The 144,179-nt window shown below is 44.3% G+C and overlaps 3 protein-coding genes across 4 annotated transcripts; 1 reads left to right on the top strand and 2 right to left on the bottom strand.

Moving 5' to 3' along the window:
- Positions 1–21,131: 21,131 nt before the first annotated feature.
- On the bottom strand, positions 21,132–28,399 carry RpLP2 (ribosomal protein LP2). Its single transcript, XM_050169679.3, has 4 exons — positions 28,291–28,399; positions 27,155–27,326; positions 23,162–23,263; positions 21,132–21,266 (listed from the first exon to the last, which is right to left on the bottom strand). Exons 2-4 carry the CDS (start codon positions 27,324–27,326, stop codon positions 21,193–21,195), a joined length of 348 nt encoding a protein of 115 aa, XP_050025636.1. The 5' UTR covers positions 28,291–28,399; the 3' UTR covers positions 21,132–21,192.
- Positions 28,400–34,873: 6,474 nt separating this feature from the next.
- On the bottom strand, positions 34,874–82,522 carry LOC126520840 (ATP-binding cassette sub-family C member 9-like). 2 transcript variants are annotated; one of them, XM_050169627.3, is made up of 32 exons: positions 81,544–82,522; positions 80,808–81,005; positions 78,412–78,468; positions 77,011–77,199; positions 74,146–74,301; positions 71,142–71,279; positions 70,897–71,031; positions 66,530–66,692; positions 65,435–65,475; positions 63,567–63,704; positions 62,853–62,978; positions 60,913–61,105; positions 60,688–60,793; positions 59,614–59,709; positions 57,801–57,966; positions 57,214–57,351; positions 55,343–55,549; positions 52,911–53,292; positions 51,035–51,303; positions 49,292–49,452; positions 48,070–48,139; positions 47,416–47,573; positions 45,792–45,884; positions 45,588–45,690; positions 45,162–45,275; positions 43,981–44,104; positions 41,688–41,806; positions 40,013–40,200; positions 38,205–38,305; positions 38,078–38,127; positions 37,313–37,459; positions 34,874–36,088 (listed from the first exon to the last, which is right to left on the bottom strand). In XM_050169627.3, the coding sequence occupies exons 1-32, from the start codon at positions 82,087–82,089 to the stop codon at positions 35,948–35,950; spliced, it is 5,013 nt and encodes a 1,670-aa protein (XP_050025584.2). In that variant the 5' UTR covers positions 82,090–82,522; the 3' UTR covers positions 34,874–35,947. The 2 variants fall into 2 exon arrangements, with proteins under 2 accessions (XP_050025584.2, XP_050025583.3); XM_050169626.3 differs by having other exon boundaries at positions 80,808–80,990.
- A 108-nt stretch (positions 82,523–82,630) lies between these two features.
- On the top strand, positions 82,631–128,361 carry spt4 (Transcription elongation factor subunit spt4). The gene is made up of 4 exons (XM_050169678.3): positions 82,631–82,740; positions 83,063–83,169; positions 87,951–88,006; positions 128,133–128,361. The coding sequence occupies exons 1-4, from the start codon at positions 82,666–82,668 to the stop codon at positions 128,249–128,251; spliced, it is 357 nt and encodes a 118-aa protein (XP_050025635.1). The 5' UTR covers positions 82,631–82,665; the 3' UTR covers positions 128,252–128,361.
- The last annotated feature ends 15,818 nt before the right edge of the window (positions 128,362–144,179 follow it).

Genomic DNA, 144,179 nt, shown 5'->3' with positions numbered 1-144,179 from the left:
AGGTCACGCTCCTTGATGACTGTCCCCGCGTTGGACTATCGCTATCACACTTTCAAATTCTGCTGTATTGTTACGCGTACATCTGTTTTACTTTTTGCCGGTAAACGTACTTCACTCAATTTTTGCTGTTATCAATTTATCGCTGGCACAAGACGTACCTACTGTATCTAAAATATCTTTTAATTTCATCGTCGATTTTGTTGCGAAACTCTTAACAAATTAGATTGCGCACGCTATGCGAATAGTGTTGTACATTGTCGAACGCACGCGATAAACAGTGGTAACACTCTACGGGGTAATCATTTTTAAGCGTTAAGGAATTTTTTAACAAGAACATGTGGCATGAAGTATAATTATTGTCCTTTCGCTGGATTATTCGAAGAGGTAGACATTACTAGCAGAAGAAATCGACAGATATATTAAACTCATTAACGTAAATTAACTAATTAAATCCTTAATTATTTATTTTACTGCACATATTGCAATTCATGAATTTTAGCCTGCAAGTTTCCAAGATGTATCCAATTGAAATGAATATCCAGGATTACACCAGTTTCAAGATATTATTTCCCAAAGCGTGGGACGAAATACATGGGAGTTCAAGTTACTTTTGTGCTTCAATGCGTAAAAGAGCGTTTTATTAAAAAAAGCAAGTGGTACGACAGTGCATTTTTACGGCGAGTTTGATGGCGCATATCTCCAAACTGGTGTCACGGGACACAGGGGCGAAGACGCACGGGCGAAGATTAAACAAATCCACAAAAATTCATGTACTGATCATCGTTCCCGTGGTATCTGAACGGTCGCGACGCCAGAGTTCTCTCTAGAAATTTTTGTAAGAAACTGAATGACCTGGTAGCACTATCGGGCATCGTTCTCGTCTGGTGTCGTCCAGAGTTAAAAATGCAGAGTCATGCGCACTTGTGGTACTTGTGGCTCTGGTGTCGTCTTTAATCGCGCGTAGAAATGACCGAAAGTCTGGTCACTGACGGCCGTCAGCCGGGTCACTGCCACCGAGACCGGAAATGTATTGAGCTGCATTCGAATGCAGAAGCGTGGATTGTCGGATGAACCGGTTACAGAGACGGGGATTAACGTCCGCCGAACGAACGTCAACCCTAGAAGAAAAGATGCTATACGAGGGCGGCAGCCTCCGGCGCAACTGTCTAAATAAAATTGCACTGCTCTAAACTAGTTCCACAGGCAGTTCAAAGAAACGACAAAAAAACAAAGGGACGTTACTGACACAAACACCAAACGAACTGGTTTTCTGCTTCAACTGTGGAAGTTAGAACTGGCAAACAGGAAGGGGAGGGGGGGTCGTGTGGTGTCCTTTTCGTTTTTCCTCTCCTAAACGTGCCGGCTATCCACTTCATTTGAGAGATATTTCGTCTGTATAGACAAATGCGCTGACAAATTTCAGCGCGTGCATTGAGGCGTACCTTGCGTACAGCAAAGTCACACTTCATTACCGTCAGCCATTGTCCCCACCGCCCTTTCTCTATTTATGTTCTATTGATTTTCTGAATCAAAGTATTCTTTTCGAAACAAGTGCTCAATTGATGTATAGGCTGCCGTTAAATTTCACCGCTAAATCAACATGTACGAGGATCTGGCCTGGTGTTGTCTCTTGTGTGTCACTTCTGTAGTGAAACTGAATCTACATAGCACTGTTTTTATTCCGTAGTCATCTTTTCTTCTTTAAATATGGTAAAGGCTTCACGAAGCAGTATAGCGTCCCCTCTGAGTCTTGGTGGTCGGTTTTGGCCACAGCTAGCCGTGCTAATGACGCACGCTCTGTTTCTCGCTAGATGCAATATGATTACCATGTTACTTCTTTTTCTGTCCCCATTATCTCTATAATTTTTATGATACAAATGACAACCTTGAAGGCAGCCGCGCTATATAGTGCCCTTGAGTATATTCTAATACACTATTGTGCCACCTGCACACTTAGGGGGATTGGCCAAGAGTCGAGTGGATTTCATAAGTATGCTGGATGAATGAAATTTAACATCTGTATTAATGATAACTAAATTAAATGCAAGTAGACTAGTGAGATCTTTTCTCAAGCAGTCGGTCTGAGCGAACGATAACAACATTATCTGAAAGGAAAGGAAGAGCGAAGAAAAAAAAAATCCGGTAGCACCGATTACACGATTACAGGCACGTCAATGTGATTAGCACTGAAGCAATCTAGCGACAAACCATACTGTCACGTTGTAGTGACGTTGAAAAACACAATAGCAAAAAACTGTGAATCGCGAAGCTCTTTATTGGCCGAACCTGTGCCCAAGAAAACAGGCTACACTCAAAGCACAGCGACAGCGGCGAGCATAGCCGGCGATCGCCGAAAATCTGATCTGCGGGTCAACCACGCCGGCTTTTATGCATGGCTCGTTGAATGTTCCAATGTGTCGGTATATTGTCACCGCAGAGAAGCGTCATGTAGGATGTGTGTATATACAGCCGTGGCTCCTCTCTCGCCTTTCTTTCTGAACACACTTCTCCATCTAGCGACGCCGCTGCGCGAAGCCCATGAGTGCCGCGTGTGTTGGTATTTATTAAGAGTGTCCGGATATATATGACGCGGTTTCGGTTCCGCAATACATCGGAGCAATTTTAATTTTTTTTTTGTGTGTGATTGAAAAGAGGAACCAGGCAGTTGCGACAGCGGGCGTCAACTTTCTTGGAAGGCCATCGTTACGCTCTAACCTCGTCGTCGTTGTGACTGAATGCGTTCGGCGGACCAACTATTGTTACCGAACCCACCAACGCCGATCTGTTCTGCTATGAGCGGGGGAGTTGCCGCGGGAACGTCTACGAATGCCCCTTCCCACGCGCCGTCCAAGACGCAAGACAATGGGCACCTGGCGGCGCGCTTGAAATCAGCTCGGGGAATCAGCTCGGGAAGTCAGCTCGGGGAATACAAGGCACCTTTCCTGACACAAGCTCCGAGTTCTACGAAGTCCGACTGACGTCGGCTCCGGACTGTGAACCTCGCGCAAGGAAGTGTGTGTGTGTGAGTGTGTGTAAACCGTCCCGCAGAGAGGCGACTTGTTTACGATGACTGGACGGCAGTTTCCGTCACCTGGGTATCGAGGGAGGACCGAGTGTTTATAAACCGCTGTTGCGTGGCTGCTCAGCACTTTTCTCAAGCAGTCATGTTAGACTGATGTACTTTCTCAAGCAGTCATGTTAGACTGGTGTACTTTCTCAAGCAGTCATGCTAGACATATGAACTGCATGTAGATGCTGTAAATAAATCCATATTCCTCGTTCTCGATGAGAAGCAGTCCTTCCCTTCATCAACGTCCTCAGCGTGGATAAGTTGGACGATGGCATGGGCCAGCTACCTTCCAATTCATGCCCGACTCCAATCTTGACAACGGGTTACGAGCGATGGGATTGAGCCCCCAATCCTAACAATACCCAGTGGCACATATCCAGTGACCAAAGTTCGCGTCAAAGATGTGCAATGAAAATTAAGAACGGCACATATCCAGTGAAACATAACCAGTGAGTCAAGTTAGTACCAAATAGGTTTATTGAAGAGCGGTACGTACCATGTGCCACATACCCAGTGAGCCAAGCAGGACCGACGGTTCGTTTCGAACCGGGTTCTCTCAGCAATGAAGCCCAATGCTCTACTCATAATACCATGTGACTACCCATGCAGTCAGCCAAGTTGGCAGGAAAACAGAGACCAAGACACAGACAGACGCAGAAAGACGGGCAGGAAGTTATAGACACTGAAAAGTGCGGGAGGTATTCTAAGAATGCTAATTGCATTTGATGATGATATGTGGTATTTCATGGCGCAAGGCCCAAGCATGGCCAGAGAGTGCCTGAACGGTATTTAAGTGACGTGATATCGACAATGAAAGCAATGGGATTCAAAAAATAATTTTGCCTCTGCTCCCTGTTCTCTAATGAACATTCTTTCTTATTTTAATCCTTCTTAGTATTTCTTGGTCTGACCACTCGAACACATGTTAGCATTTCATTTCAAAACAAAATTTATGATCACGGTTGCGTGCGTAATTTATTGTTTACAGTCGTCCTCGTCGCCCCACTCTTGTCTCATCTTCCGTGGTCAGCATGAATTGCGGACAACAGCGATTGGTTACACTCGCGGCTAAAACCACCTGCTTCTAGACCAATCTCCGTAGTGGGCAAGCGCCATTGCTTGGACTCAAGAACAAGAAGCAGTGGTTGCAGACATCCCATCACCAACATGCATACGGTCGGAGTAATCTGCTCGTGAACAGCGCCGATTGATGGGCGACGCTCGTACTCCACCGGTCTCTACGAAAGCTCGAAGTAGGAGATAGAGGCGGTAACAAAATTGCGCTACGGAAGGAACTCTTAGACGCACAGTTTGACGCTAGGCCTACTACTCCCAAGTCAGTACCGTCTCTCGGACCGCTTCAACATGTCTTCTGAACCGCCGAAAGTCTGCCGGAGGTCGCCGAGGCTCGCCGCGAAGAGAGCTGAGGTCGAGTGCACGGACGTAGCCGGGGCGACCTTGAGCAAACCCGCAGTCAAGGCCGAGGGATCGGCAAGCCAGTCGGCCGTCACGAAACGTAAGGCGACCGGTAAGACAACAAGAACTGCTCGCCCAAAGAAGAAACTCAAGACGGTGGAGGAAGCCGGGGATAGGAAGACGCCAAACAGGCGAGCCAAGGGACAGGGCATTGCCCAGCGAGTCACCTGTGACCGCGAAGGCGTCGCGATGAGTTCAGAGGACGCGGAAAGGCCGAAGAAAGCCGCAAAGGCGACGACACTGGCCGAGACGTCGTCGTCGATGCAAGAGGAAGCCGTGGCGACGGAGCCTCGCACGACCAAGAGGCAACGAACCCGCGCTGAGCTGCCGCCCAATGAACCTTCCAGGCGAGCCAAGAGGATCTGTAGAAAATCGAGCGCGACATCGCGCACCAGAGTAGCATGTGACGGTGGGACTTCCTCGAGTGGCAGCTACCGCACTGCAGAGGAAGGCGCCGGTCATACGACGCCAGCGACGCACGAGATGAAGGATGACACGGTACCGACGCCCCCTGTTGAAGAGGACTCGAAGTTCGAGCGCCTTCGCCGCGTATGGCGTTGGCTCGCTGCCCAGGACGGTGACCACAGTGGTGGGCAGAACAGCGAATCCTAACGAAAGAAAACACCGGGAGATGCGCGGCGCCAGTGGTATCTTCTGGTTACCGACCGCTGATCGATAACCCGTGGAATGCGCGTGCCAAACAAAGGAAGCGGCGTTAATTCAGTGTTTTCTAAAACACTGTCTGTACCATCTCTTCGGGTGCTAGAGAGGAAGCTTCACTTAGGATCCAACACCGATCGCTCTGCTCGAATGCGTGTGAGGCAACAGAAACTGCTCGTGCAACTTCTGAACCTATTTGATTTAAATATTGTTGCCATTGAGAGGAAAAATAAAATTTACTGACTGTTGGAAGTGAAGTTTTGATTTAGGGTCACCATCTTTTTTTGTTTGACAAACATTGCAAGAATTGACGAATTTGAAGAAATCGAAGCACTTATTGTTGACAGCTCCGTAGCTTAGCGCCGGAACAGATTGTTAGTACAGTACATACAGGCGAGAACAATATAAAGCACATGAAGACACAGGAGTGGCGTTATTCAACGCTATTGTTGAACGGGTCCTTTCGTGCACATAGCGCCGTGTCTGGGTGTTCGTGTGCCCTCTGTTATCCTCGTCTGTATGCTCTATACACTAGCCCGCATTGCAGCATTGACACTAAAAACAGCAATTGCAATTCTGAAAGCTGCAACTGTGCAAGTAGCACATATAGTACAAATAGATAAAATAATAGTAGCACAAATAAATAAAATAAATAAATAAAGCGGACGAGTATGTAATATATTAGTGTATGATTTACGTAAAATTGTCACATTGCTTGAGAAAGTTTTGCAAGCGCCCTATTCAAAAATTACATTTTCCAATTTCCGGAAACATTTCATAAAGAAATAACATATTGAGAACTGGGGTTAAACAGCGCGAAAAAGACGAGGACACAAGGAAACAAATACCACAGACAAGCGCTTGTCTGTGGTATTTGTTTCCTTGTGTCCTCCTCTTTTTCGCGCTGTTTAACCCCAGTTCTAAGTATGAACCAACTAGCCCTCATCAAGATCTTACTAATATATCGAAGGCGTAAATTCAAAATTTGCACCCAGGCAATCGGCAGAGTCCAACGTCTTCCTTAAGATGCAACAAAAGTAGACGCCCGTGTAGTTCTATTTAATTATCCTTTCTCGTGTATAAGAGAACTCCTATTACAACAATTTCATCTCATTCGCACAAAATTATAGCGTTGTGGCATTTCGGTTATTTGACAGTCAGGTGTACATTTAGATGTTTCTTCCCCTGACTTATAATTGCCTGACTTTCTTTTCTATTTCAGCCTACTTTGTTGCTGTCATGTTGCCGTGCAAGGGCTACTGAGTTAAAACCCCACCAAGCAACGACATCAGTTTTTTTTCTCGTAGTAACTCGTTTCCAGAAGTAGGCAGGAACCAGCAGATTTCAGCAATTCCTCCAACTCTAAACTCATGTATTGCTCATTGACTCAGTCTGCCGGGTGCGGGTTTCTTGAAATAAAAAAAAATATATATTGCACGGGTTGTGCATGCAGTAAGTAAAAAAAATAATAAAGACCATTCATCCAATATGCGAAGAAGGAATGCGATACTGGCGAGAATGTGCAGTAAGTCTGGAATAATTTCGTTTTGTATTGGCGTGAACGAACATTCGTACGTGACCGTGAACAATTTCCTTTCAAGCGGAAAAGTTTGATCAAGATGAGGGGCCCTGAACAATTGGGACGAAGACGTTAGCCACGCTATGATGACGCGTTGGAAGACGGTGATGATTATGATGATGATGATGATGATTTCTTACGCCATTCCCACCGAATCTGGGTAGCGAGAAATAGCCGCCTATGGCCCGTGTGAGCTACTTACGTGTTAGCATATCGTAATCTCACAATGTGCCTATATCTCTCCATTATCTCATAAAGTTACCGATGACTGTGACGCAGCCCGCGTTCACGTTTCTACCCCGCTTTTTTTTTTTCACTGCACCCTGGAAGCCCATTAAAGTCGACCAAACCCTTTCTGTTGACGAAATAAAGTTGTTGCCACCCCCTTTACCGATAGTCCACGTCTTTTGCTTACATTGACCGCTGACCAGCTAGCGCTCCCATCAGTTCTGAACACCAGCGCTTATCGGTAAGATGGAGTTTCACCCCAGTCCTGGCTGGGTGACTATCATGGAACTCTATTACAGTATGTTGTCTTATCTCCGGATTCGCTCGCGTGTTTCTTTCTTTTTTTTTTACCTTCACGCAGCCAGCTCGGGCCTAAAAAAAACCGAGGCACTGCCCTTTGTGTTAGGATACACATGTTCTTATTTCTTTCATGCCTTCTTTGTAAAACTCCATTGACTTTTAATGCGGAGCACCGTTTTCTGAGTCAAATCAGCTCTTGCCGTGTATATGACTGTTTTCGTTTACCGATCTCTAAGAGTGATAGCACAGTCTAAAAAAAAGGAGCCCGTAAAAAAGAAGAAAACCCGGTATGAACAGTCATCCTACATAACTTCTGAACAAATTAGAAGCTTTGTGCCCCTAAGTTGTTGCGTAAAACTGAGTAATTAACTATGACATCTTGCGCCTCTTGATAACCTGCTTTGCATCAAAAGCCGGGAACACCTCGCTGCAGACTTGAGGTCACACATGTAATAGTGCAAGTCCGGTTGTGCGTGCTCTGATCTCGCTTTGCTCGGGTTTCTCCCAGCAAGCCCGACTGTAATTTCCAAATTCTCTTCGCCTTCAGCTTTTTCGTTTCCTTTTATTACTGCCACACACTCAAGCGAATATTTGCCGTCGCCGTAAGGTTTTGTATTCATTTAGTTGTATTTATGCTATATGCCGTCACATATTATATGACATACGGATTACATTGCCATATCATTCTATCATGGAAGTTGCTCACATCAGGTCTTAGATTCTTCACAACATTATTCCTCAGAATTCTGAGAATGGCAGCCCACAAACAGAACTCATGAAACGAAACACCGACAGCGCATGTCTTTTATTTTAAATGTCATATTTAACTATTAAAAGTTAGGAACAATAACAGAGCTGAAAACTGAAAATAATGTTATTTTATTACTGCGGCTGGGAACTACTTTCGGGACCGGCCTAGAATACAGGCTTGAAATATACCCGGCCGATACGGAAAAGTAGTGGTGAAGTCGTTAAGAAAGACGTTGGCTTTATTAATAAACATAAACGAAATTGTCTGATGGCAGGATTCAAACAGAATACCCCTTGCACAACAGCTCGTTTTTACATAAGCTTACGTTTACTTCAATTCATACTTCCACTACAGCCACGAGTCTTAATTACACTTCGTGTAATGTTCTAACATGTTGCTATCGCATTCACTGCTTCACCCTTATGGCGAAACCATGATATAGTTCTTCCCAGCTTTTTTTTTTCAGCATAGGTGAGAGAGAGAAACATAGGCGGAATATGTATTGTAACTATATAGCTTGCAGCATAGTAGATATGCAGCGTGTTTTGCAAAGCTCCATCTCGCAGTTCTGAATTTGACATTTGTATAGGATATACCGACGCAAGTTAAGAGCATTTAGTGTGTAGCAACGAGTGTTATTGTATGTATGTATTTATGGGGTTTTACGTGCCAAAACCACTTTTTGATTATGAGGCACGCCGTAGGGGAGGACTCCGGAAATTTTGACCACCTGGCGTTCTTTAACGTGCACCTAAATCTAAGTACACGGGTGTTTTCGTATTTCGCCCCCATCGAAATGCGGCCGCCGTGGCCGGGATTCGATCCCGCGACCTCGTGCTCAGCAGCCCAACACCATAGCCACTGAGCAACCACGGCGGGTGTCAAGGTACTGACGACGAAACTTTGTTCGTTTTCGAAGCAGGGAAACCGTGACGGCGCACTTGGGACTGCAATTTCGCGCACTCATCTTGTTCTGTAGATAGGCGCGCCCTGAACCTATGTTTTTTTTTGTTCCCTTTAGCAATATAAACAAACCTTGCGCAGGCCATGTCCATCTAATGCGCTTTGGCGGGTCTGTACGGCCAGCATATGCTGTTGCCGATTACGTAAATCATTTTTGCTTGACGTGTCAGTGCGTAGATAATAACGAGAGATCTCAAGGTACCACGCCAGTGAAGTGCTCTTCAAGACAGTCATGCCCTTCACGAATGATCAGAAGGCTAAAATGATCCTGGCTCTGGGTGCGGCGCAAGGTGACAAGAGGAAATCAGTCAAGCTATTCCGGATGTGGCATTGTGGAGGACGCTCTAGTCCGTCGACAATACTAAGAACGTACGAAGTCCTTTGCGAGGTGGGTAACTTCAGAAAAAAGCGACACAAGACTGCGACGGTAGTTCAAGAAGCAGAAATAGATGTTTTGGCATTCTTTGCTGCTAACCCTCACGGTAGTGTGCGCGACGCCAGTGAGGAGGCCGGAACCTCGAGGTCATCAGTGTGGAGGATTTAAAAAAAAAAAGAAGTCATATGCACCTGTACCAAGTACATATTCACCAAAAACTTGAAGACCAAGATTTTGAAAACAGGCTTGACTTTGCCAATAGGATTTTCACGAAATGTGAAGAAGAACCGGACTTCCTCATTGCGTGCTTTGGACGGATGAGGCTAATTTCTCCAGAAAAGCACAAGTTATTCACAACGCGCACTACTGGAGCGATAGGAATCTCCACTGGCTGGAACAAACCCGACACCAATAACAGTGGTCGTTTAATGTGTGGTGCGGTGTTTTTGATGGCAACATCATCGGACCCATCTTTTTTGACAACAGACTAACGACTTAACGCTACGTCAACGACATCCTCGAGGGCCCCGTGAACGACGTCTGCTGCAACGTTCCTCTTGCGCACCTTCGGAACATCTGGTTTCAACACGATGATGCTCCTGCGCATAGTAGTAGTCAGTCTTGAGCGTGGCTCGACAAGCTTTTCCCTGGACAGTGGATTGCTCCGCACGGACCTGCACCCTGTCCTGCAAGGTCGCCGGGCATGACACCACTGAACTTCTAGTGGGACTACGTGAAAGATCGCGTGTCTATAGCAGCGAAACTACTGCACCAAACGCCCTAAAGACAAAAATAAGCAGAGTCTGCCGCGAGATTCCAACGTCGTTGGTCAAAGCTGCAACAGCACAACTGTAGGAAAGAAGCAAGTGCTGTATTGCTTCAGACGGTGACCTGTTTGACCACGTGCTATAAGTGACAGTGGAAAATAACCGCTCAAAACTGGTGCAAAACATGACTGTTTAACGCAGCTTCAAGATGTCACCGTATTCTTACATAAAAAAGCTTGCGACAAAGATAGAAATAGGTAAAAAACTGCTTTGTTTTTTCCTCTTTTGCGGAGTTCACGAGACAGAAACTGTAAATGGCTAAACCAGTTGCACATTTGATGTTTCTTTGTGGGCGACAGACACGCCTTACGTGGTTTTGGTTTATTTTTTATTGAAATAAACTCCTGAGTAATGCGAAAACACTCGTGTACTTAGATTTAGGTGCACGTTAAAGAACCCCAGGTGGTCGAAATTTCCGGAGTCCCCCACTACGGCGTGCCTCATAATCAGAAAGTGGTTTTGGCACGTAAAACCCCATAATCTATCTATCTAAACTCCTGAGTAGGCTCTTTTCTGTTCTTCCGAAAGCCACCTTTTTTTGTTTTTTCGTGCTCTTTTGCGCGCTGTTTTTTTTAACATTGGTTGAAGATCTTTTGTTTCATGATACGCGAAGGTTAAAGCTATCTCGAGTGCCAAATGATCGAGCACAACATTCTTGCGTCAGCAGATGCTGACGCTTATCGCTTTATCGCACCACGCTATAGTTAAGTCGCGAAATCTCTCGAGTCATCCTACATGACGATGCTTTGCACAATGCGGCGACAAACGAATGGAGCCGTATATCTTTAAAAAGTTGCTTGGAGGCGCTTGAGTAGAGGCGCGCGAGCGCGCATCTATTTCACACTTCGCGTATTTCGCGGGCTTTTTTTTTTTTCTTGGAAGAACAACCAGGCACACTTCAGCACGTAATAAATGCTTGATTCTGAGGTTAAGGTGCCCTCCATCTTTGTAATTGACATGTTTTCGATTCAAGCAACAATTAAAAATATTACAAATTAAAAGTAATTAATTATTCAATTAATTCTTCTTGATGAGAGAAATACTGGCTGTAAGTAGATGCAGTCGGTACAATTTCTCTAGAGCTCTTGGGTTTCATTTAAATCTTGGTCCAAGTTAACTGGGACACCCGGTATGTATTGCCACACCTTTCAATAGGTGCCGCAGAAATAGAAAGCAGAAGAGAACGCGCGCCAATTCACGCGCAATGCACCGCCACCAGCTTTGACGGATGCCAGTGAAGAGGCAGACGAAGACTCTCCGTTTCCCGAGCGGGCGCTTGAGCTTTTTCGTGTGCGCAGTCTACGGCTAGAGACGCGGGCCCAACGCTTCGATTAAAGGTCGCCTCTTGTAATAGAATGCGACAATATATTATGAGAAGGGCGGGGCGAGTTGTTGTGGTAAAATCATAAGAAGTTTGTTGGCTTATGATTTCGCTACTAAACAAAGATACATGGTGTCCCAACTATCATGCACCAACATTTAAGGATATGCAAATGCCACGTAGCTGGACAGAACCAATGTAACGTTGTTTGACGTCGCTTGGAGAAACTGAGATTACCTTTTGCATTCCGCCAAATTACAAAATTAGTCTTAATTACTGAATAAGCTTCTCAAATATTATAATTGCATGAAAAGTGGGAAAGAGAAAATTGTAGAGCAACATGGAAAACTCCCGATACAGCTTTCTGTTGGTCAATACGTGCTACATAAAAGTGTTTTTCTTAGCGTGAAAGAAGCCCGCGAATACACGCAAAGTGCCTCGAGTGGCCAGACCCTGCAAATTTCCCCATTTCATCCCACCACCTAATTATATGATGCCCACTATTGCGCTTCCCTTTCCTTGACGCCCATTCAGTAGCTCTATTAGGTCAGTGGTTATCCGCCCTGTGCTTTACATGGCCTGCCCAGCTCACCCCCATCCCCCCTTATTAAAAGTCAACTAGAATAACGGCTACCCCCGTTTGCTCTTTGATCCATAACGCTGTCTTCCTGTCTCATGAAATTACGTCAAGAATCTTTCGTTCTACCGCTTGTTGCGCGGTCCTTCGCCTCAAGCTTCTTAGTTAACCCCAGAGTTTCTGCCCCATATGTTAGTATCGGTAGACGGCAATGATTGTACACTTTTCATTTGAAGGGTAAGCTGCCAATCGTGGTTTGGTATTGACTGCCCTTTGCGCTCGAACCCATTCTTATCTGTAAATTTCCTTCTCAATGTCAGTGCCCACCGTGAGTAATTGACTTTGATAAACGTAATTTTGTGTAGACTCTGGAGGCTGACTGTCAATCAAGAATTCTCGTTCTGTTGCCACGCTATTGAACATTATCTTTGTCTTGTGCATATTAATCTTCAACCCTACTCTTACATTTTATCGGTTAAGGGCCTCGATGATTTGATGTAAGTAATCTCCCGCGTTATTGAACGGGACAATGTCATCTGCAAACAGCAGGTTGCAAAAATATTCGCCGTTGATTCTCACTCCTGATCCTTGCCAGCCTAATAGCTTGAATACTTCTAAGAATTCAATGAATAACCTTGAACAGTCTCCAGCCTTGCCTGACCCCTATCTTGATCGGTATTTTCCTGTTTGAGGTGGCTGTGGTCTTTATAGAAATTTGCTATAAGATATGCACGTGTGGTTCCTGTACTCCTTCACTACGCAATACATCCATGACTGTGGTATATCTACTGAATCAAATGCCTTTTCGTAATCTATGAAAGCCATATGGAAATATTGGTTGTACTCAGCTGATTACAAGGAAAAAAAATGCGAAAAAATTACATTTAATCTAGTGAGCACGGAAGCCTTTCATATCTAATTTATGGAAATTGCGCTTTGATATGCGACCAATGTTACAAGTCTTCATTTTATATATGCTGCATTTATTGCCTAAGCAAAAAGCATAACTTGGGTGAGGTGTGGTGCTTTTTCAGAAGCCTTACTGTTGTATGTAGAGTGGTAGTTTTAAACATAAATAATTGGTTAAGAACGTTCTGGCATGCAACGAACACAAAATGCAGGAAAATAAATCATTCTCTATACGAGAAAATGGCACTTCTGCCGTGTGTTCACCTGTAAATGGCACATTGTCGCTGTCCATCTATACATCACAATGATAGTTTTAGAGCAGGAAATGTAACGACTTGCTTGAGCTAGTAAATATAGCACTTCTAAATGAGCGGAACTGGCAATCGGGACGCCTGCACAAAAACAAACAAACAAAATATACATCATATTTCACTGTGCCCTTGTTATCTATAAATTCGTAAGCGCCATTGAACACCAGCTGCTGCCTAGAGGACATGTTCGAATAGGTCTCCATGTGCAGCCACGCAGTACTGAGTCCGCTTAATCACATCTTCAGAGGCTTTCTTGATGAGCGACGCTCAAATTCTACGGCAGGCATCCGTTATGCTTGTCATGAGCTAATCTGACGTCCTTCTCGATCATGTAAGCACGATCTTTTTCATAACACCAAAGAAAGAAATCGAGTAGAAAGAGGTCAGGTGACCTAGCCGGCCAATTCACAGGTCCGTGCCTTCCAATCTGTTGCGCTTGAAAAGTCGCATCCAGCCAGTTTCGTGCTCGGCTGCTGCTTTGTGCTGGCGCTCCACCTTGCTGATACCACAGAAGCAGAAGACGTGACAGCGGGACTTCGCTGAGAAACTCGTCCACCACTCCTTCAAGGATTTCGTCCATGTATGGCTTTCTAGTCAGTAAGTGATCGAAGATGTGACTGATTATAGCAACCGGCGTAAATTCCGCACCCCACACTGAACGACCACTGGTACTTGTGCCGATTGCGCTGCTTTTACCCAGTGTGCATTGTAGTCACTACAATAGTGTGCATTATGCAAATTTCCCTGGGCGTTTCTGTGAAAATTGGCTTCATCTGTGCACATGATGTTGCTCAAAAAGTCCGGTACTCATCGGCTTTTGTGAGGACCCAGTTCGAGAAATCTAGACGATTCTACAGGTCCCTATATCTTCCAAGCATTGGTGCTGGTTGAGGTGGTACGGGTGAAAGGCCGTCGTTTAGAATCATCCAAACTGGTGACTTGGAAATTCGTACCTGGTCGTCCACGTCCCGCACGCTAGCGTGAGGGTTTGAGCCCATAAATGCTAATACATCCGTGCGTAGTCTAGGACTGATGGAGTCCCACGCCGCTGCTTCCCGAGGCTGCCTGTTTATCTCAGGTTTTCATCATTGCTGGTGATAGTCGACGCGTTTGGCCTATCACCACACTTCCATGACTGATATATACTTGCGGCCTTCCTCTTGTTGTCATTTGCAGCTCCCAAGGCAAGGATTATTTTTACCTTCTGCTCAGTAGAAGAAGACATGGCGACTGGGACGAAACAAAAGAAACCTTTAAACATTTGCACTGACGTTGTCAATTTCCTTCTTTTGGTGATAGGTTTTGCGGCAGAAAAGAAAAAAACCATCCGTGGAGTTTACCTACGCTAAGACAACAGCTACCAGAGTTTGTTTCCAACACCAAACGGAACGTGTTATTTAGGCCCAGGCGCGGCAGATGAGGCACTAGCTCGATCACGATATTTTACAGCGAAGCTGTATATGGTTAGCTGATTCGTCCGTCTGTCCGTCTATCGCCTGTACGCCGGAAACTCCTTCTGCGCAACCGTATGCGAATGCACGAAAAAAAAGAAAAGCGAAAGAGAGGCGCGCGATTGGCCGCACCAATAGTGATGTCGTTGCTCTCCATCGCAGCCGAGGGCGCGCAGCAGTCTCTCTCAGGCTCCGAAATGGTAGGCCACGCTCCATACGTACTACTGAGGAGCAGGCAGCTTTCGATTAACAACGCCGTTAGCAGAACCGGAAACAAGCTCGTCTACGCCGTCCCGATGCTGCAGCCCGGGCACAACAGGCTCGTGCAGCCGAGTGTAAGCAGCATCTGCGTACCGAGGATCAGGCTGCCTGCCAAGCCGTCGTTTAATGAACCGTCGGGATTAACCCAGTGATAAACAACGAGGCCGCACGTTTCAGCTTCGCTGGCTAACCATCTGTACGGAGTGCTTGGGCGGTGATTTTTTTCTTTATTTCCTTCATTTCGTTCTGGTTAACTCAGAAGGACCCTGTTCCAGGGCGCTGCTTTATGATGCAGGTGGGAGTCACTTGATATGCACCATATTTCGCAAGGTTTATTGATCAGTCGGAAAAAAATTGTACGCAGTTAGTACGTCGCTGAACATATCGCAGTTAGATGTCCCTTGGATGTGCCTGTAAATGCCTCATTGACACTTTGATAATTATGATAGTATGTCTCGAGTTAGATAATTAAATAAAATGACATAATTAACTGTCAGTAACGAAAAATTACTGGCAGCTACTCCACTGTACTGGAAACAATATGCACTATGTTTTGCTCGAGTAACGCATTGCTTTTTTTAAATATTGGTGCGTGATAGTTAATTGGGACATCCTGTATATATTTATGACCTCTGCATGCAAGTGACGATGTTTCCTTCACTAAACGATTTCGCAAATTGTTAGAAGTCTCCTTTTTAATGAGTCGCTAGCTTTGCTTACTGGAAAGAGAAGCGATACGCCGTCACTTCAGCGCTCAATTCTTCGAGGTCACACGGTTTCTTCAAGAAAAATAAAATAAAATATATATACATACAGGGTGCCCCAGCTAACTTGTACCAAGAGTTTGAAAAAACCTATGCGTTCTTCAGAACAGAAATCGCGTAGATGTTGTTAGCGTTTATCTCAACTTACGGTGCCATTCTCTTGCTCAGTAATTAGCCGAAATCAATTAATTAACTTTCTAAATATAGCTTGAAACGTTCAGGCGTCAATAGGAAAGTTGTCGAGCGTCACAAATATTGCTCAACCCAGGTACCAACGAGATAGACTTAGCGTGGCCGTTTTTATTCGGGGAAAAGGAAAGCCCGCGGAGCTTAAAACATACCACGTGACAGCACGCTCTGTGCGCCTGAATGTGCGGCGATTACAGTGCTCTCATGAGAGATTTGTAAAAACATCGCCAGCGCCGCGCCTTCCCTTACAAGAAAGGGCTTCAACCTTTGCTCGGCTCCGACATAACCGGCAGCGGCTGGCGATGGCGCTCCGAAAAAGCGCTTCGTCAGCAGCCGCTCGCGCCTATCGCCGAAGAACGCGCCGTCATCAGCCGTTTATTCCGATATGACGAGATGAGCAATTTCTTTTTCCAGCGTTCAAGTCGATTCGGAATAGAAAAAATACACACAAAACATGCATCAGACATTTGGAACATGTGAGAGAGAGAGCATTTGTTACGCCACTTTTCTTCCAAGCTGTGCCAGCGGCTAGATGCATGTGAGCTCGACGGTCCATTACTGTCGTGCCGCGCAACCGTTTCGAACAATTTGTTTGCAGTGCCTAAAGCATGCCGTACTCAAGCGAGCAGAAGGCGAACATGGTCTTAGCCTTGGGAGCGGCACGGGGCGACAAGATGAAAGCTGCCAAGGTATACCTAAATTGGCAATGTGGGGGAAGACCTAGAGCGAACACAATTATGAGGAGTTACTTGACGCTGAAAGAAACAGGTAGCTTCAAGAAGACGCGGCACAGAAGGGACCATCAGTGAAGAGGCTGAAGGAGACATTCTGGCCTTCATGACTGCAAACCATCATTCCTACGTGCGTGCTGTGAGTGGTGAGGTCGGCATTTCAAAGCCTTCAGTGTCGAGTTCTTAGGAAGTCTGAAATGCATCCGTGTTTCCTCCAACTGGATCAAAAGCTGCAAGAAAGGGACTCTCAATGGCGGCTTGATTTCTCAAATTGGATCCTTGTGAGCAGTGACGAAATACCGGATTTTGTTGACAAAGTTCTCTGGACAGATGAGGAAACCTCCAGAAATTCTCAAGTCAACATCCACAATGCGCATTACTGGAGCGATACGAACCCGCATTGGGTGGCGCAGACCAGACACCAGTAACAGTGGTCATTCAGTGTGTAGTGCGGTATCTTTGACGGAAGAACAATTGGCCCCATATTTTTTGACCACATGCTCACTGCTCAGCGGTACGTGAACGACATTTTGGAAGGCCCAGTCTAAGATTTTGGCTATGATCTTTCTCTTGCATATTTAAAGCGAACTTGGTATAACACGACGGCACACCAGTTCACAGCAGCAGCCTTGCCCGAGGCTGGCTTGGCGAAGCCTTCAAACGCCAGTGGGTCGGGCGGCATGGACCAGTGGCACGGCCTGCAAGGTCACCGGGCTTGACCTGGCTTGACACCTCTTGACTTTTTGTGGGGACATGTGAAAGACCGAGTGTACCGCAAACCTACTACACCAGAAGCGCTAAATGCAGAGATTGCTGAGGCCTGCATTGAGATACCGTATTGCGTCATCAAAAAAAGCTACATCGGACGTGCTGAAAAGGTGCCAGTACTGCATTATGGCAGAGGGTGACTTGTTTGAACACATTCTTTAGACAGACATCACAGCCAATAATCTCTACAACCGTTATCCATGAAAAAAGCCATCTGTGTGAAACTTTTGTACGACGTGGGAAAGGCCCGTAAGTAATATGAAATTACAAATTCTCTGCCAACATGGTACGGACAGGACGCTAAAAAGCAACCTCCCGTTTAAGTTAACAATTCTTCCTTTTGTGACAACCAGCGTAATTCACACGACGTTATCAAGCTTGTTATAATGCATATTTGCTTGTTGGGGTCTTGTTCCCAAATTCGAACTCATGAGCTTGTCATTATTGCTCCGCATGCATTCTGCTAGCGTGAGAGTGCAATTATCGCCGCAGAAACGGGAGCTGCGGTGTATTTCAACTGCCGCCCGAACCCACTGTCGTTTATCTCGGAACCAAGCGCAACGCGAAGCTCTGTCGTGGGCAGCACGGAAGGCGCGAAGCGAGCGTTTTTTACAAAGCACGGTCGAGAGCCCTGTAATTGTGGCGCATTCGGGCACACAGAGCGCGCTGTCACGTGGTATCACTTAAACTTCGCGGGCTTTCGTTTTTCCCGAATAAAAACGGCCACGCTAAGTCTATCTCGTTGGAAGTGCTTGGGTTGGGCAACATTTGTGGAGCGCCACAACTTTCCTATTGACGCCTGAAAGTTTCAAGCTATACTTAAGAAGTTAATTTATCTCGGCTAATTACTCAGAAAAAGACGAGAAAGAAAATGGTACTGTAAGTTTAAATAAGCACTAACAACATCCACGCGATTTTTGTTCTGAAATAGGTTTTTTCTTCTTCAAAATCTTGGTCCGTTAGCTGGGACACCCTGTACATATATATCCGGCCGAAACGTCAGTAAAAACATGCCATACCGTTCGTCTTTGTATATGCCCCCGCACACACACACACACACACGCATATATATATATATATGGGCCCGGAAAGCTGGTCGGGCACCCCCTCCCCTTCCCCCCAGTCGGAAAAATAAAAAAAAAACTTTCCGCGTACGCATGTAATTACTTATAATCAATTACATTTCTTGGCAATTAGCAATCAATAGACCAGTTTTACACAGCAACGTTCACCGTTTTTTTTTTTTTTTTTTTTTTGTGGCACGAGCTTCGAGTGAATTCTGCTTCTTACGCAGCACTTCTTGTTAAACTTCCAGAGACGGCCAGGGAGGAAATTCAAATCAGAAAATAGAAAAGAAAAATAGTACAGCACAAAATTTGCCGGATTCCTTAGATCTGCTATCAGAGCAAGTTTAGTTAGAAGTTGAGTTATTGAAGTGTATAATTAGAATGAGAAATCAATGGGACAACCGGGGAGGAAATTCAAAAATCAGGAAAAATAGAATAGTACAGTACAAAATTTATGGGTTCACAGATATATCAGAGCACTAGTTACAAGTTGAGTTACTGAAGTGTCTGGTATAATTAGAATTAGAAATCACTGATTACTGCATACTAAAGCACAGAATCGTAGATTTTCATGTGAGCACAACTTTGGTGAAATTCCTGGAAACCCATAATTAGAAAGCGCAAGTAATGACGTCGCACGCAAGAAGGTGGCATGATATTTAGCCAGCAAATTCGGTTTGTGTTGCATTCGCCTCAAGTTAACCTAAAGAACACCAGCTGAGGTGCGAGTGCCACTGGGAGACATCCACGTCAAAGATTAGGGTTGCCTACCATTTTTTCTTTTATGAACCAATTACATGCAACCAGTTACTTGACTGACAAGCTGCAACAAACGTATTTTTGAGCACTTGAACTTGGTAGGAGCTACAGTATAGAATGCTTACTGTCATATCGCGTTGCAACTTGGTGACTGCGCAAGCTCATAGCTGCAAATAGCAAGCGCTCAGAATTTGTTTCTCCTTAAAGGTGGGTCATGCTTCCTGTATTGCCTGTGACACATTCTACATCTTGCGATGGTTTCAAACTCCTGTGCAGCACGAGTGTCATCACGTTGGAACTCATGTTCGGCGTGCTTAGCCTTCGCTTTTTTTTTTCAGTTCCCCACCTCTAATATCAGTGTTCAGTGTTTGTTACACTATCCCCTCCAACGCACACATTGCGAGATCTTCAGTGTCACTGCCAATGTCCTCAAGAAAACAAGGGAAATGACCATTGAAAACTTTTAAAACCAATTGTTAGAGAGGACAAAGGACATGTGAAGGGCTGCACAAGATGCGTTAAAGGGACACTAAAGGCAAACATTAAGTCAGGCAAAAGTGATTAGTGCTCGAGAATCTCTGAGGCGTCAATATTAGCGCAAACAGAGCCTTAATAAGCGAGAAATTGAGGTAAATGCAGGACATGATTAGACTCCCTAGGGATACTCAAGTACTTGCCCGATGATGAAAGCACTCTTCAGTTAAATTTTGTCACTAGTACTGAACCACCCGTAACAAAATACATCCTTGTATTATAAGACTAAATTAATTGCTACTTGTCCAGTTCTACTTCATTTCTAGAAAAATGAACTGATTGAAATTACCCTTGACCCTGGTCAAAAGGTATCGTTTTCGCTCGACTCCACGCTGTTGACGCTTCAGTTGTTTCATTGTCACATAGTTTTGCGCTGGTTTTACTGGCTCGCAAAAATTGCACAAACTGCAAGTAGCAGAAAATTCAACGTCCATGTGATGTCGCGGGATGCCCAAACGGCCTACACCACTTGACCAAAAAGCAGCTGCAGCAGCGAGTCCACCGCTCTGTCTGGGCTCGGTACCACCATCTGTCTGCTGACGTTTTACTCAGCGACAGCAGCTAAGGGTGTGATGGTGTATGCAATGTCACCACTCCCCCGGCTGGGTGGCGGGAGATTTGAATTTCGAAAAAGGTATTCGGGCCCTTCAGGAGCAATTTTGTCATATAGCACAAAACAAGTGTTGCGAGGTTTCTGGAATGGTATTTAAACAGTCCATGTCGCCTTAGTATTTGCCTATAGTGTCCCTCTAAAGGAACCAAGCCAGCTTGTTTATATTTACTGTATTTGTGCAATAGCAATAGTAAATGTTCGGATGTATGTAGCACAAAAGCTCAAATTTAAAGGAAATTCTGTGGTTTTATGTGCCAAAACCATGATTTATGAGACGTGCTGTTGCGAGGGATTCGAAGGTAATTTTGACAAGCTGGGGCTAATGTGAACAGGTGCTTTTGCATTTTGTTCCCATCGACACGCAGTCGCCATGGCCAGGATGCTTAGCCGTGCAATGCCATTGTCACTGAGCCACCACAGCTGGTACGTAATGCAATTGTAATTTTTAAATCCTTTTCTGTACCGTGTACAAGTTTAACTATGATGCAACTAAAGAATGAATCAATGGCAGTGACTTCCACTTTCTCTAGGCCTTTTTGGTTTTCAGCAACTGGTGGCTGCTGTGGAAGACTGAACGAAAGCATGACTAACTGGCTGCAGATACCAAAAAACCTGCAACCAACGAGAGCAAGAAAAACGACAAGTGTACGGGAGAGCAACCATGAGTTTCATTTACAATGAAAATGGCACGTTTTAATGTTGCGGCATTAATCGAACAGGCCGAAACCCATGTCATCATCCTCCTCAGACTCTTCCTTCTTTTCCTCTTTCTTGGCTGCTTCTGCAAAAGCAAAAGAAACAATGTTTGCAAGAAGGTGAGAACCAATGCTTTACCCCATCAGCACAGCAGACAAACAAGAGGCCGTGGAAATGTCCACTGGAGATCTTTCACTGGCAGTGCATCTTATGTTGCCTATTTTACAAAACCAGTACAGAACCAACTCTACCAGGGATTACCAGTAGTCCAGATGGTTTTCAAAAGCCCCATAATTTCTAGTAATGCCAAAGGTGCAAATGGTCAGTCAGCTAGCTCTGTGTCACATTTCCCCACTGCGATACAAGCGCAACAATCCCATGTAGGACAATAAGCCAGCATCAACTAAACACTGAACTTTGCAGCAAAGGATGCCTTCTTAGAGGTGCAAAAGTCGTGGTTCATGTGAGGGCACATAGGAGGATAGCTCCTTGAAATCACAGGATATGTGCGGGGTACCACCCTTTGGACAGCTACCCCCCCCCCCCCCCAACACCCGTACCTTGTTGGGTTATTGTCCCAGTGGTAAAATCAATTTCTGTGGGATGTTATTATTTCTTCATAAAATTGTTCATCACAGCTGCTGTAACTGCACATCTGCCCGTTTCTGCTAACGTGGCAGAACATTTGTTGAACACTCATCGCTGTACCTTGCGCTGAAACTGATGAAAGAGTCACCTGCTCTAACAGCAGCATTTAACTCTTGATAGTGTTTATACACCATGACTCATACAGCATTTAACCCTTTCGCTGTCACGGACGTACCGGTACGTCATCGCGCTTCCCCCCCACGGTGTCACTGACGTACTGGTACGTTCTCCATCGTGTGTTCAAAATTTCGCGCCTGAGCGCAAAGCAGGCACTCCTGGATTGGCCATGCCATCTGTTGACTCTTTCTACAAGTTCGTATATTCGCTCCGACCTGTGTTAGTCCATGTATTGAAGAGTACGGTGCGACTGCCACTCCCCACTTTCTCCTTGCTGAGTGGGGCGGTGGCTCCGCGTTCGCTGGCGCGCGTGTGGTTATGGGTTCAAGGGTTGTTCTGTAATCTCCGCTGGTTTGAAGGTTTTTATTTTTCTTCTGTTGGTGTGCCTGCTACGGCGCGTCAAGTTCAGGCACACGTGCCGTTGCCTCTCCAAAAAGGGTGACTCGATTGCTCCTTTCGCTCTCTCGCCGCAACCTCGCTTCCGACTTGCAGCAGTAAACGTAAAGCCCTTCGAACTTTGTTTAGCCTTTTTCCATCTCCCTCTGTCTTCTTGATCACGCAACATCACATTTCTCTCCGTTGCGCGGGCGACTGAAAGCGCATCCTCCCTGCGCGCGGTTACTTTCGGATGGCTCGGCGCGCGGGACCTTCGTCTGCTCATGGGAGCGGTGGCTGAATTCCGATTCAGAATACGAGCCGAGCTCGGATTCGGACTCGGACAAAGTCGCATGAGAGGAAGAGGGTTCCGCATCGTCAGATTCGGATGTTGAACGGATTATATAGTCAGGCTGATGATGATGATGTTTACTAACAACAGCTGCAGAACACTGAAATGTGCATATTGCATTGACTATGTTATTTGTATACCAATCATAATCAAAAATAAATTGCTATGTTCAGTCCCTGTTATGCTCGTTCCCTGAAACCAAGCCGACACTGGGGGTGCGTCACGGCCAGAAACGTCCGACAGCTAAAGGGTTAAAGGAATGGGCAGCAACAGCAAGCCAGAGCTCACTTTCTGAATGAGAGGGAGCAAGCGAGTGGAAGAAGCTGTATATGCTTAAGGTGCTTTTCGCCTGTGGTTATTTTAATTATGCACGCTATTTCTGCACCTCTGTCACGACACGAGTAATACCACGGAGAGCAGAAGAGGAAAAGAACGAGTTATGTTTCTGCTTAGATTCGGGCGAGAGGAAAGCCAGGATGAGCACTCACCCTTTGGAGCTGCTGCACCACCACCGCCAGCGGCCGCAGGAGCGGGCGCTGCAGCAGCAGCCGCACCACCACCAGAGGGCATTGTAGCCAGCTTTTCCTTGCCTGTAAAGGGAACACAATCTGTTATAGACACACGTCTTTTCACATTGCAACAGTTGCAGAAGCAATCAAGGCACCATGCTTCTGACACCAAATAGAGTGATGAGTCATAAGAGCAGGCGCCTGCTGGTTCAACTATAAAATGCCATTTTCTCAACCACAACAAGAAATCAGTTCTATAAATGCACTTTCAGGAAACCCAGATAGCCAGCCTTTTTTATCAGTGGTATCTCATTAAATTATGGGGTTTTATGTGCCGAAAACCACGATCTGATTACAAGGCATGCCACAGTGGGGGACACCGGAAATTCAGACCACCTGAGGTAATGTGCACCTAAACCTAAGTACAGAAGTGTTATTGCATTTCGCTCCCATCAAAATGAGTCTGCTATGGCCTCGCGCTTACCGGCCCAAAACCAGAGCAGCTAAGCAACTGCGGAGGGCATCAGCGGTATTGTTCAGTTGGTCTTGCAATTTTAAAGCACATTTTGTTTTGGGATAAGTGACAACAAGTCAAAGTAAGTTTAATTTTGTTCATGCTAATGTTAAACAGATCTATTGCCTTTATTCAAATTCTACTAAAACTTTACAAAAGTGCGGATAATTGATCCATACATTTATTTGTTCTACAAGGAACATTACTCACTGTGTAGTTATGCAACAATGAACCCGATTTCCCCAAAGAAACCCCACTTTGCAATTTATGGTTCAGTACTTTTGCTGGCCAAAATGGAAAGCACTTTTCGACATTTCCGGCGCCAATAAGTTGCTACATATCGCTACTCTTATGAATGACGAGCATATACGTTGTGCTATACTGAAGTATAGTATCAAGGCAAAGTGCTTTGAAGTATTTCCAAACTTGACAAGGCATAAATATACAACGGTATAACAGCCATTCCAAGAACCAGACACTTTATTTGCAAAGGTATTTTCTCAAAGAACTTGGGCATTCGGGAATGCGAATGTAAAAGAAAGCCCAAGCACACGTGACACCATCTAGTGCATGTACTGCAAATGCAATTGTCAAAGCTACCAAGCAATTTTCTCTTTCTAGCAGACTTGACAGAACCCTTTATTATAAGAGGAGATACTGCACATTTTTGCAGGGTAAGCAAACAGCAATAGACTGAATGCAAAAAATTTGAAAGATACTTTTGTGTGGGCATGCATTATAGTCCCTTTGGCGAAAAGTATTTATCGACTGTATTCCTTGCCTGCATTTAAACTGCGCCTAAGTGAGGCCAAATCAAAATGAGCCAAGTGTCTTAATGCACTCGCTTGCTCACGAGAAGTTTGTAACATAAGGACCGCTCAGCAGCATTCAATTGAACATTAATGCTTATTTTAAACACGCATGACATGGTGCCACCTCTTCCCCATTGGCTTCGCTGCCACATGCCTAATGACGTACACACTAAGCCGCACCTTTAGTCAACCAGAACCATGGAGCCGCCATGGCATTGGGGAAATGTGCTTGTCTCGCATACCGCAGATCTGGGCTCGATTCCAACCCAGACCAAAATTTACCACATTTTCTTTTCAAAGCCATTGATTTACTTTGTTTGCAGGAACCTCCCCGAGAAATTTGACATTAATCCGAGCATTTCTGACATGCTTTTACTCTCTGCACCATCAGCCATTTTCGGTACCATCCCTCAATGGCGACTTGAGATTTTCGTGTAATGGGGCAATTCTTCCAGTATAAAAGAGCAGAAACAGGAGGGTGGGGTTCTTACACTAAACTCTGAGAACTCGCGCAGCCAAACATATATAAATATATACATAAACAACAATATAGTAATAATAAATAAACAAATAAATGTTTGCTCCAACTGGAAATAAATATCCCACTGCACTATGGCCCCAACAAGAGAGCGAATGATGGATCATTAGGATGAGGTAACTGCATACCTGCCAACCTGGCGAGATCACAAATCAGGAGGCTTGTTATTCGCGCCAAAGGGATGTGGGGGGGGAGGGGGGTTGCATCACTGTATCAGTGCATCACTTCAAGAATTTTTCGGAGTAGCTTTACTCAAAACGTGGTCCAGACTGACGGCACTTCACTAGCAGCAGGTATTGGAAGGTTGTGTTGCACATTGATGAACTCAGTCCTAGTTTTTCGCGCCATGCTAAAAACCCTCTCACACTCTGCGTTGCTATGCGGTACCACGAGTAAATCCAGCATCGCCTAGCAACTCGGTGAAACATGTTTTCCATCAGTGTCTTTCATTTTTTCCAACCATAGACGACTGCATGTCTCACCTTTCTTCATTAAGAATGTCCTCTGGAAGACTGTACACCTGTAGTGTGGCAAACTCAGCTTCGAGAGCAACTAAAGAGTCTTCAACAGGTTCATTGGAATCTCGGGGCAGCGGCTGAGGGAAACTGAATAATGAAACGAAGACTCGATCGAGAGCGATGCCTGTGAAATAAATTTCAGGTTGGCCACCTCCGCATTCTTCATAGTTGCGTTTCAGAGTTGCATCTACATCCATAGCGCTTCGCCTCGTCACATTTCGGAAATATTTTCCGTAGAAGAGGCCCTACGTAGTCGCTGACACTAAGGGGTAGGTTGTGTTTCACGAGGAATCCCGTAAACAGGCACTCCACACGTATGACACTATCGTCGCACTTGTTCCAGAGAAAGTTCACTATGTTGCCTTGCTGCTAAGTGGTGTGAACATAGCTTTGATGCTTCGCCGTGGAAACGTGCAGTTTCAAGTAGCCGTTGACACCGTGAAACACGCTGACGTCGCATTCAAACGTTCGACAAAATGCAAAATGTTCTCCTTTTCTTGATGTCAAAAAGCACGGAAATTCAGAAGTATAAGATCGCAATAACTTCTGCAAATACCTTTTCTTCAGTTTTGATAGTGCCATGGTGCACCGCACACAGACGGCCTAGCCAACACTAATCATACACTCAAGCAGCAGCAACAAGATGCACTATGGAGGAAGGCATGCATGAAATGCAAGAACTACATTGGCTCTGGTTTTGGTCGGCTTACTAGGGGCTGTAGTCGGCTGCTTAGTCGATGATACCGATGGTGCAAGTGCTGCCATTGTTGGTGATGCTGACGATTACGATTTGGCTGTAGATTTCGCAGAGCCGGTTTCGCAAAAACCATTATTGCGCAAACAGAGACCATTTTTCGGGAGATATGATAGTGATCGTACAATCGAAAAGTTCAGTAAAAAATTTGGAGTCTCCCGGGCGAATCGGGAGGGTTGGCAGGTATGTAAGTGGTAATGAAAAATCGTATACATAGCTTGCACGACACTTCACGGAGGCAGCTTCTAACTGTGATGCTTCACCAACATGGTGCTTGAGATGACATCAGTGCATCATATTCGATGCTGTGGGTAACCTGCTTCCATGGAGGACGGAAAGCTTAGAAGAGGCCCCTGCACTACCGGTTCTGTTGGAAGTGTTGGAGCAACACAAGATGCCAATAGACGGAGTGGCTGAAAGTGCTGGTTCACCAACATGGTGCCTAGACTGACGACAGTGCAAACCATCTGTACTTAATATGCATCACCTTACCCTTACCCACACTTCTTCAAAGCACAAATGTTGGCTAACATATCGCCAACCAGAAAAGTTTACGGACGGCCATAGGATCTCAGAAAATATCCAATTTCCAAGCAGCCTGCGACAGTAGTCAGTAAAAAAAAAAAACATCAGAATGTTGTTCCCATATACTGGCAGAAGCTGTAAGTGCGAATACTAGGATGCGTGGTGAGGCTGCTCGGAAATTGGACGTTTTCCGAGATCTCGTGGTCCGTACGATTTTTTGGCTGACTGTACATGCTACTATGCCGACTTCCGCGATTTTGCACCTACATAATTGTATTAATCTTCTGATTATATATGCTGCAGCGACTCACCCTTCGCGATGACTTCGTCAACGGTCTTTCCCTTCAGCTCGCTGATCACCTTGTTGAGTCGCTCGCTGTCGGATTCTATTCCGACGCTGCCGAGGATCTTCTCGATGTCGGCGGCGGAGGGGTCTTTGTTTCCGCCCATGGAGGCCAGGAGGTAAGCGGCGACGTAACGCATCTGAAACATCGAATGATGCTGCTATTGACATGTTCCACACATAATTTTATGTCGCGTCGGTCAACATGGCGCCAGGGACTCAGCTGCAGCAGTTTATTGCAGTGAGGCAGGTAATGCCACATCGATGCCAAGCCGATGATACACACCGGTTTGACAAGGCGACGTTTGGAAGTTCATGCTCGGGGCAAGTAGCATAAATAACTTTGTAAAATTACCGGAAGACCGGGATTTGTGTTTCTGACCAACTAAATGAACTTTATAAACCACTCACACACGAAATTACGTGGAACTGTGAAAACGCCGGTTGAAAGCAAATGCAAGTAAACGGCCGCGGAGCCACGTGTAGCAGTAGTCATATGGCGAATGAAGCAGTTAATCTTCAGCTCTGCGATCTAGTTTATTTTATTCAACGTGAATTACTCAACAGTGCACCGTTTTTTCATGCTACCATCTGTGAACAAACGCGAGTTAATTTAGTCCAGCGTGTCTGTCAACGTTAAACTGCTTGTACTTGTTCCCTACGCCAACATGCACTACGCAAACGAACAAATTATAGGATAAATGAAAGAAACCCCTGCAAATCGCAAAAGCAAGCAATGAGCACGTCGCTCCCACAGTGATGTGTGCATGAGCGCCCGCTTATATTTTGTGCTGAACAGGTATTCGTTGTTTGTAAAAACGGCGCTAAACGTAAAGCTAAACAGGCGGCCGCAGCCCGAGGAAACGAAATCGCAAAAACTGCCCCACTAAGTTCGCACGTGCCCACAAAGCACTTTGCGCACACTTCCTTCCACACGTGTTGATCCGCTTAGGCTTAATGACTTGCACCGCGGATTCCTTAACTTCCGAGGCGATGCAGTCCTAAATTACTGAATTGGAATACGTTCGTTTATTTAGGAATGAAATTCCTATCACTATGACAACCAGTGAACACAGTGACAATAGCTAATGGTAATTTACTCACTTTTAAGTCTCGAGGACACGAAACGTCTTCTACACCGCAACACAAAAACGTGGAAAAGGGAGAGGAATGGTCAACTTCGACAAGATCTTGCAACACTCGTTCTGACGCTAGGTGTCGTGCAAAATAGTTGCAAAATGAAAGAACATAATACCATTAATTGAAATCATAAAATATAAATACATAAAATAAAAAAGATTATTGTATATGAAGAAAACGTAATTATTTGATTCTGATACGTTTGTTAGAACACAGTTGCTATGTGGCGCTAGTAACAAGTTAATTTAACTTATACGGGTGTCGCACGGCGCACTTTTGATCGCGAATGAGCCTGATTCGGATCTAATTTCTCGGTCGCGATTGGTTCCTTTGTGCAAGCTGCGCGAGGAAGCCAATCGCGGTCGAGAATTTCGATCCGGATCGGGCTTGATCGCGATAGAAAGTGGTCGTGTGACACCGGTATTAGCAAGAGTTATTTTTGTTTTGTAGTCAGTTATCTGAAACTCTTAAATGCGTTTTTGTTGACTGCTATAGTTTTAATTTTCGGTTATTCATTCGTAGACTCAAAAGAATAGAAAATAATCTGGGGACACGAGTTGTGAGTGCTAAAGCATTAAAGACAAAGTTTATTTTCCTTAATTCTCCATTGTTTGTTTTCCAAATGTAGAAACAGTTTATCTTAATTCCAATTTTGATTTCTGGGTATCACATGCGCCGCTGAGTGGTCCTTCGAGTTGAACTCCTCGCGGGCAAGCGAGCGCACTGAGACGCTTGGCGCGCTTTCATTTGGACTCATCGAGGCGCAGTTAGAACATGGTTAGAACGCAGGCGAGAGCTTCCGCGAGCAAAAAGCGCGCGGGTAACACAGGCTTCCGAGAGTGATAGCGCGGATGACGTGGCGTCGCGGCAATGCCCTCACCCCTCGCGCAACACGTGACGCACTATCGCGGTGGCAGGTGTTCGTTTCACCCGCTCTACTCCGTCGAGGCGCGCTCGTAGGCTTTGCAGCCAATGAAAATTTACCTGCCGTGTCACTGCTACAGGCAACAGACGCTGGCTTTTTCGCTCAATGGGCCATTTGATGCTTTCGCATCAATAAATGCAAGAGTGGCTTCGAACTATGGCACAACTAGGCCATAACCATGGTGGAAGTGCACACAATCCCATGTTTACGACTATCGTCACGAATTGAACATAGAGCTAACACAATTCTGTGAACTGAAAACTGAATGGTTTCATTGGCTTTCATCAAATGCAATCTAGTTTTGTAATGGTGACATCCAGTAATGAATACTTACTCCAAATCAACAACTGAGCCACGACCACCTCTAAGGAAAAACTGTAAATTTCTAAGGCTGTGCTTTTACTGGCTGCGTGCGGCAGAAGCGATTCTGGGAGCCGAATACATGTCACCATGGTGGGACTATAAATAGTGACACAATCTCAGAAGCCATTGTTTTGGCACACCACTACAGTAACGCTACAGTTGCTGCAGTCGTTGCGGTTCGCGCTTTGCGTCCCAAGAAGTGAACAAGCTGAAAATGCACACACAGAGACACACACGTAAACTTAATCATTTCCTCACTGTGTAGTTCTGGGTATTCCGGGAGAGGCCAACACAACTTTGTGTAGGGAGCCAATTGTGATCCTGAAATTCGATCGGGATCGAATGTGCCATGTCGCCACAACATGAGCTGCTGCTTTAACTCGGCGCGAACACCGATTTCTCTATTCGAATGCGGAAATGCTTTTATGAGACAACCGCTGAACTGGGTTTTGAATTAAATTTGTTGCACTCGACAGAGAGAGTTAATACATGACTCTAAATGCAGAATTATAATTTTGGACTTCAAATTTTTTTTACAAGCATTGCCAAAAATAGGCAATTTTTCTGCACTGAAATCAGATGTCGTAGTTCTGTAAACTGCATCTGTTAAAGCATCTAAAGCGGACAAAGTTTATATGTGAATTTACAAGGGCCGTATTCTGAAATGATCCCTTTCGGCAATACTATTGCCTTGGCCACGCACGCCTTCGCCATTGGCGCACGCTGATTGGCTGTTTTAGCAAAATCGTATCATACAATTTTGCTCATTCAGTCATTCATTGCATCCCTGAAGGCGATACTAACGCCTCGGTGATAGTATCGCTGAAATGGATCGTTTCAGAATATGTCCCCAGTTTACGTAAAAGTGTTGCAATCTTAAAGAAGGTTTTACAAAAGTCCTACTCACAATTGAGTTTTTACAAATTTGTCTGCTTTAGAAGTCTTTTAAGGCACACTTTACACAATTGTGATGGCACTTCTATTGCAAAGTTAACAGAGCTCTAAAGTTGATAATTGAATGTTTTGCAATTTTCAATCATTCTTGAAAAAAAAAAAGGGATACTGCTTAGATAAAAAATAACTTGCTACAGCCACTACATTTTTGCTTTTTATGGTAATTGCAACAAATCTCGTAACATTTGGAGCTGTGGTTGTTGAAAAAAAGAAATAAAAAATTACTTCTTTGTTCCCACTTATCAGGAGCTCCCAAGCAAAAGCTAAAATTTTGTTTATCACATGATATCTTCGATCACGACTGAATGATAGGGATCAAATTTCTGAATCACGTTAGGCTCCTTTCAGCAGCTTGCACAAGGGAGACAATTGTAATCAAGAAATGAGGTTCCGATTGGGCTCGAGTGCGACTGAAGGTTCATCATGTGACCAGTGTATACGGGTATGATGAGGAGTAGTCAAAGAAGGAATGTTGCTTTGAGCCAACGTTTTGACAAGGGGACTTGACTTCGTCAAGGCAGTGACAGCAACAAGTCCCCTTGTCAAAATGTTGGCTTAAAGCGACATTCCTTCGACGTGTATACCAGTGTAACACACGCATTTTTTATTGTGATCGAGCCTGATCAGGATTGAATTTCTAGAGTTCAGTTTTCTCCCTTGTGCAAGCTGCAGAAGGGAGCCAATTGTCATAGAAACTCAAAGTCAATTGGGCTTGATTTTGATCAAACATGCCACATGGTATGCACATTCTACTATTGTGTTACTGTTACATATGAAACTACAGTGATGCATAGTACATTATCTGTGTATATATAGGGTCCTTCATTTTCTGGTAAAACCTGATAATTCCCGACATTTGCACCCCGAACAAAATTTATGCACATCAGGTTAAACCCGCATTCCCTCCAAAGCTTTTTGCTTTCGTTAAGGATTATGATGAATGCAGCTGTTACAAAACAAATGAATGCTTCTCACCTTTTGTGATCAAGAGGTAAAGGTGCACGTTATAAATATTACTATATCACTGCGGTGTGTGCCTCGATTTTTGCACTTAACACTCAAGCAAAAACTAGCACATATAAAAATGTAAAATATTCAACACCTCCCGGCGTTGTGTGAATGAATAGTAGGTGGATTTATATGAATATACCAATGGCACATTGCATTGGATTTCCAGCAAGTCGCCTATATGTTATCAGTGTTCATGTGCTAGAAAGCGAATTAATGCCACACTGATGTTGCTCTGCATTGCAAACAGTAGCTGTGATGTTGAGAGAACGTTTACCTAACTATATTACATTCAAAAGGTGGGCCACTGATTCGCCTGATGGGTTATATATCACTAATTTTGTTGCAAGAGCATATATTGGGAATAAGTAAAACAGGAAAACAGACAAGGATGAAAGGCCTGACAGGTCTAGGATGGACAGAGAGATATTCCCATTGCATATGATAATGTACATCAACAAGGGCTTGTAAGATAAGGAGAAGCACCACACCTCCTAGAAAGCATGGAAGTGTGCACCACTCTTTGTAGTTCTTCCTTTGCTGAAAAAGTTTGGAGAACAAAGTGAAGAAGGGTTTGCCAAACCAGCCTCTATTTGTTTTCGCTAATGTGGTTTCTTTTTAATGCATTTATAATGCTTCACAACAAGTATTTCTAGAGATGAATTATTTACATGATTTGCGAGCAGCTCCCATTGCCATTACATGTCCCTGTAAGTGATGTTGCTCGTCTAAATAGAATGTCGTGTCCAAAAGGAGACCATTGCTTGAGTTAACCATTTGTGAAGGTTACCAAAACAATCCACAACTTCGGGCTGCCAGACAGCAATACAACCAGTTTCTCCTTGGTTTTCCTATCAGGCAACAAAACATCGGTTTTTCTAATCAAATATAAACCGGAAATGAAGGACCCCATATATAATAACGTTGCAGTAATGGGATTATGTAATGTAAGGGTTGCTTTTGCTCAATTCTGTTCCTGTCATCTAGCATTCACGATTGGCTAATCCTAGTAATAACGTAGGCAGTGCGCCACTTCTAACATTGACTAAGTGCAAAAAAGAAAAGCATTGGAATAGATTTGTTGCATTATACTGGCCTTGGTTTCACAAAAACAGAAGAGCAGTATACAGGGTGCTTTTCTTTAGGCACACCAAATTTTTAAAATTAGGAAATTATATATCACGGCAACATTATGTTTACCATTAGAGTGTACGGATAGGCAGCATCTAGATACAGAGCAATTTCCGCAATTACGCGCATAATTAGCGAAGTTACAGTAATTAACGTTTTAATTATCAACAATAAGTGGCTACAGCAAATTAGTACTTTGGGGCCCGTCCTCGACACTACCTATCCCAATGAATAAATCTTGAATAGCGGATTTCATGTGGGATCTACGCGAACAATGAGTTCCCCTTGGCAGGCTCCTTAAAACAGAAACTGGCTGGAAAAAGAGCGTCTGTGTCGTAGATGTCGTCGCCCCCACTCCCCTCGCGTTTCGTCACGTCTGCGAGGTCGCCACCGGTCCGGCCCTGCGAGCAGCTTGCGTTATCTCCTTGCTGTCTGCGGCGTTGGCCTAGCGCTTCAGTGCCGGCGGGCCGCCAAATTTGCTTCGTCATTCCGTTGGGCCCCAGAAAAAGTATTTCATCGATGGAAGTGGACACGTGGCGCACAACGGAATGACGAAGTAAATTTGGCGGACTGCCGGCATTGGTGCGCTAGGCCAACGCCGCAGACAGCAAGGAGATAACGCAAGCTGCTCGCAGGGCCGGACCGGTGGCGACCTCGGAGACGTGATGAAACGCGAAGGAAAGGGGGGGGGGAGGGGGCGACGACAAAGACGCTGTTTTTTCAGCCAGTTTCCGTTTCAAGGAGCCTGCCAAGGGTAACTCATTGTTCGCGTAGCTCCCACATGAAATCCGCTATTCAAAATTTAATCGTTGGGATAGGTAGTGTCGAGGACGGGCCCCAAAGTACTCATTTGCTGTAGCCACTTATTGTTGATAATTAGAACGTTAATTACCGTAACGTTGCTAATTACGCACGTAATTGCGGCAATTGCTCTGTATCTAGAGGCCGCCAATCTGTACACTCGAATGGTAAACATATTAACATTACCGTGATTTATATTTTTCTAATCTTAAAAATGGGGTATGTGCAGCTAAAAAAAACACACACACACACACCCTGTACATTTCCTGCCCCTTCCCTAACCCCACCACCACATCTGGGTATACGAAGAGAAAACCAATCACATATCTGGGAAAAGCAGCCAATTACACCACAGGAGCCCATTGCTAATTGCATTGTTTAGCACCAGATGAATTACAGAAGCATTGATGTTAGGTAGAAAGAAATTAGCAGCCATTCTACATCCTTTACACCAAGAAAAATTCTGCATTGACAGAAGCATAAACACAGCACAGTATCCTGTGTAAGTAACAGCCCACATCTCAAGTTTGTGATAAGTTTGTGTCCTATAGAGGCACACTTTTCCAGTAACATGTAAAAAATTATGGGCTTTACAAGTTACTTCTCATATTTAGGTACACCAAAGCTTATAGCAATTTAGGCATTCCTTATTTTTGTCTTTACTGATAAAGATGAGGTGTTTTGGTGGCAATGCACACAGACAAATTTTCAGACCTTTCTTTTTTCATGGTTTTGAAATTTTCCCTATTATTATATTTGTGGTCGAATCCCATACATGATGTTAGGGTAAGGGGGGTCTTTATGGTTAGTCATGCAAAAGCAACTACCCCCACAATTTTTTTTCCATAACAATATATTTAGCTTAGAGCACTCCATGCTCTGCTGCCCTGCGCACATTTCTGCATGCTGCCGACTCCTGTCTAGACTCTGAGAATGAGCTGCTCTCTCTAGAGGGCATCACACGGTCTCGGGAAAGGGACCATACCAGCCTGGAGATATTCCTGAGGAGACGAGTCCGGTGCCGCGTGTAACAGCCCCGCAAGGCTGACTGCTGCAGTGCAAAGCTCCGTGCTGTGAACCTCTGTTGTAAGTAGATTACTGTGTATTTTACATGCATACCTTATGTATAGACATGTATTGTTTTTTTTCTAGTGTACTTCTCTCCTTTTTCACTTTTTTCTGCATCTATTATATTTTTTTCCCTCCCCTATCTTTCCTCTTCCCCTCCATCTTTGCCACAGCGTCGGGATGGTTCAGGTGTCCATCGGTGAGCGAGACAGTTACGATGCCTGTGGCATTTTGTTTCCTACCTTCTTTTTCTCTTTCTAATAAAACAAACTACTACTACTAAGAACGAGTAAGTAATACCTACAGAAAATGTTTATTAAATAACTTTGTCAAGAACATGTGTAGAAATGACATCGGCAAAAATAGAGTATTCCATGTGTAAAATAAATATCTCCTTCCATTTAACAACCTTTTCTCCATTTCCTAAAAAATGCAGCGCAAAACAGTGCAAAATAAAGAAATAAAAATAAAAACAACAACAATAAATAACCATAAAAGCTGCTCAGCAGTAGGTACAATGGCAAAGAACAATGACAAAAAGAAATAGTGGACCCTCTGGCGGGACAAAAGGAATGTGCAACAAGTGCATTAAATATTTACACAAGCAGGAGGCACATGGACAGTCGGCACTAAATATGCCTGATAAAAGAACACTTGTTAAAAGAATAACCCGCAACATCCAGCACCGGTATGGAATAACACTGTTCTTACGCTTGGCACACAGAACTCGACTTCAAGGTAAGCCGAGAGCGGAAACCATATGAGGCACGGGTTTTGCACGGCAGCTGCCGGTGTTGCCGAAACGATTTCATACCGTGCAATAACCATAATGTTAATGTGACCAAAGTGTGCATTACAAGGCATCAGGACTAATCGAAACAATATTGAACACATTTTGGTCGCAGTTATAACCGTGCTGATATTGTGGTCAAAATGTGTACCACAAGGCATCAGCTTTTACCGATAACTACTACTCGATTACATTTTGGCTAGTATTGTGGCCAGTTCATTGCACAGTTAAATAGATATGCTTACAGTAAGCCAAAACTATGTTGAATGTTACATATGGTGGCTGCTTGAGCCCTTGCCTCACAAGTACAGTTCGTGTAGATAACACCACAGGAAACCCTACCAGCCACAGTATGTCACTTAGTCATGTGCTCTCGAAAATAATTCTACTACATAATTTTCTAAAGCAATGAAAGATCATTTTGAAGATGTAGCAGTGGTCGCAGTTTCAGCACCTTGTGTGCTGCTCCAAATAATATTGAAGCTGTGAGCGGTTGGGCTATATAACATGCAAGTGGCCCTTCCTGGCCACAATGTTATCGAAGTTCAAAGACAGCTAGCAACTTCTCTGTAAAAATGTTGCTACTGCTCAGCTTCCTTCAGAAGAGACATAAATATGCTTCCTCTCTTCTGCTTTAACTCCGCTGGAGAGCCGGACTCCACGATGTGACCAGCTTCAAGAACGATGATCTTGTCAAAGTTGAGCAAACCAGTCACCCGATGCTGGGAAGGAAAAAAAGAAAGGAAAGAAAAGAAGAAAATGCCATCACCGTCTGTGCAGATAAATAGTGGAGGGTTGTTCTGACATTCATTGGTATGAGCTGAAGTGGATCAGTACTGTACAAACATCACTTGTGCTTGTGCCAAATTGGAGACAATCCTGGTATATTATACAATGTTTCGCATAGTACTGCAATGCCTTTCATGAGACGCACTTATATTACAGTTCTGAATTGTGGCAATGCGTATGTGTGTCCTTACCAAGAATCTATGACTAATACAAATTTACATTCCAACAATCGTGAGTGCAACACCTAATGCAAACACAGCTTGAGGAAATTCATAGGTAAAGGCTTAGGTAAAATATGGTAAAAGTATTATATAACTCAATCAACAACTGAGAAAAATGCAATGGAGATCATTTCGCTCCCCCTTAATATAACTGAGAAGATTGAGATAAAGGCCTTTATTAAAGCACATTTATAAAAAAAAAAAGTCAGCGATAGCTTTCTTGTTTAACCTGCTGCATATCCCCATGCCAACTGTGAATCACAAAACCTTACAGGCACATCAGCAGACACATGAAGTGGAAATCTCACTGCCAACCACAATGCTGAATGATGCCACAACAAAGCACGTCTTGATCACTGCACCGCGGTGGAAACTCCGTAGCAACCTACACTGTCCCTAGTATCCTGGCTGCAACTTCATTGCAATGGCTATGTATCAAGTGGCTGCACTGAAAACAGAGGCGCCTGTTGTGGATGGGGTGCTATCAGTTTAGTATATTCAAAGCTACGTACCTTTTGTGTCACTTTGGCACATCCATTCTGGGGGAGTGGCAAAGAATGGACACATACCAATATCACATACTAGGCGGTGCCAAGGTTGTATTGGGCACATATCTAGTGGAACATACACAGTTACCCAAACTGTCTACACCCAGTGCCCCCTGTTGTCTGCTCAGAAAGACATCAGCACATACCGAGAGGCCCAAGCTAGCAGACAATTTGGGTCACTGGATATGTGCTACGGTTTATTGTGTGAAATCGTACAAGGTAGCCAAAGTAGCTAAAGAAAGTGAATTTCTCGTATGTTGGTCCGTAGTGCATGGAATGTGTGGTCCCAGTCAAGCTACTCGGCTGTGTAGTGGCTTGTTGACACAGCCTTCAGCATTCCGGATGTTGGAATAAAGTTTGAATTGAAACGCATGCTCTGAGTACTTACAGCTATGGCCAGGACAGTTGAGTCGGCCCACTCATTGAGGACAGTCTCCTGTATGAGGTTGTCCAAGTTGGCATCTAAAGATGATGTTGCTTCGTCCAAGACGAGAACCTTCGAAGGCTGCAGCAGTGCTCTGGCAAAGCAAAACAGCTGAACAACAGACAAGAACATAAGCCACAGGTTTACGGCACATGCGTTTAAAACTTCGAGAATATCTATGCTGCAAATTGCATCGGGTACTACATACCGCAAACCAATGAAGCGAACAATAAAGGAACTTGAAAGGAAGCTAACGATTGCTCAACAAGCGATAGAACGAAAAATGATATGCGCAACTTGAAGAGATAGAAAGACTGCATTATAGATTGCAAATCGAATGTGGGCAAATGATTATCCTAATTAAGACTAACAAAACAAATTCGAGTTTGAGATGCTAAGGAATATAACAAATATAAAACTGTTACTCTATTATTTAGAGAATGGACATCATAGAAAGGAAAATGCACAGTTGAGTGTGGTAGAGAATGAATGAGACGGAGTAATTAGATTGAAAAATTTCTGGACATGCAATGTGTTTGGCTGACGCAGAAGGGGGTAACTGGAGATCTCTTGGAGAGCCTTTGTCGTGTGCTGGATTTAGATAGTTTGGTGATGATGATAACTCCATAGGTGGAGCTAGCAATTACACACCTCTAGGTAATGATCACAAATGTTGTGTAATACAAGAAAAATATGTGCGAGCTATTGCATGTCTTTGCAGTTTCTAACCTGTTTTTGGCCGATGCTGAAATTGGACCCTTCCTCGGATACTTCACCATCTGGTGAGAAAAAGACAAAAGAAGAAGGTCAGAATAGGGTGAGCACACGAAAACAGCAACGATATGACAGAACTTACCCAGTCCACCATACAGAACAACAATCTCCTTGAGGTGGGCTTTTTCCAGCACATTCCAAAGCTCTTCATCTGTGTGCACTCTTTTGGGGTCCAAGTTTTGCCTAGAGCACAGCAGGCACATGAAGAAACATGTAACTGTGTGGCAAAGTGTGTGTAAAACCATATAGACCTGAATAAATGAACAATGCTGGAAAATTAACTAGTTCTAACTGGTTTTCACGCAGGTGCTTCCATGAAACATTGCTGAATTACCTACATGCGCATTAGTATACAAGACTAGCATACTATTACTGGACTTTTAAGATCTCGCAAAATACTGGAAAGTCGATAATAAAATCTGACAGCGATATTAAATGCAGCAAATGCCTGCGATCATAAATAATAAACTTGAGACACCTGAAAAGCTTCCAAGACATTAAAACAAGAATGTTAAATGTGTGTCTCCTTTTAAGACAATTCATGTACATGCTGAATTCTCTGATAAACCGAACAATTCAGTGCACTTTCATTAAAATGAACATATGGTAGGATAAACCAATTCTTGTTTTAAAGGTAATCTGCTCAGTGTACTACTTAAGAAGGATCTTAAGAATGCTAAAAAGAAAGAAAGAAAAAAGTCCCCATCAGAAACATGCAGTCCTGATGGATATTTGTGGCTTTAACATCATAACAAATGGGGAAAGTGAATAGTAACAATTCCACATAAACTAGAGAGCCCAGAGAGAGAGACACTTTATAGAGATAAAGGTGGAGAGGTTGGCCTGAGTGGTGGGGCTCTAGACCGACACTGCATGTTAAGGTAGAAAGAGGTTTGTGGGAATGACAGGGACGGGGTAAAAGCTTTGCATTATTAAAGGGACTGCCTACCGGTTTCCAAGGATGTTATATTTCATAGCGCAAGAGAAAGTCTACCATTCCATGTGTCTAAATATGCAGTGATTTCTCTGGAAAGCGAGTAGAAATTCTTAAAACAGAATTTTTCTACCTGCATAGTATCTGCTTAAAAGTGCATACGGATGCCAACAACATTGATTGCTGGATGTTATGGCAATCTCGGAGGCTGTGCATCAATGCACTACTCCGTTCCCCGTGACTACGTTCCTTTGCACAAGGCTGCACTGTATCCAAGCAAAATAACTCTCCCTGTGTGGCTCTTTGGTTAAGCGACACAGGGAGGATTACAGTGTTTTTGCACTACAATTCTCGCACTACTTTCAGGACCAAATTAAACATATACTTCCTTGTTTATGGGAAACCAACATCCCATCACAACCCAAAGGCATGTTCTGCATGGTAGACAGTCCCTTTAAGACATAAGATTAAGCGTAATTGTAGTGTGACTAGGTCAAGGGTGAGGATCCTTGAAATGCTTACGATTATTGTGTGCTGCTTCCAGCAGAAAGATGAAGAGGAAGAATGTATGAGAAAGAAGGAGAGAGAGAAAGAAGAAAAAGGCATATCAGACAGGAGTTTCAGAATTACACTTCTTGAAATGCACAAATATTACTGTTGCTTCAAACAACACACAAAGACTCTTCCTTTTCCAAAACTAGAAAGTGAACGCACAGGAAACATGAGAGCATGCATGTTATCCCTCAAAAAACGGGCAAGAAAACAATGGGTATAAAAAGAGACAAATGCGCTAAGCAGCTCATGAACACCATTATTTTGAGTATGCGAATAGGAAACATGCATCTGAACGTCAAATTAATTGTTTGCTTATCATGTTTCCTCTTAAGTTGTGCTACAAAAATAAGTACACCCTAGATAACTGTCAGCTCCACGTGAAACAACTCCAGCCCACGTACCTTATTGTTCCGGAAAAGAGAATTGGCTCCTGAGGTATGATTGCTAGACGGGAGCGCAGCACATCATAAGGCACCATTGAGATGTCGATGTTATCCACAAAAATTTTTCCTTCACAGACGGGGACCATCTTGAAAAGGCCCATGACCAGAGATGACTTACCGCTCCCCGTTCGTCCACAGATGCCAACCTTGGATAAAGGTGCATTTTATACGAGTTAAGGTATGTGAGAATTACATGCTATGTTTCTACAGTTACGAGATGAAGTAAGATCGACAAGGTGACAAGTCAGATAACAGGGGAACAAGGAGATGAGACATTGCAGGTAATGAAGTGCTCATTCAGCTATGAAAGCTTGTAAAAGAAGCAAACAAGCACAAGCTTGTACAGTAGCCTCATTTTATGGTGAACATGACAGGATCTTGGAACTCTGTTCATCTTACCATCAAATCAGCATAACACACACTCAATAAATGTAGTGGAAGCAGAAAGCTCTGAAACTCTTCAGCTTACCAGAAAATCTACATTCATATTCAGCTTCTTCTGTGCCGTGCTATTATCACGAATTCTGACCGAAAAATGGCCAAATATTTTACTGTGGAATTCTTAACCAAAAACAACGTAGACAATATTTTAAGCTCATTTACTTATACAAAATCTAAACTATTTACTGTAAAACATTGTCCGAACGAAGTTAAAGGGGGAGCCAGATTTAGTTCATTATATCCATTACTTCGTTGTATCCATTATTGCATGTACTGCACTATAAATCTCAATCAGCAGTTAAAGGATTTCACTTATTTCTATATTGCATTCCATTATAACGAGCTTTGACTATTGCAAAAGTGAAACATGCTCAACAGCCCTCTACAAGTAAAGGAAAGAAAATGAAAGTACTGCTGATGGGAAAATGAACATTGCAAGGAAATGACAAGTATCATCGACCCGCTGAGCTCATCCTTCGGCATCTTAGCCTGAAATGTGTGGATGAATCCAGCTTGTCTGTGGCACGAAAAGGTTATGAGAGTTTGTCCTCAAGTGGAACTGGCATTCCACTGCGTGTTATGCAACAGAGATATGCGGAATCTACAAAAGGCAAGTTAAATCACACAAACACATCACAATTGATGGGTTTCAATGTGCCAAAGCCATATGTTAGGCTATAGGTAAATAACAAACTGGGGAGCTGCGGATTAATTCTGACCATACAGGAGTGCATAGAATTTTCAGCACATGTTTGTTTTCGCATCCCACCTTCATCGCATTACGGCTGCCAAGGCTGGGAATTGAACCTTTGACCTCGTGCTCAGAAGCAACATGCCATGGCCACTGAGCTATCATGGATGGCATATTACACAGTAAAAGGTGAGTAGCTACAAAAAAATTAAGATAATTTAGCACAAGGATATATGACAATGTTACATAGCTCAAATTACACCTGTCCAAATTAATTCAAACATCATGAAACAGGAAGTTTATAAGCATGGACACACTTTCAGGGCTCATGTCACTGCTAAGCTCATTATGCGAGAATGCAGCACATTTCTGCAACTTATGTCAGCAGATACACAACACAGAACACAGTGACACAATGAGAAATCCAATGTCAATCCATGCTTTTGAGAACACTTGCAAAAACAAATGCAGTCATAAAAAGAAGTTGCTTCAGGGTCTCACTTTTTCACCAGGTGCAAAGGTGACCGAGACATTACGTAGTATGGGATCAAGGCCTGCTTCGTAAGTCATCGTGACTTTTTCAAATCGCACCTCTCCTTTGCTAGGCCAGTCAAGGGGCACTACACAACAGAAAATCCAGGTCATTATCACTAAAGGTATCATAACTCTCAACTAATTTTGCAAAGCAACTGCGCATAGCAGCTAGAGTAAACAAGGTGCAGTGTTTGTCGCTGATACACGATATGGACCAAGCTAGTAATTGTGCAGCGAAGTCAAGGTTGGTATGACCAGCTGTTTATTACAGTGAAGCTGCATATGGCGCCGATTTGTCCGTTCATCCATCCATCCATTGGTCGCCTGTACGCCGAAAACTCCGTCGGCGCAACCCCATGTGCATGTGCGGAGAGAGAGAGAGAGAGAGAGGCAGGCGGGCGATTAGCCGACACCACCTAGACAGCATAAGTTATGCTTACTCTGATCCATGACGGCATGCTACCTGACCCGAAATTTCCATTGACAAGGCTGGCGTGATGAAAGCGGTGGCGTCAAAATCACTGTTGCCTACTTGGGAGCATCCCCATTAGATTCTATGGCAGTCGGGCCAGGTAACATGATGTCATGGATCGGTGTAAAAAGGCCTTGTGCTATCTAGGTGGTGTTGGATATTACATTTTCTGCACAGTCCAATCTATATCAAACAAAGCCACATTTGTAGCCACAGAGACCAAGGATGACTTTGTTGATTATAGATGCATGATGGCATATCTTTAAACTCAACAGAAGTGACAAAAATACTGCAACAGAGAGCATTTTTGTACATGAAAACATGCCACATGCAGGGGCACTGATGGTATGGTGCTGCAGTGCTTCCCGAAGTTTACGTAAAACAAGTCATGAATCTGCATGTAGCAGCCACGGTTGCCGGGTTTGTCACCACACATTAAAATTAGTAACGTCACGAAAAGGAAATACTGTTGGCACAAAAATGACAATTTGTTATGTGGACAGAAAGGTCAAGATTGCAGGATTCAGAGAGCTATGTGTTTCCCAGTACGCCACTCGGTCAGTCCTACCTAAAAATCATATAAAGGTGTGAAAGCGAAAACACAACAGCCTGTTTGAGAATTTCACTGGTTGAGATTAGAAGATAGAAGTTGCCAGAAAAAAAATGCCCTGTGTTTACCATTTAGTCGCCAGAATATGACCATTGGCATGGAAGTCTGTCAATATGACTGCACCAGACCTGACTACCACTATTAAATCACTGGATTCCTCGTTTCAATGTGCTTCAGAGTGTCTTTGTGAGGATGAACAGAAGGCACATGAAATGGATGCTCGTGAAATGCAAAGCCAATAAATGACATGGTTATTTATTTATTTAATTTTTATTTATTGCATTTATCTTCATGTGAATCATTCTTGTTCAGGCCGCCAAAGAATGGTGCAATGATGAAGGCTTTGTTAAACTGAGAGCATAATGCAAAATTAGTCTGTTAGAGTGAGGAAAGTATGCATGGGCTTCTAAAGACAAAATTTCTTTCTGAAAGAGAAATTGCTAAATCGCTAATATCATTAGATCACGGTTTGCTATAAATTGAAAGTTGTCTATCTTTCAGCAACCATACTACGGTATTTGCGTGGTTCTAATGCACACTTTCTTTGAAGATAAGTTCTGTTCAAATTTGCATGCGCATTACAATTGTAACTAATTCCACTTAAAATAAAACATGAAACCGATTCTTACTAATAAAAAGCTCCATGCAAGGTAGCTAGCCACACTGCCATCGAACGGGTTGTCTGAAGAAAGCAACGCTCGGAGACATCGCAAGGTGGATCCATGGTGCATAGAATGCCCTCCCGCAGACGATGGTTGCGCTAGCCTCTAGAAGTGTGGCATTTCTAATGCATTAAATGTAATTGAAGATGACTTTCATTTTTAGGTCGACAGTGAAAAGGAAGCGTCGTCGGACTCCGACAGCCACCACCTGCTAAGATTCAGCTCTGCATGCGTCTGTGTGCCTTTGTATATTTCATAACATCGTTTCAACACGGTACGGATCAACTCGGGTTTCGTTGATGTGCGCGGTAGAATTGGCGCCAAGTTATTTCTTTTGATATTTGGGCAGTAATATAACTGCATTTTACAGTCGGTGATACGGTAAAATCGTGCAAATACGGTACTATTGTTAGAGAGCTGGTGCAACCTTATGATAAAAGATCATGTGGGTAGCAAGACTAAGGCAGTTAAAGCAAATGCTACACTGTAAAGGTAAACTGAATAAGAAATACCCACCTTCAATGGGTGAAGGCACACGCTCGATGGGCAGCTGACAGTATTTGCTGACACGCTCAACCGAGCTCATGTACATCTCCACATTAGAGACTTGCCTGACGAGCCAATTTAAATAGATGGGTACCTGGAAGGCATGCAACACAAAAGACATTTCTTAGACTAATGACATTTCATTGACGTTTCATGACAGCCAGGTGTCATACAGAAATCAGGCAGACATTCTTTCAAGTCAGAACTGTCAGTTTTTGTTCACCAGAGGGGTCACATAAAACACTTATTACAGCGAAGCTGTTAGCACCTAGTTGGTCGGGATTTTTTGTGTCCGTCAGCAACAAAAAAAAAAAAAAGAAGATTGAACCGAAAAACAGTGCTCATCTCCTTTAGAATCAGGCATACAACACACTCATATTCATTTCGATAAAGAAAAGCACAAAACAAGCGACAAAACCGCATGATGGATGATAAGGCACCTGTGAACAATGCGAGGCACATTCCTTCTCCCCGCATATGTTTCACGGTTGCACAAGCTGCTCTGATGGGAAAGGGTTAACAGCAGCATACGAATCAGTGAGTGACACCACCAAACTTCATATATAGAAGGGAGACCTGCCATTCAGTTCATTGCAAGACCGCTATAGGTAGACCACACAAAGTTAAGACTTCCGAAGAGCAGCGTGAGTACGATAAGCGTTGAAGAGTGCAAAATAGTAATGCTCAACAACGGTGTTGCGCTAAGACTAGGCAGAACAATAAAACATTTCATATCCCCATCGATGGCATTTGAGTGGTTTCCTAACAGCTTCGCTGGCCATCCAATTTCGCAGGGTCGGGATGACGAGTCAATTTTTTTTCTTTATCTGCACCAGCTCTACGAGTTTATCATGTGTGATGCTGCAATCTACAATCCTCTAATGCACTAAAGAATTATCAATACTACAAGACTCAAATACAGTTTATGCTACGCAGAGTTGTAGCAACAGCGAGGACAGTGGGAAGTGCTTCAGAGAGCCATCACTGCAATGGAAATTGGAAAGAAAATGTCCAATTTAAAAAGATGTTTCATGCAGATATTTGAAGAGGACATTTTAAACTGCACTTGAGAGCACAGATTTTCTAGAGCGAGAATGCTACAACTTTGTCGTGTTTACCTAAGCAATGACAGATCAGAAGTGACTGCTTACAAGTAATGTGTATGTCATGGCAATGCCCACGAAGGATGTACTGGTCGTTCCCATAATGGCTGCCGTGAGAGATGAAACAGTTGCCAAGAAGAGAATCACACCACCTAGATAGTCCTTGAAATAGAAGCAATGTAAAGAGACAAAAGTGAAGACACATAGAAAATAGAAAAGCACATGTTACCACACTCAGAACAGCTGTCTACGGGCTAGCCTATTCAAAAGAAAGCAAGCTGCCACTGCATGCTTTAAAAAAATTGGTCTTTACCTTCTACTGTGTATCCTCTGCAAAAGATAGTAACCTGCCAATCAGTACAAAAATTTACGCAGCTAGCTATACAATTGGGTATACTTGCAACCCATGGAAGCTGTGCAACCAGCCTCATCAGCTGCCATAGAGGAAACACACTATGTATCGCTAAACCTCACCAGTGAGACTCCAAGCCAGCAGTTGGCACAGTTGACCATAATGAAGGCCAAATTGTTGTCATTGATATGTTCATTCATCTTCTCTACAAACCTGCTCTCTTCCCTGCAATAGATTGGAGCACAAAAACTTGTTGTGAGCCATGCAGACCTAATTATGGCTTTAAGTGCCAATGTGCACAGTTCATTTTTAAAATTATGGCTTACCTGAAGGCTCTAATTGTGCTCAGACCAGCCAGGGTTTCCGAGAAGTGTGAAAAAACAGGGCTCTTTGTGATACTGTCAAGGCGTTGTAGTTCTCTATGATGTTAATGAAACGAAAAGAAAAGAAAAGAAACAAGCAGTAAGAAACAAGATCTCAGACTACACTTCTGTTCCCAAGTTCAACTTGCAATAAGGAGATGGTCTATGCAATATTAAACCTCCACAACAGTCCTATTACTTCATGCCAAGAAGCTACTTCATTTGATTTTATGGTCATAAATGATAAGGAAGATTCAAGGGTCCTTAAACCAGGCTTAGATCCTGCATTATACTAAATGTAAGAACTGCATCAGATAAGAAAAAAGGGGCAAAATCATAGTCTGTGAGCCTCACAGCACACACAACTTCGACTTTTCAAGCAACTCAATGATCACTGAAGAAGAAGAGCAAAGTCTAGAAGGCCACTTGGATGGTGGAGCTTCAGCGACAGTTTTTACTCAGCTATAAACAATAGAAAAGTAGAACTATTGCCTTGGTATACTGTAACATAACACAGGTCAAGCTTAATTCATTTCTCTGGAAATTATTTTGTATGTTTCAGACCCTATTCAGTTGATAAGTGAGTGCTTGCACAAGTAAGGAGCCTTTGAAGCATTAAAATCAGACCCTGTGCTCGTGCACAAGCACTTAATCTCCTCACCACTCTTTCCTCACTCTTGTGCACAGCGATTATCCTCGCTCACAGTTGTCCATAGCCTCCACATTCTTTTTTTGTAGGAATGGCACCATGGTTTGGAGCCCCACACTAAGAAGGCAATCTTTCAGCTTTTTGTCTTTCTTGGGCAACAAGCCAGCACTACAAGCCAAGATGTCCCCCATATGTAGCTGCTTGCAACAAGTTTATTGTGGTCAATGGCATCTGGTTTGGAACAAACTTGACGAGAAGACATTGACGACAGTGGGCGATGAGAGTGGTAGGTTGAATTGCAAAGAAAGAAAATATAGGGTGGGGGATACAATCTGTACACTCTCCTTTCTAAGCCTAACAAAATGTGAACTTATACTATTGAACTTGTTTGTAAAGCCTGAAGTGCTCTTTGGCAGAATCTCATCATACACTGTTCATTGCTAGTATTGCAAAACTAAAATTTTATTGTGCGTGCAAATCTGGTTTATTCTGGGAATTGAAGCAAAGATCCTTTAATCCTGATCCCAGAACTCTTCCTAGTGTGATGCAAGGTCACCAGAACAAGCATTACCCACAGGAGTTACTTTTGGTGGTGAAGAATGCAAACTGTGTTAGTCAGAAAAAAGTGCTTACAAAGATGAGTTGAATGAGATATGGAATGCTCTGAATTAAACAGTTATGTGCTTTTGTGAAGCGCAACGAAGTGATCCCTCTATTGACGTAGTCACCATTAGTCTTGGATGCAACCGAACTGTAAAATTTACATGACTAAAGACGGTTTAAAATATAGGTTGCTAACCATTCTTCAAAGATACACCTCTGAGGATGCCCCAACTAAATGCTATGATGCCCAGTGTTGTTAAACTTCATCCTGTCTCTTTTGTGTAACTAAACCATAAGGGTTTAAGCAAAGTTAGAAATAAGCATAAAAGGGCTTACCTTGAAGAGTGCCGGAAGAAAAACTGAATGTTATAGTAGGCTGCCACGACGAACAACACAACTATCAAGAAGTATGGGGTGACACAGACATCTACTAAGATGGCTGACAGGCAGAGCATCAGGAACCTCAACAGAACAGGTAATGTCACGGGCAGTTTCTGTAAAATGCATACACAAAACAGCATAAAAAAAGGTAGGAAGACTAATTTGTACGAGCTCAAACAAGTATTCAAAGTATGGTAAGCTGAACAGCTGCACAGTTTCTTTAGAATTAATGTATTTCTGTTAAACTGAACTTCCTAGATACTAACCGACCTCAAGCATTCTTTCAGGTATGTTAAGAATGTCCATTGTATCTGAAATGAGCTTATTTTATTAATCAGTAAGAGCACTTGTGATGTGATTAACATACACCGGGTGATTCAATGTCGATCTACTCCATCATATTTACACACAGTAACAATTTAAACGAGCTAATTAGGTACTGATTACAAAGTCATTCCTAATTCAGCTAAAGAGTGAGCACATATTGACACAAATCAGCAAACATTAAAAAAACACACACACACAAATTCGCTAAATTCACGAAATAAAGCACCTCATAAAAACAAACAGTAAAATGACAGTTTTTACTATCAGTTTGGTATGTCATACCTTATCAATAACACCCATATCACTTGAGAATCTGTTTATGATTCTTCCGATTGGATTGGAATCGAAAAATCTGCACGAAGAAAAAGAACATAAAAGTGTTACACATCAAATAGGCACATAATTAAAAAAAATTGTTGATTTAATTTTGCAATTATGCACTAATAATCAGCTCAATGAAACACTTTTCAACAACAAATCTGACTAGGGGCATGAGAATACGAACCCAGATATAATGACCACGAATAAAACAAATTATCAGATACAACTAAGTAAATGTACATTTAGTTGACCATGCTTTATTTTTGTGGCTACGTTTGATGCTCAGCCCAGGGCAGAACATCGCCTGACCACTCACAAACGCAAAACGCGCCGAAAGACATTAGCATTGGGAAAAGGAATCGCTGCAAAATTGCGGCCATGATTGCATTGTTGACAAATTTCTGCTCAGGCAATTGCACACTTTAATTTTAGGTTTATGTTTCTTTTATATCATATCTTCAGGCAAATATGTAGACTTAAAAGCCACATATACACTGACAGAAAGCCTTTCTCAAAACAGGATTTATTCTTTCATGTTATCTGCTCAAGCAAACCACAAACAACACAAATGATATATTTGACAATAAGGAATCTTTACACTAAGATTTGGCACAGTAAGCAAGCCTGGGAATATTTATGCACTGTGTAAAAAAATATGCGAGTTAAAGATTTATCAAAGTTTTCAGAATCAGATACATCTTCGTTCAGTTTAAGTTCACCTGCATGAATATTCTTGAGCAGAAATGTTGAGGATAGTAAATATGCAATGACAACTAAAGTTACTGAATTTTCAGGTTCCACGAATATCACGTAAGTGGGTTGCGCTGTATCACTTGTGCTATTTGAAAATGAATATTCAAATAAAATATACAAATATTGCACTTCGGAATTTCTGGTGCCTCCCGTCAGAAAAATAACAATTTCCTAGGGGTCTTCCATGCATCTAACTGAAGACAGCTCCAGTGCTGATAATAGACGAGGCAGCTCAGCTACAGATTATGCATGTTTTGCCTGAAGACTTGGTCACTGTCTTAAGAAAATGCAGCAACCCCTTCAGAAAAGGCTTTTTGCTGCAAGAGCTGCTGTAGATGAAATTTACCATGTGTAAATTTCCGTATGTGTCCCCAGAGAGCACACAAACGCAGCCAGGAGAACTTTTGCAGGATACAAGACAGAGTACTACCTCATGGGACACTGGACGATGTTGTCAATCATGTTGTTGTGGAACACCTTGACCGACCGTAGGGACACGAGCTGGGCAGACATGTTTGTCACGAGGGAAAGGACGATGCAGAACATGGACAGGCCCAAGTATCCCATCACGTAGCCCCAGGCCAGCTCGTCCTGCATTTTGCAAAGTTGAGTGACAGCGGTAGATGGGAGAGGCTGACATTGCAAGGATGAACGGTGGCCAGTGCACACGTATAGAGAAGAAAGGAAGGTGACATGACAAAGAAAATAAAAGGGGGAGGGGTGGGGGCACATATGGACAAGACAGTCCACTCTTAAGAGGAAGCTTTAGCTTGGGACTAACTTTGATGCCACCTATTTGAAAACATGCAAAATGCAGAAATGCCTTTATGAGACAACTAATGGAGTGATATTGTTTTTAATTCCTTGAGTTACAGGATTGTAAACATTATACTTGAGCATTTTGAAATAGTGCAGTTCGAAGAATATTTAAAAAAAAATGTCAATCTAATTAAAAGGCCTGCTTTCTACATTTCAACTTCTTCTTTGAAATACAACAAACCTTATCAAAATCAGTGCAGCAGTTGCAGAGAAAAGCGATTTCTATGTTCACATGTATTCAGAAAGGAGCTCCAGAGCTAAAGCTCCTTCTTAAAGAAAAACAGTTTATCAGTATTAAACCAAACTAACTTGAACGTATCACTAACCTAGTAAAAAAGTGCTTAATGTAATGCATTAGTAGACCTATTATTGATAAAAAGTTATTGCCGAGGACTTAGTGTCAAAAATGAGCTGCAACCAGTCTCTAAATACTAATTTAGAGTTTCCTTTAATAGTGGACCACAGTGTAAACATAATTCCAAACTGTGTGAGGACGCAGGTGCAGTTTAAAATGCAGACAGAGAGCTGGGATATAAACACATATGCATGAATATTTGCTATCCTCTAAAAGTGCTAAAAGGCACGCAAGTTTACTTTGACATGCATGACCCTTTGTAGTCTAAATAACCACGCACGAGATCAATGTTTATTAAACTGAGCTAAGTTTCTGCATGCCTTAGCAACATTTGGCATAAGATGTACTCATGTTCGAAATTACGTGTTGACCACTTTTTACCACTGTTCCTGCATGAGCCCACCCAGTTCGACACATGTAGACTGCGTGTAGGAAACAAACAGAGACTGCAAGACCTTGTCTCAACGTCCAATGCTAAGCCTTTCATTCCTGTGAGCCCTTCTCCTCTAGAAAATTAGTGAACTCAATATTCCATGAATCACAGGACATGTAAAATTTCTGAGGTAGGAATTTTGAAAAACTGTGATGTGGTACTAAATTTCATTGTTGTCATAGGTTCAACAGACTTCACCATTTAAAACATAGACGAGTCCTGTTTGAAGAAAGAACGAATAGCCGAAATTTGGGTGAGTAATTTTCCGGAGGGACATTGTTGGTCTCATTAAAGGTAACAACCGATGGGGTATTATATCCCAGACCACACACTGGGCTGTGAGGGGCGGTGTGGTGGAGGGCTACTGATTAATATTGACACCATGGGGAAACAAAATTAAGTATACAAGCATTTTTACTCTCCACACTCTATCAGGATGTGGCTGCCATGGCTGGCAATTGAATCCAGAACCTTGTGTTCTGGATTCTGCAATGAAACGGATGGACTCTGCAAATCTGCAATGAAGCTGCACACATCTTTGTGAATGACCTGGTCTGTTGACCAACCTGGCTTGCTGGGAGAGTGGCATTGATATCCCTGGACGCTTCCGACCAGCCAGTGAGCCAGAAGTCGGAGCCGAGTTTGGCCCCTTGGTTTGCCGCAAACAGAACGCACACCAATGCCACCAGCAGAAGCCGGCACGACCGCATGTAGTCAAGGTACACTGAGCAGGGTATTTTGCCCTGTTCCCTCTCTTCCTCTTCGATCACCTTCCACTGGGCCTCATCGCCGACAGTGAGTGAGTCGGGCCCCCCAAGAAGAGGGCCCGTTATTCCTGAATGGGAAAAAAATAGACAGATAACAGCAGTGAGAGAAACACTAAAGAGCAACCCTTGATAAGGTTAGGCTGGCAAATTATGCATTCAAAATTCTATATTCATTAACTTCACAGGAAAAAGTTGATTATATACCGATGAAAATTAAGAACAAAGTTTCATTTCTTTTATTTTGCGAGAGCTCTGTTCTTGAAATCATCTGCTATATCACAAAACAAGAGTATCAGTTAGAATTGTCTTAATTCTTCATTATAGTGTCCCTCTCAGGCTGATTAGGTGGTACACATAATTTACATAATATAGCATACTTCTAGCCCAAATGAGATAAGAACCACAGACTTGCATGAATACGATGAACCACATGCTTCAAAACTTTAAGGTCTTTAAGCATTGACTGTTTTTCTGATGCCAATCCTCTAAAGTGCCAGCTGTTCTAAATTAAGGGAAAGCACTAGGAAAGACAAAAACTGATCCATTGGCAATGGAAACAATGCAGAGAGACATCTTTTAGGCTGAATAGTAGAAAAAACCTGCTGCTGTGACACTGGTTGTATTGAATGTGTCTCCGTGCCGGTTGCACTACATACAGTTGACTCTCATTACAACGGACCCTGATAATCCGTCAAAAAACGTCTGCTTTATCTGAAGTCTATAATATCCGAAACGCCTCACTTCCGGAACTTTCGTTGCAATGTCCAACAATTTCATTGCAAAGAGTGAGTGACAAACGTCCAAAGTAAAAAAACAAACAAATAAAAGTCACAGTTCTGCCGAAAGACAAAGCATTGATTGTGATAGCAAATTAAGCGATAAGCGCGGCAGCTGCAGCGAGTGGATTGACCTTCATGCTGTCTCTCACTTCAACGCAAACTAAACGTCGAAAGTGCAGTGCATACAAAGCTACCGGCACTGAGTGCACTTTGTCCACATTGCAGATCACTTTCAAGATACGGTGCCCATGAGGGCGAGCTGTTTGTCCACATCCCAGATCTCTTTCAAGATACAGTGGCCACGCCATAAGCAGCAGCGGCCAGAGCAGAACCCCCCTCTCGACACCCCCCTCCACCGCTCCACCTGCATGCCTGACTTCCGTGCCTCGCGCGCGATAGACGGCGCATTTCTGCCCCACCCTCCTCCTGTGTGCGCGCGATACTGAGTCACGATCGTTGGCTGACCCTCGCAAGTCAGTTGTCAGCCCGAGTCAACACAGCAAAAGTACGTTTTATACGCCCAATTTTGAAAAAAATTGCCGCTAATTTCGTCCGCTGTAGCCAATAGTGCGCTGTAGTGCGGTCTGTTAAAACCGAACTTCATTGCACTCATAAAATACGTAGATCAAACTAACGTTTAAATATGGCCTGTTATATCTGAAAGTCTGTTGTAACGAGCATAGACTGTACATACAAGTAGGCTCTATGCATCATGCATGTTGAATTTCTGCAGCCTTCAAGGCACATACCTACCAGGGGGAGCTGTTCAAGTAGCCGCTGACAGATTAGAAATATTATATTGTTCTACTACTTTATTAGAAACCATATTGTTCTAGAATAAGCCAGAAACCAAAGTTGCTTAGAGATAGGCCAGCAAGACGTGCCCTTATACTCACCATCATCCCCTAATTGGTCTGTGCCGTTAGCAAGCAACTCCTGTTTCTTCTTTTCTTCACTCTCTTCATACTCCTCCTCTTCCTCAATAAAAGTTTCTGCCGTGTTTGAAACCCGCGAATTCAAGCGAGACAGAGGGGCCCGCATCCACGGCCCTCGAATGAGTGAAGGAGTGTTGGAGCCCCCAGTGGAGGCCGAGTGCATGCTGTCCGTGGAGACGCTGGCCTTAAAACGGAAGCCGACCGAGGCAGGCCTTGGAGTGCAGGCACTACGTGGTGCCGCACTGGTGTCATCATTGCTCAAGTCATGCAGGGGAAGTGGGCTTGACGGGTCATGGGACAGTTGACGACTCAGTGTCACAGGGCGTGGCTGTGATCGCAGGTCCTGATGAGAAACAGCCGAAGTGATAAGAAGTGTTGAGCATAAGCAACACTACCCAAAGTTTCAAACAAGCCAAATGAAAAAAGAAAAAGAAAAGTGAAACAGAATCAACTGTCTCAGCATTTAAATCCTGACAACATTGAATTGTGAATTGCATCACATTCTCAATATTATTGTGCAGCTTATTGTGTTCTTTGTGCATTTAATAATATCAGAGTATCGATAACAATATTGCGGCATTATTACATGTAAAGCAGTGCAATGTGAGAGCGTGTGACATTTGCATGCACATTCACGAACTTGTGCAGGACATTAACTGCTTCACGCAAGTGTGTAAGCTTCATGAACTGGGTATCCTACTTTCTCAATTGAGTGCTTCCACATCAGTCGACTACCGTATTTTTACCAGGACTAACTATCGATGGTTCAAAACAGGGCTTCATATTGGGGATACCTGTGCAGCCTTGTCAAGACACACCTGTAAAGAGCTTGCCTTGAGCTCCCTTCTCTGCTGTATTACCGTATTTACTTGCATAATGATCGCACCCCTGGATTTTGTCCTCAAAAATTAGTTTTTTTTTCTTTCCCGCGTAATGATCGCACTCTGAGCTTGCTGCAGCAATATGTCATGTGTCAAGTCTAGCTGATGATGATCATGCTTACCATTTGTCGAATGCTATGTGAACAACTCTTCAAGACTTACCAAGCGGTCTATGTGTACCAAACAGATTCTTAAGAAGATACCCCATGACCCCATATCATTCCTTTCATCACTTTCTGCACTTCCAAGAAAAAAATATCCACAACCAAACTTGCCTTGGCTTTATTATTTGTAGGCTTTATAATGGTTGTGGTCAACAACAACTACCCCCCCAAAAAGGGCACCTTTTGATTCCTTTTGTCTGCACTCATGAGCACGCAAATTGTGAGCAGCAACGACAGTAGCCAGGTTTATATCGATACGTTAGAAGTGTAACCTATTCCTATGCCGGTACTTGTAACATAGCTAAGATATTCTCCTACCCTTAGCAGAAACGTGCTGTATTAGGATTGTAGTGAAGACTAATGCTGCAGTTTTCGCAGCATGCCCACCATGTGTTTCTGTCTCACTGGCAGCTGAGTGCGCTCATCTCTGTTCATGTCCCCTCAAAGTGGACATGGCTACACTATTGCCGCAAACCTGCCAATATTAACAATATTATTCATTAGTGATACGGAAGAAACTGTTCCAATGCACGTAATGTACTTGCGAGAAGAAATAAAAATCTGGCTCTGTGCGTTTGGCTTGCTCCATCAGCCGCCATTTTTGTTTTGATATCCCGTAAAGTGGCAGCCACCTGTTTGTCGACTTGTTGTCATCCCGCAGCAAACAAGGGATGAAAAAAATTTTGTTATTGAAAATTTACCCCGCGTAATGATTGCACTGCTAAATTTGTGAAAATTAAAAAAAAAGTGTGATCATTATGCGACTAAATATGGTACATTGGTGTGCTGTTGAAGTGTTGACATTATTCAGAGCATGCCACAATGGAATGGCAGTCATATAGAAATAAATGTTCCTTTGAAAAGGCTTTACTTCTCTTTATGTGATTAGAATGAGCTGTTATCTTCTTTTTGTCACATCTATTATAAGAAGAATGTGAAAATGAAATGTTGCACATTATGGCATCATTGCAGTAAAAACATACACCATACCTTGTTTTTCCTTGTTCATTCCACGAAAAACAATATTCCAACAAGCAAATTTCATGACTGCAATAGTGATTGTGATTATGCCTTGTGGTTCAGCTCACTGCAGTTGAAAGGGCGAGCAGAAAATAAGAAGAAAAAAAACTTTTCGTGTACACGATACATTAAGAAAATATGGTAAGTCCTGTATTAATGTAAATAACTTCACTTAATTCAACTGAGCAACTGTCTAATGAGAGCATTTCAGCATCTTTAACATACTTAAATAGAGAAATCAGAGTAGGCCACAAATTGAAGCTTCCTCTAAAAGCATGTCTGCGACAGCAGACGACAGCGTGAATGTGAAAATTCTGTGTAGGCCTGCCTGTGTAGAAGCAGAGTTGGCAAGGTAGAGGGACTGCTTGGTGATCATGCGCATCAGCTTGTGGCGCTCTTTGGTTGTATTGTCCCGGCTGGGCGGGGCTTCCCGCTTAGTGGAATGGCTCAGCACAGTCGCCAGGTCTGGCTCCAGCTTCTCAATCTCAGCCAAGTTGCCTTGGCATCTGATCTTGCCTCCTTCCAAGATGATCACCTGCAAACAGGACCAGAAGTGCAGCCAGAAATTATTCTCTGGAAAGGGGGGATACGCACTTGACCGGAGACAGGAACGGTGAAGGAAGCGGGAGGGGGGCTGGGCAGGCTGCATGCTAACAAAGAAGTTTCAAGGGTGGTGGGGGGTAAGTGACTGGTGTGCTACGCCACTGAAAAAGATCTTTGACAAGGGGCCTGTTTCACTCCTACACATTTAATGCAGCACCATCTAGCCTTCCTTATTATTCTTTTTTCCACATGAGTCACTAGGCAGAATTTAAATTTAAGACCAAAATTGCAGCCCCTTACAAAAGAAAAAAGAAAGTCCTTACAAGCCACACCTTTTTCTTTAAAGCACTGAAACTTGAGCAAGTCGGTATGAATTCATTGTGCCTAATGGTGCAAGGAAGCACATGCACAGGGAAGAAGGGACAAGAGAGGGCACTTCCTCTTTAACTTGAAGCGATACTAAAAGAACTGCACTGAAGCAATGTGGAACTATACAAAGGTCCTCGAAATGCTCAGCTTATCAGGGAAATTATCTTAGCACAGCTCACTTTAAATAGAATCTACTCGGGAGTTCTTCCCCAATATCAGCCAAGTTACCCTGGAACTTTATTTTTCTTCATTACAGAATTACCAAACCATGTGCAATCCTGCATAAATCTGCCATTTATATCAGCAATTTATTTTTTTCTGATGTTTACAAGAACAGTTTCATAATGTATCACAAAAATGGTAAAGTATTGTTTGTATGTGTATCCCTCATTTGTACAGCAACTAGTTCATTTCTTCAGTGAAAAAAGATTTGTTCAGGTGCAAAAATATACATCTAGCTCATAAATGAGAGTTGGTTTTTCTATCTCAGTCAGAACCGTTCCAACACCTGTCTTTTCTACTTTCTCGCGTAATCACTTGTTACCAGGAGCCCAACCTCACAACCTCCTTCGGTGTTGTAACTTTAGGTAGCGCATACCCTGAAAACAGCAGTTATCTTATTATCTATGAAAGCAAAAACAGCAGTTCCCTGAAGCGGCATGCATTTTTCTTCAAATTAAAAACTTTCTTTCTGAGAAACCCGTATAGGTTTCCTCTGTAGCTTTTTGCTACAGCAGGGTAGATGACAAGTTTTCCTTTTCATAAAGCTTTTGCCACCTTGCTGGCTACCACAGAATTTATTCGCTAACCTCACCAACTGTTTTGTAATACTATTTACTAGAAAACTGCAAATATATTTCAGAAGAATAAAAAATAATTCTTTACTCCGATGGTGGGCCCGCTTCACAATGGAAAGAGTAGATAAAGGCGCAACCAACTACATTCATACACTTAAGGAGCATGGCCAGCAGACTCAATACTCCAACAAATCTTATTGTGCATACTCGCACAGATACTAAATAGAGAAAATCTAAATAATAGCATAGACTTGTTTTTACTGCGCTTACCACACATGTCATACAGGCACAATGAACTGGAAGTACAACAAACTTCAAATAAAAATAAATGCAAACACAAGTGAACGAAAGTGTTTATCTTGAGCGTTCATAAATGTTTGAAGCGTGCCTTTTTGTAAAGCATAAATGGCAAAAATGAACCTGTGATGTCAGTTACCTTTGTTAATTTAATTTTTTTAAACATGCAACAATATGCTAATATTATTATTACCTTGGATGCATGAAATAGCAGGTCCTGCTTGTGAGTCACAAGGACAACAGTCCGATGTCTCCTTAGCAGAAGACTTCTGATGCCTTGCTCAAACACATGCATGCCAACATGAGTATCCAGTGCTGAGAGTGGGTCATCCTAGTCAAAGAAAAACAAGTTACGCTTAGTTCACCAATGCTCAACGGGCAAAAAAAATGCTTTGCTTCAATACGGTGCCCTAAGCTAAGCTGATAGACAATTTAAAAGTAGCCACAGCCCATATTTATGTGTTACCTGTCGCAGTCAATCAGTGGCTATTTCACTGTGCGGCTTAGCACGGGGTCGTGAGTTTGAATCCCGGCTGCGGCACTCGCATTCCAACGATGGCTGAATGCAAAAATGCTTGCATATTGTGCTTTGGGTGCATCTCAAAGAAACCCAAGAGGTCAAAATTATTTTGGAGCTTTCCACTATGGCCCCCATCATAACCTATCGTGCAGTTTCGGGTTGTTAAACCCACAATTTAATTTTAGCACATTTATGTGCTACTATTACAGTAGGAGTTAGGTATGGCCCAATGGCCTCCACTTTGCCAACGAAAGCCTTACCAAGATAACTGCTTTGGCTGGCGAGTAGAATGCTCGAGCAAGAGCGATTCTCTGACGTTGCCCCCCGCTTAGGTTGAAGCCTCGCTCGCCGATCTCTGTCATGTCACGTGCTGGCAACAGGTCGATGTCTGGCTGGAGTGCACACGCTTGAATCACCTGGTGATATCTGCAAATAGTTTAAGGCAGGCAGAAAGCTGGGCTAGTTGGTTGCTAGTTGGTTGGGCGGTTGTTTGACATCCGCACATGTGTGACATATTTCAGTGCCCTTCTTGTACATTGCAACTTATGTAACAGCGTGAAACATGAGGAAGGGACGATGACAGACACTGAGTGAAAAGAGTGCTGCGCTCCTTTCATTCAGTCTCTATCGTCGTCCCTTCGTGATGTTTCCCACTGTTACATAAGTTGCAACAAAGCAACTAGCCCAGCAAGCAACCACTCCTGTATATGTTTTTCAGTTTGATATTTTGTCTTTAGCACTGCAAATATGTCATGTGATAGTTAGAAGTTATTTTCGTATTCCTGTTACATAGCTTCCCATAAAAACAAGTTACTCCGGCACTGCAATTGTTTAGCTACCACGGGGTTTGTCTAATCTTCATTTACGTGGCTTCAGATGTATTTATGACATTTTTTCTTACGCTCTATATTTCCAGGTTTCCTAGCAATCATAGTTTTCTAAACACAGCATAACAATGCGTCTCTGCGTACATGCATGATCATTGCAAATTGCTGCATTTATAATGTGCTATTTTGTTCAAAATTATCAATCGCTAAGTCGCCAAGCCATTTGAAGCCAGAAAGACAATGTTTAGTCAAATCAATGCACTACTACCCATAACTTCCAATGCTCGCCGAACCGCAACACTTGCAGTTTCTGTAGGCACTAGAGCCACAGTTACTTACAGTAATTTTTGTAGGAAATTCTATGCCTGTTAAAGCGGGCATAGAATATCACCAAATATTGCAAAAGTGAGCAACACTTTGCACGTGCCAGCGGTCCACAAGTGACCTAGCAAATCACGTCTTTTCCCAAAATATTTTTCGCTGTAGTGTGAAAATAGCAGGCATTGATGAAGTAGAAGAATGGCTTTTTGGGAACTGATGAAGCGAGCCTACATTCAAAGTTGTGACTTGTTGCGGCACTCATCTTCTCACCATTGAGACCAGCACCTTATGCATTTGCCATGGCTCTGACCACGCTACAAGTGCAGATTTCCAGCAAGGCCGAGATCCACAGGAATATTTAGCGTACACAGAGTTACAGGCAGAGTGGCAACATCACAGTTCGTCTACAATACCAGCTTCAACCACATATACAAAGCTGTTCCCTAATAGGAGGAATGCCTTATTGGTATTCAATTCAATATACACTTAACATTATGCACCTACTTTTTATTTAATGTTAAAAAAAGTAAAACAAGATGGAAAAAATTAAGTTGTGAATACTACCTCTGATACAGGTAAATTTAATGAAATATTTGCTTACGGCAGTTCACAGCAAATTTAAGATGCTACTGCTGCTTGGATACAAATTAAGTGTTTGCCCTAAGAGTGCACAAACCTGTACAGCCGCCATCAGACTTAACCCAAACAAGGACATCATGATTGCAGAGAATTTAACAGGATATGCCAGGCTATAACAAGAGGCATCGATGATATTCAGAAGACACTAAGTGTGTACTTGATAGAACTGTATTCAAGAAATGAGCCACTTTTGTTAAGAACATACATGAAAAGGTGCTTGAAGGCGTGTTTTGATTTAAGCCTGACGGCAACATTACGCCTTGTGTTTCAACAACTGGTGACGCACCTCCGGCCATCATACTGCTGTCCAAAGAGGATGTTCTCCTTGAAAGTGGCATTCAATAGCCATGGTTTCTGCGGCACGTAGGCAATGCAAGTGGTGCTGAAAAATAAAGAATAAACACAGCATATTTTGAATGTATTCAAGAGATGCTTGCACTGCAACTCAAACTGTAATGAGTGCAATATGAAATTAAACCCAAATCCAGTTGGATGAACGACAGCAGCAGGGCCTGTTATACACACTGTGGTACCCACATTTCAGCAGGTTTGCTTGACTAATTTAACGGAGAGAAAATTTCACACTATTTAACACTAGGAGAGAGAGGAATCATAGAATATTACGTAGTACTCTGAGCAAGCAACAGAAAATTTTGTTTTTTTGCACATAAGCTGAAAAAAAAAATGGAATTGAACCCATTATTCTCATTGGGTAGCTAGAATGCAACCTCTGAAGGACTGCACAAATGGCCCAAATAAGTGCTAAAGCCTTCGAACATGCCATTTGTCACAATTACAATATGGCTTAGCTGAGCTTCTGCTGCAGCCCGAATTTTAATTGATGCCATGGGTGTCACAAAATGCATGGCAAAAGTGCAAATATACCTGACGTGGCCAATTAGGGAGAAAAAAGAAAAAGAAGAAAGAAGGTGGGGGAGGCACTATGTTAATGAAATAAGCAGAGAAGGACAGTACGAAGAATCAAGATTGCATTTCTTCTAAAACGCTTGCCTGTTTTCGAGCAAAAAAGAACCACCTTTGTTTGTTTTTCATTGAGTTGTAAGGAAAATTGTTTACAAACTTGGTCAACCTTCTATTCACACTTAAATTTTGCTGTATTACAGCCAGTTTATGAAGATGACAATACAGGTTTCCTCAGTAAAGAAGCTTCACAGTTGAATTTTCGTGCTATAATTGGGTCTTAAACTGCCAAGCTTTCTTTCTGCTAAGCCTGCATGAGTTTCCTTTGCAGCTTTGCGTTACTCTTAGTGGATGAAAATTTTCCCTTTCCTGAAAATGACAAGCAGTTGAATAAGTTTTCCGTTTCACACATGGTTACCCAGACGGGAAAGAAACGTACTTTGCCCAGTGGACAGTCCCCTTGTATGGTGTCAGTTCACCCAACATGCCAGCTAGAAGAGTTGTCTTCCCACTTCCAACTGGTCCTACTATTATTGTGAGCTTTCCTGGAGAGAGGCAAGCAATGGCAAATGCACTTCAGGTGGATAGAAGCAGTTTGCAATTATATTACTGTAAACAAACAAGGCAGAAGATGAGTGTGGCCTTATGTAAGGTGCCTGCTTACCGGTGGGTACTGTGACATTGATATCCTGAAGGATGGGAATTTTGGTGTTGGTGTCGTAGGTGAAATAGGCATGATTCATGTTTATCACAGCAGGGCTGTCGATAGGAGAGTAGGCATCTGACAGGAAGACGTCGGAGTCGTCGCCTGTAGATGCTAGGAACTTGTCTAGTAGTTCATTGTCTCTTATGTTGAGCTGAAAAGCATGACATTAAGATGAATGCAAGTTTTATTGGTGACTAGCGCCATTCGATACGATACGGCTTGATGCAATTCATCCCAAAATTAGACAAAAGAAGCATCATAAAGTGCATGGCAGGCATTTGTAGCAGTGACTTCTAAATGCACCTGCTGCTGAAAATTTCAATTTAGTAGTGGCTCTTCACATTATCTCCACGGCACAAAAAGAAATGCTTACTAAATTAAAAATATATACAGCATAGTCTTCTGCCAAAAAAATCTTGCTGCAGTATTTGTATGAAACCCTAGATGATGTGCCTGGAGGAAAAAAAAGAGTGCTTTTAAAGTGGAAGGAGAACCCTCCACTTTCTAGGTCAACAAAAGTGCTTAACGGGCACGCATAAATTAAGAGCTCTGGTCTCTTAATAACAACATATGAGTGTGTGGCCAGCAGTACTGTCTGTGCCTTCTTGATACCATCAGTGCTAGTGGAAAGTCACCAAGTGCAAGTTACGAAAACCAGATGCCTGTCTTCAGGCCATGTTCATTGTGTGAAGCACACGCGCATAGTTTATCAGATGCCTTCCGAGAGCCTGGGGAAGTCATTTGGCAGTGTACACGGAAACCACAACTTGTGTGCTTCTTGATATCAATGTAGATCAAGGGTGGGTACCGTATTTTCTGGTCCATAAGCTGCATCCTTGTATAAGTCGCACCTATGTATAAGTCTCACACCCTCAAAATAGCAGCTTTTCCAAAAAAATCATATATAAGTCGCACCAATGTATAAGACACGCCTGTTCATTCAGTAAGTGATTTAAAAAAGAAAAGCACTGACGTTTTACTTTCTCAACACGGGTCATGTGCAAGCATATTGGTGCCAGCGCTATAGAACTGCAATAGCAATGATATGTACACTCCAGGCACATTTCTGCCGTCGTGGTTGCCGCAATGTTCTGTACAAAGTCCAAGGGCGATAACATGGTCCCCGCGCACCGTATGCTGTAGGTGCAAGTGAAAGTGTGCGACAGTGAGCAAATGACACACAAGAGAGGAAAGCGGGCAGGCAGCGCAGAATGGAGGGGGTGCATTGTACTCTGGCAGCAACTGCGCAGTTTGTGCAGTGTCGTGCACTGCATCTTGAAAGCGATCTGTAGATGCGATGACTTTGGAGTCGGTCGACTTGCGGTCGGCCTGCCACTGCCACTTCTGTTGCTGTTCCGTCCTTCTCGCACAGTGCTTGGCAACTCGATCATGAGAAGAACTCCGTACCTCCATAATGCGCACACAACCCGTAGCTGCCAGACTATGCCAACCCAGTGTGCTTTGCCTGGCCATCGCATCCAATATGGTCTTAATGGCAGCTTTTTCCAGTGGGGGGGGGGGGGGGGGGGGGTAGGAAGGGGGAGGGACCTGTATAAGACGCATCATTCTATAAGACACACCAACGAAAAATTCAGAAAAGAAACAACTTATACAGCGGAAAATACGGTATATGGCTTTTTCAGTGGTCTCAATCTTTCGTAATAGTGCTAGCAGTTAGGTTAGCTTTGGTTTTTTTCAGAAATGCTGCAAAAAGTGCCACTGGCCACATGCTCATTGTTGCTTTGATAGAGCTTGGCTCTTTATCTTATACAGCTATACAGCAGAGCCAAAATGATGGTGTGTAGTAACTCAGGCACATGCCAAGGAAAGACAAGAAAATAATGTGAAGGAATGGTACAAGGCTTAAGCTAAAAGGACACAAACAAATGTGATCTTACCAGGACACTACCACTTTCAGGGTGAAACTCGACAATAGCTTTAGGCATGTCATCTTTTTTTCTCCATGGAGCCTCTGTGCCAACTTCAGGCTGGCTAAGGAAATCCGACAATCTCTTTGTGCTGACCTGAAATGATATTTGCGTTTCTTTAGCTTTATGTATTCAGAAGCCCTTGCCTCTAACTTCATGTCACACTTCAATGCCACGCCAAATAATTGCCTAGTCTGCAAAATTCCGCCAAACACAACATATATGCAGATACAAGTCCCATTGGTAAAAGGTTTCCATTGAGATTAATCTTATCCTATCACAAACTTACCTTGTCAGCAGTTGTACAGTCAGCCACAAAAGTTTACAGGAGAGAGGCTCCACAACAACTGTAAATTTAGGCTCCGTTCAGACATGACACTTCTAATTTTATGTGTCACTGTGTGGGTTGCATACCGAAACTTTGAATTTAACACCATCTGCCCAGGCTTCGAGAAAATTTAGCTTTTTTGACAAATACCATGATCCGTAAATCTTTGTGGCTGAATATACATGTAACAACAACAAATAGGACTCGTCTTTGGCACAAATACTGCTAGAAAACCTTTCTTTCTTTCTCCTTCAATCTTCCAAAGAACTCTCATTCAAATTGAGCATTAAAACTGAGCTAAGTTCTCAACAAGCACCCAACTAAATGAAACACAAGTAGGAATGAAAATTACTCACAATTGCATTGATGACAATGGGGATGACAACGGGAATGATGTAGAGTGGAACGGTGAGCTGATTGAACAGTGCGAGACCAGAGAATACTTGCGAGGGTGTGAGTGGTCTGCCTTCGATTACGGAGTAGAGAGAAAATGTCTGAAAAGTGAATGAAAATAAGCCTTACAAGCTTGAAATACAGCATCTTTGCAAAATTAACTTTAGAAAGCATTCTTTTGCTCAGGTTTTGTCACTTCTATCTTGAGCTCTGGCAGGAACAATGGACATGCAAGGCTTGTACGAAAGCTGACACTGGCATACAACATTCGCTGTTCAAGATCAAGTTTGTCTTATGTATACTGCAATGTGCTTGCTTGTCATTTGTGTGGACAGCATGTTTCACTGTTAAAGTCAGCACCAAATAGGTATGTTGAGAATGACTACAGCTGCTTTAACATGAAGGTATTGGCCATAATGTTGTACAAATGTAGATGTATCTAACATGCCACATCAAGTAATCTTTTTCTATGAATTTGAAACATTCAAGTTGGTTTAAACACTAGTTAGTCATTGCCTTTAAGAGCACAAGTTGGCTTAAACACTGGTTAGTCATTGCCGTTAAGGGCAGATAATACTGTGCAACAAGGTCTGCTCTTGAAGGGTAAGCCGATTTAGCATTTAACATAAGTTTCTAGAATTGTTCAAATTTTAAAGGGGCACTAACGAGAAAAAGCGATTTGACCTGCGTTAATAAATTACTTTTTCACAAATACTAACACAGCCACTATTACCATGAGACGCTGCTTGTTAGGCCAGAAAATATGCAAAAATGTGAGCTGGGTGGCGCCGCTGCCTTGAAATTCCCGCACCAACTAGCTATGACGTCATGGATTTTGATGCCGTCTGCTCCGACCAAGTCAAACTTTAATTGGTTAAAATGAATTGCGGTGTATCCTAAAAGAGCCAAAGACTGAACTTCGGAAGGGTGAAAAGCTTTAGTGAACCACAATGACCAAAATGTGAAAAATCACTGTGTCATTTGTGACATTACACTGATGTGCCGGCCCTGGAGTTCTGGCGTGAAATTCAAGAATGAGAAAGAAAATGTTTCATCGCAAACTAGACAAGGACAAAATAGAGACACATGCAAACAGGACCAGCACTGAAAATAAATCTTTGACCACCATTTTCTTTTTTAATAACCAACCTACTACCGCAAAATCAACAGAACTAGAGTTCTTCAATAATACTTTATCAATCTAAACTAATTCAGTGATTCTTCTTAGTGAGCCTTTAAAGTGATGGGTGATATTGTTACAAAAAGGAAGGCCGATGCTCAAATGTATTTACAACTATTTACATGGGGAAAAGTTACATGGGGAAAAGCTAAATCGCGCAGGCTCGTACAAAGGTCACAGCTCCAGGATACAGTCTATCACTTCCTCTTCGTCTCCCTCTTGTGAACACAGTCCTGTCCAAACGCACCGTAACAATATGATGCACTAGCTGTACATCTATCCTAAAAAATTAGTCTGCAGGTCCTTTTGTCAAATGAGCTGCAGCCGGTGCCAATGTAATAAATTAGGTGTCCCTTTTAAGAGTGGACCATAATGCTTCTCATGTCTTCATCTCTTTCATCATTCTGAAGTGAAATCATCTTCCATCTTGCCTCAATTTATCATTCGCTGCCTGTTTCATTAAAAGACAGCTTGATCATGAAAATGAATCTTCTGGTGTCATAAAATGCTGCTCAATATTTTTTGAGAGGTCAACTAAGAAAATTGGGTGCCCCAGTTCGAGGAATGGCAAGATTTTGATGTTTGTAAATGTGAAGAAACGTGTGCTAAGGTATGCAAATCACTTTTTGATTTAATACACAGTTTACTTACCACAAGGGTCAGCAAGATCGCAGAACCCTGTGTGATGAAAGCTGAAAAAGAAAAGAAAGAAAGAAGAGAAAATGACAAGATGAAATAGACATTGCAGCAGTAATTAATATGGTTCAATAGAGGAGCTACGTACTACCTGAATGAAGTAGGATTATGGTGAGATCCGCCAAATAATATGATGTAGGAACAGTTTTAGGAGATTTTGATATGATTTTCGTGCACTTGATTTTGTGGAGTATAAGTCGCATTCCCCCCCCCCGCCAAATTTTTCTTGATGCTTTTTATACAATGGTTCAAATTTTATGCATAAAACCATGCATGCTGGTGCAACCAATATGAGCGTTCTTTCCCTGAACACACTACACCGCAGCGGCAAGTCAGCAACGTGCCCACAATGTTCAGAGGCCAACGACGGTGACCCAGCACTGGCTGAACAGGATGAATTTTTTTTTACTGTTTCAGAGGATGAGGCCTTCAATGGCTTCGAGTGTACTGCGGTGAATGTTGGTTTTCTGCTGGAAATTGTGGCTTGTAAAATATCTTTAACAGGAATTTAAAAATTAAATTATGGGGTTTTACGTGCCAAAACTACTTTCTGATTATGAGGCACGCCGTAGTGCACCTAAATCTAAGCACACGGGTGTTTTCGCATTTCGCCCCCATTGAAATGCGGCCGCCGTGGCCGGGATTCGATCCCGCGACCTCGTGCTCAGCAGCCCAACAGCACAGCCACTGAGCAACCACGGCGGGTAACAGGAATTTAGTGCCTTGAAATGGGTAAGTACGGCATTTTGCAATGAGAGTACAAGCATGTATAATTGTGTTTCCTCACGCTGCCTGAGTTAAAACAGATGTGTCTTGTACACCGATGCAACTCATACGCCAATTCTTTCTTCGAAACTCGTGAAAAGCAGGATGTCAGGCTTATACAAAGGTGCAACTTATTGCCTGTAAACTATGGTAATTAGATTTGTTAGACAGTGCCAGAAGAAACAAAACTTTAAAAACATGTCACTTTCAGTCACCCTGTGCAGCAATATGAAGGAAACAAATGCTTGTATCTATAGATCTGTGAGGTTCAATATGTTTACACACTATTAAGCGCAACAAATATTGCATCCTTCTTCAGAACAGCGAGTTCTTCTTTCCGTATCTGCTTGACCATGTTGGCGTACACTTTCTCCCAGCCATGGAGCTTCAGCAGTTTGATTCCTTGAAGCAATTCACTTGTGTGCTTTATGCGCTTGTCTGAGATCGACTGAAAGAAAAAAAGAAAAAGAAAAGAAAGAAGGGCATTAGTGGCTGTCAGAGGGTTGACATATGTTTTGAGTGAAGAAACAGAAAATGAGTTACAGGCAACAGCAGCATACCAGTAAAAGCTTCACAGATGGCTGATAAAGAGACCAATTTTAATTGAAACCCTGTTGTGTTGTGCAATGCAAGCGTCATAAAATAAAAGTGCACATATAATATGGCAGCTTCAAGCATAAACTGACAATTTTTGCTCATTTTAATTTAATTTCTGTAAAATTACAATACAAAATTATTCGTCTATGCAAGTACAATATAGTATACTTAAGAGACTTTCTTAACCACTCACTCTTCGCCTAAAATGAAGCTGCAAGGATACCGATATAGATCATGTACAGCAAATAAACCAAAGGCTGATAGAGCAAAACAAAATAATATAGGCACTGATTCGGGAGCTAATGAATTCAGCTGTGATCAACTATAGGCAGCTCCAACAAACCTTATTGCTGCTTGAGCTGTGAGTGTTTCCTAACACCTTTCAGTTATTGCCAAGTAAATGCATCTCTTTCACTATGATGCAAATGGCTACATCACGAGCCTTCACAACTATTTTTTACCATATTGGGATGCTATGTCTCTTTCTGCAATCAGAATAATATAGTTTGTCATGTTAGTCTTTTTTTTTATTGAACATCCTCACCTCAATGCTTCGCAAGTGTAGTTAATAAAAAAGGAGCATGTCAGGCTTTGCAATGGTATTGCAGTAGGAAAAGTGTAAAGAAAGCTACAGACACATGTGAGGGCATAGTTGAACCAAATTAGCCAATACATTCTCGAGCAAAATTATGAATGCTATTAGCATTCTTAGGATACATCACACACTTTCTGGTGTCTCTGTCTATCTGCCTGTCTACCTGTCTGGATGATGGACTGTTTCCCGGCAACTTGGGTCACTGGTTAATTTGTGGTCAAATTAGTAGAGCGTTGGGCTACTGTGCTGAGGGAACTCGGTTCGAAGCCAACCATTGACCAACTTCAGTCACTGGGTATGTGAGACTGCGTACATGCCACTCTGCAATGAACTTCCTTGATGCCAGCTTGGGTCACTGGATGTGTATTACTCTTCCATGAACCTCTTTGATGCAAACTTGTTTCACTTGGTATGCGCCACCTTGTCTGGATATATATACACGTGTGCCACGGGCAGACTTCATGGCGATGCAGTTAGGTGGTGCAGCACGTCCAGCAAGAAATGTGAGAGAGGAACCCGACTGTCATACACACCTTATACATGATGTCACTCTGTGGTGGTAGTATTACAATGTGTCACTAGATTGCTTCAATGCTAATCACATTAACACCAACATTCATCTTGAGATGGGTTCTGCGGGAATTTTATTACTGCATTTGAACCTTAATATAAGGATCACATATACAACGAATTATCGAATATAGCGAATCAACTAAAACGTTTCCCACCGATATCAGTGAGTAACGAATGTACTATGCTTATATAACGAATATTGTATATAACGAAGGTATTTTTGTGCTGTATGCAACTTAGTTACGAGCTTTAACTATATAGTTGAATTCCATTATTTGGACCCTGACGGGACCAAGTGAGCCGATCGAATTAAACAAGGTGCAGAAAAAAAAAATGCAAGAACACAGTGCCAATTTAGGCACTGTGCCAGTGCCACAGTGCCTAAAGTTAAGGTGCCTGTTAAAAAAACACCAGGTAGCCAAAATTAATCCTGAGCCCTCCGCTACAGCACCTCTCATAGCTCTAGCTAGAACTGTTTGGGGATGTTAAACCACAAAAGCCAGATCAAATGAAATCAATCAAAAAGGAATGAAGAAAAGGCTCTACATTTTAAGAAAATAACGGTGAGCACGTAAGCTTTTGAAAGCTTTTTCAGCAAGAAAATTTACTTGAATGTGTTGCCCCTTTTGCAGATTCATGCCATCTAGTAGACACGTAAGGATTGTTTAAATGTGTGCTTTAGCTGTTGAAAACATTTTACAATGCAGTATTATGTCATATCATAGTGTTCATAGTGTATATGTTCATGTACATACTAGCCATGCATATATGCGAGTTCAAATCCATTCTTGGGCAGAGCACATACAAACAAAGTACAAGAAATAATACAAGTCAAGCGCTAGAATGAAAAATGACAAAGAATACAAGATGAGTGCCGGAACAAAATACAAGAAAAAATACAGGACAAGCATGAGGAATACTTTCTCGTGTTTCATTTGTATGTGCACTGCACAAGAATGGATAGGTTACAATTTGCCCACTTTTTAATCCTTCAGAGTTCAAATGTCACACTAAACTTGGCTGCAATTAGCACCGTTTTCTTCCTACCATATCTATTGCTAGTAAAGTTTTCTAACTTTATTAGTGTGGGCCACCTGCTCTGCAAAGCAGGTGGCATTAAGAGGAAGCTTTAGTTCGGGCCCAGCTCTGATGTCGCCCATTCTAATACGTACACGTAAAACGCAGAAACACTTTTTTGGGATGACCACTGGGATCAGTTTAATGAAATTCGTTGCATTTGAGAGAAAATGTTGAATTCTAGTAACTGTCGAGAGCGGAATTTTCATTTATGGCCTGAAGTTTCTTTTTTAACTTCAAAAATTGGCAAATTTGAAAAAAATAGAAGCAGGAAGTTCACAAATTAGAAGTTCTGCATCAAGATCAGGTATCGCGGTTCTGTCAACTGAATCCGATAGAGCATCCAAAGCGGAAAAATAGAAGCAAGAAGTTTACAAATTAGTAGTTTTGCATCAAGAATAGATACCGCAGTTTTGTCAACTAATTCCAATAGAGCATCCAAGGCGGACAAGTTTGATATATAAACTTATATGTTACGTTAATTTGTTACATTGATTAAAAGTTTTTGGAAAGTCATACTCACATATTAGTCGTCAACGTGAGAGCCATGTATAACACATAAACTTTGTCCGATTTAGATGTAATATTCGATGTAATTTACAGAATTGTGATATCATTTTTCATTGAGGAGTTAGAGTTGTAAACTTGATAGTTACGCTTCCTGAAAACTTCCAATTTTCATTCATCTTTATTAAAAAGTTTATGACCTAAATAGAAAATTCATTACCAACAGTCACTATATTTTATCTTTACTAAGCTGCATGCATGCTATGAAAAAAACAAAGTGTTAAAGCAGTGATAAAGGCAAGAAGAAAGCAGAAGTGAAACGCGTACAAGACACGCTAAAGGCAACATTCAATGAAGAGTGGGTCACAGTTATCATTGCTTCCGTTAGCACTCTTTTTTTTTGTAACCACTTGAGCTATCGGGGCACATGAAGACAGAAGAAGCAATGTTCACAACTCAAGCACTTAACCCGGATCTATGTCAAAGTGTTGAAGATAAGCCAGTTCCTCAAACAGCCTTGTATACACAGGCTTTTCCTGCCTATGACTGTTCCCAGCAAGCTCTTGTACTGCGCAACTGGCTTGAGTTTCTAGAAACACTGCTTACTTTATACATAACGCTGCTCTTATATGCTCATTTTTCAATGGCCTATGGTTGCCTAAAAATAAAAATAAATGCTGGTATGTGACAAATGCATTAGCCATAATTTTCTTAAAATACTGTGTACCATGCTTTGGGTGCACACTGATGAACCAAAGTTGATCAAAATTAAGCTGGTACCCCCCCCCCCCCCCCAACTAAGATGTACTTAGTAATCAGATTGTGGTTTTGGCACAAGAAAACCCAGAATTTAATTTTAATTTCCTCAATATAGCTCGAAAGAGTGAGAGGCATGCTTGGCCCCTTTTGCTTGCTTCTTCTATATTCTCCGCTTAATGTACGTGGAATGGCTTTAAGCATGAAACACCTAATTTCATCTCTCCTTGGTTGCTAAGATAAGACAAGCCAAGCCAAGCTTGCCAAGAGTACCAAGATCAGATAAACAGCTCTGTTTAAGTTGAAAAGTGTCTTGATCTAACGGATAACACAGGGGCCACACCTGAAGAAACATATGAATGATATGTGGTAGACATAAAACGCAAGCACTGTTGAGATTAGACATTTATATTAGAGGAGTTCAGTTTAGGGGACAGCTTGTAGAATGCGCGGCTTGTGCACAACCAAACATAACCCCTACATGAGATTGAAAGGAAATCAAAAAATCTTAATAAGCAGGCACGACCAAGACAGAAGCTCACAGTACCAAGGACTCCTTCTGCAGCTCGGACAGCTTGGTGCAGATCCAATACTGCAGTGGTGCAAGGACGTAGATGGTAGCCGCACCTACAAGAGCGCTGTAGCCCAACTGCTTGTACAGTAGCACCAGAAGAATGATCAGCTGCAACACAGGGGCAGAAACAGATGGAAAAAAAAATGTCAACCTGCCAGACTCAATTGAGAGACCACATGACTTGCGCTTCCCTAAGAGCTTGTGCTAAGTCATCTCACCTTGACAGGCACGGCCCAGATATAGTGGCCCATGGAGAACAGCAGCATCACATTGAAGGAGTCCACTGACATGTGATTCACAGCCATGCCCACATCAATATCACTGGCAATGGCCAGAGACTTCAGGTACACCAAGCTCTGAAATATTTGTGACATTCAGATAATTTAGCCTCTGATTTCAATCTATCCATTCTGAAATTATTTTATAGCACTTTCCGCGTTCTTCAAGCAATACAGAAGTTTACAGAAGGATTCATAGAGGAAAGTTCATAGAGGTTCACAAGGAGTGCTATGTTTCTGGCATCTTTTGCCAACATCTGGTCCTTGTTTCACAAAAAGCCATGCACTATCATCATTCTTCAGTTACTCATGAGGACAATTATACATTCTTGTTTTAGGCCATGTCTGCATTTGAAACAAGCATAGACTATTATCGTCTAGCAACAACAGTAACAAGTTTTAGAAAGCAACAAACAGGCACTTCATTTACAGGTAACATCTTTTCCCACACATGCTCCTTGGTTAAACCTGCAGTTGCTAAAAAAAAAAAGAACTAGGTAGTTCAAGGTCATGCTTTTTGTCACGTTGGTTTCTATGCTGCTCATAACAGCACACAATGAAAGGATGAATAATTGTACCCTCAAGAACAAAACTAAATGAATTAGACCAGTCTAAATGTAATGTACATTGTGCCAGAGGCCATAGAGAAGTAAAAAAAAAACACAAGTTTGGCAGTTAAAGAAAAGTGCACCTCTTCTTATATCTATACTTATATTTACTTTTCACTACCTTGTTTCCAATTTTAACAAAAGAATGGTTGTTAGAACAAAAGAATTACAAGATTGCATGGACAAGTTTCGAACTGATACACAATATTTCATTCACTGAAGTTGGGCTCCTGATGTGACAACCTGAACTTTTTTTTAACACAGTCTTTCGTGCCGTAACAATAGCTTTGATTAAAAAAACTGAAGCTTAACAGAAACCTACACTTGATCATTGCACAAGTGCTGCTGGTATTTGCTTACATTAGGTGCTGTTTTTTCTACAACAGCTGAAAGGAAAGGTGATTGCTTTCACTACAATGGTCATAAAATTCCAACATCTTTGAAAGATGTTGCACCTTCAAACACATGATAAGGTACTTGAAGGGATTGACAACTGGCCAGAATGTGTTGTGAGACATTGATGGAAACAAAATGACCATGATTTATAGTGATAGAATCCAGCAAACTGTTTGTGATTTAAGGAGGAATTATAAATTTAGACTGGCAATGGAAGTCTCAAATATCATTAAGTGGCGAGGCCTGGAAGTGAAATCTTAGTACTTCAGGTGTACTTTATGAGGTTACTGTATGTAAGTCGACTGTTATTAAGTACAGCATAATAATTGCAGTTGGTATATTATCAGACACTGCCGCTTCATTCTATGCTTCGGAAATCAAAAGCGCATGCATGGCTACAACAACATGCTGAGCTCTGTATCATGTGTATTGTTTGTTTTAAAACCAGTTTGTTTTTAATCCGGATGGTTTTGATTTGAGTGGTTAAATACCAAAGCAGTTGGATGGGAAACCATGAAAACACATAGCTATTATCGCAGACATACCTTAACGATTTGGAAAACATGAATCGCAGGAACATCAGCTTGATCAACAAAGCCATCCTTTCTGACAGCTACGGCCACACTTGTCATCTGCCTTCCACTAATGCCTAAGTATAATCGCTATCGCGCTCACCAATCACTGTTTTCAGCATGCTTTCAGTGAATGACTAAATACTCACCGCGCATTGAAAAATTCTGATAAAGAATGTTCTACGGCGTTTTTCGCATTAGCACTTAATGATTAGACACTCTGACCGGTAAGCTTTCCATTGCTTTCCTTCGATTCCATTGCAAGAAAAGAATCTTGCAGAATGCTCAGAGGCTTTCATCAGCCAAGGCAACTGCAACCTAGCACAAAAAACTAAAATAGAAAATAAGGCAGGCATGTCCTATGGATGTCTAATGGATCTGCGCTGACCACTTGAGACAAGTCACCTGCACAAAGCTGTGACAACAGGAATGTATGCTTCATAAAGTTTACCACATACATACCGCATTCATGACACCTCACAGCAATCATCCAGAGATAAAGAATTTTATATGAAGTAAATGAGCTTCTTTTTCCTTCTGCTTAATGAACAAGACGAACTGCTGCTTTTCTGCAGCCCCAGAAAATGAGTTCCTATCAAGTGGAATTACTTCTTTGTTGAATTATCGTCATCCAATGTGCTGCAAGATTGGGTTTCTGTACTGCATATTGTTCTCTGAGACAGCACATGGTGAGAATCGTAGGAAATGTATGACAAATGCCAGATGGTTGCAATGAGAAAACTGAGAAAGTGGATATGTGGTGTTAGTGGTCAACAAACTAGTCATTTACAGCTAAAGAATTCACTTCCTTTGGAAGGAGGAGAAGGCAAGATCAAAAGCTTTGAGGACAGCTTGGCAGAGGTCATCACTCTGTACATGCATTGACAGCACAGAAAGAACAATGCCACAGCATTGCAGGTAAAATAGAACACAAAAGAAAGCCGAGTACCATCCAAGACATGTAAACAAGCATCACATAAAATACAACCATCTAGTATCAACACCTCTATGCAGTAAGAAAAATTTACAGTTGCAAAGACTGGTTACAATGACACTTTAAGGAAAATTTTGATTTTTAGATATCAAGGTGGTCGACAGTTATAAAAGTTGAGATGGTATGGCAAACTTGAGTGACTGAGTGTGCATGCTTTACTACAGGCAGGATTTTTCTTTTAAACTACAGATGAAGTGAATGCAGAAGGCAAGGTGGCATGTTTTCGTTGGGTTCAAAATCTATGCATGCAGCACATGACCAAATGAGCAAAGGTTGTGTCTGTCTTGAGTTTCACTTTCAACTGAAATGTACTCTAATGTAAATAAATCATTATTACTTTTATTAGATTATTACTTCAAGCTCATTTAACTTGCCTGGAGTGCAGACCGCACATGGATGCTTTCCATGATAGCCATGTGGTTGAAGTTGTTCGAAAATGTGCTCTGCATGAAGGTGGCTATCAAGATAACGAATGATAAGATATAGCCATTGCTCAATACTTCATCCGCTGTTGGATATGAGTCTGCACTCTGTAACAAAGCAAAGATTTACATGTGACATTATCATTCTCATTGACATTATCATTCTAGATTATATTGCAAATGCTATGTCACAGGGGGCAGTAGCAAAAGGCACTTCTTTCATGTTTGCCTGGTGAAAGCACTAATAGAGTTCAGAGGGGACTACAAAGAATAATGTTCAAGGTTCCAATTTTCGTCTGCTCAAGTGAGTTAAAACACATCGGTAATATATGTGGTGCTATAGCGTGAAACAAGTGGCAAATTAGTATGCGATCGATGTGCTCACTATACAATGAAATGTTGCTGCAGACATCATTTTATTGCATGGTTGTCTCAAACATCCTGCTGCAGATTAACACACCACATTTTGGTGGAAAAGTTGACACTGTCAACCAAGCACATCAAGTGAATTACAATGAAAATTTTTTTAACACGAAGTTATACAACACTTTCTTAGACCTGTAGCTGTGGTAGCTAGCACCCAGTCCAAAAATTAAGGACACTCTCTTATTAGCTGAAGCCACAACCTGCCATCACAGTGGTAATACAAACTGAAAATGCTTGACCTGTTTCAAATGACCTAATATATATATATATATATATATATAGGGTGTTTCAGTGAACACTTTCAAAATTATTTAAAGGTTGCCTGTGTCAGATAGCTCAATTCTAGTTTATGAGCCGGTCTACTCGAAGCGGCGGACACTACTTGCACAATAAATTGAAATGCAAAATCAACTAATTAACAATAATTCACTAATTAAGTGTTTAGCTATTTATCTTATGACCCATATTGCAATTCACAAATTCTAGCAGTGGACTTCGCAAGCCGGATCCACTTGGAATGAATTATCAGGACGACACCAGTTTCAAGATATAAATTCCCGAACTGTGCATGAAACGATGTTTTGTTAACAAATTAACTGGAATGCCAATGCATTTCTCCGCAATGTTCGGGAATTTACATCTCGAAACCGGTGTCATCTTGAAAATTTGTTCCAAGTGGATCCGCCTTGTGAACTCCACAGCTATAATTTGTAAATTGCAATATGGGCCATAATGTAATTAGTTAAAACTTAATTAGTGACTTATTATTAATTTGTCAATTTTGCATCTCAATCTTTTTGTGCAAGTATTGTCCACCGCTTTGAGTAGACCAGCTCACGAACTAGAATTGTGATATCTGCCACAGGCAACTTTTAAAGATTTTTGAAAGTGTTCACTGAAACACCCTGTGTGTGTATATATATACATATTACTACAGTCTATGCTCGTAACAACGGATCCACTTAAAAATGACTTTCGAATTTAACGCACCGCACCACCACAGACTATCAGCTACAGCAGACGAAATTAGCGTCAGTTTTTGTCAAAACCAAGTGTATAAAATGGAATTTTGCTGTGTCGACACGGGCTGACAATTGACTTGCGAGGGTCAGCCGACAATCGCGGTTCAATATCACGCATGTGAGGGAAGAAGGCGGGGTGGAAGTGAACTGTCTTTCGCGCACGAGGCACACGAGAGGGGGGGGGGGGGGTGGCGAGGGAAATGGGGTTCTACTCCAGCGGCTGCTGCTTATGATGCAGCTGCGCGGGCACCATATCTTGAAAGTGATCTGCGATGTGGACAAAGTACGCCCAGTGCCGGAAGCTTCGTATGCGCTGTGCTTTCGACGTTTAGTTCGCATTGAAGCGAGAGACATCACGAAAATCAATTCACTCGCTGCTGCTCCTGTGCTTCCTCAATCCAATGTTTTGACAGCAACTTTCCGCGGTGATCCAGAGAGACGAGTTCATGTTTACCTGTGCACCGTGACACCATGCTTGTTAATTTAGTTAGTAAGCGAAGGTATACAAATTTCTACAGCCGATAAAACTACTATCCTTATTTCGCATAGCTGTCTATTAACTTGCTATCACGATCAATGCTCTGCCTCTCGGGTGAAACTGCAACATTTAATTTTTTTACTTTGGACGTTCGTCACTCACTCTTTGCAATAACGTTGCTACACATCGCGACCAATGTTTCGGAAGTGAGGCATTTCAGATATCATGGACCTCGGATAAAATGGTGATCTTTTGTCGGATTATCAGAGTCTGTTGTAACGAGAGTCAACTGTATTATAGTAGTTAGCTTTCGTATGTATTTATACATAATTATATTGTATTAGGTCTATATTTTTTGCTCTCACACAGATGCAGTCACTCCCACTTATGCATACTACTTGTGCACTCACATTTAAGGGGTTCCCGAATGGTTTTACCTCGAGGTCTTATTCTGAGATAGATCAAACAGAGTGTACAGCTAGATCAACTAAAGCTTAGACTGGTGCCCCTAGTGGTTGAGTTGAAGATACAAGTGTCTTCTATGAAAATGCATACTATTCTGCAAATATCTAATCATGTGGGCATCAAATTGGGATGTAGCTGAGGAAATATAACCCACAAACCTAGCCACACGTCACAGAATGAGTGGTATCGCTTCCTGCGGCCGAATTTTCTGTTCAAATGTGCACAAAGTTTATAGGCTTATCTTGAGCCTACCGTATCTCTAAAGAAGTGACAGGGAACATGTTAAGCAATACGTAATTTTCTAGTAATAATCAGTTACAAAGCTAAGTCAATATTCTTGCTTTAGGGTGTCGATAGAGCATGCACAATTTACAAAAGCTTTCTAAGTAGTACAGTCTCACTGAAGTGGCACAAAGGATTACTTACCACTTTGGAGATTTTGCTTGTGGTAACATCATCTACATACTCTAGTACCAGGCTGATGGACAGTGGACCTATCAGGCCAACAACATCTCCTATGACCTTGATGAGACCACCTGCTAGTGCTGTTCTCCAGTAGGTCTTCAAGAAACAGCACCACAGTGATACTCTGATGCCTTTTGCCTCTGCTTTGGCCTGAGAAAATAGCAGTGTCAGTTTGGTGAGCATGGGGTGGTGTTCATATGACAAACTCTACATATTCCACTCAGATATGGAGGAAAAGCCATAATGAAAGAACAGAACAAGAAATAAAATAAGAAAGGCTAAAGATTTCAAGCAACCTGATTTCATGTTATGCTTAATATGACTGTAATACCGCCACAATAAGCTGTCTCTTGCTAGCTACATTTGCATCTCCTTAACATTATGTTGGCTCTTAATACTAAAAAGACCAGAATATAAATATTTTGCATGTAAATAGACAATTATTTTGCTGAGTACTCAAATATTCATGACTTATTTACACACACATGAAAAAAGAAGAAAAGGAACACACCTAAACACTTAAAAAAATTAGACAGTGCTAAATGTGCATAAAGTAACAAACCTGACATTAGAGCAACATACTACAGGACAATGTAACTTTTGCTCGAATAAATCAAGATGCTTCCTGAATGACCTAGCCCACATTTACATCAGCTTTCCAGGTTGCTCAAATTAAAGAGCTTCCCTTAACATAGCTCTGCATTCAAAAGAAAAAGAGCCCAAGACCAGTTGGGCACATTTCATTGAACTCTTAACAAAACTGCCTAGACAAGACAAAGCTCACTCTGCTGAAATGTAGTAAGTCAATACAGAATTTGTGCTAGACCATTAATTTAGTTCTCTAATGCTGCAACCACCAAGCACCAGTAAATACCAGAGCATACTGACATCACTTTCAGGTAACGCACATCTATTCAAAGCACATAAAAATAATTTGCAACCCATGGTTGATGTCAAAGTACCATATTTTCCAGACTATAGCCCGCACATACTGTATAGTTTGCAGCGACAAACTTTGAGCTGAAAATAGGCTTTCTTGTTTAGATAATCTGCAACTAGTATACAGCTGGTGCACAAAAATTTATTGTGAAACTATAAGGCCCCAGGTCCTCTATTAGAAAGCATATAATTCGAATTTATTTGCTGATCTCACTATGTGCTTTAGAACTACAAAACATTCAAGGCACGTCAGGCCTCTTCTTTCAAGCGTGCCTACGATCCCCAAAAATTAAACAATGTATAGCTCGCACTTAGATAATTTGTGTCATGCGAAATTTTAACTTTCAAACAAGCATTGTTCATGGACAATAGCCCAAAAAATATGATAATCACAATGACAGCTATAAGGAAGAAACATTTTACCTTCTCTTTTGAATACACCTCATTAAATCGTCTGTACTGGTTCTCATTTGTGTGTTTCTGGAATAAAAGAAAAAAAAAGTCAGTGGTTTGTAAAGGAAAGCGTACTATATTGTAAAATTAACAAACAAATACGAACAAAAGTGCAGTTTGGCAGGAATGCATTTGTCAAAACCTGACAAGGAAACAAATGTCTTGTTTAGGCTATCAGGTGCTTAATGATAAGAAATTGATCTAAATACTGTAACTGCACAAACCCGCTGCTGAGGCTTTTCTTCACGTCAACTCCCTGTGTTCATAATTAAGGAAAAATAATTGCACTGGTGCTTGTAAATTAATAAACACTCCGATCGGCAACCTTCTGAAAGTTTTCGTAGGTGGAAAGAAGAAAAACAAAAAAACAGACACCCATATAATATATACAGAAAATAGCCCAAATTCATAAACATCACACTGCTGTAATCAGAGTGGGAGCAATGGCCCCCATTTTCTCCAGACAGTTATTAGAGAGGCTCGAAGAAACACTGCAGCAGCCTACACTGATCAAATGCATTAGATGTACAACTGTTGTGCTTACTTAGTGCAATTAGATGCACCTATAGCTACAAAGATAACATGATGCTAAGTAGTTTATGACATGTGCATAACATTCGCAAAAGGTTGCATTTTTTAAATGTTATTTTTAGCGTGCTTTGTGCACACGTGTCTAAAAGAAATATATGAATTTATTATGTGCTTCCTGAATGTAGAAGCAGTGGTCAGACAAGGGATGCTGCTGGTGCCAATATTTGAACAAGACAACTTGTCTTCATTAGGGCAATAACTGCTTCAACAAAAGCAAATGTTGCCCTGATGAAGTCCCTTTGTAGGAACTTTGGCTCCCTTGAGACCCCTTGTTCAACCTCTCTCTACTTATAGTCTCGGTCACCCGGTGATCCTCTGTAATGTACAGCTACAAATCAAGCTTTCTCCAAACAGAATCCCACCATGATATCATCATCATCATCATATTTTTTTATGTCCACTGCAGGACGAAGGCCTCTCCCTGTGACCTACAATCACCCCTGTCCTGCGCCAACTGACTCCAACTTGCACCTGCGAATTTCCTAATTTCATCACCCCATCTAGTTATCTGCTGCCCTCGACAGCACTTCCCTGCTCTTGGCACCCATTCTGTAACTCTAATGGTCCAACAGTTAGCTTTCCTATGCATTACATGGGCTGTCCAGCTCCTTTTTTTTTCTCTTGATGTCAATTAGCATATTGGCTGTCCCTGTTTGCTCTCTGATCTATGCTGTTCTCTTTCTGTTTTTCAACATTATGCCTCACATCCTCGTTCCATTGCTCTTTGTATGGTCCTTAACTTGTTCTTGAGCTTCTTTGTCAACCTCCAAGTTTTTGGCCTATATGTTAGCACCAGTAGAATGCATTGTTTTTTTCAATGATAGTGGTAAGCTTCCAGTCAGGATTTGGTAATGTCTGCCATATGCACTCCAGCCTATTTTTATTCTTCTGCAAATTTCGTTCTCATGATCAGGGTCCCTTGTGAGTAATTGACATAATCCTTCACAGACTCCAGAGGTTGACTGGCGATCTTGAGCTCTTGTTTCTTTGCCAGGCTATTGAGCATTATCTTTGTCTTCTGCATATTAATCTTCAACCCTACTCTTACACTTTCTCTGTTAAGGTCCTCAATCATTTGCTGCGATTAGTGCCCAGTGTTGCTGAACAGGACAACGTCATCTGTAAACCAAAGGTTGCTGGGGTATTCATCTCTGATCCTCCCTCCTAAGCCTTCCCACTTTAATAGCTTGAATACTTCTACCAAATGTCTTCTTGCCTGACCCCTTTTTTTATTCAATGCCGCAATCAATTTTTGCTTGTGAAATTTTTTTGAGGTGGTGTATTTAAGAGCACTCAGGTTTAGCCAGTGCATGATGAAAATATTGTTCATTCTCCAGTATATCCACTACACTTGCTGTGCTCTCTGTGAAACTCGTAATAACAACAAAAGTCCTGCCTTAATCAGAATAACTTGGGACACACAGAAAAAAAATGCGAGACAGCCAATGTTTTAAAATTAATCTAAGCTGGGAGTGAAAATACGAATATTTTAGATGAAAAGAAAAAAAAAGCAAGCCCACTGCATTAATACAATTGAGAAGAAGGACTGTAGGAAACAGAAACATGAGTTACGCACATGTTTGCACCTTCAATGAAAGGAATGCACTAGAACGTTCCACTCATTCCCAAAGCATCCTGAAACACTACAGGCCACATATTTTTAAGGGTTCTCGAAAACAAACACCAGACTAAAATTAGACATACATGCTTCAGTGAACATAAACAATGGAGTCAAACTACAAAATAGTAAATGACATAAGGGGGTGCGCCTTTACTTCTGGCAGAAAGCCAAGGTCAGCCAGCTCTAATGGACGGCGGTAGCCTTGTCGCAGCAGAGGTACCAGCCAGAAGAATGTGCACTTGGAGAGCAGCGATGCACGACTGTATTGATAGGTGACTTGGTCACTGTCAGACACTCCATTGGCTTCCTCTCTGAGGTCTGACTTGCAGCTGTACGCCTGTAACGAGCAGAACTGTCAAAGTAGAGCACAAGAGTTAAATTAAGAAGGCTGCACCTCCACATAAGAATATGATCACATGATCTCAAACAACCAGGTTATGGTGCAAGAGACAGGAAGCAAAAGAAAAAGAGGATAGCAAAAATTAATATGCCCTGGCATAGCAGCTGGGTTAAGAATGGGTGCTATGTTTAACGGTGACCATACTCAATACCGATTCTCTGAATCTCAATGTAACACAATATCTATACTCTCTTAGAAGTTCGGAGAATCAAAGGTTGTCAACAGTATATATATTCCTGGCTAATGAGATGTGCGAGTAATTTCAAAAGAAAACCACTAGGTTGGACAAGAAGTCGTAACAAAGGAAGAATACAAATCATGTGCATGTAAAATTAAAAGCTTAATTTGCACTGCAAACGTAGCAGAAGCGAAACTTTATCCGCATGCGTAGTAAGGAAGTATGAGAAAAGTGCGGTGCACTCCCGATCATCCATGCTTATCGTCAAAACAGTTATATCTAGAGTAAGAAACGAAATTTGTTTACTCTCACCTTTCGCATGAACGTCGACAGCTCGACAAGAAACATGGCAAGATAGCAGACCAACCCAAACCAAGTGCCTTCCAAAGTTGCGTGCTTGATGCCGAGTCCTTTTCCGTACAAAATCACTAGCTTGGACATCTTCAGTGCGACGACACACGGCCAGAAAAACAGCAAAACGGACAGTCTCCTCGGTTTCCCGTACTGTTCAACTTTATGGTAGTAATAAATACTTAAAATGACGGCCACGATCGATGTCCCAGCGCCTAGCATGGGATGAAAGTTTTGTTTGGGCTGCTCGCGCCTTAGCAGGATCAAAGCACCGTCGGCCACTTCGAACAGGTGGATAGCGATCATAGCGAACGTGAGGATCCACCGCGAGTTGTGCTCCTCGAAGAGCACATCGCGCACTCGGCGAGTTTGATCCGAGCAGAGGAGAAGCGTTGCCACACATACCGTCACTGCTAGCACGGAGTTCAAAATACACGTTCCCAAGTTGGCGATGCACTCTCTGTCAACGGTATCTTCGAGCGTGATGCAAAAATCGGACACTGACATATCGCACGCTTTCGTCGGTGCAAGCACAAACAACCGGAGAGCACCCACGCGCTAGTAGATCAACTGGAGCAAAAACGGTTCTGGATTACCGGCCTTGCGGCGATGCGTAAACGGAGTCGCATAATTTCTCTTCTCCACGTCCTGGCCAGCGTTTTTTCGGAAAGACAAGTTGTATTGGGAGCTAAACTCGGCAGGGAAGCACGCGAACACGCACAGCTGCGACTCTGCTCAATAACTCACTTGCCGCTCAACTTTGTTTCGCTTGCGTCGGTGACGTAAAACACTCGGTATTTCCCCTCGCACTTCGGCCCAAGCAAGCTATCAATCGCCAAGTTGTTTCGTGGAGACACGCAATGAACATTACGGACCGTAGCGGCGTCACACCCACATAAACGCATTAAACTCATTCGCGGCTTCTCGGTCTCTCGAATTCAAGAACAAGCTCAAGAAACTTTTTAGTTTCTAAATTGACACTCAGATGGCGATACCAGTCCAAAAAGACGTCATTCGGCTATCGTCTTTTCCTGACTTTGTTTTAGACTTTTGGCTTGTCGGGCTGGTACGTCAGTATCAAAAATGGCAGCCTCCTTGGAAAGTATCCCGAAAGATCTGCGGAATCTCAGAGCCTGTCTTTTGTGTTCAATGATCAAGGTGAACACGGTTTATTAATTACTGAGAGGAGAACAACACTGCGCATGCGAGCTTAAGTGCGCTAATGTGTCGGTCTCCCGCTTCTCGATAATGAAAAGCTCTTCTAGCCGTAGCGGTTAATAAAGCTTCCTAATCAACGATGTTCTTTTGTTGTCAACATGATGGCATTTGTATGGTAGCTTCGTTTTGCTGTTTGTATTAAAATTTGTCAAGAGGGCTGTCTGAATAGCTGGTTGTAATGATGCATATATAACGTAAACGAGACCAATACGGTGTCCTTTGTACCGTCTTTCGTATATCACTTGTTCTTTTATGTTTTCAGACGTTCGAACAGTTTGAATTCGACGGATGTGACAACTGCGATGAATACCTTCACATGAAGAACAACAGGGACATGGTGTATGACTGCACGAGCTCAAACTTCGACGGGTATGTCATGGCGCAAGTTTCCGTTGCGAGCGCTGTTTTCTCGTTTACTCTCACTTAGCGTTAAGTACGACAAAACGCTTATGATTTCTCTCGAGTATTTAAATACACTTTCTGAGTATATCATCGACGCGAAGAGAGTGTTGCCATGTTTTCCGGCTTCGTGGTTCGCGTCATATGTATCTTATGAAGCTGTCGGGTGGTGTCACACGGTCGTGAAAATATATGTGCTTGTTGATAGCCGGTAACACACTTAATAAAAATTATAAACCAAAAATATTAACTCAGAATTTTCTCTCTGTAATGACAGCTTTAATCCTAATATTATCAACAGCAGTGTAGCTCAATTAAATGCTTATTGAAAACTGCACAAACAGGTCGTTGGTTGCCTGTCTTCCATATCGCTGAATTTTGCGCAAAGCAATCTTCAGGATCGTGTACCGATTGGCCCAGAAGTAAGTTTGGCTAAAAAAGCAGTAGCAATTATACTGAGCACCTGCCCAGTTCTTGCATTTCTTTATAATATAGCTGGCTGAATCTTGTTGAAAGTGGGATGTCAAGGTACTGACTTCAGCAGTATTTGTGACAGCATAAAAATTCAAAACTCTTGAAGTAGGTCTAGTTGGTAGTTCTGTTTTATTTGAGCATAACTCGAGTTTAGTGGTTTTGCGCTGTCCCTTAAATATCACTATGGAAGCATGAGAAGGGAGCGAAAGAATGTCATGCATGCACTTTATATCAACAGTAGTTGAATAAGAAATGTCTCAAGCTGAAGTGAATGTTTCAACAAGGAAACTTCGTCAGGGCAAGACTGACAAATCCCCTTACTACCCACCATGGTAGCTGGTTCAATTGCGGCCACATTTCGATAGGGGTGAAATGCAAAAATGCTCGTGGTACTTAGTGGTAGATGCACATTAAAGAATCACAGGTGGTCACGATTAATCCGGAGTCTAACACTACAGTGGACCTCATAATCAGGTCATATTTGTGGCACATAATACCGAAAAATTAAGATATATATATATTTTTTTACAAATCTCCTTGTTGAAACGCTGGCTCCAGCCTGAAACATCTCTTGCTCGACAACTGTTGATCAGTTCTCCATCAAGTCTCCATCTTGCACTGAACCTCTGTCTTGCTTGGCTACACTGAATATGTGATGTACATCCACACGCTCATTTAGGTTCAACCACATTAGCCATTACATTTCAGAAAGTGTCAGAAAAGATGTCACCATCATGTCTTGATGCTGCTACTCCTTATAGTGTACATTTCATTTGCCATTGCTGTATGAGTCACAATTACTTGAAAATGCCACATTATGCAGTAATGCATGAAAATTGGGCTGTATTGAATTTATGACTTCGAAGAGGCATGCATTAAGGCTGGCATTTGGGTGAGTTGGAGTGAATCTATTTAGAAGGAGGGTAGTGCAGTAGGTAATGAAGAAGAGATTCTTATGCTAACTTCCCACTTTACTCTTGTCTGTTGTGCCACTCTCATACAACCTGCAGGGGTGCGTAATGTTGACAGGAAGGCCATTGCAGTTATTTGGTGTTTGAGAGGAAAGAAATAATTATTATTGATGATGAAAAAAAAATGAATGAAGATGAAAGAATAATGATGATGAAATAGGAGAATGCAAATGGGGGGAGGGAGAGTTTGCAGTGATAAGTGCCAAAGATGACTCATAAAAGGAGGTGGGCAGTGAGCTGGTTTGACGGCAGAGCTAGCCTGTGGATCACTATACAACATGTGGGAAAGTCCGATTGTGCTGTCTCCTTTATGAGTTCTATTACACAACCTTCAAAGTGCTGAGTGTTGTATAACAGTGTAGCAGCTGGTTGGATTACATCCTTAAAAGGACACTGCAGTGGTCATTAAATGTCATAGACAGACTAACTCACAAAGAAGACATCATTGGCTGCAAATGCATAAGAAATATGTTACTCCTTTAAGACAGCAGGGAACCTACAATTTTTCTGGAAGGATAGCGTGTCTCCCTGTGATAGCAATGTTTACCACACAGTGCAAAAATGCACATGCAACATTTTACAGTGTGAACAAGGAACATGCACACCATGATAGAGTGGCTTATATGTACAGGCGCCGACAAAAGTGGTATACTCCACGCAGCAGGAGCCGGAGCAGCGGCGTCGCTCGGCATTTTGGCGAGCTGAAGCACGAAACATTGACACGAGTCAAGCGACATGCCTGCAGATAATAAGGGGTACCCATTGGCTGTCTCGATCCCAGATGCTGCCTGTAGATGGCGTTGCAATGCAGTTTGCTGTTGCTCCGGCTCCCGCTGCGTGGACTATACCACTTTTGTCGGCGCCTGTATATGCAGTTAAACATAATTTAGTTATTGAGGCCAAATAGGTAAAAAATACTGGGAAAATATAGTGTGCAATTTTGGCTTATCATGACAAAGAGCACAATTTAATTTTAGCGGTATGTGAAGTCTACAAATGAAATACCTCTGTCTGTCAACACTGACTGAAAGTCAGGGTTAATGTGCAGATGGCAAGATATGCAATGAAAACAAGCAAGTGAAAGGGGGAAAGCGTCATTCACCTAAGAGCAGCGCGAAACTATAGAGGAAATCCACACATATTTCTCAAAGAAAGCTTTGCAGTTAAAAAAAGAAAATCTATTACGGTCCAGAAATTGAACCCAGCTGATGAATCTTCCTCCACCTTGCAGAATTCTGCAGATCTGATTTGCCAAACACGCAAATGATGCCATATATGTGTGGTGGTCATGAGTATATTGCATAACAGGCAAGCAAGCGTGATGACATTAACTACTCATTGATCTTAATTGAATGCTGTTTGCAATTAAGGGCATTAAAATGTGCCGCTCGGTTTCTATTAGCCTCAAGGGTCTGAATTTGGTAATCTTGGTGGGGTGATCATGTTGACATCATGGGCGCGGCCTGATGGGGCAGATGTTGGATATGGGAACAGCTCGAGGGTTGTCTGAAAAATCCTCATGTTCATGACGCATTGCTCAGGCCGCCAGGCCGAATGTCAGGGGAATGCGCACATGTAAGGAGATGCCTTTTACAAGCAAATGCTTAAATGAAGAATTGTTTCATTTGTGAAGAATGTCATTGGCGGGGATTTATCAGCTTTAGTATAGTAATTTGCCACGATCAACGCCAGTTTGCAGCTCCGTCAAGCTTCTGTTGATGGGTGATATAGTAAAGGGGTGGACAAAATTGTATGGTAAATGGCACAGCCATTAGGAAAGTGATAATGGTTTATGTAATTCTAAATAGTAAGTTTGGTGAATGTTAATAACTAATTATGGACCTGAGACAGTTTCTCACTGGTAGCCAGAGGTGACATCTCTTTGTGACAGTGAATAGTTGCCCATTTTGTTGAACTGTTCGGGATATGGCACAAGGTTGCTTACTCAGGACATCATCAAGAAATTTAATATTAGATTCGGTAACTTAACTATTTTGCAGCCTTGGGTAATGCCAGGAACCACTCTGGAAAACTCACTGAATGTGCAACCAGCCTGAAAAGCATTGTCAGTTTCTTAAATAGCTAGTAAGGACTAAAATGAGCGAGCTGTGTTATGCATGAAATGTCATTCCTTCTGTGTATTAATATTGTTAAATCATTGTCCTGTAAAAGCATTGTAAAGTCAGGGACAGTTAAACGTCGAGGTGTGCTTGTTAGTGATATGGACCATTAACACAAACTGTTATGGCTGAGTATAAAGGTTGGAACGACTCCACCAGGAACTTTCGTACTGCTAGTGTCTCACCAACTACAAACAATCATATATGACGAGTCCTTTGTGGTGTTTGGTTGTGTAAGTAAGATCTTGAGGTTGCTGTGTTAAGTTTGCTTTATTATGTGGATAGTTTGCGCTGTCATCTTCTGTTTATTCAGTTTTTGTGATGATGCTTTTTCCTCATGATTTTAGTGGTCAGAAGTTGGCACTCCATTCAACCCAACCTCTTGGCTTTCCTCCAAATAAACGCTCCTTAAATTTCATCTAAATTATTTCAGTGCCGTTGTATGCATTCAGGTTACCACACCACTGTTCCACCGACACTAAAGCATTAACAGTGTAAAAGAAGTGTTTATTTATTTATTTATTTATTTAGAAATACTGTCAACCCTCAGTTGAGGGTCATAACAAGGAGGGATGTTACATATACGTTCATACAAGACAGCCAGATACAAAAGAAATATGCACATGCACTACAGTGTCCTACGGATACAATACAAAATACGATATACAGACTGTAAGACATGTATTCAAATGTTCAACCAGCTGCCGCACGCACACAAACCGAAAAAAAGGAAAAAGATAAAAAGAAGAAAATAAAAACACTTTACAATATCCACATGGTACAGTTTTAGTAAAGAACCTTGATTGAATTTGTAAACAATGCAGTATCAGAACTGCGAACAATTTCTGCAGGCAGCTTGTTCCACAGCTCTATTGACTCTGGGAAGAACGAACAACGAAAGGCATTGGTTCGGGACAAGTACGGTTGAATAGCTTCACTATGATTTAAGCGGGAGCTCAGTCTGCCTGGAGGTTTTAAATACAAATCTTTATTAATTTTTAGTTCGCCGTGAATTATTTTAAATAACGTTTTTACTCTCTGCTTCTTGCACCGATCTTCCAATAATTAAAGACCGCAAGACTTTAACATCGCCGAAACTGAGTCAGTTTGATTCACGTTCAGCCATGCAGAGAATTTCAAAGGGGCCTGAATGTTTGCGTTGAGTTTTTTGTTTGACTTGTTTCAGCATGATTGCTCTGATGAACCCTGAGGACAGCTGGGTGGCCAAGTGGCAAAGAATCAGTGAGTTCCAAGCTGAGATTTTATATTTTATTCTTTTTGGTGCTGCAGTGCTTACACGCCTCAGTGGCAGAGTGGCGTCCATTTGATGAAAAAACAAACAAACAATAAACATCTGCGCCTACTTGCTTGCTTTATGTGTACATTGGAAAACACCTGAATTAATATTCTAAACTAATTCCTTCCCTTCATTTCTCACCTTTGCATCTTCTATAGCCCAAGTATAGTTAGGGAGCGTAAGAGGGGCACTAAAGCGGAATATTAAGTTAAGCTGTGTTACTAAATTATGCTTCTGGAATAGCAAAACAGCCACTCTATCATACTGTGAAAGCCATAAAAGCCTTGATAGCCAGAAAAGCCAGGGAAATAAAAAAGAAAGAAAATCAATTGCCAACTCTGTGCTGAAGTTCCCGGACCAGCACACTGTGACATCATGGATTTCAAATGTGTATGCTTGCATCTGGCTAATTTTTTTCTCAGCAAAGAAGGACTAAAGAGCAAGCAAAACAGCAAATTTAGCGAGATTCAAGAACATTTGCTGTGGCAGAATGATCCAAGAACAATAAAATGCTTTGAAATTTGTGATGTCTCACTGACTTGCCTGCACTCAAATGGCAGTAAATTCAGCAGGAGCTTTGCCTTTCAGAACAAAGTGCAATACATTGCGTTAAGAGGCTTCACAGAAAGTATATTATGCATCACTTCTGGCACATTTAATGAGAATTTAATCACTGTTCTTATACCAAAAATGAGAAAATTTATCCCAATTCGTGATGGCATACTGATGTGCCAGTGCTGAGGCTTCTGCACTAAATTTGAAACGAGGATTGCCCTAATGGTCAGTTAAAAGAAAGAAAGAAAGGAAGAAAAGGAAAGCCAACTAAGAGCAGTAGATCGTACTAAGAGACCACAATTCCTGTAAGACCAATATGGCTCTCACATTGAGCATGCATTTACCTTGCCTGTGACTTGTGCGTGTGCACTCTTGAGCACAGAGTACCCATACAAATGGCTGTACATACGATATAGGATGTGCTGTACCCTTAAAAATTGAATTTAGGCCATTAATAAATTACCTATATAGTTCAATAGAATGCCCCAACTTGTTATAGACTTGTTCTTTTGTCAATAGAATGTACATGAAATTCTCTACAGACAAAAGCCTTCAATTATAATAGCCTTACGAAGGGCCTGTCTGCTAAGGCTCTGTGGGTATTAGTTGACAGAGAGTTCAGTAATGTCCACAGGACACGATGATGATTATGATGTCTTTATTTGATTACATCTAATGCTGTGGGGCACAGTCAAAAATCCAATATGTGGTTTGACAGAACCTGTACACCGGACAGCTGACAGTTCCAGCATAACTTTAGGTGAGCACAGTGTAGTTAATTAATGTATAGCGTGAACAGCAACAGGATGCCTTACATATACAACCTATATGTAGATGCATATATACTGACAACTCCAGAATCCCTTACTTCTGCTGGTAGCACTGTACAAATAAACAAAGATAGCTACGACATTCAGGTTCATGGTGGCTCTTTCCCTTGGTGACGTGCTCACGTTTGTCTTTTGTGGCGTGGAATCAAGGTGTTTCATGGAAGCCAAAAGGGTCCTTGCTGCCAATCACTTTGTTTAGATTGGTGTCAAGCACTTGTTCACGGCGTTACTCCGGTGCTACAGATACGATACTTGACTGTTTTCGAGCTTCATAGGCAACTCAGCACTGCAAGTTCCATTGCAGTATATCACATATAGCATCACACAGTATATAGGCCGTAACATCTGTCATGCTTTCAGAAGGTAAATAGGGATATTTGACACTGATAAGATGCAGCTGAACACTGTGAAGTTACCTGGTCAGTGTGTCTTGAGATAAAAACAAAGGAGACTTCCATTTGTGAGTCAGGCTGTGACTTCTTTTTATAATTAGCTGATACGTGTGATAAGGTAGTCCGCAACCAATTAGTGGCACTTGTTCGTGCTTGCAGTATGCAGTGTTCAAGGTAGGGCCTGGTGCTGGGAACACAGCAGACACCTACCGCCTGTAGAAATTCTCAAACCCGGTGAAATGTGAGAAGTGAATTACAACCAATCGGGGCCAGTTGAGCTTCTTCCAACAGGTTTACATAATTTCGCAAGAATTTTCTTTTGGCAAAGTCAGTTGTATTAGTGTAACTGCATGACTTAGAAATGAACTGGACCAATTGTAATGGAATTTAGCAGTGTGCACAGTGTCAGAAAGCAAACTAGCGATGCTGTGCAAAAGTCGAACGCTCTGAAGCTGGAACGAGTGCTGTTTGCAATTGCTTCTAAATTTTTTGCAAGCAAATAAACTGACAACATACCGCGTTCAATGAGAAAACAGCACCTAGTGCTTGCACTGCTAAACTAAAGCATGCTATGAAAACGATATGTCACCTTGTGACATAGCATGTGTCATGATCAAGTTCAGACCTTCCGAGGTAGTTATCATTCCTCGTACCGTGCCTGTATACAAAAGTACATTAGTGAGAACATTCCTGCTGCTTAAAGCATTAGTAATGCTAATGCTGGCGCAAAATACTATAACTCAACAAAACCAAAGGAAGCGTAAAGGGACACTAAAGGCAAATAATAAGTCAATGTGGACTGTTTACCGTTCCAGAAACTTCGCAACGCATGTTTCGTGCCAAGACTTAGTTTACGAGAGAATTTAACCTGAAGGGTCCGAATACCTTTATTGCAATTCAAATCCCTCGCCACCCAACCGGGTAGTGATGACGTTGCATACGCCATTAGCGCCTTTTGCTGCCGTCGCTGAGTAAAACGGCGTTCGACAGACGGCGCTGCGGTTTTTTGCACAAAACGCAAACGCACGGCCATGGAGAAAGCCAGCGAAGACTGAGCGTTGGACTCGCCGCTGCAGCTGCTTTTGTTCAAGTGGCGTGCAGTGCTCGGGTATATCCCGCGACATCGCATGGGAGTGGAATTTATGCTACTTGTAGTTTGTGCGAGCTTCAGCTGCTTTTGTTCAAGTGGCGTGCAGTGCTCGGGTATACCCCGCGACATCGCATGGGAGTGGAATTTATGCTACTTGTAGTTTGTGCGAGCTTCAGCTGCTTTTGTTCAAGTGGGGTGCAGTGCTCGGGTATATCCCGCGACATCGCATGGGAGTGGAATTTATGCTACTTGTAGTTTGTGCGAGCTTCAGCTGCTTTTGTTCAAGTGGCGTGCAGTGCTCGGGTATATCCCGCGACATCGCATGGGAGTGGAATTTATGCTACTTGTAGTTTGTGCGAGCTTCAGCTGCTTTTGTTCAAGTGGCGTGCAGTGCTCGGGTATACCCCGCGACATCGCATGGGAGTGGAATTTATGCTACTTGTAGTTTGTGCGAGCTTCAGCTGCTTTTGTTCAAGTGGGGTGCAGTGCTCGGGTATATCCCGCGACATCGCATGGGAGTGGAATTTATGCTACTTGTAGTTTGTGCGAGCTTCAGCTGCTTTTGTTCAAGTGGCGTGCAGTGCTCGGGTATATCCCGCGACATCGCATGGGAGTGGAATTTATGCTACTTGTAGTTTGTGCGAGCTTCAGCTGCTTTTGTTCAAGTGGGGTGCAGTGCTCGGGTATATCCCGCGACATCGCATGGGAGTGGAATTTATGCTACTTGTAGTTTGTGCGAGCTTCAGCTGCTTTTGTTCAAGTGGCGTGCAGTGCTCGGGTATACCCCGCGACATCGCATGGGAGTGGAATTTATGCTACTTGTAGTTTGTGCGAGCTTCAGCTGCTTTTGTTCAAGTGGGGTGCAGTGCTCGGGTATATCCCGCGACATCGCATGGGAGTGGAATTTATGCTACTTGTAGTTTGTGCGAGCTTCAGCTGCTTTTGTTCAAGTGGCGTGCAGTGCTCGGGTATATCCCGCGACATCGCATGGGAGTGGAATTTATGCTACTTGTAGTTTGTGCGAGCTTCAGCTGCTTTTGTTCAAGTGGGGTGCAGTGCTCGGGTATATCCCGCGACATCGCATGGGAGTGGAATTTATGCTACTTGTAGTTTGTGCGAGCTTCAGCTGCTTTTGTTCAAGTGGCGTGCAGTGCTCGGGTATATCCCGCGACATCGCATGGGAGTGGAATTTATGCTACTTGTAGTTTGTGCGAGCTTCAGCTGCTTTTGTTCAAGTGGCGTGCAGTGCTCGGGTATACCCCGCGACATCGCATGGGAGTGGAATTTATGCTACTTGTAGTTTGTGCGAGCTTCGCGAGCCAGCAAAACCAGCGCAGCACTACGCGATAACAGAACTACTGAAACGCGGAGGCGCGGGCGGCGCAGAGTCAAGCGAGAACGAAACCTGTCGACCGCCCGCATCGTTGTCAGTGGTAATGCCAGTGAGTTTTTTTCTAAAAATGAAATAGAACTGGACAAGTAGCATTTTATTTCGTCTTATAAAGCAATACAGTGATGTCTTTATAACGAGGAGTTGAATACTAGTGATATAATTTAAATGAGGAGTGCCTTCGTCATCAAGCAAGTACTTGAATGTCCCGGGGGAGACTAATCATGACCTGAATTTGCCTCGATTGCTCGTTTACTAAGGCTCTATTCACGATAATATTGATGCCTTAGAGATTCTCGAGCGCTAATCCATCACCTTAGCTTGACTTAATATTTGCCTTTAGTGTACGTAGTTATAATCTATCAAAGCGCCTGCCTAAGCAAAGTACAATACGCGATTTGAAACGCCAGCAAGGTATTTAAAATAAATGAAAAGAAAGCAGTGGGGTCTACTCGCCAGGAAAAAAGTCGTTCCGAGTGAAGTGTTTCGAACAAACCAGTATATTAGTCAGCCTTTCCCAATGCGGAAGTTTTTTATTGAACTCGCTCACCGATGCACGTCGTCTGCTTTCTGGAAACGATGAAATCATAAATTGCCGTCTTTCTACCGCGGTTACACGCATAATGGTACACAACAAAAGTCATTCGACATCCGTCATGTTTTTGTTTTCATTTTCGGGCTTGTGCGTGGCGGCATCGCGATGATTTGCGAACCACGAGGCATTCAGCGCATGCCGTGACAAGACACACTCTTTTGCTTCAAACCTGAGCCTGAATCGGCTGTTTCTCGGCGCGGCCGAAAAGTGGCGAGCATTTACTTGGAGTTGCGAATATATTAGCTTTATAAAGCGTTAGCTCCACGCTTCATAGCAAGACATCTGTGAACATACTATAAAATGGCTAAAATATTAATAAGAGACTGCAGGAATTGTGACCTCTTAATACAATTTACTGATTTTGCAAAGTATCTCTAACATCGTTCTGGCGCGTTTACAGTATTACCACGAATTTAGTGACCGCTCTTGTGCATGCAACTTCAAGGGGCGTCCGGTTAGCGCCATTAAAGGACGGGACAAAAGAAAACACACAGGGACACACAATCGCGCTACCGGACACTACCGGACACGCTTTGAAGATGCATTACCAATAAGCCCACATTGCAACCCTTGCGAACTTTAGCGCTGTGTGTGTCCCGGTGTGTCTACTTTTGTCCCGTCTTTTAATCGCGCTACCGGACACCCCTGCAATCTATTGCTGTGTGTGTCCCTGTGTGTCTTCCTTTGTCCCGTCTTTTAATCGCGCTACCGGACACCCCTTGAAGATTCATTACCAAGAAGCCCACATTGCAACCCTTATACATACAAGTCGCAAGCACCTTTGGACTAGGTGAGCGTGCTTGGATTCAGTACTGCGTGGGCGTGCATGCGCTATGGGAGGTGGGGGGGTGGGAGGATAATCATAAGGATCGCGCAACGACGTGAGGCGACTGGTATTGCACGTCGCGTGATACCCGCGCAAATAAAGCACGGCCGAGACGCATTCCACGTGGTTACACGGGATACAGCAAGCACGAAGAACGCGCATCGGCCGCAATTTCGGTGCGCGGCCGACATCACGCGGTGTGTGGAGTAGGCGCGGCTGAGATACGGGCGAGGTATGCTGCACATGTGGCGCCACTTTAGGAGTAAAGAGAACACGATACTACGCCCGGAACCTCCGAATGTTTATCGTGTGGCCGGACGAAGGATGGGCCCTGCCTTTCTCCGCGTACCGAACCACTGACGACAGCAACATTCTTTTACCCCAAGGACGCACCGTTAACGCGTGCGCGAAACTCGGAAAACGAGCGTCGAGTCCGTCCCTGATCGGCCGTGCTCTCAAGCTCAAGGGAGATCTAGAGACAAAATACAGGAGAAAGTAGATAAGACGCTGTCACGTGGTGGTGTTTGCCTTGCGTTGTCTTAATTCTTTTCGATTGAGCGGGAGGTCTGGCTAGTTGTATTCATGATCATGTAGTAACAACGCGTAAAACGAGGAACTTGACATATATAGAAGAGCATCGTGTGCATCTCGTCAATGTCAAGTTCTTCGTTTTACGCGTTGCTATTAGATGTTCGGTTATCGAACGTGTGAGTAAGCGGGGAAAAGTTAGTAGAACGGACAGACGGTAACAGAAATCGGTTTGGTGGGAGCCATGTGTACTGCAGCCTGGCCAAAAGGAGATGTACAATTGAAGAGTACAAAAAAATTTTAAAACGGGAAATCCCTACTTTGAAATAACGTTGGCAACGTTGTTCTCATTTCGCACAAAAAGTAGAGAAAAAAACAAGCATGCAGCTATGAGGATCAGTGTTTGAGAATAGCAGCGTCGGAGTCCATAGACATTCGTTCAAGCTGTCCGCGAACGACTATATCAAACAAACGAAAGAATTAGACATCGGACAATGGAAACAGAATACTGCGATGCCTGTCGGCCCGCATGCAGACCAGGGTGGGGCGAACGAATTTTCTGCCACTTTCAACGGCAGTGGAGCAGCGGCCTATATGTCTGGTCTCGTCCTGCCCATTTTTCTTTTTGGGGGCACTTTATGATTACTTTTTTTTTCTTTGCGCATCCATTAGTTGTCTGTTCTCCTCTACTTCCCATTTCCATTCCGTTCTTTCAGTATGCCCGCGGTTATTACGTAATGCCGAACAACGGCTTCTCTTTCTCTCTCTTTCCTGTTCCCGCACGACCTGCGGGCAACGCCCGGGCTCCCGAAAAATTGAGGGCGTCGCCGGCGCGCGTCCCTGACCGTGAAAGAGAGAGGAAGGTTGGAAGGAGATAAAGACGCGCAGATGGGGGAAGGAGAAACTGCAGCCGTGTCCGCCAGTACGCACGCACACACGCTGGCAGCTGATGCGTTCCGGTGACGGCGCTTGCCGACGCAGAGGGTGTTGAACAAAACGTAAACACAGTGATATATATATATAGTCTCTTTTCTCCCGTCGTGGTTCATATTTTCTTTTTCTTTTAAAGCCATATTCCTTTCCTTTTTCGCTTCTATTTTACGACGAAAACTGCCTTTGCAGGCAGAATGTCGATAGAGGTTTCCTTCGAGCCCCGAAAAAGCTGAAACAGACAGAAAATGCTGGGATCCGGAAAGACGTCAGTGTTTGTGGGCGAAGGCCGCCGCCGACCGACATATTGGCCGGAGACGTTTGCACACGCCATGCGGACGCGCGATTCTCTCGTTTGTTCCCGATAACGGTGCGTCGTCGCATATTACGCCGCCCGAAAGCGCACAAAAGGCGAGCCAATCACACGCACTTCCGGAGGATTTGCCGAAGATTTCTTTCGCCTCCCTTCTTTCCTCTCGGCAGTTGTCGTCGTTGCCCTGCTGTCGTAGTGGCTTTGCTTCTTCGCCCTCCTTTCCGAGTGGGTATGAAGACCACCTATCGCGTAGGTGATGGCTCGCCGAACGACCGGTCGTGCTTACAATGGCTGTAGGTCCGCCGTGAGGCGGTTAATGGCGCGGTCGCACCCTCCGCGACGAGGTCAGTGTCCAACTGTAGCACCGAAAGCCAGCCTAATGTTTGGTCAACGCAGCCCAGTGTAAGGCCAGTATAGCTTTTGCGTCCAGCTTACATTGGCCTTGCCTGCGAAGAGTGTGCGGGCTCTCTCGGTCACGGAGCGCGTGTACATGCGATATAGGATGCGCCGTGTACCCTTATAAAAATGAATTTAGATTTTTAATAAATTGTCTCTAGACTGCCTAGCTGTATCATAGACTTATCATAGCTGTATCATAGCTGTATCAATAGAATGCATTCGAAATTGGCCACGGCGGCCGCATTTCGATGGGGGCGAAATGCGAAAACACCCGTGTACTTAGATTTAGGTGCACGTTAAAGAACTTCAGGTGGTCCAAATTATTCCAGAGACCCCCACTACGCCGTGCCTCATAATCAGGTCGTGGTTTTGGCGCGTAAAACCCCATGGTATGGTATGGTATGGTATGGTATGGTATGGTATGGTATGATGAACTTTATTCACGTCCTGCACATCACCCCTTAGGTTGATGCAGGCGTCTCCCACGTCTGGACAGTAAGGTTTAACGTTACCGCCGTACGTGGCCCTTCTGGATGGCCTTTCTTGCATTCGAATTTCCTTACGGACCAGGGCGTCTACCAACCGGGAAAACCGGGAATTCTCAGGGATTTTGAGTAGTCTAGAAAAACTCAGGGAAAACTCAGGGAATTTGTGCTTCTATCAGGGAAAATTAGCGGTAATTTTGCTGAAAGGGTCGAAAGTCGCGGTAATGCTGGCTCGAGTAATAGACAGGAATCGTAATGAATCGTCTTTGACGCCCTGTCGTCGGCTGGAGGAGTTACCATTGTACAGTCAACGACCGACTTTCCGTATGCCCGATAATTCGGATGGTTTCGCGCCACCACCACGTACCCCATAGAATCACTGTATCGGAACGTCTGAAATTTCGCATGCAAGAACCCTTCGTAGTCCGATTTTCCGGACTTTTTGCCGTGACCGCAGGTCCGAAACGGCATTAATCAAAGCCACCACCGCTGCCGTTTTGATTACCTCGCCACCTGGAACCGGCGCTCTCGCACGCAGATCCGTTGGAAGCCGTAGCCACCACTGAGGCAACGCTAGGCCTAACTGCTTAAACGTCCGCTATTAAAGTTCTTACCGTTGGGCGCCGTGTTTTTCATTGAAAGAATTTGCCTTTGTCAGCAATGGCATTGACTCCGCCTGTGTGGTCCTCGCAATTGGCTTCGAAGCTCGGAAAGCACTGTGCGTTGCATAACGCCGGTTCCCGAAAGTCAGCTTCGCCTCTGTACAGAAATGTTACTTGGTGGGGCATACACAAAGTATTGCGGTGAAGCATAACAAGCGTGGGAAGGGGCAATTGCCACGGGACACAGTATGTATTCCTTAATTATACGCACGTGCACCCGGTATCTACTGTCGCAGTACGAGCACCAATATGCCTAATAAGTGTACCGAGAGGCCTTCAGAGCTTTTTCGAATGTGCCTGTGGCTGTGTGAGCCCTTAAGGGCAGTAAAATGCATGCATTAATTTTTTCCAACTGGCCGATTTTTCGGACGTTATCGCGGCCCCTAGGGACCAAGAAGATGCTTCGAATGGTCCGTGGGGCGAACGAGTGGCGGCAGGAAAACAAGAACAGAAAGGACCTACGCATTGTGGAATGAACGGGAAAGGAAGTGTGCTGTGGCCGCTTTGAAGGAGCTTGAGCTCAAAAAACTAAGTTTTGGCTGACGCCGAAATGCAGGTGACCCTCATAAAACCAAAATAAACTCTTTATAGCAGAGAAGCACAACACTGAGGCGTCATACGCGGGCTGAGAGTATGTCAGGACAGTTGAGGTTGACTTACGAGCTGTTGCGAGAGAATCTCAATTATGACAAAGTTTGGGCGTCGTACCACTGAGCTTGCTATCAGTTGATAGAAATAGCTCATATTCGAAAATAATTGCTTCTGTATGCGTCTCCTTTTTATTCGTATTTCAGAATGTCCGACTTGATTTGCAATTTTTTTTCGAAGATATTTTATTTGCTGTGCATTTTACTAACTCCTGCCTTCTATTCTCTTTTTGAATAAAATAAACACTACTCCTTAGTATTCAAACTGAATTAAGTCATTTTAAAAAAAAAAATTCACATGCTTGCTAGAGAGGAGCAGCATCGGGCGAACTGGTTACCCGTCTTGACATAAAACATAGTTCTGCGTCACCCAGGGAAACTTGCTTAGGCACTCAGGAAAAACCTGGAAAACTCGGGGAATTTGGAAATGTCAACTTGGTAGACACCCTGCGGACGAAAGCCGTTAAATATGATCGATTCTATTTTTTTTTCCTATTTGGTGGTGACATACTTACGTAGGGCCTGCCTACTGAGTCTGTATTAGTCCGATACAAATAGTCCGATACGGTAAGTCCACAGGCCATGATGATTGGGATGTATTTATTTCTTCATATCTGATGTCGGGGGGCAAAGCCAATATGTGGCTTGAAGTGAACCGTGCAGTGCGTAGTTGACAGCTTCAGCACAACTTTAGGTGAACACAGTGTAGTTAATTTGGTAGCTGGAACATTAACAGAATACTTTAACATACAACCTGTAAGTAGATGCGTATATATGCTATAGCTCTGGAATGTGTTAGCTCCAGTCTTCATAGCAAATCTTCCGTGAACGGCCTTATAAAATCTTCAGCTTAAGTTCTTGAGTGTGGGTGTTTAATAGTTAACGGTCTAGTTGCTCCTTCCGCTACGGGGTCACTGTGCTCCTGCGCATGCATAACGCACATGCTAGCTCCGTGCACTAAATACACGCAGCCCGCGGATGTAGGCGGCGAAGCGATAGGTGGATTACTGGTATTGCGTGTGATTTGACCTAAGTGCACGCATTACCAAGGCAGTGACCCCACAGTGGATCTATAATTGTCTAACGCTAATCAGAGACTTGTCCTGCATGGGTCCGACGCTGGTTTGAGTTCTTGGTTTTCTTTCGTCTTATATTTAGCGATTTAAGCACATTTCAAAGCTCTACTGCATTGTATAACTGGACTCTTTCGGGATTGCATATCCATGCACCCCTTTCGAAACGGCTCGCGCAGACGCCAAAGAGCGTTTCATATAAATAAAGGAAAAATGGCACGGCCAGCCACTGCGATTGCTCTATGTATATCACTCTTAAACATAGGCTGCTAATTAGCTAACTAAACAGGTAGGCTGTTGGCTGTTGAAACGCCGAGTTAGCGTTCGTGGAGCTCCTGAAGGTGCGTGTGTTCTGATACTCGTGGATTTCCAATAGCAGCCTTCATCAGGCTGTGCAATAAAGAAGCAAGCTGGTGACACTGAGAGGGCATAGTTAAAGCCGTCTGTTCGTCGGTGCCGAGGTGTTGTCGATTTCAACTTGGCTGCGTCAGTTTTGTGATGCTGGAGGCGTTTCCGAGTGCTTTCGTATAAAGGTCAGCCTGCCCAACAGAGATATCTTATTGCCTGCTATTGCCGTTTTATCAGAATGTTAGGCTTGAATTTCATCGTTTATTATTATTATTATTATTTAATATTGCGCATCGAAATGTAACTATAGTGTTTGAACGCGGTTAATTTCTGCGAATGCCGTCTGCTTGTTGGATTACATTGCTCTTGCACATGGCGCTGTCAAAAACAAGCGTAAGACGCGCGCCATGGTATGAGTAGACCCGTGTGGGAAATGTCTTTGCCGACGGCCTCGGCAATCAGCTAGCCAATTTGTTTACGGGACGTAGCGAAACGACTTGTACATAGCTGGCATGTTCGCGTGGTCTCAAGTTCCTGCCGTACGGTGTCTGAAACGTACTGAGCGTTGGGGGACCGTAAAATTTAGCGGAACGCGGCCAGTAATTTAGCCAAAAATATATATATAAATTGGGGAGCTAGGAGCTCAGCCGGAGAGGTGCAAGCTGTAGAGCCAACTATTTAGACAACAATTTTGCAGACGATTGCTGTCGTAGTGACAGTGAAGGAGATCATATGCGATGGGCCATTCGTATATGGCCTTCGATCGGCATAAAATGGTGCCAGACATGCTTAAAGATGTTCGTGATGTGCTATTGTAATTAGCGTTAAAAAGCGAGAAAAAAGTAATCCGTCGTAGTATGAATTTAGATAAACTTAACGAATTTATCAGCGGAAAAGAAATAACTATATCACACTCCTTAAAGGGCCCCTCACCGGGTCACGCAGCAAATTTTGGTTATACACTTGGAGTTGTTACGCGTCCTCGAGAAAGCGTTCTACCGCAAGAATTTTTTTAGTCGGTTCTTTAATGGCCGAGGTAGAAGTATTTCAAGTGCCGCGAACCCACAATTTCAGGAGGCGTGCGTCATCGTCAACTTAGATTCTCTCTCCTAGCCTCCGCAAGCGAAATTAGTTTCCTGCGTTCTTCCATACCAGAGCTAGAGAAACGCGTGAGGCATACATCGCAGGCCCACCTTGTTATCTTTTTTCTCGCTTTTTTTTTTTTTTGCTACGCGGTGCGCGAGCCTTGGCGTTTGTCTCGTTTCGCGCCTACAGCGCGCGATTTTGCGCGTTCTCCACGAGAACGCCTGATTAGCGGTATGTGGCATGATCGCGACGCTGGAACACGGTAGAAAATGACATAGTCTCGTTCTCTGCGTGCGCGACTGCACGACATAGGAACAAACCGACGAAGCTGGAAGTACATCTCACTTGCTAAGGTACGAAGTAAAAAACAAAAAACGCGCAGCCATTCGGTTTGTTGGTTTTATTATTTGTCTAAACTTTAATGGCGTCTATTGAGGCAACAGATCACACAAATAACTGCTGTTACCTTGAAACAATTCTCAAGGTCACGTGCCACTGCGAGTGACGCCACTGCACGACGAACTACGTAGGCGCACTTGCGTGATTGACGTCTCCTCTCCGGCTCGCAGCGCTGCGCCCGCGAGGAGAAGGGCAAATGTCGTTTAGATTGGCATTAAAGCGTCTTCCGCGGTGCGTGGCAGTGTAATGCTTTGCAGGCACGATCGTTAGTGCGCATTGTAGGCACTGCGCTTGTCGGTCCAAAATGGCCAGACCTGGTTTTGGGACCCTTTAAGAGAAGCCTAGTGAAATTTCGGTCGGTATTTCGTACGGAATATACATAATATAACGGTAACGCTGGTCGAAGTTACTTGTTTCAAATGCTAGTTAGGTTACTAACGGCTGACGTAGCTGATTTAGCGGTCGACATCAGGCGATTGAGTACGGAGGGGCGAAGTAATGTGACAAAAAGGCGGGGAAGGAAAAAGAAAAAAAATATAGGGGGAGAAATATCTTGTGTGTGGAGCATGAAACACCGCCACGTCACGTTTCCCACTACGTCAAATGCGGGGTGATCACTTTTAAGTTTTACTCAATTTTTAAAAATCACCTATTGCAGAGAAGATCATTCTAGTCCTGGAGCTGCATTATTCACAGAGGCGGACATGCACGAGAAATCGAAACACGTATTCAACGAATTAACAGCAACAACTACAACAACAACAACAAAAAATAACCTTCTGAGTTATTGCTTTGCGGCACATATTGCAATTTAACAAGTGTAGTCGGTGAGTTTGCAAGGCCTCTCCACTTGGCTGAATTTTCATAATGACACCAGTTTAAAGATATTCGCCATCAATCTCGCCATAAAGAATGCACTGCTGTTCCACTTACTTTTCTAACAAAACTATCTTTTTATTGAAACACATATGTGACTGGAACGCCCACATATTCCCGCACTTCGGGAAATATCTAGAAACTGGTGTCATCCTGGAGATTAATTTCAAACGGACGCGTCTTGCAATATCACCGGCCACAATTGGTAAATTGCAATATGTGCCGTAATGTAATTAACTTAATTAGTAATTTTTGTTAATTCGTCGGATATTTGTTTAGACTTCTCGGGCAAGTAATGTCCGCCTCTCCGAATAATCGAATTCAAGGACTCGAATTATATCATCCTGCATGCAACAGGCGATTTTTAATTATTCCGTACAACTTAAAAATGATCACTCCCGCATCGCGTGAAATTCATAGATGGATATCAACTCTATATGGCAGGTGGAGAAAGGAGCGACACGATGCCGAAGGGGCCCTCTCGATAGGTGTCGCTTAAACACTCTTATCCGCTGCCTCGCATCGCGTGATATTTCTATGAGAACGGGGATCGCGTGCTTGGCGTAAATTCATACTTATTTATCTTACGCATACTTGTGAAGCATGCTATCTTCGATATGTTTGAATGGCGCCTCATCGTGTGTAGCCTCAGCTGCCGGGGATTCCGCACCGCGCGCGTACTTGCTGCGTGAAGGTTGTTCGATGCGGCCAATCGGGCTACGCTGCTCGAATTTTAATTACGTGGGTATACTGAAACAAATTTTCGAAGTTGTAAAGCTCCACCAAGCGTTTCTCCTGCGTAAAGGCGCCACACTTTGCAGGCGTGAATGTTGCGAAATGTCTGTAAGGTGTGTTAACTTAAAAGCGTACTGACGTGATATTTTCGATTAGTTTTTTTTTTACGTAAGGTGGAGGTCCGGTACTTCTAAACCCTTGAAAGAATGCTCGAAAGCCTCGGAGTGCTCCAAATAATTTACCACGGCGGCTTTTCCGCAGCCAGTTTTCGTTTCGCTTGTACTGTGTCGTGACGTCATGACGCCGAAGGTGGTCACGTGGGACCATTACATAGCGACTTTTCGGCACTCGCTTCGACTCGCTCAGTCATTTGCTATGCTGCTACATCGGCCGAGCGAGCTGCAGCGAGTGTCAAAACGTCGCTGCCTTCTGGGCCTCACGTGACGACATTCGGCGTCATGACGTCACAACACAGTAAGCTCATGGGAAACAAAACCGAGACCGACTGCGAGAAAATCACATTACATTAAATTATTTAGGACGCGCCGAGGCTTTCCAGTATTCTTTTCTTGGGTTTAGAAGTCTGGGATCTTCATTTAACGCAAGCGAAACGAAGAGTCGAAAATACCATGTTAGTACTCGTTTAGTACTAAAGTTGTCTCGAAATGCCGGACCTCGCGTCATCGACGTTCTGGTGACGTCATGGCGCATATAGAAATTTGTTGACGTCGTGAAGCATATAGCACTATAGAGCTAGGTACGTGGCGGTGTTTCTCGCGAAAAATAATCCATCCTGATGCGCGCGTTTCTTTTCGCTGTACTCACGCGTGGCAGCTGCAGCGAACACAGGAACGGTGCGAGCGACTGTATCGTGACGTCATGGCGAATTAACCTTCAGGTCTCTGAAACCGAGACTGGTTCGTAGAAGCGAGTGCAACTGCAAATGACTTGGGGCTCGGCGCCCTAGCGCTTGCCAGTGTTCTTCCTTTCTTTGTTTTGTTGGTCTAATGTTTAGAGAGCTTTAGAAGAGCGAACTGCTGGGCTAGTTGCTAATCCGATATAATGAACGAGGTTTGCGTCAAAACTACACATACAAGAAAGCGCCCGTGTTGTCTCCTTTCTTGTGCTTGTGGTTTTGGCGCAAAACTTGTTTATTATTTAGAGTTTGGATCTTTATTCGACTCAAAAATGTGTCGAAACGAAAACTGAACTTTGACCTTTGAATTTTTCTTTCTTTCTTGCAACTGCGTCTGGTGGCTCCGGTATTAGGAGCTAAACATGCTTGGCGAGTGCTTGCTACGAATGTATCTGTCAGTGCAGTCTCGTTTTTCACAGCACCAGGTTTTCTGCGACTATGAAATGTGTGGAACCTTCGGTTGAAAACCGGCGAAACACTGTTGTGTCAACAAGAGGCTGTGTTACGTAGTGATGGGCTGCAATGCAGAACCTGCACAGAAAGGTTAAGCTTGAGGACAACCACCGTTTTGAAAGAATGCTTTATGCCACCCTAAGGCCATTTAATATTGGTATTTAGTGTCCCTTTAACGAGCTTTATGTGTGGACAATCAGCGGCGGCAGTCGCATCAAAAAACCGCGTCTCCTTCGCTGCGATAGCTACACACCCAAGTTACAGGTCACATACACACAGTGTGTGTGTCCTGTCTGAGGAGAGCTTGGCGGCCACATGGATTTGGGGAAGGGGAAAAGAACCGTTATAATTTCTCTCTCTCGTGAGCGCGCGCTTTGACCGCCGAGACCACCACTGTCGAGGCGCCGCATATGGACCGTATCCACCCATCTGCCTTTTCATCTTGTTCGCTGGCCCCCTGCGTTACGTGGAACTTCGGCGTGCAGAAGGCGCAGTCAAAAAACGAATAGGTGATAAAGAAAAAGTAGAATAGTATATAGGAGAGGTAGGTGATCTTTGAGGCGTTTGCTTTCACTTTCTAAAGCTGGTGCCCTTAATCTCTCTCTCTCTCTCTCTCTTTTAATACTTTATCGAGTGCCCCCACCCTGCTCGTGCGTCTCGCGTACCGCCGGTCTTTTACGTCACACGGGGAAAGTTTTCAAAGGGAAGGGGGACGAAAGGAGAAAAATAATACATACAATAAAATGACGTTGGCTACTCGCAGCGCCACATCAAAAATGGGGATAAAGAACGAAAATTTCGGGGTCTGTTCTCCCCCGTCCGCTTTCTCCCTCAAACTTTTCAAAAACCTTCCCCGTGTTCCCTTTTTTGTTGCGTTTTATCGGCGCGTCCGCTTTCTCCGTCTCGTGTTTGTTGCGTCCGGGGTTGGAGGCTGAACATTTTTGGAAAAGGGATTGGCCGCCGTGACATAAGAGCTGCGGAAGTAGTAGAGAGAGGGATGAAGGGTGGCGAGGGTGTGCAAGGGGCCAGCAGTGTGTCGGTGGTGGTTGGCCGGTCAGGTACGTGGACCTTTCTCGCCGGCCTCGGCTTCTGCAAACGTCACCCCCCCCCCCCCCCCCCCTTTTTTTTTGCCCAGAGGAGGCGGGTGAGAAAAAGGGAAAGTGAGATGAAAGAGAAAGCCAGGGCGGGGTCCGGGGTGCTGCACGTTGGTCGAGGACTTCTGGTGCATAGGCTGATGATCGTCGGTAGCGACCGTTCCTTGGCCCACCGCGGGCTGGTTACCTTCTTCCGTAGCGGCACGCGGCTGGTTTTGCTTGCTCTTCTGTTTAGCCTTTGCTCTCTCTCTCTCTCTCTCTCCTTGTTCTTTAGTAGAAGCTTTGGTAGAAGAGGTTTAGTCTGACGGCATCGTAGCCTCCACGAACATCATACCGCTGCTGACGGACGGTCGTTCTGCAGTTACTGCATATATAAGAGGAGGGGGATAGGGAGGGGGGGGGGGTTCTGGCTTTTTTTTTTTCCGAGAATGATGACAGTACGTCAAAAAAGAAAAGTGCCGCTATGCGATCCCGTCGTGTATGTGTGTCTGTGTGTACACTCACTGAGACCGGCCCGGAGGACCGCGGGAACAGATGTTGCGTCGACATCATGCTCGCCGCCGTAGTCGTGCTCTCGCCGCTTCGTAGGAAACTTTTTAGGCGCCGCGACGAGAGCTCGCTGGCGCTGCCTGCGTGCGCGTCTTTTCTTTCTTTTTTTTTTGTTGTTCCCTCTTTCCCTCTGTCGCATCCGCCGGACCACCAAAATTAGCGCGGAACGCCTTTTGTCCAGGTAATGGACGGTTCGATAAAGAACGAACCACGAATTCTGCCGCCGGCCTAACGTTTCGGTTTCGGGGGCTGCGTAAGCGCGAACACGGCTGGTTGTACTCTGCTGGTCTGCAATTAGCAACCGCGGACATCTGCGCAACCACCGCTCGTGGGGCACGATCTCCCCGCCACGTTTTTTTCTCTAACCAACGCGATTGCGGAGCAATAGAAAAAGAAATAAAGAAAGATAACGCCGTAGCTAACCTTACGGTAGTGGGGAATGGCCTAAAAGAAGAAAAAAAATTGATTATTGGGTTTTACATGCTAATACCACGATCTCATAAAAGCGCGCCATATCGGGTGTTTGAGGGGATCCAAGACTGCATTGCAGCTCATATTGAACGTGACTGTACATTTGTTGCGCGCTCTCTAACTCTGTTACCATGCGCTCTATGCGCGTGTTGTAAGATTTTTAATAGCTTATTTAGGGGAGCCAGTTGTTTCCTCTGAGGCTTATGTATGTTGTCAGCAAACGGCTCTCGGCTTTGAACATTGCTTGCATGCGCTACACCGGGTGTTTGGCAAAACGCATCCTAAATTTCCTGAAATATAGGTAAAATGCGATATTTAAGGTATAATTAAGCGATCTCATAGGGAACGCTTTTATCACGGAAGCATACAGCTTTAAATGACTGGCGGTATAGTAAACCGTCGAGCGAGTATGAAGTGAACGGGCTTATCCAACGGCGACCTCTCTCGTTTCGTACGAAGCTCACCCGACGATGAGGCCCGAGCAGTCGCTCATGGGCTCATTGCTTGACAGTGGCGTTATGCGGCAATTCGGTGCTTGGGTGAAGTTGGACGAAATTCATTGCGCTGCAGATATTGGCAGCGTGAGCGTATTGCATGTCTGGAACTGGTTATGAACTTCTTCGATGACGGACTTCATTGAACTCTTTGCATTCGAACAAGTCGTGACTCCTTCAAATAATGGATGAATTCCTCTTATTTTTATGATTACTGCCTCAAGTAATTTTATCCTGTATGCATCGGTGGTAAAAGCGATCCCTGGAAAAATCGATCAACTCTGTGAGAGAGAGAGAAATGAGTCGGAAATATACAAAATGTACGCCATGCTCCAGATTAGATCACACAAAGTATATATATATATATATATATATATATATATATATATATATATATATATATATATATATATATATATATATATATATATATATATATATATATATAATGCGCGTAAGTGCCTATATCATTTTTATTTACGCATTGCGGGGAGCCCTGCTTCTTTTACTACGTTATTTAGGCTCTCGAAGAGCAATGTTTGTTAGGTTAGAGAGCACCCGAAGCGTTTTCAAACGTTGTTATTGTTTGATCGGCTTTTCTGTGCAAAGCTTGTCTAGTCGTGTATCTTGAACTGGCGCTGGAGCCTTCACGTGATTTGTACAATACTTGCGCAACACTGCACAGTAATGTACAATCTTTCACCACATTAACGAGTAAGAGCACTTGCACAGGCGGCGTTCAAGAAGAAATATATTAGACGGTTACTCAAGCTTGTGCCGAAGGATGGTCTGAAATCTACAGTATGCTTTTGCGTGACTGAAAACTTCACACTACGGGAAGCATTGCCCACAATAAGTTGTGCACTTTCAGTATTTTTACATACGGCTCGTCTACACCCTGATTCCGCAATGCCTCCATGACTGCCGAGGTTTCGACTGAATCAAACGCTTTCTCGTAATCAATGAAAGCTATATATAATGGTTGGTTATATTCCGCACATTTCTCTATCACCTGATTGATAGTGTGAATGTGATCTATTGTTGAGTAGCCTTTACGGAATCCTGCCTGGTCCTTTGGTTGACGGAAGTCTAAGGTGTTCCGGATTCTATTTGCAATTACCTTAGTAAATACTTTGTAGGCAACGGACAGTAAGCTGATCGGTCTATAATTTTTCAAGTCTTTGGCGTCGCCTTTCTTATGGATTAGGATTATGTTAGCGTTCTTCCAAGATTCCGGTACGGTCGAGGTCTTGAGGCATTGTGTATACAGGGTGGCCAGTTTTTCTAGAACAATCTGCCCACCATCCTTCAGCAAATCTGCTGTTACCTGATCCTCCCCAGCTGCCTTCCCCCTTTGCATAGCTCCCAAGGCTTTCTTTACTTCTTCCGGCGTTACTTCTGGGATATCGAATTCTTCTAGATTATTCTCTCTTCCATTATCATCGTGGGTGCCACTCGTACTGTACAAATCTCTATAGAACTCCTCAGCCACTTGAACTATCTCATCCATATTAGTAATGATATTGCCGGCTTTGTCTCTTAACGCATACATCTGATTCTTGCCAATTCCTAGTTTCTTCTTCACTGCTTTTAGGCTTCCTCCGTTCCTGAGTGCTTGTTCAATTCTGTCCATGTTATACTTCCTTATGTCCGCTGTCTTACGCTTGTTGATTAACTTCGAAAGTTCTGCCAGTTCTATTCTAGCTGTAGGGTTAGAGGCTTTCATACATTGGCGTTTCTTGATCAGATCTTTCGTCTCCTGCGATAGCTTACTGGTATCCTGTCTAACGGAGTTACCACCGACTTCTATTGCACACTCCTTAATGATGCCCACAATATTGTCGTTCATTGCTTCAACACTAAGGTCCTCTTCGTGACTTAAAGCCGAATACCTGTTCGATAGCTTGATCTGGAATTCCTCTATTTTCCCTCTTAGCGCTAACTCATTGATGGGCTTCTTATGTACCAGTTTCCTCCGTTCCCTCCTCAGGTCTAGGCTAATTCGAGTTCTTACCATCCTGTGGTCACTGCAGCGCACTTTACCGAGCACGTCCACATCTTGTATGATGCCAGGGTTAGCGCAGAGTATGAAATCTATTTCATTTCTAGTCTCGCCGTTCGGGCTCCTCCATGTCCACTTTCGGTTATTCCGCTTGCGGAAGAAGGTATTCATTATCCTCATATTATTCTGTTCTGCAAACTCCACTAATAACTAATATATGTACAAACGACGTTTTGCAAACACTAATAGATACGAGGAACCCTTGGAGGGAAAAATAAACTTGCGCTTGATATTAGTCGAACACGATCATCAAAAAGCACTCACTTTTCACCATGTACCGATGTCTGAGACATCGCATCGGAAAATTGGATAACCCGACAGAAACTTCTTTCTTCACTCCTGCTGTCGTCTAAAAATTATGTTACCGATTCGACGAAAGCACTTATCTTGCGTTGTTTGATTTGGGAATTGCTAGGAGCAGTGGAGGCTGGTTTTGACGATACTTGTCGAATTTCGGTTTTTCTAGACTCCGCAATGTACCGAAAATTGTCAAATTTAAACATTAGTTGAGTCGTCATTTCATATACGGTGCGTATCTTGCTCGTGGAAGAATTCCAACGGCAACGTTTAACAACGTGTCCAAAAAAACTGTCAATCATATTGATTGACTTCATTGGGCCCGGTAAGGAAATCATTAGTTATCTCGTCTTGCGTGCGTTTAAAGAATTTCGAGCGCGTCTTCTAAAACGCGCTGTTTTCTGTTCGACGCAAAGTCTGTCCGAAGTTCCCTCGTGTTGTTGTGGGCCTAACTATACCTAAAGTTTTTTTTTTCTTTTCGTTCGAGGCATCATTTACTGGAATAATTTCGCAGCACGGCAATTCCTCAGCCGAGAAAGCAACGCTATATAGACCGACTCGCGCGAAATGCCGTGCTTATCGTCAGTGTGGTATCCACCCACCCGCTCGCGCGTGTCCGTATCTTTACGATCGTAAATAGAAAGTCACGAATCTGCGTTCGCTGCAGTGAGGTGACAAAATCAGTATCATAACCGCTATGGGCACGTTTGCGCCATTGTTAAGTTCGCCCGTGGTCGCTCATTCACGCGGCCACTGACCGGTATGGCGGATGCGTGCGTACCTTGCAACTATGCCGGCAGTGTCGTAAACACGACACAAGTCTTTCAGCGCGTGCGCGTGCGGAAACATCAGCAGTGTCGCACCCGGTAGATATACGCGAAATCTGCCCGGCATCACGCCTGCCTCAACGACTCAGAAACACCCGCCGTGGTTGCTCAGTGGCTATGGTGTTGGGCCGCTGAGCACGAGGTCGCGGGATCGAATCCCGGCCACGGCGGCCGCATTTCGATGGGGGCAAAATGCGAATACACCCGTGTACTTAGATTTAGGTGCACGTTACAGAACCCCACGTGGTCCAAATTTCCGAAGTCCTCCGCTACGGCGTGCCTCATAATCAGAAAGTGGTTTTGGCACGTAAAACCCCATTATGCAATTTAGCGACTGAGAAACTAATCGATTCAAGACTTACGATTGCCGCTAAAAGGACCCGCGCGCAAACACAGACAGGAAGGAAAGACAACCACGAAAACGCGGTCGACACTTCCAACTGATTTGTTTCGCGTTCAGATCAACGACAACCTAACTGGACAACCACGCAAGAGTGATTTCAGAATCATATGTGCGGTTGCGTCGACGTTTCACATTATACATGCACTGTAAGTTTTTATTTATCAATTATAGAGATTAGATTCTTTAACTACTGGTTATCTCGTTGTGCTGGATTGATGTTATCTGCGCATGCGACAGTATTTAGGTGTGTTGCGAAGATATTAAGTATTAAAAAAAAATAGGTTGTGGAAGATAGAACAATTCTAGTCCTGGAGCTGGTCTACTAGAAGAGGCGGACATTACATGAACGAGAAGCCGAAATGCATAATCGCCAAGTTAATATAGATACAATAATTAAGTTTTTAGCTAGTTACCTTACGGCACATATTGTAATTTACATATTCTAGCCACGGAGTGAGACAGCAAGGCAAATCAACTTGAAATAAATTCTGTGGATGATATCATTTTCGTTATATAATATGCGCCACCAAACTTGCGATAAACATGCACCGTTGTTCCACCTACATTGTTAACAAAACGCCGTTTTATGCATTGAAGCGCGACAGTAACTCGGCCGCCAATATTCGGGAATCAGCAACTCTGTCAACCTGAGAATTCATTCCAATTGGATCCGCCTTGCCTACAAATTGTAAATTTCGATATGTGCCGCAAAGCGATTAGTTAAAACCTAATTAGTGCATTTCTGGTTAATTAGTCAGTTATACATTTTTATTTCTCGTGCAAGTAATGTCGGCCTGTTTGAGCAGTCCAGCTCGAGGATTGGAATTGTGCTATCTGCCGCAGGTGATTTTTAAAAATTAGTCCAAGTTCAACGCCACATTCTACTGTTCCGACAACGAGACGTTAGACGCTCGGTTCATTCGACAAATGGCCTCTCTCAGCTCTTGACGAGGTAATTGTGGCAATCGTGATCGCTCACACGTAACAAGCGCTGGGTTTTCCGCGGCCGAGTATAGCCGGAACCCTGTTGGCGGCTTCATTTCGATAGACGAGACTTCGAAGAAAACCGTAAGTGCTTTAAACTCGGGGGTTATTACATCGATTACGTAATGTAGCGCGTAGATCGGCGCACGATACACTTTTTTTTTTTCGTTTCTTTTCTACATTTTTTTTTTCCTGCGCACAGGGTTTTCCCGCCCGTCGAGTTCGAGGCTCAGGGATGTGTGACGTACAGGTTGGCTTCGTGCCATTCGTTGTGCTCGAATGTGAAGTCGCACAATGTGCGTCGGAGTCTCTCACTGCTTCGGGGACAATCGCGCCGTCGACACCTATTATAGGTTGCACTTCCGCACTGACTGGCACCGTGGCAAACTCGAGGATTCGGCGACAGATGGCGCCACCACCTCATCGCTCGGCGGCCCCGGTGAAGTCGCGAAGCGCGGGACGCTCGTAAATCTGCTGTGGCAGAATAAAGTGGGTCTTTGATTTTCGCCAAAAGACGCTACGCTGCGATCATTCCTGAAAGTCTGATTGATCAATTACGCGGAAGTAGGCAAGGTGGAAAACGTTTTCGCGAAAGAAAGAGAAAGAGAGAAAAAGAAAATAATTTACGTGGGAACAGCACGAAGCTGCAAAGAAAACCAATACCTGAGTTTAGCACCAAAGTATTAAATAATTCTGCCCGTAAGAAGCTCTGAAGCCTAAGAAAGCAAATGTCTTTGTCCCGGGATAGAACCAGGGGCCTAAGTTTTCGTCATGAAATTTTTTGATAGTCGTACATTGGTTAAGGTGACTAGGAGTTATAAAAATTACGGCAGATTCAACTCTCTTGTTGGAATCTGCATTGAGCTAAGTTTCCTTGTATCGTTTCAGTTAAATGCTGTGCAGACAGACAGATGATGCCTGCAGTTGTGTTACAGCGATATCTGCCACGCGATGTCCGCCATCGGCGTCAGTGTCTTCTGGCAGTGCGAGAACGGAACTGCTCGAAGTAAATTGAGCGAAGTTCGTAAAATAATAAGAATAAAAAAACTAATAAAAATAAGCAAAATACGCAGTTTCCGCACGTGAAATTGAACTCCGGTCTCGCAGAGGGGCTGTGAGAAGCTCCGCCGATGCGACAGCATAAGAAAGCGATGAGCCTGGAGTACGCGGTCATTCTGCTAGCTGCAGTGATTGGCTGACGCCATGCTCAGCAGCTTAACCTGTAAACCAGCACCGACATGGAGAGAGCTTAAACGACGCCTGTGGTAAAATGCGAAAGGCACGATAGGGAAAAAAAGAATGAAGAAGTGGCCGCGTGTCTCTACGTCACCAACAGGGAGCACAACTTCCGCAATGAAGTTTTTTTTCTCGTCCGGGCGATCGCTACGCGCGCATCTGAGTCGCTACTTGAACCAGTCAGAATTTCATTCATTCATTTCCTGCTGAATAACAACAAACAAACCATATTTCCTATTTATAATGTATGACAGTTCGGTTGCACATTTTTCTATTTCGTCTTCTGTTGCATCGTCATAAACATAAGGACAGTTTCGTTTTGGTCGTGGTTCTACTTATATCGTAGGCCCTAATCGTTTACAGCATATATCTTCTTGGTGGTCTTGTAACAAGACGGGCATTTACTGTGCCTTTCTTGAAAATCGCGGCATATGGAAGGAATAAAAGAAAATGGTACACACTCAGACTCGGGGCTTCTGGCACTGACAGGGTCGGCCGTCGCCGACCGACCACTCTCCGGAACTGCGTCCTCTCTCCAGACTTCGTCCACTCGACAGTTGGCCACCGTAGCCTTGTTCTGTATCTGATCTACAATAAACCAGCATCGAACTTAACAAACTTGAGCATAGCCAGCAGTAAGAAGCGGAGGGCGTTACAGAAAAGACGAGGAAGATGCCATGTCTCCTCACTTCTCCACCACCGGGGGACTCCCAACCTCCACAAACGAAGAAGACATGGCCGAGAGTGAACAATGAAGAACGTCTCCTTCTGGAAAGCAGATCGTTCGCACGCATCTGCGGATGTTTACTCCAACCAATACCAGACGAAGCTGTCCAAGACTTATTGCACATAACATCGCGCCAGATGTCGCGTCCCTGCTTCGCGTTATGAACGAAACCATTCCTTTCTTTTTTCTTTCATACTTACGTAATTGTCTGCATCTTATGCTTAAATCAAAACACTGGTTCACGCGGCATGTGAACCCAGTGTTCTGCGAGTGGCGAAGGGGGCCTTGTAGAGTTTCAGCTTGTCCGTATACGTACTGCTCTTTAAAGGGACACTAAAGGGAAATACTAAGTCAAACTAAAGGGATAGATTAGGGCTCGAGAATCCCTAAGGCACCAATATTATAGCGAACAAGGCCTTAATACTCGAGAAGTCAAGGTAAATGCAGGACATGATTAGAGACTCCCCCGGGACGCTCAAGCACTTGCCCGATGAGGAAAGCACTCCCCAGTTAAATTCTATCACTAGTACTCAACTACTAGTTGCAAAAAAAAACATCCTCGTATTGTATTATAAGATCAAATAAAATGCTACTTGTCCAGTTCCATTTCACGTTTAGAAAAAAGAACTAATTGAAATTGCCGTTGACAACGACGCGGTTGGTCGAAAGGTTTCGTTTTCGCTCGATTCTGCGCCGCCCACGCTTTCGCGTTTCCGTACTTTCCTGATCGCGCAGTGCTGCGCTGGTTTTGCTGGCTCGCGAAACTCGCACAAACTCCAAGTAGAAGGGAATTGAACTTCCATGTGATGTCGCGGGATGCCCGAACGGTCTACAGCATTTGACCAAAAAGAAGCTGCAGCGTCGAATCCGCCGCTCTGTCTTGGCTCGTTGCCGCCGTCTATCGGGCGTCGCTTTACCACCGACAGCAGCAAAGGACGCTGATGGCGTATGCGACGTCACCACTCCCCCGGTTGAAGGGCGGGAGGCTTGAATTAAAAAAAAAAAAAGTTATTCGGACCCTTCAGATACGATTTTCTCGCAAACTGAGTCTTTTCTTGGCACGAAACAAGCGTTGCGAGGTTTGTGGAATAGTACTTAAACAGTCCACGTCGACTTCGTGTTTGCCTTTAGTGTCCCTTTAAGGAAGTAACGCAGTACACTCTAAGAACAGTTTACACCCTTTGGCGTGCCCCTTCTGCTACACAACAATAATCGTCATCTGCCTTGATGCGTTTCCTTTCTTGAAAACGCCGCGCCCGCTACTTTCCTGTCGGTAATGCTATCATCCTGATAACGCGCATGCCGTTCGCTACTGGAAAGTACCGGGCTCGCAGCGTTAAAGAAAGGAAACGCATCAAGGCAGATGACGATTATTGTTGTGTGGCAGAAGGGGCACTCCAAAGGGTGTAAACTCTTCTTAGAGTGTATACGGTAAACGTGGACGGTCACAGCGACGTCCGCTTGTAGCAACATGCGACGCTTTGTCCAACAACAACGCGTCAATCGTTTCTTTTTTGCGTTAAATGTGTGTTCTCGTTAAAACATTATGAAACAAGAGGCACTGTATCTTGATTGCATCGCTACGGATACTTTACAGCGTCATGTGGATAGTATACTGCAATACTCGTGGAAACTTGTGGCAAATGCCTCAGGGTCACTTGGTTACCTTAAGAGAACATTATCCCTTTCCTTCCTGCAATTAGAAAAAAAAAATAGCATGGAAGATTGGAAAAATGGAAGTCTTCCCGAAACTGCCGTTCTTGAGCGTGATCCAGCTAAATTTAGGGAGTCTTAAACAGCATGCCTTGTTTGATCATTTATGTAAAACACTGTTTGATTAACGTCTTACACGTTCTCTATTTTATTCTTGGTACTGCTGTTGTAGATGCGTACACTGTCGGGTAAAAATGATTTTAAGTTAGTTCTTTATTATGCAGCTTTCGTACTTCATTTTCTGGTTGACTGTCAGTATGTTACCGTATTTGCACGATTCTAACGCGCACCTTTCTTGGCTAAAAAAAATCAAAGTTTAAGTTTGTGTGCGCGTTACAATCGTAACTAATTATACTCAACATCAAAAACGAAACCGATTCTTAATAATAAAAAAAAAAGCTCTATGCAAGGTAGCTAGCCGCACTGCCGTCAAACGGACGTTAATTCTTTTTTTTCTGCCAGAATTTGCGCTCGCCATTTTCCAGTTTAGTGTACGTGTGACATTTCTGTTGCATTAGATGTAACTGAAGGTGACTTTTTTTGGTCAGTATAGACAGCGAAAAGGAGGTGTCGTCGGACTCCCGATTGCGACTAGCCGTTAAGATTGAGCTGTGTGCGTGTCTGTGTGGCTTTGTATGTTCCATTAGATTGTTTCAACACGGTACGCCTCGACTCAGGTTTTGTTACTTGATGCACGTGGTAGCATCGGCACCAAGTTGTTTCTTCATTTTTTTTATATGTTGGCGGTAGTATAACTGCGCGTTACAATCAAGGGCGCGGTAGAATCTTGCAAATACGGTAATTGCTGCTAATAATTGTTTTTGTTTTGCATATTTTTCTGGTTTTCCCTATTTCGCTCCTCCTCCTTTGTGTATCAACAGTTTGTGTTTGCTTTAATTTCAAACTACTGGTATTACTATACCCAACATTAACGGTAGAAATGTTGTCCTTTTATTGTTCTCGCCTCGTACTTGTTTGTTTGGAAAACAGCTGCCGTTCTGTTAATTACTACATCCGTTTTATGACGTCCTTTCTTGTTACCCCTCCCCCCCCCCGCCCTATTAATGTCCTGTAAAGGACCCTAAGGGTAAAATAAATGATGACGATACAATAACTACTGTGTCCTCTGTGGTTAAACTCTGCGCCACAAGATGGCGCCACCGACCCGGCCGCTCCCGTTTACGTCTTCAGTAAGCCAGCATTCCGGAAATGGTAATTACGTATACGGACAAGCTAAAACGGCTAAAACTGTGAGCGAAGCTATGGAACATATACAGAGTGCTTCAAGTAACTTGTGCCAAGGATTTAAAAAAAAAATAATAATGTGGTTAGCCACAGCTGAATGAAACCAACGGCATATGGTTTGCCGTCACGTGGCGCTCCTTAGACTTATTTTTTATATTCCGCCTAATCAGTCGCTTAAGATGAATTAAGCAAAGCTTTTGATATTTACCTTAGGGCCAAATGCGTTTCGTTGCGTTGTAGGAGGGGTCCAGAAACGACCGATCCAATTTTTTTTTCTGTGGCAAGGTACATGCAGCGTGGTGATATTTTTCGGCGTTTAATGAAAGCCCGCGAAATATGAAATCAAACCGCGTGACGGCGCTCGTGCGCTATCGTATTGCAGCGCTCTCAATCGCGATGAAAGAACCGCGCGCGCGGACCGTGGCGAAGTGAGCGGCTGCGGCTCTAGGCGTCGGCTTCACAGTGCGTCATTGGCGGTGGCACACGTAAAGGAGGCACCGTCGTCCCTGATAAGCGATAGGCTCGACGCACGGTTGTGAGCGATGCAATACGATAGCGCACGTGCGCAGCCACGTGGTTTTATTTCTTATTTCGCGAGTTTTCTTTAAACGCTGAAGAATATCACCACGCAGCATGTACGTTGCCACAAAAAATTGGATCGGTCGTTTCTGAACCACCTCTACACCACAACGAAACGCATTTGGCCCTTCAGTGAATGTTAAAAATTTTGCAAAATTAATGTTACTTAATGAAGTAATTAAGCGGAATATAAAACATACTCTATGGAGCGCCACATGACGGAAAACCGTATGCCTTTGGTTTCATTCAGCTGCGGCTAAAGACTTTTTTTTTTTTTTTTCATCCTTGGCACAAGTTACGTGAAACACCCTGCATAGCGATGCACGTTTGATGCTTCAACACCTCCGACGAACACTTGGTCAGTCCCCTACTACCTCGCGAGCGCGGAGAATTCTTTTGCTGCCGAGTCTGTCCGGCGAGCGGACCTTTGTAAACGACCTTTCTCCTGTAAACCTTATTCGTGCTTTCGCTCTCAACACTGCAGATACCCCGACACTGACGCCAAACCACGAAAAGGGGCAAACGAGCTATAGGTACGCACGCTACACCTGAGCGACTAACTGTAATGCGATATCGTTACGAGGTTTGCGCTCCCTGGAGGAAGCGGCTTGCGTTACGAACCACATTCAAACCTTTGCGAGGGCGCACGTTTTGCTCGGATGTAAGGATCGGCCCACATGGTCACCACCTTTGATTATTGCACTCTCTCCGGCATCGCTCAAGTTTTGATAACGCCACTAGCGTGACCTACCTCAATGTTACTCCGCATCCCCTTATCCCGGCGAGGAGCAACACGCTCTGCCAGGCCGGCCTCTCTTTCGTTTCTCCTCCTGCGGCTCTTCCGTGATCTGCCCAATTTGCTATTACATGGCCTCCGGGATCGGTCCAGTTTACTCTATCGACGAGAAACCGACGGAGAAACAGGAAGCCAAGGGGAAGGAGGCTAGGCAAACAAAGCTTTGCGGAAAAAATTACATCCGAGAGTTTCTGGACCTGAAGTACGCGCGAAGACAACGGCGGAGGCACTGGTGGGAATGCATGCGAGACTGCCCGCGCCGGTAGATGCGTCCGGCGCGGATTTCACTTAAGGCGCCACGGCAGCAGAGCCTGTTCTCGACGCACCGCGTCGTTGTTTGATTTTCGTTATGGCGAACTTTGGCACGTGCTACTGGTTACTTTTGTTTTTGCATTGGTTGCTTTTTTTTTTCTATGAGGCGACTCCTAGATCCGTTAAAGCGGACATTGTCTTTCGACGCTGTCTAGATAGAACGCCGTTCGCGCTAGACATAGTCCGGAGAGTACACGTCTCCGTGTTCTCGCGTCAAAGCGCCGCTGCTTTAATGAGCTCGGTAAGTATCCGCACCTCCCCCCCCCCCCTTCCCCTCTCCTTTCGTAATCACTGACGTCTCCAACTTAAAATAGCCTGTAACAACTTGGCATCTTAACGGTACAGCCCGCTTCGGCAAAGACTCCTGAATTCGGTCAACACTCCACTTCCTACGGATTTCCGATAGTTGAGGTTCGGTTGCACTTCGGCCGTAGTGTTTTTCTTATTTTCTTCCTTTCGTTCCCCGCTTGTACCCACGCCGGGTCATTGGCATTGGAATCTATGCGACGGGACGCAGATGTTCGGTGAATCTTGCCGATGTCACATTTCCAGTCTATACAGGGTATGCGCTTACGAGGAGATGCCGCTAGAAATATCCGTTATTCGTACGCGTGACCAAAGCTTTGCCTTCTGTGTCTCGCGCCGCGCACTTCACACACTCCGGATGGGAGGGGGTTCTAACAAACCGCAGACATAAGGGAGACAGGAAAAGGAATATCAAGGGGGGAAAGAGAGAGGGGTGGTGGGTGGGGGTGTGCCTACGAAGAGGTGAACACGTTATGCGTTTCCTTTTTTTCAAATTAAAATTTCCCCCTAGCTTTCACTCTCGGTCCCGTCTTTAGCTTACCGGTGCCGCGTTCGTTCACCGCGGTCGCTTCATTTCGCTGGAAGAATTGTGTTCGCGCAACCGAACACGGGCGGCAGTGCACGCCTGTGTGGTTCGCTCGCTCAGCATCATTGCCCGCGCCCTCCCCGTCTCATATTCTTGGGTCCCGAACCTCGGTTCCCGGAATCGTAACTTTTTTTTTCCCCTCGGCTTTTACGCGGCTCGCGACCCGCGCGAAGGTCACGATATTCCGACCGGCGGCCTGGCCAGCCACATTCTTCACCGGCCGTGGTGCACGCATGAAATCAGCTACTGGTCTTCTCTCGCTTTCTTTTTAAATTTTTTTTCTTGGTATATCTATGTGTTCGTCTTAGCAGCGATGTCTTCGCAAGCACCGCGCACGTGAGACCAGCCCCTTTTCTATCCACCAGTCGGGTTTAGCGCGGCGAGATCGTCGTCACACCTCGAGAATATTTTACGTTTCCTCTCGAGATTAAAAAAAAATCGACGTAGAGCGAAATCTGTCTCACTTTTTACTCCCTGCAAATAGCGTCTGCCTCCGTTCTCTCAGCATTCATTGGGGGGAGAAATCTATTTTACGCCGAGAGGCAGGGTCGGAATTTACGATGTCCCTTTCATCGGACAAGATGCTCGGCAAACATGGTCAGGGGGTCACACCGTGCGATCTCCGGCGCGTTTTATTTTCTATTCAAGCTCGAACGGGGGAGGGGTCAAGAGATAAAAGAAAGGAAGTGTTACTGAGCGGCACACTGTCTGGGGGGTTGGCGCTTACGCATGACGTGTAGTAGCAGCCTGTATGTTTTCAGCCCTCACGGGCAAATATACGGTCGCCGAGGTACCGTATGCCGTTTGGGCTGCTTGGGGTGTCCACCTGTTGATGTGACCGTTTCTTTCTTTTTTTTTTTCTTTTCTGCGCGCTCCTTTCCCGCTTGCGTTATCAGCCGCTCGCCTCTGGGCTTGTTACGTCTTACGGACAACACGTTGCGGTCGCAAGTCTTCCCTAGTTATCGCGCATTGTCGTCCTTGCGGCGGCAGTGTCATCGAACGCGTCAAACGTGCGTGAGCGCTTGCGTTGTCGCACCAGAGGTGTCGCTACTGGGCGCTAGCTAGCGTAGTACATGGATACTCCATGCGTCGATATGAGTGTAGTTCGTGTATTTATGTAGCTCCGGGACTGAGCACGAAGCGGGCGCAGCGCGCCTGAGGATTCTTTTCCGTTCTTTATGTGACACCGCGATCGAGTGGACCGCCGGGCTGGGCCCGGCAGGGAGTAGTAGGGGCGTCTCTCGGCCGTCTAGCAGGCTGTCGTAATAAATTACAGAAACACGTTCACTGCGCGAAAGCAGATGTTTTTTGTTCGGTCCGAAGGCGGGCATCGAAGGGCGTTCGCGTGTGTCCGGTTCCCGCGAGTGTAACTTGGCCGCTGTTCTCCGGAGATACAGCCTTTGAGGCGTTTGCTCTGTATCCGTCCTTCGCAACGGTATCGCGTATATGGATTGCTTTCGCTTTAAAAAAAAAATGTACGTTCAGGCGTCCTTCGCGAAAACCTTTTGTCATAGAACATAGACGCGTTGTCGCGCGGTGTTAGCATGTGGCATAAGTTTAGAGACGTATCCACCACGTCGACGTTGACTGGCGCGTCACATCGCGGACACCTGTTGCGACGGCAGCAAGGAAGCAAGCGCTCCGTCTTTTTTCATTAAAACGAAACTTTCTTAGCTTACCTCCCCGGGTTTGGAATATCGTCGTCATGAACCTCGGCGAGAAAAATGGGCCGGATACGGAGTACTGTGGGCGTTTCCCGGAGACTGTGTAATCAAAGCCTTTTGGCCGAACCTCACACCAGTGCACGATATGTGTCCTCGAAACGATTTTAGTGTGACCTTCAACCTGGGTCGAACCTGGAGGCAGTGCTATGAAAGGCGTGAGTGGGCTCATCCTGATAATGCATTCCAGCCGCTTAGGTGTAGCAGGTGTGCTTTTGCTTCTTTGGCTCTTTTTTTTTTTCAGTTTGCCGTCGCTGTCTTGCCGGGTAGACGCGGGGGGGGGCTTTCTTATGCAGCTGAGGCGCGGAAAGGGAGAACACGAACAGCTGCGGCATTAGCGTGAGAGGGTTTTGGAGAAGCAGCTGCGTAGTGCCGCTGGCCTATACGTTGAAAATGGTGTTCCTACGGCTCAATGCGGCCCTAAAGGACAGTCACCAAAGCCTCAATGGGTAGTTGCGATTGATCACATCTCTGCAAGAGATGCAAGACGCGTTAAACGTAAAGCGTTACGTCTTGTGCTTCTTTGCACATACACTAGTACTCGCAATTCTACCAGCCCCGCAAGACCACCAGCGTCTCATTATTGATATTGTGATGGAAGCCGTCGTGAAGCTTCGTTTCAGCCTTTTGGGATCCGCATAAATGAATCAATGAATGGGCAAAGAATTTGAATATAGGATGGCTCAATCTTTTCCCGATCTTTGATACTTTATACATACACGCTTGCCTGTACGCGTGATTGAGGGAAGCGACAAGTTTTCTGCCCTAAAGAGGGCGCGAAACGCAGCCGTTATTGTCTTACGAAAGTCGTGAATTCAGACCGCCACCCGTCGTTCAATCGCGTTATTGCGCCTGGCCCGCCATCATTTGTGGTTTCTCTCCGGTGTTTGAGCATTTGTTGATTTCGGGATTGTGTGCGCGTATGTGTGGAGCCAGGTCGCGCGCGGTCATTCCATATGTCGACTTCTGATACACTGTTTTCGAGATAAATCTACGATCGAATCGCATTGTTTTGCGGTAGCCAATGCTTACTGTAATTATCGTCGTTGGACTGAATGACCACGGGATGATGGTTGCTCGCATTCGAGTCTTCTTGTTTGTGAGCCACTGCTGAGAAGTGTGGGCTTGAATTAATTGTACATGATCGGTCGTGTTAATTGTTCCTTTCTGTGACAGACTGCCACTGCATATAACTTTTGCTTTGATTACTCCGTACGCGCCTATTTCAAGCACACGTGTATACGCGCTAGTGACTTTTTTCTGCTCCCCTGTGTGTCGCCGACTCTTCGCAGAGTTTCCGATGTCTTTTAATTGATATCCTGGCCGGTTCGTTGGTGAAGATGGTGGTGCTTATGCGGTTTTAGTCACGTGCGGTTGATTTCCATCCTATGCGCCGCTTTTCTATGCTATTTCGTGACAATTTCTTTGTCTACTGGTTTCCAGCCGCATTGCTTCGTTTTATTCAGCTGTAACTTTATATTTTGAGAGTTACTGGCATTTACTATTTTGTTCCTCTTCTCATTCTTTCTTCTTCTTTAGGTACTTTTGCGTTGAAGATGCAATGAAGTTTTGAAACAACTGGTAGACGACGTAGCGGTAGTTTTTTTCTTCTTGTTTGTTTTGTTTTCCTAAGTCAAACACACCCTTCACAACTCTTGGTACCCATTTGGGTATCTTGATTTTAATCTTCTTCAAAAATTGACTCTCAGGCGATTGCGTAAAATGTTGATTTCGGATACATAAGTCAGACGCATGCGGAACTAAATGTGGAAGTATAGATTAAGTACAGTTTTCAGTAAGCTTTTGCGAATATTGACACCAATCCGATCTAGAGCACTACGTCGTCACAGACGAAAAAAGCTTCCGAGAAGTGCATTTCTAACACCGCGAGTTGACATGAAAATCTACGCAGGATCAGCAGCGTCAGCATACCAAACGACCACAGATTGTGGCATCTTCATATCCGTGTTTAGGCCAATGAATACGGATTTTTACAAGGAAACACGAGCAAACGGTTACTCTCCATTTATAGCGATGCTGTCTGCAGCATCTATAACCGTGGTATTTAAACAAAAGACGAGCTTATCGCATTTTTTACATACCGATTGGTAATAAGAGGCGACTGGAGAGCAGCTCCATCGCTCAGCTGCACATTTTTTTTTTTTTTTGGTTCTGCGGAGGACATGTGCCGGCATTCAAAAGAAATAGATCTGCCTCGTGGAGTACTTTTCTCGGAATTGATCGTCGGTGCTTACGCTGCGTGATCGTGCTCTCTCTCTTCCGACTACGAAGGCGGAAAGGATTCGTCGCCTCCTGTTGCTGCTGGGCGCATTGATGGCCGTCGGTGCGTGACGATGGTGTACGGGGTTTCTTGAACGTCTACAAAGAATTTACATGGCCGCGGTGACTATTCGGCACGTGCATCGAAACGTGCGAGTCCGTCCTCTAACGCGCGTGGTTTTGGAAAATTGTCGAACACGGCGTCGGACCGTGTAACGAGCGATGGAACGAAAAAAAAAAAATATACAGGCGCGACGTTAAGAGAGAGGAAGACGGCGTTGTGGTTAAGAAGAGAAAACTGGTGTGACCAATATCCCGCTGTGATTTAAGATGAAAAAAGGTAGCTGGGCAGGTAGCGCAATAACCGGTAATAACAGCGCGATAGGTGGACCTCGGGAAGGGAAAACGCGGAGGAATAATTGCTGTGATGAGATGGAAACAGTTGCAGGTATATTTATAAATAAAACGCGTATAGTGAAATGTCCCAGTAAGAGCGTAAGCTGGCCGTATATACGTCACTTGGGTTAATGACGCGGAATTTACATTTCGTGATTGCTGGATAGTTTTCGTACTCGCGCATGGACGACGTTATGCTTACGGAATCTTGTTTGCTTTCGGTGACTTGAGCATCCTGTCCTGAAACTCTCACATGTGTTCTTGTACATGGATATATATATATATATATATATATATATATATATATATATATATATATATATATATATATAGTATGGGTATATGGCTCCCGTGTGGGAGCCGAAGCGTCTTTTGCTTTAAGTTTTACTTTGGTCGGCGTAGTGCCCCGGGTTTTCTCTTATCTTTTCATCACGTTTCATCCCGACCAGACGGGCTTCCGTCAAACACTGAACTTTATATAGATGAAATACATTCACGGTTTTTTGGTTTTGCATGACCCTATACTGTCATGTGATGCCTGTGGGTTTTTCATATGTGTTTGCTTCTTCAATAAATGTTTCAGTGGTGAGCCAGCGCCATATCCGTCTTTTGCATCGCTGTTGTGCGGTCCGGACCGTTACCGTTGCTTTTCCAAGATGATAGGGGTAATTGTAAATCGCGGCCGAGAGGCCTTTGTCCCGAAGGAAACATAAAGTTGGCTGATGACGACGACTCGAGCTGTAGTCCCGTCCCGAGGCAACCCACTATTCTTGAATAATTCACTGTACCTGGAATAAAAAGGAAAACAAAAAACAAAAGAAAGGACGAATAATAATTTAAATGTCACATCAAGAAAAAATGGGAAGGTTGGACTTGACGATAGTGTACGTGTTGGTCTGTCTGATTAGAACGTCTACGTGCGGTGCTCAGTTATTACCTCCTCCTTTCCGCTCAGGACCAGCCAGTGCTTCGTTTTTAGTATTTTAGTATTAGTATTAGTAGTAAAAAGCAGCCGTGAGAATATGCTAGCGAAAGCACCTACACTTTCTGTGTTCATTGCGGTGGCCTGTTCTCGCTTCGGTTGTCCGCTGATGGTATGCGCACAATCCACGTGGCAGTGAGGGAACTGGATGCAAATGCCGCCATCTCGCTTTCTAAACGTGCAGGCAGTCGCCCACGTACTAGCAGCGCACATTCGATTGCCCCTTTTAAAGGGACACTGGAAAGGAAACACAGCTCAAGGTTTGTTGGGGAAAGGGTGTTTTAATATACCATAAAGGTCACTTCTATACCGTGAGAAGATGCACGTTAAACCTGTGAAAATCGCGAAATCCGTAAAGTAATCCTGCTCACGCGCGTGCCGCGATGCATGAGTAGAGCAGACGCTCTTCTTTCCCCTCGCTATGTTCAAAAACAGCCCAAGACTGAACCCGGCAAGTTTCAAGAACTTTTGCTGATGCCACAGTGGCTCCTTGTACGAAAAAAAAAAGAAAAAGAGCGGTTTGAAATCCGTGACGTCACACTGACATTCCTATCTATACGCAATTAAGGGGGCAGAAAAAAAGTTAACTTTTTCTCTGCTAATAATCAACATGTTAACTGGAGATAATAAAAATACGAGTTCTTAGGTAACACTTTATCGTTCGAAATTGCTCAAGTGTTTTTTTTTCTCCCTGGTGTCTTCGTAACCATGTGTTTGTTGCACGTGCAAAAGGCGCACGCAATGGGAGAGAAATCCTCGCCCTTGGGATCGCCGGTGTGCCTTTACGAACTTCCCCACGTGGCTTCACCTTGAAAGTCTCGTTCTCTTCCCATCTCTCATAACACCGGCTCCACGATGCTCCCGAAGGGACGCGCTAAACACCCTTCATTGTGCGCCGCCGCGTCCGACTCCTTGAAGGTTGCGTTCGGACTCGAGTGTGGTACTTGCGTCCTTGCCACCTCCCCACGTGTTGGCGGTGGTCGTCCGAAGGTTACGTCGGCGGGGATCGGAGGTACTTGCTGCAATGTGTAGAGTCATCGCAACCCCCCCCCCCTCCCTCCCCCCCCCCCCCGCCCCGTCTCCAGGGTCGAGCGGTCAGTGTGAAACGAAGACCTTGTAAATGCTCCACACCTTCTCCGTGGCGGTGCTTATTTCTCGCCGGCTACTAAGCAGATCCGTCAGCGCTGTTGCTTCTCAAGCCCAACCCCCGCACATGCGTGCCTGTTGTATGCGTACATGTGTGCTTGTTGTGTGCGTTTGTCGCAGTAAACGCAGACGCCCCCCCCCCCCCCCCCCCACACACACACACGCATACACACAGCCACCTTGCCGACACTCCCCTCTCCATTGTGAAAATATCGGGCAGAGAATGCGCTTCCTATTTTGCACTCTTCTTCCGCGAGTTGTGTTTGTGTGGGAGAGGCCGGTCGCTGCCAAGGTCAGTCGGCGTTGGTCAGTGCCGCGCGCTGTGAGCAGAAGGGGCCAGTGGGTCACAAGGAAGCGAGTTTCCGTTTCACGTGGCCGTCGCCGCCACCACCTTCTTTCGTTTTCTTTTTTTTCTCTGGAACTTTGCGCTAGTTGGGAAACGTGTACAAAAGTGGCGGTAGTGAGACGACGAGGCCTCCTCTCTTTGGGAACGGAGCTCCTCTCTATGGACTGGAAGCATCGGGTTCATATTTCTGGAAGTGTTTCCTGGACGCTCGTCCTTGAAAGCTGCGGCCAGCGGGTGCCACTTAAGATTGTGCTGATTTCCGAGATACACGCTACAGTTCTGGAATCACCTTCTCAGTGTTGTTAGCGTCGAAATAATTATCCGGGCGTAGGATACACTCACTACGATACGTGCGCTTGGCCCCATCGCCGACGCTTAATATGAATTTGCGCCAGTTTTTTCCGTCGTAGCTTTTCCACGAGCTATATGCTCACCGAAAAAGCTAAATCAATCCTTAATTTAGACGCATAAATTGAAGCTGACGAGTAAACTAGAAACATTGGCAGTGTCAAGCTTGGACTACAGTCCTGAAATGCAATTTACTTTCTTAGGCAGAGAAGTCGGCTTTATCGCGAACTCCTCAGGGGAGCACATGCCTTTGTATTCTCTTTCTCTCCTTTATTGTTTCTACGATGAGTACAAAGCGCGACCTAAGTGCGCCATGCCAGCCAGCCTCACTTATTTTTATCTCGAACTTGTTCCTCGTCCCGTATTTCGGACTTCAGTGCGCCGAAAAAACAACAACAGAGAAACAAACCTGGTTTATTTTATGTTGTTGCTAATAACCGATGTTTTGAATAAATTGTCATCGTAAGGTAGACCAAGGCCTACAGCATTAGCGGAACTTGCCACTTTTTCTGTGCTTATCAACGACGAACATCACTCAGTCTCAAATTTTCTGCAAACGCCCCTGGTGGAAGCCTCGCCAAAGTCGCTTCGCAGCCCCGCGTCGAAGTGCGCGTACATCCCCTCCGTCGAGGGCCGTGATGCATGGCTCCCAGCTCGACCGTTGCTATGCGCATGGCACGACGCCTTGCACTGGCGTTCGCACAGCGAGAGCAGCACTGCATAGGAGATAGCCCTCCCTCCCTTCGGTGGGCGGCGGATGGGCGTTCGGGGCCGACCTTGAAATAAAAAAGAAGTTGATCGCATATTCCGCTTAGTGTGGCTATATTCACGTGGGAGTTGTAGGGGGGGTTGCTCTGTGTATTGCTTGCTTGGCTGCGCGCTTGTGCTGCTCAAAAGAGCGCGCATAGTGAAGACGTTCGTCTGGATCTTGTATCAAGCCTCCTCTCGTATGCCGGCGTTGATCCACCCCTGCATCCGACCTTCACTACCCTCCCCTCACACCCCAACGATCTCTGCATTTCGCTTTGTCCATACCGCTTCTTTCCACCGAGCCCGTCCATATCCGACAGCGTCTCATGCATTGGCGGGAGCATAACTTATAAACTCGGGCGTGTTACGCAAGACGAGACGGCTGCTGGATGGCTTGTTGTATCTAAGGGAGGAAGCCGTTCCGCTTCCGAAGATCTACGTGCGAACGTCTGGCGTAGTTTCCAGACGCGTGTGAGTCTGCGTGCCGAAGTGAGTGGGGAAGGGAGGGGGGGGGGGGGGTAGAGATAGAAGGCGAATGAAATTCCGCCCTGTGCTAAAGTAAAGATAGTGGAAGTGAGAGAAAGGACGCCGTGACGAACGCCATAATTTTGACATGAATGTGCCTGCATTCTGTGCGTAGACATGCAGGGTGTTTCAGCGAAGACTTCCAAACATGTTTAAAAATTGCGTGTGACAGATATGGCAATTCTTTTCCATAAGCCGGTCTACTCGAAGAGGCGGACATTGCTTGCACAAGAAATTGAAATGAATAATTGACTAATTAAACAACATTCACTAATTATTTTTTAGCGAATTAACTTATGGCGCCTCTTGCAATTTACAAATTCCAGCGGCTGAGACTGCAAGGTATATCCACTTGAAGGTAATTGTGTGGATTACACCATTTACGAGATACGCGCCGTCAACCTTGCGGTAAAAGTGCATTGTTGTTACACTTACTTTCTCAGCAAAACGTCGTGTTATGCATTGAAGTGCAAAAGCAACTGGAATGCCAATGCATTCGTCGGCAAAGTTTGGGAATTAATATCTCGAAACTGGTGTCATCCTGAGAATTCGTTCCAAGTGGATCCGGATCGCCTTGCGAACTCCCCGTCTAGAATTTGTAAATTGCAATATGTGCCATAAAGTAATTGGATAAAAACTTAATTAATGAACTTTCTATAATGAGTGGATTATGTATTCGAATATTTTGTGCAAATAATGTCCGCCTTTTCGAGTAGACCAGCTCATGCACTAGAATTGTGCTATCTGCAACAGGCAATTTTTAAAAATGTTTAAAAGTGTTCGCTGAAACACCCGGTATAGAGTATGTGTATCCTGTCTGCAGCGTTTAGTACAGCTGGGTTGTCTTTATTCAATGAATTTGTTCTATCGGCCGTCTGCTGAACTTATGGTCATCGGTTTTAGCCACGTATGTAGTTTTCTGGAGGTTGTTAGCATGTATATGAGGGGAAAGAAAAGCAGATATATATATATACGGTGGGAAAGCACTACTGTATAACATAACCCTAGATAGTGTACAGGTGGTGCAAATCCATATTGATAAGTAGAGATGAAAGCGCATCGTTGTTCTTTGTTACTCGCACAATTTACCTGATGTGTTACAACGAGAAAATACGTGGACAGTCCCTGTCCGCATCGTTTTCGCGTTGACGTGTTCCCCTGAAGAGTTGAAGAAAATAGCTGCTCTTCCTCTCTACGTTCTCCCTCAACAAGACACGTAGATATTCCAACAGGCTGCGTCGTTCTGTATTCTTGTGTGGCGTATTTTTACGCCCCATCCAAATGGGCCCTTGTGTGTGTGTAGTACACGAATGCCAAATCGTAATGCGGGTTCCTTAACAAAAATATATCTTGGCTTTTATCTTGCAGGCCGCAAGGCTAAGGGCATCTACGCCATCTCGGTGTCGGGCCGACTTCCGATGGCGACAGTGCGTGAGTTGAAGAGCAGGGGCATCACCTACAAGTCTCGTGACACCAGCACGGTCTGATTGCCCTGACGGAGGGAACAACCAAGACAGGCCAGCGGCGGCGTCTCCTCCGCGCGTTGTCTCTGCGCCCTCAGCCGCGGGTTTTACTGTAAATAAAGTGTGCATATAAACTGTTGTTGCCTGTCTGCGCAATGTGCAGCATGAGTGCTGACGTACTGACACTTTTTTTTTATTCTAATACCCTAAAGAGCCCAGAGAGCATTGCGTGAGAGGGGAGGGGATTACAATGAATGGGACAAAAATACGCAAAATACACAAGAAAGTATGAATTAGAACAACAAGAATTAGTAAACACGAATCTGTGCAAAGACAATTACTTCTTACAGTGTATATACAATGTGTGAAAAAAGTGTTTTAATCACAAGGTTCAAGGTTCCTAAAACACTTGAAACACTTATCATAATGAGCGGTATTACATGTATGTGATGAAACATCCCTAAATAAAACAAGGGGAAAATTGATTGTACATTACTAAACATGAAAGCAAAGTTCCAGATTAAACCAGAGCCTCATTTCATAACATCATCAGAGCGTCGTTTTTACAGCGAAGCTGTATATGGCTAGGGTTCCATGCATTTTTTTCTCCGTGAACAAAAGCTATCATCAATGGCTCATACCCCCGTAAGCATTCATCCTCCCGAATACTAACGAACTCAAGTAGAGCGTGAGAGAGCTCACGGCACAACCCCTTCCCCCTAAATCATCCTCCTCATACTCACTAGCCGCACGCGCTACACCTACCTCAGCGCCGTCACTAGCGACAAGCGAGCGCGCTCACCCGTACGTTCGCCCAGCCCAGCTACAGAATGATGGCACCTGCAATGCAAATGCAAAATAGAACGGCGGGACTGACGATGTGGCAATGGAATTGCAGGGGGTACCGATCTAAACGGGGCTCGCTGCAACAGTACGTTGCCGCATCGTCAGAACCGCCGGACATCGTACTTCTCCAAGAGCCGGGCGCCACCCTTGTAACTATCAGTGGCTACGAGGCCATTAGGGGCTCGGACGAGGCGAAAGTGTGCGCGCTTGTGTCCAGGAAACTCGCCTATACCCATACTACTCTCACGTCAGATATCCCTCATCAAATCATTGAGGTTGTCCCCGCGGACACCAGACAAAATAGCCTGTACATCTTAAATATATACAGTGCACCTCGGGCTCGGTGGGACAATTTTCGGTATCTACTCTTGGAACTCATCAAGTTGGGCCCGGTGTCCGTAATGTGCGGTGACTTCAATGCCGCACACGTGGCCTGGGGCTATCGCAGTAACACACCAAAGGGCACCCGGCTTTGGGACCTCACACATAATCACCGATTCACCCTCATAACAGATCATACCCAGCCAAGTCGCCAGGGAAATAGCGTCGAGAGAGACACTTGCCCGGATCTCACTTTCACGAGGGGGGTCCAGGGCGAGTGGCTGAACACTGGCGAGACGCTGGGTAGCGATCACCACATTCTCATCATCCGCATCAATCACACAAGTTACAAACGCCCTGAAAAGAAAATTTGCATTACAAATTGGACCAAGCTTCGCGTAATCCGTAAGGATCGAGCCACAGGAGATGAAAGCCCCAAAAATTATGCCAGTTGGCTCAGTGATTTACGCAATGATCTAAACAAAACGACTAGCCGCATAACAACGACGACAGAGACCCCCGAGGTTGACCCGCATCTCCTACATCTGTGGGACGCGCGCCGAGGTCTCTCGAAGCGATGGAAGCGGCAAAAGTTCAATCGAAAACTGCGCTACAGAATATCCCAAATTACGAGAGCAGCCCAGGAATACGCAGACCAGCTAACCAGTGCTAACTGGCAAACGTTTTGTGGTAAACTAAGTGGTACGCTGGGCACCGCGAGAACGTGGGCAATCCTTCGGTCGCTAATAAATCCGACAAACACGAAATCCCATAAAAACCGGCAGCTTCAAATTTTCCTCCACCAGTACGGAGGAGACAGAGACCAGCTCCTGAAGGACCTTGAACAAAGGTATCTCTCCCGTGGCTCTAAGCCAAGCTATCCGGACTATCCGTATAGAGAAGAAAGTGACCCGCTAGGCACTGACATAACTGTCCAGGAAATCAAAGCCGCACTCGCAGACATTCATAGAAACACCGCACCCGGAGAGGACGGGATACGTTATACTCTACTGCGAAATCTCCCGGATGAGGACCTGGAAACGGTCTGTGCTATGTACAATCAGCACTGGCACGCCGGCACTCTTCCTCTAGAATGGCGACGTGCCGAGATCACTTTCATGCTCAAGCCTGGAAAACCCCTGTCGATCCAAAATTTACGGCCGATGTCCCTCACATCGTGCATCGGAAAGCTGCTTGAGTATGTAATCCTAAAACGGCTTCAACCTTTCTTGGAGATGCAAAATTTCTTTTCCCACACACAGTTTGGATTTCGCCCCCATTTGTCCGCTCACGATGTTCTTCTTCAAATAAAAGAGGATCTCGTTGACCCCCCCATCAGGGCACAGACGAGAGCTCTTTTGGCGCTTGATGTCAAAGGAGCTTTCGATAACGTTTCCCATGGTCTCATCCTTGAGAACCTGGCCCACTCCCACTGTGGCTCCCGTATGTACAATTACGTGCGAGCCTTTCTCAAGGACCGTGTAGCCACAGTGGGAATGGGCCCATATCGGTCAACAGACATTAAAGTTACCGGAGCGGGGACACCTCAGGGGTCGGTGCTCTCGCCGACGCTATTCAACATAGCTATGGCGCGACTACCCCAGTTACTGGAGAAGGTTGAGGGGCTATACCACGCGATATATGCTGACGATTTGACTCTCTGGACGTGCACCGGCTCAGATGGAGACATTCAGGACCGCCTACAGACGGCGGTGGATATAGTGCAGGCGTACCTCGCGACTGGAAACCTCGAATGTGCGCCAAATAAATCAGAACTATTCCAGTGATTGAAGTGAGAATACAAGGCATACCAATTCCCACTGCACAAAGGGTCCGAATCCTTGGTTATCACCTACAATCCAATGCCAAAGCTCACTTCACGGTAGATCTCCTTGGTCGACAGTGCGAGCAAATCATCGGTGTGATGAGGCGCGTTAGTAACCGCCGCTCAGGACTCAAGGAAGCCGATATGCTGCGGTTGGTCAAGGCATGCATTATCAGCCGGCTAACCTATCACCTCCCATACCACAACCTGACGCTCTCTCAGACCAACCGTATAAACACAATTATTAGAAGAGCCGTTAAATAAGCACTCGGAATTCCTGTATATGCTTCCACGGAACGACTACTTGCTCTCGTGGTACACAATACCATCGAGGAACACATCGAAGCGCACAGAATGGCACAACTCGAGCGATTGAGACTGACCCCTACAGGCAGGCATTTGCTCTCACGGCTGGGCTACCCACAGCATTCACCCTCTACGCGACAGCATGTCCCAGTCCCATCAAACATCCGAACCTTACTCACCATAGCGCCCATACCGCGCAATATGCATCCAGAGCATCATAATGGTCGCCGGGATGCACGTGTTAGATACCTTCGGAAACTCCTCAACGCCCAGCCGGAGGGCACCGTCTATTATACCGACGCTGCCCACTATGCTCTTGCAACCAGAAACAAAGAAAGACAAGTGTCGGTTGTGGCGGACGGTCAAGGTAATATCGTCACCTCGTGTAGCGTCCAAACCGAGGCTACGCTCACAGGGGAGACATTGGCCATAGCACTCGCTTTCAACCACATCGTCGGTCACATGAAAAGATCACCAAAACACGACCACATCATCATTACAGACTCACAAGACGCATGTCGAGCCTACCTCAGGGGTCATATACCTCAGGAAGGCAATCGCGCTCTCACCAGCACACGTAAGCTCCCCGCCGTTCCAGATCCCTCAGTACCACGCATCAGGCTGATTTGGACACCTGCTCATGCCTCACTGTCGGGCAATGACCGCGCTCATGCGGCTGCCCGAGAGCTAACCTGCCGGGCACCTGGCAGTGAGGCGAGCAACCCATATCAAGCCTCCCAGAATTTGCTCAACACATACCGGGACACTCTAGACTTTTACAGACTAGGGCGCTTGCAATATCACCCTCCTCCCAAATCCTTCTCCCGGGATGAAGCCGTATCACTGAGACGGCTTCAAACCAACTCATATCCGAACCTCCTCTTTCTCAACAAGCTCTCCCCAACCTTATACCCCACCACCTGCCCAGGGTGCGGTGCACCACCGACGACGTTCCACGTCACGATTGAGTGCCAAAAACCACCTAAGGATATCCCTCTTCTACAATCCCCCCAACCAACATATGCGCAGTGGGAGGCGATCCTCCGTCGCTCCGAGCCTCAGGTCTGGCTGGCCCTGATACGACGAGCACGAGTGGTAGCGACAGCCATTGGGGCCCTGGACTGAGGGCCCCAACCACATAAATCCTTTCACTTTATAATAAAGTTTCTTCTCTCTCTCTCTCTCTGCACATCACTTGGTTCTGAGCACTATGTTGAGGGCAGACACAGATAATATGTGCGAGCGTCTCATCGATGTTGCACGTGGGGCTGTTGGACATTCCAATAAGGAAAGCATATGAGCTCGTAAATGCAACGCCTAGCCACAGAAGGTACAGCATGGTCTGTTCACACTAGAAATTCAATGAGGGAACATGGAAGGAGTGACTGGCAGATATGACAAGGCGTGATATGGCAGAATATGGGGACATGCAAAAGGTGGTACGGCCAAGACTTGCAAGCTAATGCACTTAACGACAAATCAGTTCTGCGGGAGCCCGAAAGGTGCAGGAGTGTTCACAAAAGGAAGAAATTGTCATCCACCTGACTGTAGCACGAAGTTTCAAAGGAAACGCATCCACGTTTCTCGGAAACCTGTATGAGTTTCCTTCGTAGCTTCGTGCTACAGTCGGGTGGATCAGAAACGTGCAATGGTTTGCTTTGTAGCGTCGTGCTACAGTCGGGTGGATGACAATTCTTTCGTCATCCACCCGACTGCCAACCGCAACCGTCATCCCGCCTGGCTGTCATCCACCCCACTGCCAACCGCAACCGTCATCCCGCCTGGCTGTCATCCACCCCACTGCCACCGTAACCGTCATCCCGCCTGGCTGTCATCCACCCCACTGCCAACCGCAACCGCCATCCCGCCTGGCTGTCATCCACCCCACTGCCACCACAACCGTCATCCCGCCTGTCATCCACCCCACTGCCACCGCAACCGTCAGCCCGCCTGGCTGTCATCCACCCCACTGCCACCGCAACCGTCAGCCCGCCTGGCTGTCATCCACCCCACTGCCAAACGCAACCGTCAGCCCGCCTGGGCTGACGGTTGCGGGGCGTCTTTGTCGCCGAAGTCCAGTGCGCGTCTCTTGCCAAGACGCGTGCTCGACAAGAAATGTGCCCGAAATGTGCTCTTCTTCCATGGGTTATACACACTTCAATGTCATGTAGTTGCTAACAACTTTGTGAATATTTTCGCTGTTACTATGACACTCAGCGGGCCGCAGCTTCTGCGATAACCTGGTCTGTTTCAGAAATGAAATAGTCGTACATATATTTAGGTACATGCCGTGCTTATCTATGCATACACGTATCTATCATCAACGTTCTTCCCTCGACAAGCATCGTATATGTTGTGGCTTTAATACAAAGAGCTAAAAGCTGCAGGCGACGAAGCCGTGCGCCTGTCATCCGCTGCTGCATCTGCCACGCTAACTCAAACAAGCTTCGCGTTGCTTAGATTCGACCATTCCATTGTACCTGTGCCATTTGCTTGTTTGTTCACGCTTGCGCACGTGTGTGTGCGGGAGCAGCGTGCGTGTCAATTTCTTGGGTGCCAAAGTGATGGGTGTAAATATGGTTGAGTCAACTCCAATTCCTGGAGTGACAATGAAGTAATTAATTCTCAATCGCTTTGTACCAGCGCGGTGACACTTGGTGTGTTGTAAAAAAAGTACGTAATATAATAACAATTTAAAATCCTGATGGAAACCAGTTTTATCAGTACATGAGCTATGTAGAAACAAGCACCGTAAGTGCAATTCTTGTCCGGTCGCCTATTGGCGATCAGCGCTTTGTTCCGGCTTTGCGCGCGCAGACGTCGTGAGAGAGTCCCTGTATTTTTGAGAACTACTGTTTGAGTTGAACAGGCTTCACATGCGGTTTGAAATGAGGGAGAGAGGGAAGAGGATTTCATGAATCGAGATGATGAAACCAAAACGCTGATCACAACTCATTTCTCGCGTGGCGGCACTCTATCAAACGCTTAGGCTCATTCGGCATCTGCTTAGCTTTGGACATAGTTCGATGAGCGCTGGTTCAGAAACGAAGACGTTTAAGCTCGGATAAAACAAGCCAGTGCCGCTATACTACGCATTTATGAAGAAGTTCCTGCCATCATTCACCCCAGATTCTATTTATTGCCCACAGAAAATTCAAGGCGTTCCGCAACCGTTTAAACTCTGCAAGTTCAGAACCCAGAACCGTCACACAGAGCCCCCTGTGTACGTATTTGCAACTGGCCTGTTTGAGGGCTTTCATGAAATTCTTTCCCGAGAGTTATCTGGATTTGATACTAAATAGTCTTCCCTGTTCAATCTCCTTTACCACCGTATATTCATCGCCATCATCAACACATTTATGTCTTTCTCTTTTTACTCCCAATAGACTTATTTTTCCTCCAGTAGCAGATCAGAACTTTGGTTCAGGCCGACCTTTTACATTTATGTCGTAATAGATTTATCGCTCTCACCAGTTCTTGACCGCCGAATGCCGAGTTGAATTTCCGTCTATAGACAGATCCGGGGCCAGTGCGCTGCCGGTAGCCCCATTTCTTAAACATACGTAGAGTGACAGCTGTCCAGTTTAAATATAGCAGATTGCTGTCTGTAGCCTATATGAGCCATCACTGGCAATAACAGTAAAGGCGTGGCAGCGGGAAGTTTCGATACGTGTCCGGCAGACACGCAGAGTTTCGATGCGGCAGAAGTAATCACGCGTGAAAGTGTAAGGTGCGATAGATTTGCCCGAGTAGCCGATCGCTTATTGTCCGGCAATTTTCACGTAGTGTAACTCACGTGTCACATAATACGAGATGAACCTTCTGTACGTGCTGCAGTATTTGTCAAAGAAAACACGTGAGAGAGGCCGCTACGTGTTGGTAAAGCCACTAGGACGTTCAAATAATTACTCTACGATGGCGTGTCGGGTCTGCTTATCGGGCTGAAATATGCCTGTCGGGCTCATTAAACGGCAATAAAGTGGTGAGTACTTATATCTTGTGTGAATATTCACGCAAAAGTTAGTCAGAAAGTATTTACAGTGGCGTGAAAGCTCGGTCATAAACTATCACGTCGACAGGTCAAAGAACATAATACCGGTGTCACACGGTGACTTTCGATCGCGATCAAGCCCGATTTAGATGAAAATTCTCGGTCGCGATTGGCTACCCCCCGCAGCTTGCGTAAAGGAGCCAGCCGCGACCGAGAAATTCGGTCCCGATCATGCTCAATCGCGATCGAAAGTGCACCGTCTGACACCGGTATAATATACACGTACCCAGAAACTAATAATAGAACCTGTCAACTAAAAGAATTCGTAACCTAGCGCTGTACAAAACTTTGTCAGACTTCTTCATGTGAACTATGTGTAAAATCGTGTTCCCAGGACCACACGTAATAGTAGTGTACAGGATCGGGCACAGCCGGCATTTCATCAATTTGGTTGTTTCTACCCCACCTGATGAACACTATGTCTATGCGATACCTTTGCCTCAGACACATTTGCGCGCGTTTGCAAAAGCGTTTGAGGAGTGCCATGGTGGAGGAAGCATCAATGGAAGCAGGCACAGAGGGAATCCCATTCGTCGGTTGAGCGAGGGCAAAGTGCCGATGGTCTCCTAAACAAACACTAAAGTGGAAGGATAAGTTAACCTGGAAAATAGTAAGGTATCCATTGCTTTTGCAAAGCGGCTGCTGTTACCATGACAGGAGGCCTGAGGAAGGCAAAAAAAAAGGAACACGGAAGAATTAAAGGCCGGTGGTGACACTGCCCATTTAATTCCCGCTTCAGCTGTCCGGGACGTCATGGATTTAGACAGTCAAAATCATATACATTGCATATAAGTTAACCATATGCTCAACCTATAGTCGGATACAACTTTAGAAAAAGGGGGCGTTTACACCTCCGAGGTGGAGGCACACGAGCACCCACCAATGGGCGCGCACTCTGGACTAACGTCATCAGCCGGACGGCCGGTGAACCCACCGACGGAGAAGATGGCCGCCCTCTCTTCGACCTGGGCGAGGTGGCATCAGCTGTGTGCTTCAGCACCTCGTCAGAGTGAATTCCAGAACTGTTTGTGATGGTCTATCATGCTGGAAATATTACTACGAGCTTACGATGCGGCATTTGTGCCGCGTGCGTTTATTCTGAGGCGTGATCCGGCGAAGGAACATTGCAGCGAGCATCGCTGGCGCTGCGCTACGCTTTGCCTGAAAACAGGATCCAGCGGCGACCGCTACGAACACACATCCTGCGTGTTTGTTCCATGTTGTTTTATTTCGCTCCCGAGGGACGTTACGACGAGAAAAGCTTTCCAAAGACTGGTGCCTACTGTTAGCGGCGGGTGTGTTCGTGTACTGTGTCGCTGCGTTTTTCGTCGGACGGAGTGAAGTGATGGAGCAAAACCATTCTCAGGAGAAATTAGAAAAGTGTGCGCGCATGAAACAAACCCTACGAGTGTCTCAACAGAAAATATTTGCAGAAGAAGCCTTCAACGCAAAGATTTGCCGCCGTCAACTTAGCGTGAACGATCATTGTCAGCAGTGAGCTAGCCGAGCGTCTAGCGACGTTGTTCGAGCGTTGTGTAGCCCCATCGATTGATTGCTGTCCAACAGTGCTTACTGCACGCGCAAGCTGTGGAATTCGTGCTGTGAAATTGTGAAAACACAAAAAAAAATAAAGTTTATGCTACTTAAAACAAGAGTATTTCTTTAAACCGATAAATGAAGCATTTTTGTACCTTCCTGCCTCGACCGTATTCTCGCACCAGGTTTGTAATGTATGCAATAAATGCATTATTTTATATAAGTACTTTTTCAATAGCGACTGATTCATTTTAAGCTTGGAAAACGAGTAGTAGATACGCCGTATACATGTAAACAAGCGCAAAAGCCATGCAGAGCTGCTGTTTCTACTTTTGTCACTTGCAATGAAGCTAAAGAGCAGACGACGGGCAGCGTTGTAGAAGGCACGGGGTTATTTTTCTGTCGCTATCCGGCATGTGCTGTAGCACATGAGAGCTCTACTAAACCAGTCATCAAAATACAAAAGACTTTATTTATACCGAGAATTACGCGTTTCAGGAGCACGATTTTTCGAGCGGGACTATATTAGTCGTGGAGGCAATCGGCTGTCGCGCTTCGGTCATCTGGGCGGGGCCTCCCCATTTTTCTAAAGTTGTATCCGACTATAATAAGTTTCAAGAATATTACGAGCACCTAAACGGTTAAAATACGAGAAATACCTTGAAATCTGAGACATCACATTGACATACCGGCGCCGACGAAGTATTGGCGCGTTACTAGAAGAATAATAAGATGAAAAGTTCGACCTTCATTTTGTTCAATAATTGTCAAGATTTTCCCACGAAATGAAAAAAAAAAATAGGTTCAACGAATGACTTACCAATCTGAATTAACTGCTCATCCCTTAGTCTACACCTTTAAAGCCATCATTCTGAGAGATTCAAAACACGGCAGCGGCCACGTACAAAAGGCTGCCGCTTTTGTCTTGCTGTGGGCAATGGCCCGCTAAGTTGTCTTCCACGGCGGGCCATCTGCGAAGTCACGCGCAAGCGGCACGCGCCATGCGCTCTACTTTCTCCCCGAGAGTGCACGTGGCCTCCGAATCCCTTGCAGCAGCACCTGGTCAAGGCAAGACAATGGACCCGGGTGCCCACCGTGGAGCGAAAGGGAAACCCCTGGTCTCGCACCCTTTGTGTGTGCACCTTCTACACCGAGGCGCGCCTGCATCGCGACCGCTGCCTCTGCCCAGGGCGCTCTACATACCCACTCCTCGTACCAAGCTGTGGCCACCCTATACCCTAACTTCCCGTCGCCCGATCCGTGCATCCTGTTTCCATTGAATGTCTCGTCTCGCCAGCACCCGGCGCTGCGACAGCCGTAAGCAAATTTTCGACCAAGTAAGAGAGAGGGAGAGCAAAAAAAAATATTGTCTCCCCTTTTCCCCCGCCAGACAGCTTGGACTGTCGTCTTTACCCTTCTTTCCCTCACTTCCCTTAGCGCTGGTTCTCAATGAAACGTCGTGTCGCTCTCTTATACAGCCTCGGAGGTGGTCCCTCGTGTGCGAGTAAACAGCGTCGAAGACGTCACAACCTTCTCGAAACTTTCTTTTTCCTTGGCCCCAGCACCGTGTTTACCATTCTGGCCGGCCTCAACTTGTTTGTTTCGCAGTGCCGAGGGGAGAGCACGTGCACGGGTGAAGAAAGGGGAGAAACAACCAGAAGGCGGGGAGAGGGGCACCCCGCAGCTCCGAGATCCAGGGCAGACCAGGGCGCGCGGACCAGGTGGACAATGGCGCGAGCAGCCGGGAGTGTTCTGCAATCCTTTCTTCTGGACCTCAGACGGCGGCAGACGCTTCTGTTCTCGTGCGTCTGCTGCTTTGAGGAATGGACGGAGGAGAAAGAGGTATGCACGGCGTGGACGCGAGTAGAGGGGGCCTCCCCAGCAAAAGGGGAAGTATAAAAAAAAAGTGCCGACGCGTAAAGTATTACACGCACACACAAGCGCAGAAACGCAGTTTTCGATTTCCAGAGCACGACCCTTTCGACGTCTTCGGCCTCGCAGAAGGAAGGGTCATCGTCTGGGTCTTCGACCCAGACGCGCTGACGCACGCCTGTACTACGTACACTGAGGGCAGCGGGGGTCGAAGCGGAGAGGAAGGATGCCGGGCGGCTTCTGAAGGGGGTAGCCCCGATGTGGGCGACTGTTCTGAATCGGTTTTTATTCGGCGCACTTTCCCCGGACTTTTTGGGAAGGCCCCCGGCGCTTTTGTCCCACATCCGGCCGGCGCGTGGACACTGAGATAAGACGTCGTAAATAATTCCTTTTTATTTTATTTTGTGCTTGTTCTCAAGCTTTCTTCGGCCCCAACTGGGGCTGGAGTCGTGATGGTCGGTCTGTCACGGTCGCTAGCTCGATTCGGGGCACGATATCCGCTGGGCCTTCCTCTTTCCATTGCGTTCAATCTTCTTTGCGTCTCGGTTGCCGGCCCCGTTGGAAGACGACACTCATGCAAAGAGTTGCCTTCTGTGCCTCGTGCAGACTTTGCGAGACTGTAGCCGCGATATTTGGAGCAGCCTTTCACTTTCCGGCGCGTTTTCGCCTCCAAACAAGCACTTATTCGTCTTTGCACTCTCGTCTGGCGCGCTCCTTTTGCCGATGTACTTCCCTCCACCGGCGACGTCCACCCTACACTCCCGGAGGCATCGCTTGGTAATGCGCCCGACTTCAGCGTACAGCTTGACCGAGCAGCTTTTCAGGAAAAGCGGCTCGTACACAAAGGCGGTGTCGGTGCGCTGTACAATTCCACTTTTGCGGTCACCTGGTCCAGATGATAAACGAGACCTTGAAAGACTGATTTCCTTCTTATTGAGTGTGTGCAGGGGGCTCATTTCATTTCGCTTCATTCTATCAGCTTAATGGCTGCATCGGCTGAGAGAATAGCATGAGGCTATGTTCTGCCCCTGGTTTCCTTGCGAAATCGTCATGCAGCTAAAATAGACCCAGGTTCTTACCTGCAATACTGCATACCGATAGCCCTTTCAAACGCGCATCTTGATACTCACGTTGGTTTCATTACTTTCAATCCCTTCCAATCCCTTTCTAATCTTGATTATTTTCCCGCTTTCCCTTAGCTCTTCCGGTGCTCTTGCTTTATAAGTTGTTCCCTGCCTCCGCTTGTTACCTGGCATGCGTTGAGGCTTTATAACTAGGACGACACCTTCTATAGTCGTGCACACGGTCAATTCAAACGAGTCGGTCCGTTGCACTTGTGACGCGGGAGCACAGGATGTGGACGTGATTGGTATACATCCACACTGCTTTGCTGAGCTGGGCAGCTCGTTGTTTATTCACAGCCCATGCTCGTCAGAGGGTGGTCTACGGCAATTTGCTACGATGCCTATACCGAATAGTAAGATTTAAATGGACACTTAGGAGCAACACTATATATAGTTCAGTTTAAGTTAGTATCTGCCGCTGTAGCTCAGTGGACGTAGCGTTCTTCTGAGAAGCACGAGATCCCGGGTTCGACTACCTATTTGTTCCAGATGGTCGAAAGAATTTCAGGTGGTCGAAATTGATCCGCAGGGAGAAAGTGTCGCCATTGTAAAAATTGTGCAGAAACCGTCGACAATGATTGTCAGTGTAAGCGAATATCTCGAACGAACGAACATACGAACGAGAGAACGAAGGGCCAATTTAGCCAAAGAAAGCCATTCGGTTTAATGGAACTGATGAGAACTGCTACGTTACGCATAGTCGCTATTCAAAAGCTTATCAACAACGATGCGCAAGCTTCAGGGTCGCATAAGATTGTCAAGCCGGTTACAGAGTGGCATTATTTCGGTGTCGTCCAACTTTTGAAGAGCACATATTGCAAATGTTTAGCCGCATTGAAAGCTGACTAGACAACACAGCTCACAGGAATTATGCACTCATGGTAGTTTTAAATGTGAAGCCGCGTGGTGTGGCCTGTGCTCTGCCAAAAATCAATCGGGATAAGCCACAAGAGTTATCTATTGCTACTGAATGGAGCTTCATTGTAGACGAAAGTGCAACTTTACGTGCAGAAGTAACGCGCCGATATCCAATAAATTGCACGAATTTATCTTGAAATGATTCGTCGGTTACATAGACGGAATGGCTTACAGTGTAACTTGATTTGCACGAGTGTATAAAGTTTTACGTTCCGCGAAAGGCTGCCGCTGCGTCCGCTACCTCCATGCCTTATACTGCAAAACATTCTTAGTCGATCATAATCCTTCTGAGGCCGAATATCTTTTCAGTAAATAAGAGAAGAGCGTAGTATAACCGCATTCATGGTAATTTATTTCTTCGTCAACATATTCTAGTTTACAGCTGCTCGTACTATGTAGGAAGGGTTTAAATATGTATATTTCTCAGAGGTGGACGAATCAACTTTTTCAATACGAATCGAATACGAATGGTAAGTATCGCATATCGATCGAAAATCAAATAGTCAACCGCAGAAGAATATACTTACAGCAGAAATATTTCTTTCTTTATAATTAGGTGGTACTCCTGCGCTGACTAGGGCAGAAAAGACAGATATCAGGTACACAGCATCGGTTTTAAACACAAGATCCCTAATTGTTGTTAAAGAAGCTGCAGGAATAGCCTCTCAACATCTTTAGAGCCTGGTTGCGAACAAGCTGTCCAAGAACGAATGGCTGCTGCATGACTAGCTTTTCAAAAACGCTAAGGGAATGGTTGCCAAAAAAGAAAGATAAGTTGTAGAAAAAGAAAAGGAAGTTACTGAAGGACCTGTCTGTCATGTACAGTCGCGGACAGAATAAAATGGACCACGGGATCTCCGAAAACGTTCAATTCCCGAGCAGCCTGTAGCGGTAACCAGTAAAACTGCCCACGACAACGTTGTTAGCATATTCTAGTCGAGGTCCAAAATGCAAATACCAGATTGCGTTGTGAGGTTGCGGAGATATTCAGCTTTTTCTTAGATTTCATGGTCCGTAATATTCTGTCCGCGACTGTACGTACGTAAAATGACCCCTTGCAAGCAAAACCTCACTGGTTGTTGTGTGAAAGATAAAACTGTTCATAACTAGACTGATAAAAACACAGAATGACACACTAAGAGCACAGATTCCAGGTTTTAATGTAGGCTTCCACCAAGAAGCAGAAGAGAAAGCTTGCATTAACCATTGTTATTCCTGCGATGCTTTGAAAACATTTGCTGTTGTTTTGCTTCTGATCATTTGCGATACTTTGTTTAGCAGACCGTGAACAGCAAACAGACTTTAACACACTGTTGTTGAATATTAGGGGCGCTATAACATAAAGCTATTCTAACATTTTCTATTCCAAGGGCGCTATAATGTAAAGCTATTCCAAACTATTCTATTCAAGTTCTGCAATCAGCCCTCCATGACTGGTCAAAAAAATTTCGGGCCACCCCCACTTCGCCCGTCTCTCATGCGATGTCATGAAAACCGCAAAAACGCTCCATCTGATGTGATATGTGCACACTGATTATGCATGAATAGAGCGAACGAAAGAAAAATAACTATTTCCCAATCGACGCCTTTTTCACCATAACATTCTGCCATTAATCGAACGTTTTCGGGCTGCGTCCAATTCGCCTGTCTGTCACGCGACGTCACCAAACCGCGAAAACTCATAATGTCAAAGGGACGTGTACGCGTTAAAGAGGAATTGATGCACTGAACAAAACTGAATTTTTTTCTGAACAGCCGGAGAGTGCTCCGTTCCGAAAGGAATAAAAGATGGATGCCCGCCGGTTGATCTGGCACTAGCTACTCGAAGCGGCCGCAGAGCATGAATTTATTTGTGTGTAATACACATTTTTCCGGGGCACTACAACGTTATCGAGCCCTTTCGGCACGTATGCGACCTCACTTTGCCAATTATTCTTCACTCAGGATCCGTTCTAGTAGCAAATGTCCCGTTGCACACCGCCGCGATTTTCGACCAGTCATCGCAAGCTATGTAAAGGTAAGCAGATCAATCGCAGACGCCGGCGTCTGCTTTCACTGTGCTGGCTCGACCCTATTGAAACCCTCGCCACTTGAGCGTGCTCCTCGCCTCTCGTGCGCCAATTAGATAAGAAAATGTGCTCAATGTAGGCAATGCCATTCGCTTTGAAAACAAAAAAAGGTGACCTCCTGTAAACGAGGAGCGTGTTTGATTGGGCTTTTACAACAACGCTGCGGGTTACCACCCAATGCTTGCGTCTGTGGTTACGTAAGTTTGACGTCAGGAGATTGGAATAAAAACAGATTGGAATAGTTTTACGTTATAGGGCCTCAGAAGAGATTCAATTATTCAAAAATACGGAATAGTTCCTGTGTGAATACAAATACGAAAAGTTAGTGAGTATTATTCTATTCGTAATCCAAACGTAGGATAGTCCACGCCGAATAGTTTTGAATCTAACATATTATCACTGACACTCTTGTTAGGATGAAACCATGATGACAAGCAGAACTATACCGAGAATAACTTGCACATCATAGCATATGTTACCATATGTAATCAGCAATCATCGGTTATCCGTCGGATCCCCTCGGTTCCCCTTATTTCCCCCTCGGTTCCCCTTATTTGTTTATCTCATGACGAGGCCCTCAAATTCGGCAGTCTTGATGCTATGAGGTCGCATACGACGGTTTATTGGCCAACTGCCCCATACCACTAAGCTCACGTACTAAGCGACACTCGCTGTCCAAGATGTACGCTCCACATGCACCGCCCCTCGGCTATGAGCGGCACTGGCTTAGAATATGCGCGTATGCCTAACAATTTAGATGGCAGAACAGCTGAATTGGTAAAACAGCACACGCGTAATGCGGAAGATGTGGGTTGGGCTCTCACTTTCGGCAAGTTATCTTTTCGACCACTTTCATTTTGTTTAAATGTTATTTCTGAGTACGTTTCAATTAAACAACAATTACTTTCCCGTATGCTCTAGCGCTCTGGCTTCACATTGTCTTTCTTCATATGGCCGTAAGTATAGTCAAATACATTCCCGTGGTCATATACGAAGTTCAATTCGCAGTTGGCTAAAATTTTTCAGAGAAGCCGCGAAGGAGGCCATAGACGATGGTAATTAGGAAGTCGTCTTGATTTGTATG

Source organism: Dermacentor andersoni, chromosome 3 (genome assembly GCF_023375885.2).
Source record: "Dermacentor andersoni chromosome 3, qqDerAnde1_hic_scaffold, whole genome shotgun sequence".
Lineage (NCBI taxonomy): Eukaryota > Metazoa > Arthropoda > Arachnida > Ixodida > Ixodidae > Dermacentor > Dermacentor andersoni.
This window is presented reverse-complemented; position numbering and strand designations above follow the sequence as displayed.

Bases quoted from the DNA above. Each gene is read 5' to 3' on its own strand.
- spt4 (XM_050169678.3), top strand. From the start codon at position 82,666: ATGGCAGCCTCCTTGGAAAGTATCCCGAAAGATCTGCGGAATCTCAGA. The intron at 82,741-83,062 runs GTGAACACGGTT...TTATGTTTTCAG, and splicing joins TTTTGTGTTCAATGATCAAG to ACGTTCGAACAGTTTGAATT. The intron at 83,170-87,950 runs GTATGTCATGGC...GACTTGTTTCAG, and splicing joins ACGAGCTCAAACTTCGACGG to CATGATTGCTCTGATGAACC.
- LOC126520840 (XM_050169627.3), bottom strand. From the start codon at position 82,089: ATGTCAGTGTCCGATTTTTGCATCACGCTCGAAGATACCGTTGACAGA. The intron at 78,469-80,807 runs GTAAAGGCGCAC...CTTTTATTCCAG, and splicing joins ACCTTGGCTTTCTGCCAGAA to AAACACACAAATGAGAACCA. The intron at 49,453-51,034 runs GTTGGTCAACAG...TGCAAAATGCAG, and splicing joins CCACTCTCCCAGCAAGCCAG to GACGAGCTGGCCTGGGGCTA.
- RpLP2 (XM_050169679.3), bottom strand. From the start codon at position 27,326: ATGCGTTACGTCGCCGCTTACCTCCTGGCCTCCATGGGCGGAAACAAA. The intron at 23,264-27,154 runs GTGAGTCGCTGC...TTCCCTTTACAG, and splicing joins TGACGAAGTCATCGCGAAGG to GCAAGGAAAAGCTGGCTACA. The intron at 21,267-23,161 runs GTGAGTGCTCAT...TTGCTTTTGCAG, and splicing joins TGGTGCAGCAGCTCCAAAGG to AAGCAGCCAAGAAAGAGGAA.